General features: G+C 43.7%; 2 protein-coding genes and 1 non-coding gene across 7 annotated transcripts; 2 read left to right on the forward strand and 1 right to left on the reverse strand.

Annotated features, from left to right (window-relative positions):
• The first annotated feature begins 11,357 nt into the window (after positions 1 to 11,357).
• Positions 11,358 to 11,527, forward strand: LOC117064294. The gene has a single exon (XR_004429364.1). It is a non-coding gene; the product is annotated as a small nucleolar RNA SNORA81 (small nucleolar RNA).
• Positions 11,528 to 15,433: 3,906 nt separating this feature from the next.
• On the forward strand, positions 15,434 to 85,809 carry ABHD3 (abhydrolase domain containing 3, phospholipase). Of its 5 annotated transcripts, none has more exons than XR_004429251.1 (10): positions 15,434 to 15,715; positions 16,458 to 16,621; positions 17,711 to 17,893; positions 29,418 to 29,463; positions 46,595 to 46,707; positions 51,677 to 51,850; positions 54,181 to 54,229; positions 54,308 to 54,473; positions 77,871 to 77,974; positions 85,237 to 85,809. XR_004429251.1 is itself a non-coding variant. In XM_033178163.1 (9 exons), exons 1-9 carry the CDS (start codon positions 15,554 to 15,556, stop codon positions 77,921 to 77,923), a joined length of 1,110 nt encoding a protein of 369 aa, XP_033034054.1. In that variant the 5' UTR covers positions 15,434 to 15,553; the 3' UTR covers positions 77,924 to 78,086. The 5 variants fall into 5 exon arrangements, 3 of the variants coding, with proteins under 3 accessions (XP_033034054.1, XP_033034053.1, XP_033034055.1); XR_004429252.1 differs by lacking the exons at positions 77,871 to 77,974; positions 85,237 to 85,809 and adding exons at positions 57,114 to 57,223; positions 61,405 to 61,537; XM_033178163.1 differs by lacking the exon at positions 85,237 to 85,809 and having other exon boundaries at positions 77,871 to 78,086.
• Positions 85,810 to 90,642: 4,833 nt separating this feature from the next.
• On the reverse strand, positions 90,643 to 106,747 carry SNRPD1 (small nuclear ribonucleoprotein D1 polypeptide). Its single transcript, XM_033178166.1, has 4 exons — positions 106,582 to 106,747; positions 96,801 to 96,877; positions 95,327 to 95,518; positions 90,643 to 90,839 (listed from the first exon to the last, which is right to left on the reverse strand). The coding sequence occupies exons 1-4, from the start codon at positions 106,593 to 106,595 to the stop codon at positions 90,763 to 90,765; spliced, it is 360 nt and encodes a 119-aa protein (XP_033034057.1). The 5' UTR covers positions 106,596 to 106,747; the 3' UTR covers positions 90,643 to 90,762.
• Between the last annotated feature and the right edge of the window lie 4,975 nt (positions 106,748 to 111,722).

Here is a 111,722-nt window from a genome sequence, read left to right on the forward strand (position 1 = left end):
CACGATCTTGGCTCACTGCAAGCTCCGCCCCCTGGGTTCACGCCATTCTCCTGTCTCAGACTCCAGAGTAGCTGGGACTACAGGCACCCGCCACCATGCCCGGTTAATTTTTTTGTATTTTTTTTAGTAGAGACGGGGTTTCGCTGTGTTAGTCAGGATGGTCTCAATCTCCTGACCTCGTGATCCGCCCGCCTCGGCCTCCCAAGGTGCTGGGTTTACAGGCGTGAGCCACTGTGCCTGGTCAACATTTGTCATTTCTTATAACAATCCAATAGACTTACATATATATATATATTTGGGGGGATTAGGGAGACAGAGTTTTGCTGTGTCACCCAGGCAGGAGTGCAGTGGCATAATCTCAGCTCACTACAACCACTGCCCCAACAGTTCAAGAAATTCTTGTGCCTCAGCCTTCTGAGTAACTGGGACTACAGGCACGTGCCACCAAGCCTGGCTAATTTTTGTATTTTTAGTAGAGATGGGGTTTCACCGTATTGGCCAGCCTGGTCTCGAACTTTTGACCTCGAGTGATCCACTCGCCTCAGCCTCCCAAAGTGGTGGGATTACAGGCATGAGCCACCACACCCAGCTGACTCTAATGTATTTTTTAATTGAATGTAACCTAAATTTTTTTTCATTAAATGTATATGTTGGCCGGGCGCGGTGGCTCAAGCCTGTAATCCCAGCACTTTGGGAGGCCAAGACGGGCGGATCACGAGGTCAGGAGATCGAGACCATCCTGGCTAACACGGTGAAACCCCGTCTCTACTAAAAAATACAAAAAACTAGCCAGGCGAGGTGGCGGGCGCCTGTAGTCCCAGCTACTCCGGAGGCTGAGGCAGGAGAATGGCGTAAATCGGCGAGGCGGAGCTTGCAGTGAGCTGAGATCCGGCCACTGCACTCCAGCCCCAGCGACAGAGCGAGACTCTGTCTCAAAAAAAAAAAAAAAAAAAAAAAAGAAAACAAAATTATGGGGCATGTCAAAGGGACATAGAAGCCAACCTAAAAGAAATTCCAAAGGCAAAAGCTGGAAGAATTCGAAAAGCAAAATAAATAATATAGTTTTGGATTATGATCCAACTATAAATATACATTGAGTCTATACTGATACAAGTAAAAGATTGGATAAATAAATAAATGGGGAGAAGAGACAAATATTCCTCATAAAAGAATTCCAGATAATATATATATAGATACTGCCTCCTCCAGGAGGTAGAGCTTAATTTCTGCTACCTCCCTCTTAAGAGTGTGCTAGACTTGTGACTCTTCCAAATAGTAACTTTACAGTGGAGAAACCTGGTCAACAACTGCTTTAGCCAAGTGAGGAAGGTGAACATTCCTGGTGATGTCATGTGGCTCTTAGGTACACCTTCATACGGTGTGATAAGAAAGGCATTTTACCTTTGAGGTATTCTTTGCAAAAACCCATAACCAGCCGGGCGCGGTGGCTCAAGCCTGTAATCCCAGCACTTTGGGAGGCCGAGACGGGCGGATCACGAGGTCAGGAGATCGAGACCATCCTGGCCTACACGGTGAAACCCCGTCTCTACTAAAAAATACAAAAAACTAGCCGGGCGAGGTGGCGGGCGCCTGTAGTCCCAGCTACTCGGGAGGCTGAGGCAGGAGAATGGCGTAAACCCGGGAGGCGGAGCTTGCAGTGAGCTGAGATCCGCCACTGCACTCCAGCCTGGGCAACAGATCGAAACTCCGTCTCAAAAAAAAAAAAAAAAAAAAAAAACCCATAACCACTCCAATCATGAGGAAAAATATCAGACAAACCCAGATTGAGAGGCATTCTACAGGATACCAGTTTTCTTCAAGCATGTCAAGGTCATAAAAACAAGGAAAGGAGTGAGCATTGTGGCTCACTCCTGTAATTCCAGCACTTTGAAAGGCTGAGGCGGGCAGATCATGAGTTCAGGAGTTCAAGACTAGTCTGGCCAACATGGTGAAACCCTGTCTCTACTAAAAATACAAACATTAGCAGGGCATGGTGGCAGGAGCCTGTAATCTCAGCTACTTGGGAGGCTGAGGCAGGAGAATTGCTTGAACCCAGGAGGTGGAGGTTGCAGTGAGCCGAGATCCTGCCACTGCACTCCAGGCTGGGCAACAGAGCAAGACTCCATTTCAAAATAAAAAATAAAAATAAAAACAAGGAAAGACTGGGCCGGGCGCAGTGACTCATGCCTGTAATCCCAGCACTTTAGGAGGCTGACGAGGGCAGATCATGAGGTCAGGAGTTCCAAACCAGCCTGGCCAATGGGGTGAAACCCCGTCTCTACTAAAAATTAAAAAATTAAAAAATAAAAATAGCCGGGCATGGTGGCACATGCCCATAGTCCCAGGTGCTCCGGAGGCGGAGACAGGAGAATCGCTTGAACCCAGGAGGCAGAGGTTGCAGTGTGCAGAGACGACACAGCTGCACTCCAGCCTGGGTGACAGAGCGAGACTCCATCTCAGAAAAAAAATTTTTTTAAGTCCGTTTCAGAGACTTTTAGTACTTCCAATCTATTGAGGCTAGTATTTAAAATACAATAAAAATTAATTACTGACTTATATGATTTCATATGGTCCTTTTTTTCTTTACAGACAAGGTCTCTATCACTCAGGCTGGAATGCAGTGATATAATCATAGCTCACTGCAGCCTCAACCTCCTGGGCTCAAGCAGTCCTCCCACCTCAGCCTCCCAAGTAGCTACCATGCCTGGCTATTTTTTGTTTGTTTGTTTTTGACACAGAGTTTTGCCCTTGTTGCCCAGGTTGGAGTGCAATGGCATGATCTTGGCTCACTGCAACCTCCGCCTCCTGGGTTCAAGCGATTCTCCTGCCTTGGCCTCCCGAGTAGCTGGGATTACAGGCATGCACCACCACTCCTGGCTAATTTTGTATTTTTTCATAGAGACAGGGTTCCTCCATGCTGGTCAGGCTGGTCTCAAATTCCCGACCTAGGGTGATCCGCCTGCCTCGGCCTCCTAACGTGCTGGGATTACAGGCGTGAGCTGCCATGGCCAGCCATGCCTGGCTAATTTTTTAAAATTGCTTTTGTAGAGACGAGGGTCTCACAATGTTGCCTAGACTGGTCTTGAACTCTTGGCCTCACCACATAACCCTCCCCACGCATTGGGATTACAGGCACAAGCCACTGTACCCAGCCCCACTTGGTCCTTTGTCTACTAACACCAAGGAAAGTGCCTGAACTTGAACCTGTCTTGCCAGTATCTCACCCAAGATAGTTGGCCATCGTTTTGGTTAACTATTGATGCCTAAGAACTCAGCCAAACCTCAGTTACTTCAACAACAATGCAATATCTCTCAGAGTTTTGTAGGGTGGCTGGGCTCCACTGGGCAGTTCTTGCTTGATGTCTCTTGTGTGTTTGCAGTCAGATGACGTCTGAGGCCAAAGTCATCTACAGATTTCACTGGGCTGAACATTCCAAGGTGGCTTCTTTACTCACATGTCTGACACTTCAGCTGGGTTGGCAGAAACAGCTGGGAGGTGATCAAGTATTTTTTTCTTTTTTTTTTTTTAATGTTTTATTTCCAAAGGTTATTGGGGAACAGGTGGTGTTTGGTTACATTAGTAAGTTCTTTAATGGTGATTTGTGAAATTTTGGTGCACCCATCACCCAAGCAGTATACACTGCACCCAATTGGTAGTCTTTCATCCCTCACCCGCTTCCCACTCTTTCCCCACTGAGTCCCTAAAGCCTCTTGTGTCATTATTGTGCCTTTGCATCCTCATAGCTTAGCTCCCACTCATGAATGAGAACATTCAATGTTTGGTTTTACATTCCTGAGTCCCTTCACTTAGAATAAGTCTCCAATCTTATCCAGGGAGCTGCAAATCCTATTAATTCATTCCTTCTTACGGCTGAGTAGTATTCCATTGTATGTAAATACCAGTTTCTTTATTCATTCACTGACTGATGGGTATTTGGGTTGGTTCCACATTTTTATAATTGTGAATTGTGCTGCTATAAACATGCGTGTGCAAGTATCTTTTTCGTACAATGACTTCTCCTCTGGATAGATACCCAGTAGTGGGACTGCTGGATCAAATGATGGTTCTACTTTAGTTCTTTAAGGAATCCTCACACTGTTTTCCATAGTGGTTGTACTAGTTTGCATTCCCACCAGCAGTGTAGAAGTGTTCTCTGTTCACCACATCATTGCCAACATCTACTATTTTTTATTTTTTGATTATGGCCATTTTTGCAGGAGTAAGGTGGTACTGTGTTTTTGATTTGCATTTCCCTGACCATTAGTGATGTTGAGGATTTTTTCATATGTCTTTTAGCCGTTTGTATTTTTTCTGTTGAGAATTGTCTATTCATATTCTTAGTCCACTTTTTGATGGGATTGTTTGGTTTTTTTTTCGTTTTAATTCGTTTGAGTTCATTGTAGATTCTGGGTGTTAGTCCTTTGTCAGATGTATAGATTGTGAAGGTTTTCTCCCACTCTGTGGTCGTCTGTTTACCCTGCTGGCTGTTCCTTTTGCTGTGCAAAAAGCGCTTTAGTTTAATTAAGTCTCAGCTATTTGTCTTTGTTCTTATTGCATTCGCTTTTGGGTTCTTGGTCATGAAATCCTTGCCTAAGCCAATGCCTAGAAGGGTTTTTCCAATATTATCTTCCAGAATTTTTAGAGTGTCAGGTCTTAGATTTAAGTCCTTAATCCATCTTGAGTTGATTTTTGAATACGGTGGGAGATGAGGATCCAGTTTCATTCTCCTACATTTGGCTTCCCAGTAACAGAAGTCTGCTGTTAATCTGACAGGTTTTCCTTTATAGGTTACCTGGTGCTTTTGCCTCACAGTTCTTAAGATTCTTTCCTCCTTCTTAACTTTAGGTAACCTGATGACAATGTGCCTAGGCAACGATCTCTTTGTGATGAATTTCCCAGGTGTTCTTTGTGCTTCTTGTATTTGGATGTCCAGGTCTCTAATAAGGCCAGGGAAGTTTTCCTTGATTATTCCCCCAAATATGTTTCCCAAACTTTTAGATTTCTCTCCTTCCTTAGGAACACCAATTATTCTTAAGTTTGGTCATTTAATATAAGCCCAGATTTCTTAGAGGCTTTGTTCATATTTTCTTATTCTTTTTTCTTTGTTTTGGTTGGATTGAGTTAATTGGAAAACCTTGTCTTTGAGCTCTGAAGTTCTGCCTTCCGCTTGTTCAACTCCATTGCTGAGACTTTCCAGAGCATTTTGCATTTCTCTAAGTGCGACCATTGTTTCCTGAAGTTTTGATTGCTTTTTTATTTATGATATCTATTTCATTGACGATTTCTCCCCTCATTTCTTGTATTTTTTTTTTTTTAATTTCCTTAAAATTGGGTTTCACCTTTTTCTGGTGCCTCCTTGATTAGCTTAATAACTGACCTTCTGAATTCTTTTTCAGGTAAATCAGGGATTTCTTCTTGGTTTGGAGCCATTGCTGCTGAGCTAGTGTGGTTTTTTTAGAGGTGTTAAAGAACTTTGTTTTGTCGTATTACCAGAGTTGGCTTTCTGGTTCCTTCTCATTTGGGTAGACTCTGTCAGAGGAAAGGCTAGGGATGAAGGCTGTTGTTCAGATTATTTTGTCCCACAGGGTGTTCCCTTGATGTAGTACTCACCCCTTTTCCTAGGGATGTGGTTTCCTGAGAGCCAAGCTGTAGTGACTGTTCTCTCTCTTCTGGATCTAGCCACCCAGCAAGTCTACCAGGCTCCGGGCTGGTACTGTGGTTGTCTGTACAGAGTCCTGCGATATGAGCCGTCTGTGGGTCTCTCAGCTGTGGATACCAGCACACTATTTGCGGTGTCTCCCGGGTCCCACAGGAGCAAGCCACTTTCTCCAGAGGGTTCATGGGTTCTCTCAGCTTTCTGATTTATTCCCGAGTAGTTCTGGAGCAAAAGTTCACGAAGCAAGACTCCACACACTGCTGTCCAAGTGGGAGCTGCAATCTAGTCTAGTCTCCTGTCTGCCATGATGCTCCATGGTGATCCCCCCAATTTACTGCCTTTTCATGAGCTAGGGCCAAAGCTCTGCAATTCTCATCATCTTGTCTTTTAAGCTACCAAAATTGAGATAATGAGGACACACAGCTATTTTTCCTCTCCAGTAGCAGCTGATGGAACAGAAAGCTCCTGATCAGGTATTTCAATATGAGCAGCCTCACAGTGTGCTGTTTCCAGAGTAGTAGGACTTCTTACGTGGCAGTTGGTTTCCCTAGAGTGCATGTTGTGAAAAGTCAACTTGGAAACCACAAGACTTATGACCTAGTTTCAGAAATTTCAGTGTCATTTCCAACTCCTTTTATTGGTAAAGCAAATCACAAGACCAACCCAGATTCAGCATGAGAGGAGACTATGCAAGAGAGTTGTAGTGCACTGGAAGGCCAACATTGAGACTAACTACCATGGCCCCTGGAGAAGGAGACTCCTGGAGAAGAAAGAAGCTGTGGAGACAGACATGGGGGAACTAATTCAAATATACTGAGCAGGAGTGGGTCTTCCAGAAATTATGCAGTATGGAGGTGTGTCGATCCACCTGTTTCACACTACCTGTTCCCCATGACCTATCCTGCCTACTCCCAGCATGAAACTCATATATTCACCACCAAGAGATCTAGCATTTGTGCACTTTCTGCAAAGGGGACATTTGCAATGAAACTCCCAGTCCAACAATCCAAAACTCTGCTAATCTCTCCCTCTCTAGTCTGTTATGTAGGCAGGGAGGAGGAGGAGGCACCTAGAGTGATGGCTTTGGCCAGCTCAGACATTTCTTACTAAACCCTGGAGATCAGTGTAGATGTGTAGCTTTTCGTATTTGACTCCTCTGTGCAGATCATGGATATGAACTGCATTCAGCAATTCCACAGAAGGAGGGAAAGCAGTACCTAACATCTTGTTACACTGGGCAAGTTCACAACTGCAAACAAGCCTGCATGATAGCTCTGTTTGTGCTCGTATTAAATATTTTCTCCAAATTTCATCATGTAAGGAATGTGACTTAACGAATTTCCTGTGTAATTTTAAAAAATGGACACTAGGGCCTGGTGTGGTGGCTCACACCTCTCATCCCAGCACTTTGGGAGGCCAACGTGGGTGGATCACTTGAGGGCAGGAATTCAAGACCAGCCTGGCCAACATGGTGAAACTCCATCTCTACTAAAAATCCAAAAAAAAAAAAAAGAAAAGAAAAAGAAAGGAGACGGGTGCAGGCACGGTAACTCACGCCTGTACTCCTAGTAGTTTGGGAGGCCCAGGTGGCAGGATTTCTTGAACTCAGGAGTTCAACATAATGAGACCTTGTCTTAATTAAGCTTTTTTTTTTTTTTTTGAGACAGAGTCTTGCCCTCTCACCCAGGCTGGAGTGGAGTGGCGCAATCTCCGCTCACAGCAACCTCTGCCGCCTGGGTTCAAGCGATTCTCCTGCCTCATCGTCCCGAGTAGCTGGGATTACAGGCACGTGCCACCATCCCAGCTAATTTTTTTTGTATTTTTAGTAGAGACAGGGTTTCAGCATCTTGACCAGGCTGGTCTTGAATGCCTGACCTCATGATCCCCCTGTCTCGGCCTCCCAAAGTGCTGGGATTACAGGCGTGAGCCACCACACCCAGCCAAGCATTTTTTTAACAACAACAAAAAAAATAGGCCAGGCATGGTGACTCACCCCTGTAATCCCAGCACTTTGGGAGGCTAAGGGAGGTGGATCACCTGAGGTCAGGAGTTTGAGACCAGCCTGGCCAACATGGCGAAACCCCGTCTCTACTAAAAGTACAAAAATTAGCCGTGTGCGGTGGCAGATGGGAGGCTGAGGCAGGAGAATCACTTGAACTCAGGAAGCAAAGGTTACAGTGAGGTGAGATCATACCATTGCACTCCAGCCTGGGTGACAGGGCAAGACCCCGCCTCAAGAAAGGAAAGGAAAGGAAAGGAAAGGAAAGGAAAGGAAAGGAAAGGAAAGGAGAGGAAAGGAGAGGAAAGGAGAGGAGAGGAGAGGAGAGGAGAGGAGAGGAGAGGAAAGGAGAGGAAAGGAGAGGAAAGGAAAGGAAGGAAAGGAAAAAAAAAAAAAAAGGAAAGGAAGGAAAGGAAAAAGGAAAAGGAAAGGAAAGGGAGGGGAAGGGAGGGGAAGGGAGGGGAAGGGAAGGGAAGGAAAAAGGAAAGGAAAGGAAAGGGAGGGGAAGGGAGGGGAAGGGAAGGAAAGGAAAAAGGAAAGGAAAGGAAAGGGAGGGGAAGGGAGGGGAAGGGAAGGGAAGGAAAAAGGAAAGGAAAGGAAAGGAAAAGAAGGAAGGAAGAAGAAGAAAAAGTGGTACATATCTATCTCATGGAATACTATCTAGCCATAAAAAAGAACAAAATTGGCTTGGCGTGGTGGCTCACGCCTGTAATCCCAGCACTTTGGGAGGCCAAGATGGGCAGATCACGAGGTCGGCAGATCGAGACCATCTTGGCTAACACAGTGAAACACCATCTCTACTGAAAATGCAAAAAAATTATCTGGGTGTGGTGGCGGGCACCTGTAGTCCCAGCTACTTGGGAGGCTAAGGCAGGAGAATGGCGAGAACCTGGGAGGCGGAGCTTGCAGTGAGTCGAGATCGCGCCACTGCACTCCAGCCTGGGGGACAAAGCTAAACTTCGTCTCAAAAAAAAAAAAAAGAAAAGAAAAAAATAACATCTTCTGCAGCAACACAGATGCAGCTAGAGGCCATTATCCTAAGCAAATTAACACAGAAACAGAAACCAAATACTGTGTATTCTTACTTATAAGTGGTAGCTAAGCACTGAGTACATATGGACATAAAGAAGGGAACAACAGGCACTGGGGAGTACCAGACAGTGGAGGAACGGAGGGAGGCATGGGTTGAAAAACTATCCATTGGGTACTATGCTCACCACCTGGGTGAGGGGATCCACACCCCAAACCTTAGTGACATGCAATTTACTCATGTAACAAACCTGTACATGTACCCTGTGAATTTAAAATAAAAGTTGAAATTACTAAAAACAACAACAAAACTTGTCTTCCATTACATCTTAGAATGTTTTGGCCTTACTGGCCGGGTGCAGTGGCTCACGCCTGTAATCCCAGCACTTTGGGAGGCCGAGGCAGGTGGATCATCTGAGGTCAGGAGTTCAACACCAGCCTGGCCAAGATGGTGAAACCCCATCTATACTAAAACTACAAAAATTAGCTGGACATGGTGGCAGGTGCCTGTAATCCCAGCTACTCAGGAGGCTGAGGCAGAGAATTGCTTCAACTCGGGAGATGGAGGTTGCAGTGAGCTGAGATCACACCACTGCACTCCAGCCTACGTGACAGAGTGAGACTCCGTCTCAAAGAAAAACAAAGGTTTTGGCCTTTCTTACGTTTAGTTACATATCTTTTCATGTGATTTATGCCTTTACAATTAGTTGGTTTTTTTTAAAAAAATCAGTCCTTACTCTTAAAAAAATAATGTTCATTGTGGCAATTTAAAAAAAAAGAGAGGTATGAAGAAGAAAAATCTCTTAATGGATTTCTTAATTTTGAATATTGATTGAAAGAGCTGAAATCTTTATTTTTTATTTTATTTATGTATTTATTTATTTATTTATTTATTTATTTTTTGAGACAGAGTCTCGCTGTGTCACCCAGGCTAGAGTGCAATGGCATGGTCTCGGCTCACTGCAACCTCAGCCTCCCGGGTTCAAGCAATTCTCCTGCCTCAGTCTCCCAAGTACCTGGGATTACAAGCACCCACCACCACACCTGGCTAATTTTTGTATTTTTAGTTGAGACGGGGTTTCACCATGTTGGCCAGGCTGGTCTCAAACTGCTGACCTCGTGATCCGCCCTCCTTGGCCTCCCAAAGTACTGGGATTACAGGTGTGAGCCACCGCACCCGGCCAGAAATCTTTAATTTATTAAACATATTCCAGATGGGCTTGGTGGCTCAGGCTTGTAATCCCAGCACTTTGGGAGGCCGAGATGGGGGGATTGCTTAAGGCCAGGAGTTCAAGACCAGCCAGGGCAACATAGTAAGACCCCATCTCTATGAAAACAAGAACAAAAACAAAAAAATGAGCTGGGCATGGTAATGCACACCTGTAGTCCAGCTACTCAGGAGGCTGAGTGGGGAGAATTGCTTGAGCCCAAGACCGATTCAAGGCTACAGCAAGAGGGGTTCACACCACTGTACCCCAGTCTGGGTGAGAAAGCAAGACCCGATCTCAAAAAATACTAATAAAAGGCCGGGCGCGGTGGCTCAAGCCTGTAATCCCAGCACTTTGGGAGGCCGAGACGGGTGGATCACGAGGTCAGGAGATCGAGACCATCCTGGCTAACACGGTGAAACCCCGTCTCTACTAAAAAATACAAAAAATTAGCCGGGCGAGATGGCGGGCGCCTGTAGTCCCAGCTACTCGGGAGGCTGAGGCAGGAGAATGGCGTAAACCCGGGAGGCGGAGCTTGCAGTGAGCCGAGATCGCGCCACTGCACTCCAGCCTGGGTGACAGAGCGAGACTCCGTCTCAAAAAAAAAAAAAAAAAAAAACTAATAAAAAATATAAAACAGTCCTATAATAGATACATTGGTGGGCAAAAAAATTAGCCATTAATATTTATTAATCTTTAAATGTTTTTGTAGGACCCTTTTATATTATCTATTAGGTTTCTATTGCTGCATAACAAATTACCACAAACTTAACAGCTTCAAATAACACATTTCTTATCTGGCAGTTCCCCTGGGTCACAGGTCCAGGCACAACTTAACTGGGTCCTCTAATCAGGGGCTCACAAGACTGAAGTTAAAATGTTGGCCATGCTGTACTTTCATCTGGAGATTTGACTGGGAAAGAATCTCCTTCCACACTCATTCAGGTTGTCGTCAAAATTCATTTCCTTGCAGTTGCAGGACTCAGGACACCAGTGTTTTGCAGTTGTCTGATGGAGGCCACCCATAGATCCCAGAGGCTGCCTACGGTTCGCTGCTGTGTGCCTCTCTCCGGGCCAGTTCACATGGCTGCTTCCTCAAGGCTGAAAGGACAGTCTAGCTTCAGTCTGTTAAGGAGTCTTATATAACATAGTGTAATCCCAGGAGTGTTGACGTCCCATTACCTTTGCTATCTCTATTGTATTGGTTGGAAGTGAATCACAGGTCCTCTCTACACTCCAAGACAAGGGCACCAGGAGGCAGAGATCACTGGGGTCTCCTTAGGGTCTGCCTGCCACACCTTCTCTATGCAATTCTGATTTCTCCTTTGACATACAAATAGAGTTAGAAAAAAAAATGGCAAAGAGCTTCATGAGCATTTTATACCAACCTATAAAGGTCAACTGTGCTGCTTTAGGTCTGTCGCTTCAACTACAGACTTGATCAGGATTTTAAAAAATAAACATAGCTTCCTGTATAAGCACTGTGCTAAAATCTCAGAAACTAGGACCGTATCTTGGTTTTTGTGATAATGCTAGCAGAGTACACTCAAGAATAAACATAACGGCATTGGATTGTAAAGACTAGGGTGAGGCCAGGCGCAGTGGCTCACACCTGTAATCCCAGCACTTTGGGAGGGCAAGGCAGGAGGATTGCTTGAGCCCAGGAGTTCGAGACCAGCCTGGGCAACACAAAGAGACCCAATCTCTACAAAAAAGAAAAAACTTAGCTAGACATGGTGGCATGGGCCTGTGGTCCCAGCTACTTGGGAGGCTGAGGCAGGAGGATCACTTGAGCCTGGGAGGTTGAGGCTGCAGTAAGCCATAATCACACTATGGCATGCCAGCCTGAGTGACAGAGCAAGACCTTGTCAAAAAAAGAGAGAAAGAAAGAGAGAGAGAGAGGAGGAAGGAAGGAGGGAGGGAGGGAGGAGGGAGGGAGGGAGGAGGGAGGGAGGGAGGGAGGAAGGAAAGAAAAGAAAGAAAGATTATGATACCAAAGTGACACAAGTCGTGAGCTCTTGTGAGGAAAGTCATTGGCTTTGTAATTACCAAAACAGGTTTTGGAAGCACCCAGTATTTGGTTCAAACCCCACTCATTTGCTGTGCAAACTTATTTCACTTGTTATTTGCTTCCATCTTCAGATCCTTGCACATGCAGTTCAATCAGCCTATACAAACTCTTTACCTTCATCTCTTATCTAGGTCTTTGCTCACATCTCTCAGGAAGTCTTTTCTGATCTTCCCTAGACTGTTGGATGTGGCTAAGTTGCTCCATGACATGCTTGAAGTAAATAAACATTTGCATTCTTATTGACTGCCCAGCATCTGAACCTTCATCTGTGTGTGGGGACTCTTCACCAAATGAAGCAGCATCCATGCCCCACCACAGACACTGAAAATGCCAGATATTTGTTTTCCTACCTCCACAGCAGGGAGGAAGCTGAGATACAACCTAGACTGCACCAGTCAGTTCCATTCACAACAGACTTTGAATAAATAAGGATACAGTGAAATTAAGAAGCAGGGATAATCCATTGTAGTGAGGGGGCAGAGGTGGTAACACCCTGTTTCCAGAGGCAACAGTGTCAGGGATTTAGAACACAGCCTCGTGCCCAGTGTAGTTGGTCTGGATGACAAATCCATGGAGTGTAGCCTAGAGAGAGCAGGAGTATTGTCATCACAGCACCAGCACCATGACTTTTAAAGGCATTGTTCCTAACTTCCAAGCCTTGTTCTCTGGTCCTTGTGGAGTTTCATCAGCTACTAAATGCCATTGTACTAAAGTTCCTTTCTGCATATGGTAAGCCCAAATTGATTTTTGCTGTGCCTGCTGCATCTGGAACCACCCCCAGATACCACACTTTTTGTAATGTAATTGCTTACTCCTCTGTTGCCACACTAGACTCGAAGTTTTATTACCATTGGATCCTCAGTGCCCTGTAATCACCCAAGAAGAAACTGGTTGAGTGAATGAATGAAACTTTCTGAGCTCTCATTTCCTCATGTATAAATTGGGAATAATAGTTTCTTGTTTTTTGTTTTTTGTTTTTTTTTGAGACAGAGTTTCTCTCTGTCACCCAGGCTGGAGTACGGTGGCATTATCTCGGCTCACTGGAACCTCTGCCTTCCCAGGTTCCAGCGATTCTCCCATCTCAGCCTCCCGAGTAGCTGGGATTACAAGCACCCGCCACCATGCCCAGCTAATTTCCTTGTATTTTTAGTAGAGATGCGGTTTCACTATGTTGGTCAGGCTGGTCTTGAACTCCTGACCTCAAGTGATTCAACTGCCTCGGCCTCCCAAAGTGCTGGGATTACAGGCGTGAGCCATCACGCCCAGCCAAAATAGTAGTTCTAAGGAAAGATGGTGAATGTTTTTCTAACAGGAAAGAAACTTGGACAACCTCCATCTCAATCATCTCATTTTACAGACAAGGAACTGAGGCCCCCAAAGAATAACTGATTTGCCTAAGTTTAGTGGATGAGTTCACAGCTGTTTTTTACTCCCAGGTCAGTAAACTTTCTACACACCATGATGCCTATAAAATATCATAGGCATCAATGTGTGTGTCTCCCACCTCCACCTTCATATGTTGGAGCCCTAGCCCCTCAAGGTGATGGTATTAGGAGACATGGCCTTTGGGAAGCAGTTAGGTTTAGGCGACATCATGAGGACAGGGTCCCTATGATGGAATTGGTACCTGTGAAAGAAGAGGAAGAGACATTAGAGCTTCCTTTATCCACCATGGGAAGACACAGCAAAAGAGAAGCCATCTGCAAGGCAAAAGAGGGCCCTCACCAAAACCCAACCACATCGGCACCCTGATCCCAGACTTCCAGCCTCCAGAACAGTGAGAAATAAATGTATGTTTAAGTCACCTAGGCTATGGTATTTTGATATAGTGCCCAAGCTCAGACAGACATTTTATTTGATGATATTTTCACTTTAAACTTAAACTTGGCCAGGCCCAGTAGCTCATGCCTGTAATCCCAGCACTTTAGGAAGCTGAGGCGGGTAAATCACCTGAGGTTAGGAGTTCAAGACCAGCCTGGTCAACATGGTGAAACCTCGTCTCTACTAAAAATACAAGATTAGCCGGGTGTGGTGGTGCATTCCTGTAATCCCAGCTACTCAGGAGGCTGAGGCAGGAGAATCGCTTGAACCCGGGAGGCACAGGTTGCAGTGCGCTGAGATCTCGCCATTGCACTCCAGCCTGGGCAACAAGAGTGAAACTCTGACTCAAGAAAAAAAACAAAAAAACAAAAACAGAACAAACTGAAACTGAAATATACATGCATTTATTGGTAGGCAGTGCAGAAGGCAGGTTCAGGGGTTATGAATGCCAGGAATTTTCAAGGATGGCAAGCAGCATATGCATTCACGTTTGCTATGTGCGCCCAGGTGTGAGAGCCAGAGCATGAAAATTACTTCTGCTCACGGGGAGTCCACTACATACACTATTTTGTCCTCTTGGGAACTCTATAAAGTCGAAATTGTTATGCTACAAATGACTAAAACAAGAAAAAAACAGGCTCAGTAAAGGTAATTGAATTATTTTGTGTGCTGCAGCCAACCACCCAGTTGCAATGACCAAATCAAAACCAAATAAATTGCTCACTTCTGGCCCGTCTCATGTCCCCATCTAAGTTACATCATTAATTTAAAATCCTGTGACATTTTTCATAATCTAGACAGGACTTTCCCTTCTCTCGTCTGTTTAAGTCTTGCCACTCTTCCTACCTCTCAGAGGGAGGAGTTCATAATAAGAGGCATAGGCTATTAAATCTTCTAACCATTTCAGATACCCGTAAGTACACTGACTTATCATATTGCCGTAAATAAGCCTAGGAGATCCTACTTCATAAACGGTTCCTTGTCCGTACATTAGGTAATTGGTGTGAATTTCCGTAAGTCTCTAAATTCAAAGCATTAATGAACCACAAATAGGCTTTTAACAATTGAATCCCGGTTACTATTCTAGACCTTTTCATTTATTTTCAGAGACCACTTCTCATTTAAGTGGCACTTAGCAACTAAAAAGATTCACAGAGTGATTCAGAGTCGAGTATGATGTCCTCACTGTTGAAGGTTCATAGAATATTTTTTCTCTTTCCATAGTCTTGAGGACCAACGCAAACGTCTAGGGGATGTGGGATTCTTATCTGCTAACATATCTTTGGCATTAACTCCCCAAATCTTTGAATGCAAGGCACACTTCCCTGGCACTCTAAACCTCTAGTTTAGGGACACCCACCGCAGAGCGGAATCATGCAAGGTCACTGGGGCAGCAGGTGCGGGACCTTAACCGGCGCTGCCTGGCCGGTCTCCATCTCCGCAGTCGGCTCAGTTCTCCGCCCACTCTTGGGGGCTCAACGTCGCCAACCGCGACCTCGCTTGGAGACCCCGATCCGCCCGCCCTCCCGGTGGCCGGTCTTGGAACCGCGCTTCTGGAAGGTTCCTGAGTGGCTGGCAGTGGGGGCGGCTCCGGGAAGCCGGGGCGGAGCCGGCGGCGGTCGAAGCTTCAGGCTACGCCTCCCTGGGCCGCTCCGCCCCGCAGGAGACGCTGTAGTTGGGGATAGGCGGCGGCGCCGCGCCCGCTCTCGCCCGCTCGCCGGCCGGCTCTCCTCCCGCCGCAGCACCGGCGCGCAGCGCTCCAGGGGTCATGCAGCGCCTGGCCATGGACCTGCGGATGTTGTCCCGGGAGCTCTCCCTCTACCTGGAGCACCAAGTCCGGGTGGGGTTCTTTGGCTCGGGGGTGGGCTTATCCCTCATCCTGGGCTTCAGCGTCGCTTATGCCTGCTACTACCTGAGCAGCATTGCCAAGGTGAGCCGGGGGTGGCGCAGGGCCGCGGGCTGCTGGGCCGGGAGCGAGGGTCGCAGGCGCAGTGCGAGGCTGTGCGACCAGGGAAGGTCGGCAGCCCCGGGGACAGGCGGCGAGCTGCTCCTGAGCGGCCGCCACGAGCGCGAGCGGGAAATCCGACAGTCCCCGCCCATTCGCCCGCTCCCTGGGGGTCCCGGCCGGGCGGTCCTGGGAGCGCAGCCTGGACCCTGCTGACCTCCGCGCTGCGGCGCTGCCGGGTCGCAGATCGCGAAGCCGGCGGCGCGCTCGGGAATGCCGTGGCGCTTTTGAAAATGACCCCCGGCAAGGCACGGTTGCTCACGCCTGTATCTCAGCACTTTGGGAGCCCAAGGCGGGTGGATCACTTGAGGGCAAGAGTTCGAGACCAGCCTGACCAAAACGGTGAAACCCCCGTTAAAATTACAAAAAATTAGCCCAGCGTGGTGTCGGACGCCTGCAATCCCAGCTACGCGGGAGGCTGAGGCAGGAGAGTCCCCTGAACCCGGGAGGCGGAGGTAAAAACAAACAAACAATTGCCTTCCCCTCTGGGCTTTGGCGAAACCCCCGTTTCAGTCCTCTGTGACTGTGAATTCTTTGCGTCAGCCCTCCAGAAAGAGATGTAATCGGAGGGAGCGCGCGCGCGAGCGACAAGTCTTTACCGGTTTCTGGTTTACGGTTGGCAGAAACTTTGCTCTGGGCCCTTCTCTGATACTGCTTTTCCCTTCAGAAACCCCAGTTAGTGACGGGGGGTGAGAGTTTCAGTCGCTTCCTTCAAGACCACTGTCCCGTGGTGACAGAAACGTACTACCCGACGGTCTGGTGCTGGGAGAGTCGAGGACAGACCCTGCTTAGACCTTTCATCACTTCGAAGCCACCGGTGCAGTACAGGAAGTAAGTGAAGTTCCGTTTTCAGACATCTCTGCAAAATCACAGTTTTTTGTTTGTTTGTTTGTTTGCTGATTCCCAGTTCTTGGTTAATAGAATCTCTGCTTTAGGAAGTATATAGAACAGAAAGAGGGAATGAAAATGGAGGGTATGTCCCCGGCTCCACCCCCAGCTGCAGGAAAATACTCAGGTATTTGCCTCCTGGTCCCCGCCCTAACCCCCCGACCTGATGTAAATAGTTTATTTTTAGGATGAGAGAAGTGTTTGGGGATTACTGTCTCGCAGTTTGTTATACATCTGTCAAAAAGACCCAGATCCTTTGATGATCTGCAGTCATTCATTGATATGTAGCAGATACTGGGGGTGGAGGTGGGGCGAGAAGGATGCCTCTTAATTTGGGTTTTGGGCCATTGATTGGTGTAAAATGACTTCCTATTGACAGGCAAATGGGATCTTGATGATAATAGCTCTTGATGTGTTAAAGATACGGTCCAGGATTTATCAGGAACCAGATTCAAATGGTGCCTGTTATTAATTTCCCTTAGTCATCTATCCTTCTGGAGTTTATTTTGTTGCCTGGAACTTATACTGTTTGTTTGGGAAAATTCTGTAAGTTTATAAATACTATGTGAGAAATAACTTTAAATTATTTCAGAAGAAAATCTTGAAGTATACTATACAGGGAGACTGCATTATTGAGTCCGAAGAGCTAGAGCGGTGGTCAGAGATTAGATCAGCATTTTACTTATTCAGACTTCCCTGTCGCATTAGTTGAGTGACCTCAATCAAACAAGGGTTGAATGCTGGGTGTTATAGAGTAGTGAGTAAGTATTCATTTATGTTAATAATTCGCAGTTCATCTTTATATACGACCTTGTACGGAGGTTGCTGGAAATACTTGATACTAATCTTCATAAAATCCTTCTAATGAAAGAAAATGATATGTAGATCGAGATATGGGTGTGTGTTCATGAATGCTGGAAAAATGTTATTTTTCGATGACCAAATAATGTCATGTGTTTAGAATTAAAACAGAAAATTAAGACATGACTTAAAACATGTAAATAGTAATGTCTTCTGAATTATTCCTTTCAGTGAACTTATTAAAACTGCAGACGGAGGACAGATTTCACTGGACTGGTTTGATAATGATAACAGTACGTGTTATATGGATGCCAGCACCAGACCTACCATCTTATTGTTGCCTGGCCTCACTGGAACAAGCAAGGAGTCGTATATCCTTCATATGATCCATCTTAGTGAAGAATTAGGATACAGGTACCAGTAAAAGATTTCTTTTTTGTCGCTTGATCCATTCCAAATGAAGTACAACTATATCTACATATTTGTTTCGGAAATACTTAGTACTTCTTGCATAGAAAAGCAGTCCCTTAAGTTATTATTTTTCTCTGCATTCTTTTTTTCCTCTTTTTTCAGGAAGATGCATAACTGAATCATCTCACAAGAAATGTCACTTAGCATAGTAGGCACCCTGCAGATTTAGGCTGAATTAATGAATGAAATTAGACTCATCAGAGCATTGACTGAGCCCTCCCCCCCCACACCCCAGTGGAGAGAGTGTTATAGAGGGAGAACAGCAATTACAAACCCCTGAGAGAGTACACAGTGGCCCTCATGGCACATTCTGGGGCCTGGATTCACTAATCTTGTCACCCTGGCTCAGCTCCCAAGTACAAAAGATATTCAGAATCAGTTTATAGGTCATCCCTATTTATCAAAGATGATCTCTGCCTCTTCTGACCACCTGAGTTTGCAGGTGCACTTGGCTAGTCTCCAGTTGATGATGCCACGGCTTTTCTGAGTAATCATTATTAAGCACAGTCACCAGGTACAATTTAATTTTTTTGCAAGTGATTTAGCAACTTTAAGTTTCAAGTTCAGCTCTAGAATCTTAAAGTAGAGTCATAAAAAGTACTGCTTTTTTGTGCTGCAGACTTTTTTTTTTTTTAGCTGATGGTAATTATTGTAATGTAACACTCTGAGTTGTGTTTAAAGTAGAGTTGTATCTTTTGTTAAACTTGAAACACTTGTGTGAAAAGCTGATGGTAAGTTTACCTTAAAAAAATAATTTTAGGCTGGGCACAGTGGCTCATGCCTGTAATCCCAGCACTTTGGAAGGCCAAAGCTAGCGGATTGCTTGAGCCCAGGAGTTCAAGACCAACCTGGGCAACATGGTGAGACCTAGTCTCTACAAAAATTAGCCGGGCATGGTGGCATGCACCTATAGTTCCAGCTACTGACAAGGCTGAGGTAGGACAATCAACTGAGCCCAGGAGGTAGAGCCTGCAGTGAACCGTGATCGTGCCACTGGACTCTAGCCTGGATGACAGAGTGATAACTTGGGCAAAAAAAAAAAAAAAGGAAAGGAGGAACATTTTGATGTTTGATATAAATTCCATAATAGCTAACTCAATTCTAACAAGTTAATTCTGATCTTTTATAAATAATAGCCTATTTTGTCCATGAAGTAACATTCTCTCAAGAACTATGATATAAAGTTCAAGAATTATATTCAAGGGCCGGGCGCAGTGGCTCAAGCCTGTAATCCCAGCACTTTGGGAGGCCGAGACGGGCGGATCACAAAGTCAGGAGATCGAGACCATCCTGGCGAACACGGTGAAACCCCGTCTCTACTAGAAAATACAAAAAACTAGCCGGGCAAGGTGGCGGGCGCCTGTAGTCCTAGCTACTCGGGAGGCTGAGCCAGGAGAATGGTGTGAACCTGGGAGGCAGAGCTTGCAGTGAGCCGAGATCCGGCCACTACACTCCAGCCTGGGCGACAGAGCGAGACTCGTCTCAAAAAATAAAATTAAAAAAAAAAAAAAAAAAAGAATTATATTCAAGAAATTTGCTTAGCAGTAGTAGGAATTCATCATCATTCCATGTTTAAGCACCATACAGTTAGATGTGGAGCTTGGTTCCTTTTTTTTTTTTTTTTTTGTGAGACCGAATCTGGCTCTGTTGCCTAGCATGGAGTGCAGTGGCATGATCATGGTTCACTGCAGTCTCTTACTTACAGGCGTGAGTCAGTGTTCCTGGCCTGGTTCCATTTTTTTTTTGTGGGGGGCCTAAAAGTCATCCTCAGAAGGTACAGAAGATCATAAAGCCTTTTGTACATATTTAAATTACTGCTTCTAGATTTGGCCTGAGCTGTCTCCCAAGACTTAGAACTGCTTTTAAAAAACAATGTGGGCCGGGTGCTGTGGCTCACACCTGTATAATAACAGCACTTTGGGAGGCCAAGGTGGGTGGATCACTTGAGGTCAGGAGTTCGAGACCAACTTGGCCAACATGGTGAAACCCCATCTCTACTAAAAATACAAAAATTAGCCAGGTGTGATGGCAGGCACCTGTAATCTCAGCTACTCAGGAGGCTGAGGCAGGAGAATTGCTTGAACCTGGGAGGCAGAGGGTGCAGTGAGCTGAGATCGTGCCATTGCACTCCAGCCTGGGCAACAAGAGCAAAACTCTGTCTCAAAAAAGATAAATAAATAAATAATAAATAATAAAAATAAAAAAAATTGGGGCCAGGTATGGTGGCTCACACCTGTAATCCCAGCACTTTGGAAGGCCAAGGTGGGCTGATCACCAGGTCAGGAGTTCGAGACCAGCCTGACCAACATGGTGAAACCCCATTTCTACTAAAAATACAAAAAAAATTAGCCAGGCATGTTGGTGCATGCTTATAATCCCAACTACTTGGGAGGCTGAGGCAGGAGAATTGCTTGAACTTGGAAGACAGAGGTTGCAGTGAGCCAAGATTGCATCACTACACTCCAACCTGGGTGACAGAGTGAGACTCTGTCTCAAAAAAATAAATGAATAAATAAAAACAATGTGGTTGAAACTCCAAGGACCGAGTCTCATAAGCCCTGGAGTTGCCAGTGCACATACCTTTTGTCCGTTGCTTTTAAAGGTTGCCGGATTTTGCCTTGGTGCAGCGGCTCATGCCTGTAATCCCAACACTTTGGGAGGCTGAGGCGTGTGGATCACAAGGTCAGGAGTTCGAGGCCAGCCTGGTCAACATAGTGAAACCCCATCTGTACTAAAAATACAAAAATTAGCCAGGCATGGTGGTGTGTGCCTGTAGTCCCAGCTACTCAGGAGGCTGAGGGAGAATCGCATGAACCCGGGAGGCGGAGGTTGCAGTGAGCCAAGATTGCGCAATTGCATTCCAGCCTGGGCAACAAGAGCGAAACTCTGTCTCAAAAAAAATTTTTTAAATTACAAAAGCAGAAGCTGCAGGGCCTCTTGAGACCCAGGTTGAGAACTCCCACAGTGCTACTGGTCAAAGTAAGTCACATGGTCAGCCCAGAGTCAAAGAGTAGGGAAATAGACTCTGCCTCTTGAAAGGAAGAGCTTCAAGATGTTTTTGCAACCTACCACAGAAAGCCAGGTAGTTTTAAAGACTGCTAAGAATAAAAATAGATCTGGAAGTTTGGCACAAGGCTGAGTTGAGTCTTTAGGTACCAAAATGATCTAAGTCATTGGTACTGTAGCATGGGATCTAGCAGATAACAGGGCTTGTGAAAAGCTGTGTAATATGAGGGAATGTGCTTGGGCTTTGGAGTCAAGCTGGATTCAGATGTTGGAACTGCCACTTTCTAAGGGACCCTGGACAGTTAATTTAACATTCCTCATCACAGTGTTCTCACCTACTTCACAGGGTTGTTAGAATGTGTAAAGTAGGCGGGGTGCAGAGGCCCATGCCTGTAATCCCAGCAGTTTGCGAGGCTGAGATGGGTGGATCACTTGAGGTTAGGAGTTCAAAACCAGCCTGGTCAACATGGTGAAACCCCATTTACCAGGCGTAGTGGCGTGCGCATGTAATCGCAGCTACTTGGGAATCTAAGACATGAGAGTCGCTTGAACTTGGGGAGTGGAGGTTGCAGTGAGCTGAGATTGTGCCACTGCACTCCAGCTTGGGAGACAAAGCAAGACTCCATCTCAAAAAAAATAAGTGTAAAGTACTTGGTGGGGTGCCCTGCACAAAGTGGGTCTTTAGATTACAGGCATGTGGGCTCATGCCTGTAATCCCAGCAGTCTGGGAGGCCAAGGTGGGTGGATCACCTGAGGTCAGGAGTTAGAGACCAGCCTGACCCACATGGCGAAACCCATCTCTACTAAAAATACAAAGAAAAATTAGCTGGGTGTGGTGGTGGGCACCTGTAATCCCAGCTACTTGGGAGGCTGAGGCAGAAGAACTGCTTAAACCTGGGAGGTGGAGGTTACAATGGGCCCAGATGGTTGAACCCGGGAGATAGAGGTTGCAGTGAACTACTGCACTCCAGCTTGGGTGACAGAGCAAGACCCTGTCTTAAAAAAGAAAACGTTTATGTCTTCCTTCTCTCATCTTCTATTCCCTGGCCAGGGTAGAAAATGTTTTATAGGCTGGGTGCAGTGGCTCATGCCTATAATCCCAGCACTTTGGGAGGCTGAGGTGGGCAGATCGCCTCAGGTCAGAAGTTGAAGACCAGCCTGGCCAACATGGTGAAATCCCATCTGTACTAAAACTACAAAAAATTAGCTGGACGTGGTGGCGGGTGCCTGTAATCCCAGCTACTCGGGAGGCTGAGGCAGATAATCGCTTGAACCCGGAGGCAGAGGTTGGTTGCAGTGAGCTGAGATCACACCATTGCACTCCAGGCTGGGCGACAGAGCAAAACTCCATCTCAAAAAAAAAAAAAAAAAGTTTATAATTCAAAAGAACGAGTACAAGCAAATCTACCTCTTGGGATACGAAGCATGTAGTTTCCTTGTGGGAGTACATAGATGTTACCATGTGTGCTATACATGAGCATTTCAGTATCTTCAGTATGAATATCCCTGAAGCACAGGGAGCACTTGCCATTCTGACCCAGTTACTATCTTGTGTAGAGGTTGAAGGTTTAGAGAGAGTCATGAATTATGTCAGGTCACCAGGGAACTGTCAGTTATTTACTGGTGAGATATGAGATATGATATATGATTTAGACATTAGAGAGAACCTAACTCCCAGCATATGGTCAAAGGAGACATAGTGGTTTGTTGTTGATGTTAAACCATTGCTTTTTTCCTTCTACCTGAAAACGAACAAAAACAAAGTACTTTTCTGTTAAGGTTCTCTAATTCAAACTTCAGGATGGATGGGTTGGAAACTAGGCTTACGTTTGTTTAAGATAATTGTGAGCAAAGGCTTTACTATGTAAGTTAAAGGTAAATAGAATGAGGCTAGGCCTGGTGGCTGAGGCCTGTAATCCCAGCACCTTGGGAAGCCGAGGCAGGTGGATCACTTGAGGTCAGGAGTTTGACACCAGCCTGGCCAACATGGCAAAACCTTGTCTCTACTAAAAATACAAAAAATTAGCCAGGCATCATGGCATGCGCCTGTAATTCCAGCTACTTGGGAGGCTGAGGCAGGAGAATCACTTGAACCCAGGAGGTGGAGGTTGCAGTGAGCCAAGATCACACCACTGCACTCCAGCTTGGGCAAGAGTGCGACTCTGTCTCAATTTTTTTTTTTTGAGACGGAGTCTCGCTCTGTCTCCCAGGCTGGAGTGCAGTGGCCGGATCTCAGCTCACTGCAAGCTCTGCCTCCCGGGTCTACGCCATTCTCCTGCCTCAGCCTCCGGAGTAGCTGGGACTACAGGCGCCCGCCACCTCGCCTGGCTAGTTTTTTGTATTTTTCAGTAGAGATGGGGTTTCACCGTGTTAGCCAGGATGGTCTGGATCTCCTGACCTCGTGATCCGCCCGTCTCAGCCTCCCAAAGTGCTGGGATTACAGGCTTGAGCCAGCGCGCCCGGCCTCTGTCTCAATTTTTAAAAAAAGGGTAAATACGCTGGGCATGGTAGCTCACGCCTATAATCCCAGTACTTCAGGAGTCTGAGGTGGGTTGATCACGAGGTCAGGAGTTCGAGACCGGCCTGGCCAGTATGGTGACACCTGTCTCCACTAAAATACAAAAATTAGCCAGGCGTGGTGGTGCGTACCTGTGGTCCCAGCTACTCGGGAGGGTGAGGCAGAAGAATCACTTGAACTCGGGTTGTGGAGGTTGCAGTGAGCCGAGACTGCGTCATTGCACTCCAGCCAGGGATCTTTACTATTTTTCAAGTCCTAACATAAGATCTATCTACCTTTTATGAAGCCTTTCTTAATCAATTTTGCCCATCCTGACTTCATAGGATTTTATTGTCTATACCACTCCTTGGACATTGAATCTTATACTGTCTTGTTCTATTACTTTTGTTGTAGTCATTCAACTGAAAATATGGTGCATATCTTTTCAATCTAACTAGATTGTACCCTCCTTGAGGCCAGGAACCTTATGTTGATATTTTGTTTCTCTACTACAGGCTCTAATTCAATCTTCAGTAAATATTATTGAATGAATAAATGAGTTATTCCAATGTTAATATTCATGTAAAGTGCTTAGAACGTGATCTGGCACATAGTAAACACTAGTAAACAGTATCTGTTGTTATAGATAATAAATATATAGAAAATAAATAAATAGATAAAAACTATAATTTATTACCTGAAATCAGAATCATATGACTAGCTGATCCCTGAATGTTCCTCTCATTCTACCCTTTGCTGATTATCATTTCTATTATTAAACTCAAAGATTTGGGGAATCTTAGAACTGAAATATTTCAGATTGCCTGATAAAATTACAGATATGGAAACTAGGCCTAGACAGATACTCAAAACCCATGTAAGTTTCGTTGCTTTTCTTAGGTGCTCAAGCTCAGAGTCTGCTACCTTTTTTGTTGTTTTTGTTCTTTGAGACAGGCTCTCCTTCTGTCACCCAGGCCGGAGTGCAATGGTGTGATGACAGCGCTGCAACCTTGACCTCCAGGGTTCAAGCCAGAGCAGATTTGAGGCTCTCTGGTCCACCTCACTGTGACAGTGGTTCTCATCCTAGGGGCAGTTTTTCCCCCAGGGAACATTTGGCAATGTCTGGAGACATTTTTGGTTGTTATGCCTGGGGCATGTGCTACCGGCATCTAGTTGGTAGAGACCAGAGATGCTGCTGAGTATCCTATAATGCACAGGACAGCACTGCTACAAATAATTATTTGGGCTGAAATGTCCATAGTACTAAAGATTGAGAAACTCTGTGCTATAGGTAGTCTTTTCCTTTTATTTAACCTTCATTAGAGGGCACCCACCTGCTTCCCTGGTTAATGGGTTATCTTGCCGCAGAAAGTTCTTCTTAACAGATTAGTTCTTTATTTGATATTTCTTTTCTTTATGTTTTGAGGAAAAAATTTATATAGTTCAAATATGTAGAAAAAATAAGCTTTGCAGAACAATTTCCCTCATATACATGCCCTTTAGAATTGTTTGAGGTAACTGTAAAAATTAATTGGAGAGAGCTATTACAGAAGCTTAACAGAGGTGGCCAGGTGCGGTGGCTCACGCCTGTAATCCCAGCCCTTTGGGAGGCCGAGGCGGGTGGATCATGACATCAGGAGATCAAGACCATCCTGGCTAACACGGTGAAACCCTGTCTCTACTAAAAAATACAAAAAAGCAGCTGGATGAGGTGGCGGGCACCTGTAGTCCCAGCTACTCAGGAGGCTGAGGCAGGAGAATGGCTTGAACCCGGGAGGTGGAGCTTGCAGTGAGCTGAGATTGCACCACTGCACTCCAGCCGGGGAGACAGAGCAAGACTCTGTCTCAAAAACAAAACAAAAACATACGTGTGCATGTGTCTTTATAGCAGCATGATTTATAATCCTTTGGGTATATACCCAGTAATGGGATGGCTGGTTCAAACGATATTTCTAGTTCTAGATCCATTGCGGCACTATTCACAATAGCAAAGACTTGGAACCAACCCAAATGTCCATCAATGACAGACTGGATTAAGAAAATGTGGCACATATACACCATGGAATACTATGCAGCCATAAAAAAGGATGAGTTCATGTCCTTTGTAGGGACATGGATGCAGCTGGAAACCATCATTCTCAGCAAACTATCGCAAGAACAGAAAATCAAACACCGCATGTTCTCACTCATAGGTGGGAATTGAACAATGAGATCACTTGGACACAGGAAGGGGAACATCACACACCGGGGCCTGTTGTGGGGTGGGGAGAGGGGGTAGGGATAGCATTAGGAGATATAACTAATGTAAATGATGAGTTAATGGGTGCAGCACACCAACATGGCACATGTATACATATGTAACAAACCTGCACGTTGTGCACATGTACCCTAGAACATAAAGTATAATAAAATAAAAAATAAAAAACAAAAAAAAACAACAAAAAAACAGAGGCTGGGCACAGTGGCTCATACCTGTAATCCCAGAACTTTAGGAGGCTGAGACAGGAGGATTGTTTTGAGCTCACGAGTTCGAGACCAGCCTGGGCAACATAGGGAGACCCCCATCTCTACAAAAAAATTTTAAAAATAGCCAGGCATGGTGGCATGCGCCTGTAGTCCTAGCTACTCAGGAGGCTGAGAATCACATAAGCCTAGGAGGTTGAGGCTGCAGTGAGCCGTGATTATGCCACTGCACTACAGCCTGGGCAACAGTGAGACCTTATCTCTAAAGAAAAAAAAAAGAAGAGATTAACAGACCTCTCAATGCTTTAGCAATAGTACTTTGACAGCCAACTCTTTTAGCTCAGTGTTCCCTGATGACTGTAGGGTAGCAAAGGGGTTAAATGAAAAGAGTTGGTTGCTCATTCCCAGCTGGAGTGGGGGAAAGGGCAGAATGGCAGCCTTCTTTCTGCTGTCCTCTGTAGCTGCTTTGCTCCCTCATTCTTCCTTATCTCGCTGCCCCATGTCCAAGGCTTGAAGTATACAATGATGACTGCTACTGACTGAACATTGTTAGGAACAAAGCCCTATGGAGTGGTCAGTACAATTCCTCCTCTAGCAAGAGCTACCAGCACTATGATGCACTTTCCAAAGTTGTCTGAAGAAAAGCGCAAATATCTCAGTCTGCCGTTTAGAAGAAAATCCTAGATGTGTAGGCTGCTTTTTCATGAGTTTCCGGATCCTCTTTTTCTTTCCCCTCACTAGTGCTCTTGCCTTCTCTCACTGGCAGTCACATGGTGACATCTTGCTCCAGAAGCCATTTTAATCCTTATTTAATGTTTGTACTCTAAAGTGATTCTTTTCTGAATGACTGGGAGCTTCAAGTTTCAAGGTCATAATTAACTTTAGCACTGGTTCCTGTGTGATTTAGGTGCTTATGCAAGTAAATACAAATGGCCAACTGAAATTTTATTTATATCAAGACATCTTGCCATTTTTTTTTTTTTTTTTTTTGAGACGGAGTCTCGCTCTGTCGCCCAGGCTGGAGTGCAGTGGCGCAATCTCGGCTCACTGCAAGCTCCGCCTCCCGGGTTTACGCCATTCTCCTGCCTCAGCCTCCCGAGTAGCTGGGACCACAGGTGCCCGCCATCTCGCCCGGCTAGTTTTTTGTATTTTTTAGTAGAGACGGGGTTTCACCGTGTTAGCCAGGATGGTCTCGATCTCCTGACCTCGTGATCCACCCGTCTCGGCCTCCCAAAGTGCTGGGATTACAGGCTTGAGCCACCGCGCCCGGCCGCCATTGTTTTTAACAAGAAAAGATACAGGAGTCACTGAGCCTACTCTGACTTTTCTGAATGTATTTATAGTTTATTTAAGATTTCTCTGGCCGGGCGCGGTGATGCATGCCTATAATCCCAGCGTTTGGGAAGCCAAGACAGGAGGATCGCTTGAGCCCAGGAGTTAGAGACCAACCTGGGCAACGTGGTGAGATCGTTTTTACAAGTAACTTTTAACAATCACCCAGGCTGGCTGGGCACAGTGGCTCACGCCCGTAATCCCAACCCTTTGGGAGGCCGAGGGGAGACAGATCACTTGAGATTAAGAGTTCTAGAACAACCTGGCTAACATGGTGAAATCCCATCTCTACTAAAAGTACAAAAATTAGCTGGGCATGGTGGCACGCGCCTGTAATCCCAGCTACTCGGGAGGCTGAGGCAGGAGAATCACTTGAATCTGGGAGATGGAGGTTGCAGTGAGCCGAGATCATGCCACTGCACTCCAGCCTGGGTGATAGAGTGAGACTCTGTCTCAAAAAAAGAAAAAAAATAACTGGGCCATGGTGGTGTGCACCTTTGGTCCCAGCTACTCAGCAGGCTGAGGCAGGAGGATTGCCTGAGCATGAGAGGCTGAGGCTGCAGTGATCTGTGACTGCGCCACTGCACTCCAGCCTGAGTGACAGAGTGAGACCATGTCTCAAAAAAAAAAAAAAAAGATTTCTGTTAGGTGAGTCAGTAAAATGTAGTATTTCTAGCTTTTGATCAAATAGGATTTCTGAGGTTTCTAAACATTTATCTTCTTTCAACTGGGCCTAATAAAGTTTTCTATATGACTTTTCAGTTGCAAGAAAATTCCTTTGCAAGAACATAGCCTGCATACCACATTAAATGAAGGTGGTGTGCCTTGAGATCTAACCTCCCTGAGAAGAGAGTCAGAGTTGTGTATGTTCTATACAGCAGTCGGTTCATCGGTGATTAGAACCTGTACAGTGCTCAGCAGCACCCTACAAGAAGAGATTTGGAATCTCAGATGGCCTTGATTGGTTGGATAGGTAATCAGACAAAAACAAAATAAATTTTAATTCTTATGAATATAGACCCACAAAATCAGTGAGAACCCCTGTAGACACAAATCAGGATTTTGTCTAAGGATGGTAAAAATACATATCTGGGGCTGTGGCTGCCTGAAAGTTAAATGAGAGTTAAATATTTTAAATACGAAATAACCTTTGAAACCAGCATGACACTACAACTACCATTATTACTAATAGCTAACTTTCACCGAGTACTTACTTGAGCCAGCATTGACCTAAACCCTCTGCATTGATCTGAGCCCATTTACCCCGCAGATGCAAACAAGATCAGAGAAAGCACAAGATCATCTTTCCTCCCTAGGTCAGCTGAACAGTAAACAGTAGCATAATGGGGCCCATCCCACCAGCTCAGGTGCCAGGCTGTTTGCAGCTCTACCGATGATGTTTATACCTCGTGTAAAATTCTGGCGTCCATGTTTGCTGAGCCTTAAGGAAACAAGAGCTGTTTCTTAGGATATAAATAGATACGTATGAATGTTACAAATGCAATGGGTAGAGGATATATATTTTTTCTTTGTTTAAAGCAAAAACATGGCCAGGCGCAGTAGCTCACGCCTGTAATCCCAACACTTTGGGAGGCGGAGGTAGGTGGATCACTTGAGGTCAAGAGTTCAAGATCAGCCTGGTCAACATGGTGAAACCCCATCTCTACTAAAAATACAGAAAAATTAGCCAGGCATGGTGGCGGGCACCTGTAATCCCAACCACTAAAGAGGCTGAGGCAGGAGAATCGCTTCAACCCCAGGAGGCGGAGGTTACAGTGAGCCAAGATCATGCCATTGCACTCCAGCCTGGGTGACAAGAGCGAGACTACATCTCAAAAAAAAAGCAAAAACATTTAAATTTGACTTGTATTTAGAAATGTTTTAAAAACACTTATTGGAGGCCCACATATGTGCATAGGAAGAAATATTCTAATCTTGGTAGGAAACATTAACATCACTTTAGTATACAATTTTCTAATTTGAACCCACATGTGGAATTTAGAGAACTGGAATTTTATTTTAGTGCATTTAGATGAAATTGTCAAACATTATACCTGTGAGACAGATTTTTAAAATCTTTTAGTGCTCTAAATCAGTGCCAGTAAGATTATTATATCATGAGCAAGAATCATGTGTAGAAATAACAAAAATTGCTTTCCTGGTTTTTAGATGTGTGGTTTTTAACAACAGAGGAGTGGCGGGGGAGAATCTCTTGGTAAGTAAATTTAAAAGACAACAGTCTTAACTTTTTAAAGAATCATTTATAGTTTTATAACAAAAAGCATATTCTTTTTATTTAAAATAACTTTGTTTACATAAGCAATACAAATTTATCATACAAAAATACAGATGTGGAAAAAAAGGAAATTTATAAGACCCATAATTATATAACCAGGGAAATTCCCTTAGTCTGTGCTCATTCAGATTTCATATATAAATAAAATTTATGTAATATATTTCTATTTTTATAAAATGTAAGATTCTATTTTGTAACTAAACTTTTGTATTTACTACATTTTAACGTCAATAATTATTCACCTACATCATTTTTTTTCTACCCTCTCAACCTAGCTTTTCCTGACTCTGGGAAGAACTGGGAAGAAAAGGCCTTATTTTTAATGCAAAACACATTTTCTTTAAAAATTAACCAATGCAAAACAAATTAACTAATACAGTGATTTTTTTTTTCCACTTACGAAATTTACATTTGTTATAAAACAATTTTGTATGTTATATTTGTATTTTGCCAGCTGAAGTTTACATGGTGGAAATATTATTGAAACCTTTTAAAATTTATACCAGGTATTTTTCCCCCCATCTAATTCTGAGGTTTTGCTAGGATAGATCTTTCACCTCTTAGAAAATCACTCTATCTGATGTTTAAATCCGTGAGTTGGAATGAGAAATATTCCACTCGCTAACATTTTCTTCAGCTTTTTAACTTTTTACAGTCTCAGCAGGTCAAAGGCAATTCTACTAGGATTGAAAGAAACATTTTGGGGTCATTGATAGAGAATGACATTAAGACTATAAATAATTAAGTCATGCTGGAAATAAAAATTTACAGTCAGGTCACAAATGTCAACACTTTATAAGAACTTGGGAAGAAAAAACCTCTTGTACTTTGCTTTACAGTGACTTAGGCACTGGAGGAAATGAAGATCAATACGATTTCGAAAGCAAAAGTAACAGAGTGTTATGGTCTCACTCAAGTGCCTTGTAATAAATAGTTTGATGTGAAGGTTCACATTTCCTCATTCAGTCCAGCCCTTTAGGAATCTCGTAGACAGATAGTACTCTAAAGGGGAAAGATTTGAATGTGTCACTGTGGCCCTGGCCCAGGCAAATCATTTTGAACAGCTCCTGTCTGCTGTGCATTCTTCTAGGACACAAAGCGGGGGAAGACATGGTCTGAGGCTCTCAAGGAAATAATGTGCTGCAAAGCTGAGCTCGTTAGTTCTTTATGAAGTGAGGGACAAAGATCTGTTCATTCAGCAAAGCCGTGGTGTGTGCCTGTTAAATCAGGCACTGTGGAAGGCAATAGAGTGAAGATATACATATTAATGAGACACAGCCCTAATCTTTAGGAGCTCAAACTTTAGTTATGGGAGAGAGAGTCAAGTCCATAAAAATATACACAGTGTTAAGTGTAACAGTAGCCTTTGTTAAGGCTACAGAGCACAAAGGGAAAGAGTAACAAAGCGCCTTGGGGAGGTGGGAGAACTTAGAGAGGTAGCATTCTAAGTTGGATCTTGAAGGCTGTGATATTGAACCTCCAAAGGGGAGAGAGAGGCTTTCTCAGCACAAAGACCAGGGTATTATAAAGTGCATGCAATAGCAACTACTTACTATGGCTGGATGATGATGATAATTTTATCTAATATTTATGTAATCTGTAGAATGTATCAGTTGTGTCTTTTCCTATTTAATCTTCAGAAATAGAAACAGCCCAATGATTTAGGTAAGTATAGCCCCTATTATCTCCCATTTCCTTTTGGAGACAGGGTCTTGCCCTATTGCCCAGGCTGGAGTGCAGTGGCACAATCACAGCTCACTGTAGCCTCGACCTCCTGGGCTCAAGTAATCCTTCCATCTCAGCTTCCCAAGTAGGTGGAACCAGAGGTCTGTGCCACCATGCCTGGCTGATTTTTTATTTATTTGTTTTTTGTTTGTTGTTGTTGTTGTTGTTGTTTGTAGAGATGGAGTCTCACTCTGTTGCCCGGGCTGCTCTTAAACTCCTGCGCTCAAGCAATGCTCCCACAGTGCTGAGATTCCAGGTGTGAGCCACTGCACCTGGCCCTGTCCTGCATTTTACAGATAAAGAAAACAAGACACTGGTAGGTTAGGAACTTACCCCTCCCAATCAATGGCAGAACCAGGATTCAGACCCAGATGATCTAACTATGTGCTTATGTTCTTGACCATTATGCTTTATGCTTTCTTACTATTCTGGAAGTGGCAGGAATTTTTCTAGAAGGGTAGGGCCAGATTTTGAAGAATCACATGTAGAATCCTAAGAAACCTGGTAGTGAATCATTGATATTTTGAAGCAAGGGCATAATTTGATCATGGTCATGTTTTAGAAAGAGAACCATGGCAGTGGTGTGTAGGAAAGAAAGAGATGGAGGGAAGGAGGCTGGAGGCTGGAGGCTGGGAGGCCAGTTAGAAAGCAGTTACTACAGACCTACATGGAGTTTGGAGTTGGAAAGCAGATGGAAGGGGAATAAAGAAGAAATAACAAAAATGAGTAGTGTTCATGGGGAAGAAAATAGTATTAGTTGTATTGTGGGAAGTAAAGACAAGGGAGTCAAAGGTAATATTTCTACCTTGGCTGGCTGATGGAAGATGCTGGTATTTGAAATAGGAAATTTAGAAGAATTTGTGAGATTATGATGTAACAGAGATAACAGATTCCGTTTTAGATGATTAGGATGCTTTTAGATCATCTCGGTAGAAATTTTTAGTAAGTTTGTGGATGTACTGGACTGGCTTTCAGGAGAAAATAGGCAAGCAAGAGAGAGACAGACTGAGATTATCATTGTGCAGGTGGAAGCTCAAGAGTAGCTGAGATTAGTTAGGGCATGTGTAGAGTAAAAGGGGAGATTGATGGTTAGAAGCTTAAGAAACAACAGGCTGGGAGTGGTGGTTCACACCTGCAGTCCCAACACTTTGGGAGGCCCAGGTGGGAGGATCACTTGAGCCCAGAAGTTGAAGATCAGCCTGGGCAACATATTGAAACCCTGTCTCAAATATGTATGTGTGTGTGTATATATATGATATATATATAAAATATGTGTATATGTATTATATATTATATATTGTATATATTATATATAGTATATCGTATATAATGTATATATTATATATGTAAAATATATTGTGTATATATTATATATTTTTTAAAAAGAAAAAGAAGCAACAAATAGGAAGGAGGAGAGAAAAAGGGAAGGATGCTTTAAAAAATTCTCTCCTTAGCATTTAAAGTTAATTAGAAATTTGCTTTGAAATAGTATAGCAACCCAGTAATTTTCAGCCCATAAGCTTTAATTGTATTTTTGAAAAACCTCCAAGAAGAATTCACTGAGTTCTAAGTAAGATAAGAGTAGCTGGGTCTCTGGAGTCTTACACAGTATGTCAGTTAAATTTTGATTAACTAGTACCCCCCAGCATATATGTGTCTCAGAATAGCTAATAACACACTAAGCTGTTAGAGTTACAGTCTGACAGGCAGCTTGGGTTTATGTAGCAGAAAGGACCTTGGACTCAGTAAGAAGTCCCAAGTTCAAGTTCTGTTGTCACCACTAACCAGCTATAAGTGGTAAAGTACAAGTCAAATAACCTGTGTGTTTCTCTTTTCTTAACTTTGAAATATAATAATGTGTACTTTGAAATATAATAATGTGTACTTGCCACCTCACAAGGTTGTTTCAAGTTCACATGAAATAATAAACATGAGGCTGAGCACGGTGGCTCACACCTGTAATCCCAACATTTTAGGAGGCTGAGGTGGGCAGATCACTTGAGGCCAGGAGTTCGAGATCAGCCTGGCCAATATGGTAAAACCCCATCTCTGCTAAAAATACAAAAAATTGGCCAGGCGTGGTGGCTCAAGCCTGTAATCCCAGTACTTTGGGAGGCCGAGATGGGCGGATCAAGAGGTCAGGAGATCGAGACTATCCTGGCTAACACGGTGAAACCCCGTCTCTACTAAAAAATACAAAAAACTAGCCGGGCGAGGTGGCGGGCGCCTGTAGTCCCAGCTACTCGGGAGGCTGAGGCAGGAGAATGGCGTAAACCCCAGAGGCGGAGCTTGCAGTGAGCTGAGATCCAGCCATTGCATTCCAGCCTGGGTGACACAGCGAGACTCCGTCTCAAAAAAAACAAAAACAAAAACAAAAACAAAAAATTAGCCAGGCGTGGTGGCACATACCTGTAGTCCCAGCTACTTAGGAGGCTGAGGCAGGAGAATCATTTGAACCCAGGAGGTGGAGGTTGCAGTGAGCCAAGATGGCATCACTGCACTCCAGCCTGGGCAACAGAGCAAGACTCCATCTCAAAAACAAACAAACAAAAAGAAAGAAACAGTAAACTTGAAATATCTTGTAAAATAAAACTTTTTAGGGCCAGGCACAGTGGCTCATGCCTGTAATCCCAGAACTTTAGGAGGCTGAGGCAGGCAGATCACTTGAGCCCAGGAGTTTAAGACCAGCCTGGCCAACATGGAGAAACCCTATCTCTATTAAATTAAAAAAATAATAAAAAAACAGGCCAGGCACGGTGGCTCACGCCTGTAATCCCAGCACTTTGGGAGGCCGAGGTGGGTGGATCATGAGGTCAGGAGTTTGAGACCGGTCTGGCCAACATGGCAAAATTCTGTCTTTACTAAAAATACAAAAATTAGCCGGGCATGGTGGCACATGCCTGTAATCCCAGCTACTTGGAAGGCTGAGGCAGGAAAATCACTTGAACCCAGGAGGCGAAGGTTGCAGTAAGCCCAGATCATGCCACTGCACTCCAGCCTGGGCAACAGAGTGAGACTCCTTATCAAAAAAATTTAATTAATTAAAATTAAAATTAAATAAAGTTTTTTATAACTCAAGGCATAATTGCTACTGTATTAACTCATTAGATCATTAGGGTATAAGAAGTATACATTTAATTAGTTTACTTCCTTGAAATTCTTTTTTAAAGTATTTGTTGTAAAAGGATATAATTATAATTACCTTTGGTCATTCTACATCCTTATTATTCTTTTTTGAGTTGGATCAAAAAATGAGATGTTAATATTGATTATTAGAGTTAGTGTTGATATTTAGATCTCTTGATAATCCTGCTTCTTTCTGCCTTCAAGCTAAGAACAATTACTGTGTCATACGAGAGGAACTCTGATGTTTATTTATACCTCACCTTGTTCCAGAAAGAATTTAATGTAGCTCAGACCCAGAGTAAGGGAGACTTTAGGGTAGGCATAAAAAAGAACAAAAGATGAATCAGCAGAGATCAAACAGGAAGGAACTGTCTCTAACAGAAATTAGCTCACAGGAACTAGCAAAGGTGAAATGAAATTTAGGGTAAGCAGTTCTCCTAGGAGTGGAAATGTTAGAGATATACTTAGAATTTATAGAGATTACTATGGCTCCTACAAAGGAGAATAAGGAAGTAGAAATTTTCCACTGCCATTGTGTCCTCATTTCCAATTAGTTATTGTAGGATTGGGGGAAAGCCAAAGGCCTTTCTTACTAGGAAATGAGCATCCTGTACTAACTTTTCTCCTTGGGTCTGTTTCCTACAGTAGACAGACAATCCGAGTCTCAGTGGAGCAAACCTCAGATATCCCCATAGGATTCTAGGAGCCTTGGAATAGATGGGACTTTTTCTTCTGCCCTGCAGATTGGTTTTCCAGGATAGGAATCCAGGTTACCCACAAATTCCCTAATATTGTTGATTACTTTGTAAACTTGTTTAGGAATGGTAACTTACAAATAACTTAGCCAAAATTTGTGGAAAGCTCTTTTTAGTTATAGGATCTATAACTAAAAGCTGTAAATTTAGTTGTACATCCTATAACTAATATTCAAAATAGGTAAATATGTAGACACAGAAAGCTATTTTTAGTTATAGGATCTTGGGTTCCCTATTTTTAGTTATAGGATCATGCAGACTTCTGTGTTCCTAACCCAATAAGAAAAGCATCCTAGCCACTTTGGGAAATAGTCTGGCAGTTCCTCCAAAAGTTAAAATAGATTTACCATATGACCCAGAAATTCCTGAAATGAAAATATATGTTCTCACAAAAACTTATACATGGGCCAGGCACAGTGGCTCATACCTGTAATCCCAGCGCTTTGGGAGGCCGAGGCAGGAAGATCACTTGAGTCCAGGAGTTCAAGACCAGTCTAGGCAACATAGTGAGACCTTGTCTCTACAAAAACAAAGAATAGCCAAGTGTGGTGGCGTGTGCCTGTGATCCCAGCTACGTGGGGGGCTGGGTGCAGGAGGACTGCTTGAGCCCAGGAGTTTGAGGCTTCAGTGAGCTGTGTTTGTACCATTGCACTCCAGCTTGGGCAATAGAGACCCTGTCTCTAAAAAATAAAAATAGGCTGGGCACAGTGGCTCACACCTGTAATCCCAGCACTTTGGGAGGCCAAGGCAGATGGGTCACAAGGTCAGGAGATCGAGACCATCCTGGCTAACACGGTGAAACCCCATCTCTACTAAAAATACAAAAAAAAAAAAAAAAAAAATTAGCCAGGCGTGGTGGTGGGCGCCTGTAGTCCCACCTACTTGGGAGGCTGAGGCAGGAGAATGGTGTGAACTCGGGAGGCGGGGCTTGCAGTGAGCCGAGATTGCGCCCCTGCACTGTAGCCTCGGCATCAGAGTGAGACTCCATCTCAAAAAAAAAAAAAAAAAGGAATGAAGTCTTGAATGTATGGATGCACTTTGAAAGCATTATGCTAAGTGAAGAAGCTCATCTCAACATACCACATACTGTATCAGTCCATTTATATGAAATATTCAAAATAGGCAAATCTATAGACACAGAAAGTAGATTAATGATCACCTAAGGCTTGAGGTGGAGGATGATTGCTAATAGTAGGAGGTTTCTTTTTGGTGTGATAAAAATATTCTTAAATTTTGATGGCACAACTCTGAATATGTGAAAAACCATTGACTTGTACCTGAATGATGGTATGCAAATGACATCTCATAAAGCTTTTAAAAAGAAAATCCTCCTTTAAGTGCTTTCTAGTTCAAGTTAGAGCTGGCTCAGCAGTTAAGGGAGGGCCAAGAAGGTCAAGCAGAAGCTAGAAAATAATTTAAAGCAGCACTGCCCAAAATGTGGCCTGTGGACCAACTCTGTTCCTCAGGGTACCTGACTCCAGTCCCAGACCAGATGAGGAGCTGAGATAGAATGTAAGCCAACTTAGGCCGGATGTGGTGGCTCATGCCTGTAATCCCAGCACTTTGGGAGGCCAACGCGGGTGGACCACTTGAGGCCAGGAGTTTGAGACCAGCCTGGCCAACGTGATGAAACCCCATCTCTACTAAAAATACAAAAATTAGCTGGGTGTGGTGGCGCATGCCTGTAATCCCAGTCACTTGGAAGGCTGAGACAGGAGAATCATTTGAACCCAGGAGGCAGAGGTTGCAGTGAGCCAAGATCACACCACTGCACTCCAGCCTGGTCAGCAGAGTGAGACTCAGTCTCAAAAAAAAAAAAAAAAAACCCTCCTCATTCCATAGGTGAGGACACCTCTGGAGAAGTGGGGTGACAGTCAGAAGTCATAAAGCTGATTAGTGGTCTTATGGCAGGAACTCGGGCTGTGCAGCCTAGCGTCTTGACCTTTCAATACTGGCTTCCAGTCAAGTCAGCCTGAAAATCTGGGAATAGACGGAAGGAGGGTTTTCAGAGAGAGGATCGTCCCCCTAACCTCAGATTCTTCGGGGTTAAAAGACTCAGGTCTGGAGAAACCTGTTCTTGTTTCCTATTAGCTTTTCCTCCTTAGCTTTTCCAAGGAAGCTAGTAGTGTAGGAGGGACTTAGAGCTCTTCCCCCACCCCATCACCCCAGCTCCTCCACCCCACCCCACCATGGGCCATTTTCTGAAAAAGGCATTTAGAAAGGATTAAGGGACCTGCCTGATAGCCTGAGGAAGGAGGGGTATAGAGGTCAGGGCCGGCCAGGGCACAATTCACTTTCAAACGTCTACTTTTAGGCAGTGCCTTTCTCACGTGCAGTATCTCCCTACTGGACATGGTTCCACCCAAGTCAGCCTTTCCTAAGTGCTTCAAAATAACCTGTCCCTGCTCCCCTTACCTTCATCTATATAACAACCCAGGGAGGCTGGTCTCAGCCAGGTGTAGGTGTGAACACATTTAATCCTTGAGAATTTTCTCCCAACATTGATGGGTCCAGTCCAATAATAACAAAAATTTTAAATGTAGAAGATTGTGGCCAGGCGTGGTGGCTCATATCTGTAATCCCAGCACTTTAGAAGGTCAAGCCAGGAAAATCACTTGAGCCCAGGAGTTGGAGACCAGCCTGGGCAACATAATGAGACCTTATCTCTACAAAAAATTTAAAAATTAGCTGGGTATGGGCGTGGTGGCAGGTGCCTGTAGTCCCAGCTACTCAGGAGGTTGAGGCAGGAGGATCGCTTCAGCCCAGGAGGTCAAGGCTGCAGTGAGCCATGATCATGCCACTGCACTGCAACCTGGGCAACAGAGCAAGAACCTAGCTCAAAAAAAAAAAAAAAAAAAAAGTTCAAAATAAAAGAGAAAGAATGTTTTGTTGAATAATGGAAGAGTTTTAGAAATAATAATTTAATAGCTAGCTGTCATGCTTAATACGTGTCAGATGATCCTGTAAGACAAGAGATGTTTGGAAGTACATCCCCATACACGTCAAGGAATCCAAGAGGTTCAGACCCACATAGAACTAGAGTTCCCTTCTCCCAAGTCACTCCAGATAGGTTTTACCATTTTTACCACTGCAGCATCCTCCTCTTGGCTTAGCTCTCACCCTCCTTACTCTCTTGGTGCAGAGGTTCTCAACTCTGGCCGCCCATTAGAGTCCCCTGGGAAGCACTGAAAACTACTGCTTCCTGGTCAGGTGTGGGGGCTCACACCTGTAATCCCAGCACTTGAGAGGCCAAGGCGAGTGATTGCATGAGGCCAGGAGTTTGAGGCCAGCTTGGCCAACATGGTGAAACTCCTTCTCTACTAAAAGTACAAAAATTAGCCAGGCATGGTGGCGGGTGCTCTAATCCTAGCTACTCAGGAGGCTGAAGCAGGAGAATCGCTTGAACCCAGGAGGCAGAGGTTGCAGTGAGCTGAGACTGCGCCAATGCACTCCAGCCTGGGTGACAGAGCAAGACTGTCTCACAAAAACAAAAACAAAAAAACAGCCAGGCGCGGTGGCTCACACCTGTAATCTCAGCACTTTAGGAGGCCGAGGTGGGTGAATCACCTGAGGTCGGAAGTTCCAGACCAGCCTGACCAACATGGAGAAACCCCATCTCTACTAAAAATACAAAATCAGCCAGACGTGGTGGCTCATGCCTGTAATCCCAGCTACTGGGAGGCTGAGGCAGGAGAATCGCTTGAACCTGTGAGGCGGAGGTTGTGGTGAGCTGAGACTGTGCCATTGCACTCCAGCTTGGGCAACAAGAGCGAAACTCCATCTCAAAAAATACTGATCCCTGAACCCCATCCCCCAGAGATTCTGATTCATTTGGTCTGGGGTGGAGTCCAAGTATCTGTAATTTATTTTAAACACTCCTTGGAGAGTCTAATGTACAAACAGGGCTGAAAATCCCTGGGAGGTGATGAGTAGTCCTGCATGTGATAGCCTCCATGACCCAGGTGAGTCACGAGATTTGCCTCTTAGGAGCCTGGACTGAAAATAACTCCTGGCTGACCTGCTCTAAGCCACTAACAAAACTGCTCATTTATTGGTGTAGCTTGTACAACATGACATCATGAGCATGTACGGCAGCCATCTGGAGCGTTGGCAGGAATGTAGCACAGAGGCCAGCCTCCAGGCTGGCCAGGATATTTCCTGGGGCCCTTTGTTTTATGGTTAGTTGTTTTTAAAAATTAGCAAACTCCCAGGCAAATTTAGACAGTTGGTCATTTAATATGTCTATCAATGACTGGGTGAAATGACTGTTCATTAAACTGCTGATTTTACTTATGTGCCAATAATTTTTCTTTTCTCTGACTCCTTAATTAATTAACTCATATTCCAAAAATAAAATCAATTTTCCTAGGGACGACTTAGGCAGTTTACTAGGTACTGGACAGGGGGTGGGTGAAATGAAAAACACGTTACACTGTAGAGATCAATTAGAGAGTGTAATTAGTCCTATTTTAAAAGGATTATTCCTTTTGGGGAGGCCCACAACCACACAGGAATCACAGAGTTCATTTAAATGCATCTTATCAAATATTTGAGTACAGATCATTAAGTACTTGAGAGAGGAATACGCAATGAAATGTTCTAAGATCCTGATGATCATCAAACATTACAGTTAAGTAAATATGAAACGTCAATGATTTTTTATGAGGCATTCATGTGTCTTTTTCAGTTTTCACTTTGCTGGACAGAAAACTAAAATTCTAGATAGCTTAGTTCAGCATTGGAAGTGCGGTAACCCCAGCCCTGAGAGAGAAGGATTCTGAGTTATGGCTTCCACGACAGATTAGCAAATTAATCTCCTCCAAGAATAGCTAGGGAGAGTCTGGCTACCTGATTAACAGAGGGAATTTTAAAATTTGAGTCTAGGTCAAAAATTGTTTTTTTAATGAAGAGAATTAATTCTAAAACAGAATTTCTAAATCTGGTACAAGAAAATTGTCTTTCAGGTTAGGAGAAATCAGTTTGTCAGCTTTTAAGAAGCCATAGTTGATTAAGAAGGATAAATTAGATGTAGTCCATAGGTAAATATAAAATATATACTTTATTGTTTTTCTTTTATATATGAATAATAGTAATTATATTTCATCCTCTTAAGTGCATTTTTAAAAACTAACCTCTTTCAGCCATTAAATTACTGTTGTTGGCCAGGCATGGTGGCTCACGCCTGTAATCCCAGTACTTTGGGAGGCTGAGGCAGGAGGATTGCTTGAGCCCAGGAGTTTGAGACCAGCCTGAGCAACATAATGAGACCTCATTTCTATAAAAAATAATGAAAATAAATAAATTACTGTCATTGCTCTCTGATCATAGTCACAGTTGGATAATTTAAACAACCTTGGTTTGTAATTATTATCAAATTATTCTAACTTACTGAATGTTTATGTCCAAATATCTACTGGAAGTGATATATCTTTTGGATTTTTCACATTTTTCCCATCCTCATCCCACCCAGAAGGAGTTTCACCACCCAGCAGAATCCTCCCAGCTCTTCCTTCATCCCTCTTCTGATTAGATATGATTTCATCTACCGGAAGGATAGCTGCCAGTTGCATTAGTAGCCCGAGTAACAGAATTTAACCAGAGTCTTTTGTCTAAAAAGCTTCCAGTTGTATCTTCAGGCCTGAAGACGGTTTCTGCAGAGCCTGCCGATTCAATGTACTGCCCCTTAACTGTCTTTGCTGTGTGTTCTGGGTGAATCTTTAATGGGTCCCAAGTTCTGTAGGCTCTGCTTATTTCTAACTTCAGATCCTGTGAAGAAAGAAGACAGATGATGTTTCCTATTGGAAGCCATCAAGGAGCAAGAGGCTGTGTGGTAGAACTGCATAGCTGTGCGTATCAGAACTTACTAATTAATTGGTCTCCTCCCTTTTAGTCCTGTGTGTCAGTTCAGTTGGACAAGGGTTTATTAACAGAGCTAGAGGTGAAAAGACAGTGATAGAGACTCACGTGGGACAGGGCATGGAGCAGGCTGGACAGGGCAATTAGGAGCAGGATTGAGAACAGCTGTGAGGTCCTAAAAGACAGGGGCCAAGTCTCACCTGTTGTGACATTTATTTTTTTTTTTTGAGCCAGGGTCTCACTCTGTCACCCAGGCTAGAGTGCAGTGGCATGATCTTGGCTCACTGCAACCTCTGCTTCCCAGGTTCAATCTATCCTCCCACCTCAACCTCCCAAGTAGTTGGAATTACAGGCATGTGCCACCATGCCTGGCTAACTTTTGTATTTTTTGGTAGATGGGGGGTTTCACCATGTTGGCCAAGCTGGTCTTGAACTCTTGACCTCAAGTGATCTGCTCTCCTCAGCCTCCCAAAGTGCTGGGATTACAGGTGTGAGTCACCATGCACAGCCTTGTTGTGGCATTTATTCCATGCACAATTTCAACAGGCAAGGTTGACAGCGAAGGACACCAGGCAGGTGAAGGTCACACAGGTGGCAAGGATATTAAGGGGCCTAGCAGGCAAGAGAACAGTATCCCATTGGTCTGTGTCTATACATTGGAGAAATAATAAAACACAAAGCTGGTAGGGTTGCTCGGCATCATATTGTGGAAAGTCTTGAATGCTTGGCAGAGGCTTAATTCAGTAGGCAGTGGAAAGCGAATGAGAAATTTTAAGCAGAAAGACTGTCATGATTACAGCTGGAAGTGTTCATTAGGAAGATTAATCTGATAGTGCATTGAATGTAGGATTGTGAATGATTATCAGGAAAAACTGGGAGTTAACCAGTTAAGTTTTGTGGCAGTCCAGGTGAGAGGCAAAAAGGCCTTGTAGCAAAGACAGCTGGTGCTACATCCTTACCCCTTGGCACTTACCATTCCCATGTATGCCTTTTTGAGGGCTTCCTCCATCTCTGTGACTGGAGGCCTTCTCTAGCCACTGGAGCTGCTGGAACTGCGCTTAGGGCAGACCAGAAGTACCAGGGAGTTAACATCCTCCAGGAGAGCCTTCAGCCAGTGGCTGAAAGGGAATTGGTGGATAAATAGCTCACTTGCCACTGGTGGGGATCATTGTAAGCCTTGTTCGACAGTCTCCCAGACTATCCCAGGGAACTTGAGTCCCAGTTGCCCACAGCCATAAACTGCCTGGTATATTTTTCTTACTGACTTCCTGCTTTTCCTGACTCACTCTGCCACTCTCCTGCGGGTGCTTCCTGGTGTCCCCTTCCAAATGAACTGCTGGCACTCACATCCTTGCTTCAGGGGCCCTTTTGAGAGAATCCAACTTACCAGCCCTGTACTAGAGTGGAGAGGAGTTTCCTTTCACTGAAAAGGAAGAAGCTACAGGATTGGGCAGTTTATCAGCTATGCGGTTAAAGGAGAGGGAGAAGGCCATGTCGCCCACAATTTTAACTAGGAAAATGTAAATGCCATTTATAGGGAAATGGGAAGTTAGGAGAAGCGTTGGGAGTTTTCATGAAGAGGAAAATGGGTTAATCTTTGTGCATTTTGAGTCTGAAGTACTGGTAGAACATTATAGGGCAGCTGCCTGCTGGAACTTGGAAATTTGGATCTGGAGCTGAGGATGAAAGTGACAGTGGAGGTTTAGGTTCAGTCACTGGGGAGAGGTGGTTGATGAAGATACGGGAGTAGATGAGAGCTTCAAGAACTGGGTATTGACCAGAAAATAAGCAGATACAAGCCTAAGATAAAACCTTTGGGAGTGAATACCTACCTGCATTTGGGGTTGGGGGAAAAGTGACAGTGACTAGGTAGGAAATGGAAAGCTAGCAGAGCCACCGGGGAAGCCAGGGGAGGAGTTAGCAGGAGGCTGACTATGATGGAAAGGTTCCAGATTTGCTGAGTTTCAGAGTTCTGGAAACTGTCGATCTATACCATTGGATCATTATGTATTGAGGCATAAGGAGCTTTATATAGTTTATTCATTTTGAGACAGTCTCAATCCATCACCAAGGCTGGAGTGCAGTGTCATGATCACAGCTCACAGCAGCCTCTATCTCCCAGTCTCAGGTGATCCTCTACCACACCTGGCTAATTCTGTTTTTGTTTTTTGTTTTTTAAGAGACAGGGGTCTTGCTGTGTTGCCCAGGGTGCTCTCAAACTGCTGGGCTCAAGTGATCAGCCCACCTCAGCCTCCCGAGTAGCTGGGACTACAGGCATATGCCACTACACCTGCCTAGCTTTACATATTTTAACATTTTAAGTGTCTATTGAAGTGTAGCACAGCTGGGGTTATATGGCTATACTATTATAAAAGAAAATAATATATCAGATTGTATAGTGCTTTATCTAGAATGAAAGCAGTGCCAGAAATCCACACTCCTTCATTGGCAATATTATCAGTATTGATCTTAATGCAATCTATTTGGAGAAAAACATTTAGGGAAAAATCAGTCCCTGTATCTGAGGGTACCACATATTGATTTATTCACTCTATACCTCATGGAACCCTGGTGCTTTACAAGAATTAGGTTCTTACTACAAACATATAATGCAGCCTTGGCTCATCTGTGACCTTTGGCAAATTACTCAACCTTGCCGGGCCTTAATTTCCTTATGTACAAATAAGGAACCAAGTGACACCTATGGTCCTTTTGACACGAAGATTCTGTGATCCTAGCAGTTTTCCTGAGGGCTTTTTCTTATGCCCTAACTCTGTAGGTGTCTATATGTATGCATTCTTACATATACACATATAGTTAAAGCCTGTATAATAGCAATGTATGTTGGGGACTATTCATAAATAATTCAGAAATTTTAAAGGTGTGCAGTGTGAATAGACTCAATCAAAATGCTGAGTAAGGATGATTTCATCACTCAGGTTCTCATGACAAATTCTGAAGTCACTATGAATGAGCCTAGTATAAAATATTTTCTGTTTAGATTTTACATTGAATTTGTGCTCCCCTTTGTGACTGAAGTGCATTCAGTCACAAAGTTTTTTTTTTTTAAGTATCTCAGCATAGTCACTTATTAGATGTTAAGATGTTACAGGAGTTATTTAACCTCTCAATTCAGTTTCCTCATTTATAAAATAGAAACACTGGAGTCTTCCTCAGGATTTTGTGGACACAAATTTAATGTTTCAATAAATGTTAGTGATGGAAAATATTGTCAGATTAACGTTTTTCTTTCGGAGAGTCACATATTTGCAGATATCAAAAAGATGCCAGTAGGGAATAGGCTGTGTTTTAGGGATGAGTTTAACTGAGGCAGTTGTTAAAAATTATAATTTTCAGGCCGGGCACGGTGGCTCAAGCCTGTAATCCCAGCACTTTGGGAGGCCGAGACGGGCGGATCACGAGGTCAGGAGATCCAGACCATCCTGGCTAACACGCCCGTCTCTACTAAAAAGACGAAAAACTAGCCGGGCGAGGTGGCGGGCGCCTGTAGTCCCAGCTACTCCGGAGGCTGAGGCAGGAGAATGGTGTAAACCCGGGAGGCGGAGCTTGCAGTGAGCTGAGATCCGGCCACTGCACTCCAGCCTGGGAGACGGAGCCAGACTCCGTCTCAAAAAAAATAATAATAATAATAAAATAAAAATTATAATTTTCTCAGGCTACTCATTAGTGATTGAACATTGGGTAATACAAAACCTTCCTAGTATGATCATGGTTTATTGACATAATGAAATTGAGTGGTGTAGATAACTAGTTTCCATGTTTTCTTAAAGTAATGTTGCCAGATTCCCCTCCTTGTTATTAAATTTCTGGTTATTTTTTCTCAAAGATACTTAATTCTTCTTCTTTTTTTTTTTTTTTTTTTTTGAGACGGAGTCTCACTCTGTCGCCCAGGCTGGAGTGCAGTAGCCGGATCTCAGCTCACTGCAAGCTCCACCTCCCGGGTTTATGCCATTCTCCTGCCTCAGCCTCCAGAGTAGCTAGGACTACAGGTGCCCGCCACCTCGCCCGGCTAGTTTTTTGTATTTTTTAGTAGAGACGGGGTTTCACCGTGTTAGCCAGGATGGTCTTGATCTCCTGACCTTGTGATCCGCTCGTCTCAGCCTCCCGAAGTGCTGAGATTACAGGCTTGAGCCACCGTGCCCGGCCCCACATATACTTAATTCTGACACACACGCACTCACATATATTCTACAGAGAGGATTGCCCCCTCCTCCCAGATCTCAAGTGAAGTATCTGTGATGCTTTTATGCTCTTCTGCTACAGAGCCCTTATTGATGACGTTCACATGAAAACCATTTGTTTAAATGCATTATATATTGAAGCATGATCAACTTTACATATTTTAACATTTTAAGTGTCTACTGCAGTAGTATAGCTGAGGCTATCTGTATATACATACTATTAGAAAAGAAAATATTTGGCCGGGCACAGTGGCTCACGCCTGTAATCTCAGCACTGTGGGAGGCCGGGGTGGGCAGATCATTTGAGGTCAGGAGTTCCAGACCAGCCTGGCCAACATGGTGAAACCCTGTCTCTACGAAAAATACAAAAACAATAGGCCAGGCATGGTGGCTCACACCTGTAATCCCAGCACTTTGGGAGGCTGAGGTGGGCAGATCACTTGAGGTCAGGGGTTCAAGATCAGCCTGGTCCACATGGTGAAATCCCATCTCTACTAAAAATGCAGAAATTAGCCAGGCATGGTGGTGGGTGTCTGTAACCCCAGCTACTCAGGGGACTGAGGCAGGAGAATCACTTGAACCTAGGAGGTAGAGGTTACAGTGAGCCAGGATCACACCACTGCATTCCAGCCTGGGCAACAGAGCAAAACTCCATCTCAAAAAATATATATATATATATTTTTAAAGTTACTTTGGGCCAGGCACAGGCTCATGCCTATAATCTGAACACTTTGGGAGGCCAAAGCAGGTGAATCACTGGAACCCAGGAGTTCAAGACTAGCCTGGACAACATAGCAAGACCCCCGTCTCTACAAAACATTTTTAAAAAATTCTCTGTTTGTGGTGGCCTGTACCTGTGGTTCCAGCTACTTGGGAGTTTGAGGTCAGAGGATTGCTTGAGCCTGGGAGGCCAAGCCTGCAATGAGCTGTGATCATGGTACTGCAGTCTAGCCCGAGTGACAGTGCAAGACCCTGTCTTACCAAAAAAAAAAAAAAAAGTTATTTTTGGCTTTGGGGTTACAGGTTGTTCTTTGTTTAATAGAAGCATAATTCTCTGGTTTTTTTCCTAAACTGCTCTGGTTAAGTTGGAGACACATTTGTGTATGGTACTAAAATTTAAGGTATTTGTATTGGTCTTGCCCCATCTGCATCAAGCCTTCCTTGCATGTTCATGGTCTTTTTGTTAGTGCCAACTCTAACTGTGCTGACTTTAAATGGCATATATATGCACTGCAAGACAGGAAAATGATAAATTATTAATACTACAGTACGTGCAAAGGTTATATTCTCATATGTATGACTTCTTGCTCCTGTTTACATTTCTGCATTTTACAAATCATTAACCTCACATTCTAATTTTTGTGCTTTACTTGTCACTACTTCTAGACACCAAGGACTTACTGTTGTGCTAACACTGAAGACTTGGAGACAGTTATTCACCATGTACACAGCCTGTACCCTTCTGCTCCTTTCCTGGCAGCAGGGGTTTCAATGGGAGGGTAAGGTTTTCCTTTCTAAAATAATCTCTGAGAGGGAAGCTATTTTATTGGCTGTCTCTTTGAGAGGACTATAAGCTAGCTATATGGACACTTTTTAAATACATGTCTGATTATGTTTATCGTATTTTATTTATTAAATGCGGTTGAATGAACGAAGAAAGGAAAGAATTAATTCAGGTGAATTTTAATATTTTTCTTAACTACGGGTCTCTGTGACTGCGGATTTTGTGAGCCTGAAGGCTTGTCCGAAGCCCATGAAGTTGATTGCATCACTCACCGGCTGCCATGTTGACCTTCTGATTCCTGACGCACTCCCAGCCATCCCTGGAGCTGCGTTCTGAAGCTGAACTTGTAGCATGACTTTCTTTTTTTTTTTTTTTTTAGGCGGAGTCTCGCTCTGTCGCCCGGACTGGAGTGCAGTGGCCGGATCTCAGCTCACTGCAAGCTCCGCCTCCCGGGTTTACGCCATTCTCCTGCCTCAGCCTCCTGAGTAGCTGGGACTACAGACGCCCGCCACCTCGCCCGGCTAGTTTTTGTATTTTTTAGTAGAGACGGGGTTTCACTGTGTTAGCCAGGATGGTCTCGATCTCCTGACCTTGTGATCCGCCCGTCTCGGCCTCCCAAAGTGCTGGGATTACAGGCTTGAGCCACCGCGCCCGGCCAAGCCACCGCGCCCGGCCTGTAGCATGACTTTCATCACTCCAGTTACAGAAATAATCACTTATTGCTCTCTCCAGCTGCAGTGGCCTTCAAAATTATTTTTCCCCAGGTGGTATTTTGTTTTGTTTTGTTTTGTTGCTGGGCAAATGGACCTACTATGGAGTGCGCTCCTAGAAACTGAAGTTTTGTTAACCCCCTACTCCAGCTGCTATTTTAAGCATATAGATAATTGTGATTTGTGCTGCTTGCCATTACTTTGGGGCTTATTTGGAACTTTTCTATTTAGGCTTATTTCTACTAATTGTTTTTGGGGTTTTTGTGGTTGTTCTACTGATGGTGAGCTTAAGGAAATCCAACATTTTTATTGTCTGAAATTTTGCTATGCTTTTCGATTCCCAGAGCCATTGTCCAAAACTAGTTTTTTAAATCAGCAAATACTTAAGATAGAAAATGATATTTTTTTCATAATTTTATAATTGGTTTATCTGTCATTTCAGTTTTTAGAACATCGTAGGAGTTTATTCGCTTGAAAATGAACAGCATTTTTCTACAGCCAGTGGCTGTGAGAAAGAAAAAAAATTAATTTTTTAAAAAGAAAATGAACAGCATTTATAAATGATAGACTCTAAAAAACAGGCCTTTAACCACGGCTTTTTAGATTCTGATAAACTTAAAACTAACAAGAAAAGAATACATTTCTTACATTAGCATGGAAAGTCTGACTTGACCTACTAAAGGAAGAACTCTCAATCAATGGAGAAAACCCAAGCAGAATCTCTGAATTGTGCTTAATGGACAGACTTTAGCTTCTCTTTCCTTTCCCCCATAATGTGAACCTTAAAGGACAGGGTGAGAGCTGAACTTTTCCCTTAATCATATAAATGCTTGGCTTTTTTAAAGGCCAGAACTTACATAAACAGGTCCAGATTCTCTATTCAGAGGCTCGTGGGAAATGTCTATTCATGCCACATTGAAGCCTCCGTGCCTGAAAGCAGAACTTGGCCATTAGCCTTTACAGCTGGTTGAATATTAATGTCTCGTGAATTGTTAGACGGAAGCACCCCTTCTAGTTGCCTAGCACTGTGACACGATCACAAGTGGGCTTACCACTTGGGGATGTGTTTTATATCTTGACACATTTTTTCTTACGGAGATGCAACACACAAAAACAGTCCGTGGATGATCCTTATGCCCAGCGCCCCATGGACTGGGGTACTCCCTGTGATAGAGTCTGTGATGCCCTTGGGGCCAAATGCCAGCAACTCATGGATCATCTCGTTTCATCAGTGTCACCCCCTCCTTTCCCTCTCAACTCTGATTATTGTGAACCAAATCTCAGACATCACTTATAAATAGTTGGTATCTCTAAAAGGTGAGCCAGGCATGGTGTCTTACACCTGTAGTCCCAAGTCTCTGAGAGGCTGAGGCAGCCAGACCACCTGAGGTCAGGAGTTCAAAACTAGCCTGGTCAACACGATGAAACCCTGTCTCTACTAAAAATTCAAAAAATTACCAGGGCGTGGTGATGCATGCCTGTAATCCCAGCTACTCGGGAGACTGAGGCAGGCGAATCGCTTGAACCCAGGAGGTGGAGGTTGCAGAGGGCTGAGATCACACCACTGCACTCCAGCCTGGGCGACAGAGCAAGACTCCGTCTCACACACACAAAAACACACAAAAAAAGGCCGGGCGCAGTGGCTCACACCTATAATCCCAGCACTTTGGGAGGCCAAGGCAGGTGGATCACCTGAGTTTGGGAGTTCGAGACCAGCCTGACCAATGTGGAGAAACCCTGTCTCTACTAAAAATACAAAATTAGCCTGGCATAGTGGTGCTTGCCTGTAATCCCAGCTACTTGGGAGGCTGAAGCAGGAGAATCTCTTGAACCAGGGAGGCAGAGGTTGCGGTGAGCTGACATTATGCTATTGCACTCCAGCCTGGGCAACAAGGGGAAAACTCCATCTCAAAAAAAAAAAAAAAAAAAGTGGAGTTTACCTTTGTTGTTGTTGTTGAGACGGAGTCTCCCACTGTCACCCGGGCTGGAGTGCAGTGGTGCGATCTTAGCTCACTGCATCCTCTGCCTCCTGGATTCAAGTAATTCTCCTGCTTCAGCCTCACGAGTTGCTGGGATTACAGGCGCCCACCACCATGCCCAGCTAATATTTCACTATGTTGTCCAGGCTGGTCTCAAACTCCTGACCTCGTGATCTGCCTGCCTCAGCCTCCCAAAGTGCTGGGATTATAGGCATGAGCCACTGCGCCCGGCTGGAGTTTATCTTAAAACAAGCAACAACAACAAAAAAACCATATTACTATTATTACACCTGAACAAAATTAACACTAATTTCAAACTATCATCCAATATTCAGTAAGTGTTCACATATCCCAAATAGTCTGTTGGCTTGTTTGGTTTTAGTTTAGTTAGGAGCCAGAAAAAGTCTATACATTGAGATTGGTATGCCTTTTAAGTCTCTTAATCCAGGGGTTATTTCTCTCTCTCTCTCTCTCTCTCTCTCTCTCTCTCTCTTTTTAGCTTGTTTTTTTCTTTTGGTGAGAAATAGGGTCCTTTTCGTATAGAAGTAAAACGGTCTTTTTGGGGATAACATCTTGGCATCATTTTGTTTCTGAGTAATAACCAAGATGTATCTCACCTGCTTGGTCATATCTACTTCTGAATCTTCCTAGTCCTGAGTTTCCCTTCAAGCCCTTCCAACTTGTACATTTTACCAGCCTCCCAACAATATCTGACCTCCCATCAAAGAGTAGGGCCACCAAAACTAGGACTCTAGAATGAACCCTTTGCAGAATAGTAAGCATTGTCCTGTATATGGTCTGGTGAACCACAATGCTGTGTACATTTAGTTCAGTTGTTGTGAAGGATCATTGTCAAAAGCTAAATGTCCACTTTCCATCTAAAACTTCATCACATTCACCCCTGCAAGTCATTTGGACTGGAAAAAAGAATGAGGGAGAATTGTAACCCATTTCTCCTATTTCAAAACCTGGACAATTGAAGAAATCAAGTACAAAAAAATATAATGAGAAACAATTAGGATATCATCCTGTTACTTGGCAGCGTTAAACTTTAGATTTTCAACATTGTGTATGTAGATTAGACATGATTATGGTCTCTCTTACCAAAACAGAATTAGCATAGAATCAAGAAAATTAATAGAACAAAAAGAAAAGAAGAAAATATGTGTTAGGAAATAAGGACAAATAACAGGAATAGAAAGAGAAAACAAGTTACCTTAGGGGTCAACTGTTCTGCCGCAGCTCAGAAAGTCTAGACTAGAGAGCGATGTGGAAACTTGCCACAAGGTGCAAGGATCCTTGGCAGCTAGGGTAGTGATCCAGACCAGTTAACTCACAATCTCTCAGGGTGAGACCCAGACATCAGTAGTCATTTACAAACTCCCCAGGAGCTAGAGACCAGCCTGAGCAAGATAGTGAGACCTCATCTCTATTTAAAAAAAAAAAAAAAAAAAATCTTTTTTTTTCTTTCATTAGCTGGGCATGAAGGCAGACTCATATAGTCCCAGATACTGGGGAGGGTAAGGTGAGAGGATCACTTAGCCTAGGAGATCAAGGCTGCCCTAAGGTGTGATTGTGTCACTGCACTCCAGCCTGGGCTACAGAGCCTATCTCAAAAAAAAAAAAAAAGAGAGAGAAAGAAAGAAAAACAAGGCCAGGTGCAAAGGCTGTAATCTTAGCACTTTGGGAGGCTGAGGTGTGCAGATCACTTGAGGTCAGGAGTTCAAAAGCAGCCTGGTCAACACGATGAAACCCTGTCTCTACTAAAAATACAAAAAATTACCAAGGCGTGGTGATGCATGCCTGTAATCCCAGCTACTCGGGAGGCTGAGGCAGGAGAATCGCTTGAACCCAGGAGATGGAGGTTGCAGAGGGCCGAGATCACACCACTGCACTCCAGGCTGGGTGACAGAGCGAGACTCTGTCTTAGAAAAGCACACACACACACACAAAAAATACTCTGGGTGATTCCAGCATGCAGTCACATTTGAAAACCTCTCTTAGGGTGGATTTCTCTTATGTTTGACTTCGTAGGATCCATATATAAGGAATAACTATGATTTGTCCCATTGACCACATAGTTGACTGCAAGACAAATAAATATATGAACATAAGGAAAGAATGAAGATGTTTGCATGCTTTTCCATGATAGAGGACTTAAACACTAGTTTATATTTTTCTTCTCCATAGTTAACATAAAGTCTGTAGTTAGAAATGGATGTCCTGTGTGATAAAACAAATTAATCACTGAGTTTCCTGTTTCTCCCCATTTTAGAATGCTGCTTCTAAATTACCTGGGCAAAATTGGGTCTAAAACTCCTTTGATGGCAGCTGCAACTTTTTCCGTTGGTTGGAACACCTTTGCTTGCTCAGAGTCATTGGAGAAACCACTGAACTGGCTGCTTTTTAATTACTATTTGACAACCTGCCTTCAGTCTTCAGTTAATAAGTGAGTCATCTTTAAAATCTGTTATCTCGCTAGGCACGGTGGCTCATGCCTGTAATCCCAGCACTTTGGGAGGCCGAGGCGGGCAGATCACCTGAGGTCGGGAGTTTGAGACCAGCCTGACCAGCGTGGAGAAACCCCGTCTCTACTAAAAATACAAAATTAGCTGGGCGTGGTGGCACATGCCTGTAATCCCAGCTACTAGGAAGGCTGAGGCAGGAGAATCGCTTGAACCTGGGAGGCGGAGGTTGCGGTGAGCCAAGATCGTGCCATTCCACTCCAGCCTGGGCAACAAGAGTGAAACTCCATCTCAAAAAAAAAGTCTGTTGTCTCCAGGGCTGGGCCTGGTGGCTCACACCTGTAATCCCAGCACTTTGGGAGGCTGAGGCGGAGGGATCACAAGGTCAGGAGATCAAGACCATCCTGGCCAACATGGTGAAACCCCATCTCTACTAAAAATACAAAAAAATTAGCTGGGCATGGTGGTGCACGCCTGTAGTCCCAGCTGTTCAGGAGGCTGAGGCAGGAGAATCACTTGAACCCAGGAGGCGGAGGTTGCAGTGAGCCAAGATCATGCCACTGCACTCCAACCTGGGTGACAGAGCAAGACTCTGTCTCAAAAAAAAAAAAAAAAAAAAAAAAATCCTGTTGTCTCCAAATATTTTGATTACATGCCCCAACAATAAAAAAGTTTAAAACATAATACTACCAATATATGTATATGTATTTACACACTGAATAAATTTACTACTGTACCAAAATATTATCTTTGTTGTAAATGCATATAAATAAAAAATGTAAGTATAAGTTAAAATTTAAGCATAAGTTAAAAATATAGCTAAAAGTTGTAATGTTTTCTTTCTGAACCCCAGTGGATTGTCTTGTACAACCCCTAAAGTACGTATCCCATTTTTAGTGAAGGCACACTATTGAAGGTTACTATTCTAATCACCATTCTAAATTATTCTAAAAGACTAAAAATGTTAGTATGGAATGTGTTAAGTGTGTGATGGGCTGTTTCCCTGGATTTCTACTTGTTGCTAATCTAAGTCTTTCCTGGATAATAAGTACTGTATTAAGTACTTTCATTGCTGAATAATACGGCTCCTTAAGGGTGTGCTTATGAGCATAGTATGTTTTAGAGACAGGAGAATGCAGTTCACTTAGATAATCTCAGCCCTCGCAGTTCTTATACTACCAAAATACTGTCTTTGCATTAGTTTTCTCTGGAATTGTTTGTGTATTTTCTTTTTTCTTTCTTTTTTTTTTTTAAGACAGGGTCTCTCTCTATCACCCACGCTGGAGTGCAGTGATGTGATCATGGCTTACTGCAGCCTGAACCTCCTAGGTTCAAGTGAGCCTCCCATCTCAGCCTCTCAAGTAGCTGGGACTACAGGCCCATACCACCATACCTGGCTAATTATATTATGTTTTGTAGAGATGGGGTTTTGCCATGTTGCCCAGGCTGGTCTCGAACTCCTGAACTCAGGCAATCCATCCACCGCAGCCTCCCAAAGTGCTAGGACTGCAGACCTGAGCCCCCCGCCCAGCAGAGATGTTTCTGTTTGCTTATTTATTTAATTTTTTAAAATGTTTAATTTCTGCGAGTACATAATAGGTGTATATATTTATGGGGTACATGAGATATTTTGATACAGGCATGCAATGTACATAATCTTTTTTTTTTCATGAGCTGTTACCACATACTTTTAAGTGAATTAATAAATATACACTTGAAAAGTACCGCTGATTTGCACATGACTTACTGAAAACCATAGTTATCCTGGAAGTTGACATTCAACACTGGATTAGATTTTACAGGCCAGGCAAGGTGGCTCATGCCTATAATCCCAGCATTTTGGGAGGCCGAGGAGGGTGGATCCCTTGTGTCCAGGAGTTCGAGACCAGCCTGGGTAACATGGCGAAACCCCATCTCTACAAAAAATAGAAAAAAAAAAAAAACCAAAACACAAAATTGGTGGGGCGTGGTGACACACACCTGTAGTCCCAGCCACTTTGGGGCTGCAGTGGGAGAATCACTAAAGCCCAGCAGATGGAAGGTGCAGTGAACCGTGATCATGCCACTACACTCCAGCCTGGGTGACAAAGAAAGACCCTGTCTCAAAAAAGAAAAAAAAAAAAATGTACTTGAAGAAAATATCTTCGGCACAAACATTATTATACTAATCTTGCCATACCTGATTAAGCAAATATTTATTGAGTGCCAACTTTGTGCCCTGTGCTAGGCTGTTTAGTAGTTTGTTTTTAAGTCTTTTTAGTATGATGGAGTTGGAATGACCTTGATTTTTACTTCTGAAATTCTTTTGTTCCAGGCACCGACATATGTTTGTAAAACAAGTTGATATGGATCATGTCATGAAGGTAGGAGAGAAACTTTATGTAATACTTTTATTTCTTCTTTTGGGGCAAGACTAGATATAATTTGTTTTTGTGTTTCAGGCTAAATCCATCAGAGAGTTTGATAAGCGATTCACTTCAGTCATGTTTGGATACCGAACAATTGATGATTATTATACTGATGCCAGTCCGAGTCGTAGACTGACGTCAGTAGGAATTCCAGTATTGTGTCTAAATTCTGTGGATGATGTTTTCTCACCCAGTCATGGTAAAATTAACATATTTCTATATATTTTGACATGAATTAACTTTCAGTATATTGTTCTTTTTAAGAAAATATAGTAGTAAGAAAATGTGTCATTTCCATTACTTAAAAAACTAGATACTCATAACATAGTATCTAAATGTCTCAGATCACTTAAATATTTTCACAGACCCTTATCTAGTCCATTGTGAGAAGCTCAGAACAAATTATGACTCACTGTTTTGCTCCTTCTCATTTTTATAACCTTTCTTTCTTATCAAATACACTGTTCTTTGGACAGATTATGTTACAGTCTTTTTGCCTCAAGAGAATATTGTCATCACTTGCCTCTTCTTCCTGAGGTTCCTGTACAGAAAAATTTGAAGTTTTCCTTCCCTTTTAAGCTGGAAAAGAACTTGAGACTTTATAAACACAGTGGCTTTGATTATCTCAATTAGTGAAGCATATTTGGACTACAAGGTCATATTTGAAGAGAAACATTCTTTCCTTTTCCCTGGAATACTGTATAAAAGAAAATTAATTAGCTGGGCATGGTGGTGTGTGCCTGTAGTCCCACATACTTGGGAGGCTGAGGTGGGAGAATCACTTGAGCCCAGAAATTTGAGGCTGCAGTGAGCTATGATCATGCCACTGCACTCCAGCCTGAACAACAGAGTGAGACCCTGTCTCTTAAAAAAAGAAAATTATTCAAAAATAACTTTCCTGCTTTCTTTCTCACTCTGTCACCCAGGCTGGAATACAAAGGCATGATCTTGGCTCACTGCAACCTCTGCCTCCTGGGTTCAAGCAATTCTCCCTCCTCAGCCTCCCAAGTAGCTGGGATTACAGGCACCCGCCATCATGCCTGGCTAATTTTGTATTTTCTTAGAGACAGGGTTTCACCGTGTTGGTCAGGCTGGTCTTGAACTCCTGACCTCAGGTGATTCGCCTGCCTGGTTCTCCCAAAGTGCTAGGATTACAGGCCTGAGCCACCACACCCAGCCTAAACTTTACTGCTTTCTTTTTTTTCTTTTTTGAGATGGAGTCTCGCTTTGTCACCCAGGCTAGAATGCAGTGGCACAATCTCTGCTTACTACAACCTCTGCCTCTCGGGTTCAAGCAATTTTCCTGCCTCAGCCTCCCAAGTAGCTGGGATTACAGGTGCCCACCACCATGCCTGGCTATTTTTTGTATTTTTAGTAGAGATGAGGTTTCACTATGTTGGCCAGGCTGGTCTCGAACTCCTGACCTCAGGCGATCCACCCACCTCGGCCTCCCAGAGTGCTGGGATTACAGACATGAGCCACCACGCCCGGCCAACTTTCCTGCTTTCTTATGTCAAGAAATATGAAATTTGATGACAAAGATAGGGAGCAGCCTGGCCCACACGGTGAAACCCTGTCTCTACTAAAAATACAAAAAGTAGCTGGGCATGGTGGCACGTGCCTGTAATCCCAGCTGCTTGGGAGGCTGAGGCAGGAGAATCGGAGAATTGCTTGAATCAGGAGGTGGAGGTTGCAGTGAGCTGAGATTGTGCCACTGCGCTCCAGCCTGGGCGACAGAGCAAGACTCCATCTCGAAAAAAAAAAAAAACGAAAAATTTTTTCTCTCTTTCCTTTCAATACATTAAAACCATTTTCCCCAAATATTTCATTTAAAAAATGATTCTAACTATAAACATAACACACATGTTGTGAAATTTTCAGAAAATCCCTAATGTGTGTATATATATGTATATATTTTTAAATTACCTATTATTTCTCTAGAAGATCCTATTTTATTGTGATTTATGATTAATGACAGGTAATCTTAGAAGCTGAAACTTATGGCCTTGACCACAATTATAGAAAATGAAACTGTGAACTTTAGTATCAGTTGACTTACATGGTGATTGTTTCAGCATATTTTCATTGGGTTAAGGAAGTCTGGTATTTCTCTACCCGTTTTTATATTTCACTGACCTTTTTACCAACAAAAAATTCCCAACATTTTAACCTTACCCACTTGGGTGAAGTTTGAACTCATTATTTTCTGTTCTTTCCCAAGCCTTTAAAATAGTCTTGCCACATTGAAATAGTGGACAATTGTCTGCAGTCTGAGAGAACAGGCAGCTAGCATCTTTCACATGACTCAAATGTGGCCCAGCCTTTTGTTCTTCTGATATGACTGTAATTCTCAGCGTTAGAAATTTCTGAATGTATCCAGAATGTGAAGTTTAGGCTCTTGATAATTCCTTTAGAGGCAAATGAAACACTCTAAATGTTTGGTGAAAAAGGAAAAGCAAAAATAGTATCCGCCGTTCCCCCTTAAGTTCCCACACCTGATCCCAAGATAGATGTTCACTTTTTTCCTTGGGACGGATGTGGCTAGCTAAGGACATGAAGTCAGGACCACTTTTGATAAGAACTTAGCTGTTTGAGCCTTGCTTTAGGGCTATCGGTTTATTCTTTCGAGTGTTGCGAAGGGTCAAATGTAGAGCATTGTCTAAATAGTCAGTTTGTAGAAGGCCCCAGTTCTCTTACACTGAATTTTAGCTTCCTTTTTCTTCTTACAAGGGGGTGGGGTAGAGAAGCTGTTATGTTTAATTAGCTCATTTGCCCAAGTTGTGAAGTTGTAATTATTGCATCAATCACATTTTATATATATATATTTTTTTGGACACAGGATCTCACTCTGTCGCCGAGACCGGAGTTGAGTGACACTACCATAGTTTACTGCAGCCAGGCCGAGCGAAGTGGCTTACACCTGTAATCCCAGCAGTTTGGGAGGCCGAGGTGGGTGGATCACCTGAGGTCAGGAGTTCAAGACCAGCCTGAGCAACATGGTGAAATCCCATCTCTAGTAAAAAAAAAAAATACACAATTAACTGGGCATGGTGGCACATGCCTGTAATCCCAGCTACTTGGGAGGCTGAGGCAGGAGAACTCCTTGAACCCAGGAGATGGAGGTTGCAGTAAGCCGGCTGAGATCGCACCATTGCGCCTGGGCAACAACAGTGAAATTCCGTCTAAAAAAAAAAAAAGTTTACTGCAGTCTTAAACTCCTAGGCTCAAACTGTCCTCCCACCTCAGCGTCAGCTAGGACTATAAGCGCATGCCACCACACCAGGCTTTTCTTTCTTTTTTTTTTTTTTTTTTTTTTTTTTTTGAGGCAGAGTCTCGCTCTGTCGCCCAGACTGGAGTGCAGTGGCGCAATCTCGGCTCACTGCAAGCTCCGCCTCCCGGGTTCACGCCATTCTCCTGCCTCAGCCTCCCGAGTAGCTGGGACTACAGGCGCCCGCCACCTCGCCCGGCTAGTTTTTTGTATTTTTAGTAGAGACGGGGTTTCACCATGTTAGCCAGGATGGTCTCGATCTCCTGACCTCGTGATCCGCCCGTCTCGGCCTCCCAAAGTGCTGGGATTACAGGCTTGAGCCACCGCGCCCGGCCTCTTTTTTTTTTTTTTTAACATTTTTTGTAAAGACATGGTTAGTCTTGCTATGCTGCCCAGGCTAGTCTCAAACTCCTAGCCCCAGAGATCCTCCCAAAGTGCTGAGATTACAAGGGTGAGCCACCACACTGGCCTCAACCAGGTTATCTTAATTAGGGAGATAAGATTTGGCAGTATCTGAAATCAAAACACTTCTCATGCCAGGTTTTGATCCATTAGAGACCTTATATCATAACATTTTCACTGACCTCTAAGCATGGGAGGGAAAAAAAAAAAAACTTTAATTCATATCTTTTAAAGTTTATACTCAGGCCAGATGGGTGGCGCACGCCTGTAATCCCAGCACTTTGGGAGGCTGAGGCAGGCAAATCATTTGAGGTCAGGAACAGCCTGGCCAACATGGTGAAACCTCGTCTCTATTAAAAATACAAAAATTAGCTGGGTATGCTGGTGGGCACCTGTAATCCCAGTTACTCGGGAGACTGAGGCAGGAGAATCGTTTGAACCCAGGTGGCAGAGGTTTCAGTGAGCTGAGATCGCACCACTGTACTCCAGCCTGGGCCACAGAGCAAGACTGTATTTCAAAAACAATAAAAAATAAAAAGGATAAAAATAAAGTTTAGCCAGGCGTGGTGGCTCACGCCTGTAATCCCAGCACTTTGGGAGGCTGAGGCAGGCGGATCACGAGGTCAGGAGATCGAGACCATCCTGGCTAACACGGTGAAACCCCGTCTCTACTAAAAATACAAAAAAACTAGCCGGGCGTGTTGCTACACGCCTGTAGTCCCAGCTACTGGGAGGCTGAGACAGGAGAATGGCGTGAACCTGGGAGGCAGAGCTTGCAGTGAGCCAAGATGTGCCACTGCACTCCAGCCTGGGCAACAAAGCAAGACTCCGTCTCAAAAAAAATAAAAAATAAAAAATAAAGTTTATACTTACTCAAGGTAGATTTATAGAGCATATGAAAAGACTGTCGAGGCCATGCACGATGGCCCACACCTGTAATCCCAGCACTTTGGGAGGCCAAGGCAGATCATGAGGTCAGCAGTTTGAGACCAGCTTGTCCAATATGGTGAAACCTTATCTCTACTAAAAAATAAAAAAATTAGCCAGGTGTGGTGGTGCATGCCTGTAGTCCCAGCTACTCAGGAGGCTGAGGCAGGAGAATCGCTTGAACCAGGGAGGCGGAGGTTGCAGTGAGCCACGATTGCGCCACTGCACTCCAGCCTGGGCGACAGAGTGAGACTCCGTCTCAAAAAAAAAAAAAAGAAAAGAAAAGACTGTCTTACTGGTGAATTATATTAAATACAGCAACTATGTTTTTGTTTTTGTTTTTGTTTATTTGAAAGAGAGTCTCGCTCTATCACCCAGGCTGGAGTGCAGTGGTGCAATCTTGGCTCACTGCAACCTCCATCTCCCTGGTTCAAGCGATTCTCCTGCCTCAGCCTCCCAAGTAGCTGAAATTACAGGTGCCTGCCACCATGCCCAGCTAATTTTTTAATATTTTTAGTACAGACAGGGTTTAACCATGTTATCCAGGCTGGTCTCAAACTTCTGACCTCAAGTGATCCACCCCACCCATCTCAGCCCCAGAGTGCTTTAAGTACAGGCATGAGCCACTGCGCCTGCCAGCGACTAGGTTTTTTTTGTTTTGTTGTTGATTTGTTTTGTTTCGTTTTGTTTGAGACGGAGTGTTGCTCTGTCGCCCAGGCTGGAGTGCAGTGGCGCAATCTTGGCTCACTGCAACTTCTGCCTCCCTGGTTTAAGCGATTCTCCTGCCTCAGCCTCCTGAGTAGCTGGGACTACAGACACCCACCACCATACCTGGCTAATTTTGTTTTTGTATTTTTAGTGGAGACAGGGTTTCACCATGTTAGCCAGGAGGTCTCGATCTCCCAACCTCGCGATCCACCTGCCTCCGCCACCCAAAGTGCTGGGATTACAGGTGTGAGCCACTGCACCAGGCCACAACTATGTTTTTTAAATACTTTTCCTTTGTCTTTACCATAAATAGAAATTCAGAGAAGGAAGAAAAGGAAAAATTCACCCATGTTTCATAGCCCAAAGATAAACACTGTTACCATTCGAGAGAATTTCATTCGTTTTTGTTGTTATCTATATGTTTTTATTATATAAATTATATTTATACTTTTGAATCCTTAATACAGCCATTAATTGGCCTGAGGAATCTAACATTATATACGGTTCATTCGTTTGTTCTTTCTTTCTCCCTCTTTTTTTTTTTGTTTGTTTGTTCGTTTGTTTTTGAGATGGAGTCTTGCTCTGTCACCAGGCTGGAGTGCAGTGGCGCCATCTCAACTCACTGCAGCCTCGGCCTCCCAAGTAGCTGGGATTACAGGCATGCACCACCATGCCTGGCTATTTTTTGTGTTTTTAGTAGAGACAGGGTTTTACCATGTTGGCCAGGCTGCTGTTAAACTCCTGACCTCATGATCCACCCGCCTTTGCCTCCCAAAGTACTGGGATTACAGGCATGAGCCACCGCGCCCAGCTCTTTGTTTTTTTTAGACAGAGTCTCACTCTGTCGCCAGGCTAGAATACAATGGCACAATCTCGGCTGACTGCAACCTCGCCTCCCAGGTTCAAGCGATTCTCCTGCCTCAGCCTCCCAAGTAGCTGGGACTACAGGCACACGCCAGCGTGCCCATCTAATTTTTGTATTTTTGGTAGAGACAGAGTTTCACCATGTTGGCCAGGATGGTCTTGATGTCTTGACCTCATGATCCACACACCTCAGCTTCCCAAAGTGCTGGGATTACAGGCGTGAACCACCGTGCCTGGCCTCCCTCTTTTGCTTTCTTTCTCTCTCTTTCCTTTGTTTTCTTTTCTTTCTTTCTTCCTTTTCTTCTTTGTGTCCTTCTCTTTCTTTCCTTTTCTTTTTCTTTGCTTTCTTCCTGTCTTCCTTTCTTTCTTCTTGCTTTCCTTTCTTTTCTTTCTTTCCAGATGGAGTCTCACTATGTTGCCCAGGCTGGTCTCGAACTTCTGAGCTCAAGTGATCCTCTCACTTTAGGGTCCTAAAATGCTAGGATTACAAGCATGAGCTACCATGTCAAGCTACATCATGTAAAGTTGATCAAAATAATAGCTAATGAATTTCTAACTCTCAAAAAGGTGCTAAGCTTAGTTGTTTTCCCTGCTGTAACTCCTCAGTGGGAATTTTATAGCATATTATGAGGATTCACCATTCCTTGAATTGTCTTACTTTAATTTCTCAAAATAAGACTTGATGTATACTTTTGTGTTATGATTAAATCTTGGATTGGTTCTTCCCAAAATGATTGTGCAAGTATATGACCATATATACGAACTGTTATAAGAATATAGATAGTTGATGTAAATTAGACTCATTCCATTTAACTATGCTCATTACATATATTTATATAATGGTGTTTTGATTTCTGTTTATTAGACATGATAAAGGTATACGCTTTTCCTAACAAAAACATAATGATTATATTTTTCTCTCTCCTTCTTCTCTCTTATTGCCACCCTGTTTGGTCTGAAGCTATTCCAATAGAAACTGCTAAGCAAAATCCTAATGTTGCTTTGGTCCTTACTTCTTATGGAGGCCATATTGGTTTTCTGGAGGGAATCTGGCCAAGGCAATCCACTTACATGGATCGTGTCTTCAAGCAGTTTGTGCAAGCCATGGTTGAGCATGGACATGAACTCTCTTAACATGTAGTTCTTCGGGTGCATTTTGTCTGAACCACAATTGTGAAGGCAGCTCAGCTTAGTGCACAAATTTTAACTACTGTATATAAGGCAAATAAGCCAGCAGATGGGTGAAGAGGTCCAGAACGATATGCAAAAACTACTTTTTAGAGAAACAAAACAACTTTGTAGCAACAAATTCAATATAATATTAGATTGTTACTTATGTAGATTTTATTTTTACTATGCCTTACCAAGTACATCCTTAAACAAAGTAGTATGTACATGAAATTGCACTTAACCAAAACTGTTGTGTAAAAAATTTTTAATTCCTCAGGGTTTTAATTTAAACTAGTTTTTTTTAGATTATTTGTTTTAGGTGATTTAATGGCACTTTAATAACTGCTGAGAAATGTTGGCTATTTGAATGTAAGTTATAAGGTGGTACTTTCCTAAGGGTATTTATAGTTAATGATGATAAAATGAAAACTGAAATAAAATACAATGCCCTAAATCTTTTATGTATTCTAACTTTAAAAGACAAGTGCAACAATGTTAGACTGACTTCTATATGTGCTCTTTTACTCTGATAATATTAGGGCTAACTTATGTTTTATAATGATTATAATTTACATGCTTATTTTTAAAATAGTATATGTGGACGCATATGTATCATTATATTAAAATAAATTCTACCATTTTAAATTGGTCTTTTGTGAGTTTTTATCTACTAAAAGGGCCCAGAAAGTAATCCCTAGAAAGTAATTTGTGATAATTTTATTAATGCATTAGTAAGAAACATTAATACTGTTTTGCTTTTCTGTTTCCAGAATATCGGGCTCACACCACTTGTACCAATTAAGAATACTTTCAGCTGCAGGAAACCTAACAGTGCCTTAAGGAAAAATTATATCTAATTAACTTGTATTATAAGAATTCTCGGCCGGGCGCGGTGGCTCAAGCCTGTAATCCTAGCACTTTGGGAGGCCGAGACGGGCGGATCACGAGGTCAGGAGATCGAGACCATCCTGACTAACACGGTGAAACCCCGTCTCTACTAAAAACTACAAAAAACTAGCCGGGCGAGGTGGCGGCGCCTGTAGTCCCAGCTACTCGGGAGGCTGAGGCAGGAGAATGGCGTGAACCCGGGAGGCGGAGCTTGCAGTGAGCTGAGATCCGGCCACAGCACTCCAGCCTGGGTGACAGAGCGAGACTCCGTCTCAAAAAAAAAAAAAAAAAAAAAAAAAAGAATTCTCCTAGTTAGTGGGCAGGCCAGAGCTGGTGTGGAGGCTTACCAATGTCATCAAAGACCCAGTCTGTTTCTATTCCATCCTTATCACAGTGGCTAGTTATCTTCTAAACACAGGGTGGCTGCTGCAGTTCCAGATGACACATTTGTGTTCAAAGAAGGAAAAGGGAGGAGTGGGGCCAGACACATCTGCCCTTTTAGGAAAGTGAAAGTTTTCCCGGAAGACTTGCACTCATATCCATTAGCCAGACCCCTGTCACATGGCCACCCAGGTGGAGTGAGAGACTGGGAAAGCAAGTAATTTGCCAGTTACATACTTTATCAATTATAGTGAAGGCAGGCAAGGGAAAGGGGATTGACAATGGTTATTGGGCTAGCCAGCCAATAATAATAATTTCCCCATTATTCAACATCTTTTCCCTCCTCAGTACTTCAGCCTGTTTATAAAATAGATCTATTTTTTCCTCAGGTATCATGTTGAGAGAACCATGTACAAAAAATACATACTAACATAAAATTATTTACTAAAAGTGCCACCCTTTGGAGAACTCCTGATGATGTACTTGCAGACTCCCTCAATACTGTATCTAAGATGATAGCAATGATAATACCGGTGCTTTTTTGTCTGTACAGAATATATTCTGCTTCAATCATAGTAATTCATTCAGTCTGTATGGATGGGGGGCTGATCCTGCTTTTCAGAGTTATCTTCTAGACTTTTCAGGAGAATATCATGAAGGACACTCTTTGGGTTTACAAATCTTTTTTTTTTTTTTTTTTTTTGAGGCGGAGTCTCGCTCTGTCGCCCGGACTGGAGTGCAGTGGCCAGATCTCAGCTCACTGCAAGCTCCGCCTCCCGGGTTCCCGCCATTCTCCTGCCTCAGCCTCCCGAGTAGCTGGGACTACAGGCGCCCGCCACCTCGCCCGGCTAGTTTTTGTATTTTTAGTAGAGACGGGGTTTCACCGTGTTAGCCAGGATGGTCTCGATCTCCTGACCTCGTGATCCGCCCGTCTCGGCCTCCCAAAGTGCTGGGATTACAGGCTTGAGCCACCGCGCCCGGCCGGGTTTACAAATCTTAAGGACCACGGACTTCTGGTTTGCAGGGAACCAAAAGGAAAGAAGCAAGAGTCCTAAAGCCTTTACATAAACCTCTGCTTCTAGTCAGGCCAAAACCTTTGAACTTCCCAGTTATAAGAGCTAATACATTCCTTTTTTCACTTTAAGTTGATCTGCTTTCACCCACAACTCAGAATCCTGCCCAGTATATTTAGGAATGAAAAGTGTGATTAAATTATGCCTAGATGAGGAAGCTCAGTTGTGAGCCTGTGGAAGGTGAGCTCTGTACCTCACGTATTCTATGTCTCAAAGCATTTACATAGTGCTTTGCAAACAACTCTCTGAAATTATGGATTTTTAGGTATACATGGATGCTGGCTGGCCTGAATCATATTTTGTAACTTCTTTTCTTTTTTTGAAACGGAGTCTCACTCTTGTTGCCCAGGCTGGAGTGCAATGGTGTGATCTCAGCTCGCTGCAACTTTTGCCTCCCCGGTTCCAGCAGTTCTCCTGCCTCAGCCTCTGGAGTAGCTGGGATTACAGGCACCCACCACCACACCCGGCTAATTTTTGTATTTTTAGTAGAGACAGGGTTTCACCATGTTGTCCAGGCTGATCTTGAACTCCTGACCTCGTGATCCGCCTGCCTCGGCCTCCCAAAGTGCTGGGATTACAGGTGTGAGCTACTGCGCCCGACCTTAACTTCTTTATTGAGATGTAATTCACATATAATAAAATTCACCCATTTAAAGTACACAATTTGGAGCTAGTGCGGTGAGCATGCACCTGTGGTCCCTGCTACTTGCTACTCGGGAGACTGAGAAAGGAAGATCACTTGAGCCCAGGAGTTTGAGGCTGCAATGAGCTATGATCACACCTTTAAATAGCTGCTGCACTCCAGCCTGAGTAACACAGCAAGACCCCATCTCTAAAAAAAAATTAAAGTGCATAATTCAGTGGTGTTTGTTCACAGAGTTGTGCAGCCATTACCATAATCTAACTTTAGAACATCTCATCACCCTGAAAAAAAGACCCTCTACCCCTTTAGAAGTCACTAATCCCTCAGCCCTAGGTAATGCTAATCTCTATGTCTGTAGATTTGCCTGTTCTGGGCTGTTTTCTGTATATGGAATAAAACAGTGTATGCTCTTTTGTGACTAGCTTCTTTCACTTAGCATAATGTTTTAAAGGCTCATGCATATGTGGCATGTGCCAGTTCTTGACGTTCCTTTTTTTTTTTTTTGAAACGGAGTCTCGTTCTGTCACTGGGCTGGAGTGCAGTGGCACAATCTCGGCTCACTGCAACCTCCGCCTGCCTGGTTCAAGTGATTCTCCTGCCTCAATCTCCTGAGTAGCTGGGACTGCAGGCACCCGCCACCACGCCTGGCTAATTTTTTGTATTTTGAGTAGAGGCGGGGTTTCACCATGTTGGCCAGGATGGTCTCGATCTCTTGACTTCATGATCTGCCCGCCTCAACCTCCCAGTGCTGGGATTACAGGTGTGAGTCACAGCACCCAGCCTGATGTTCCTTTTATGGATATATAGTATTCCATTGTGCAGATAGAGATCAAATTTTGTTCATCAGTGATGGACATTTAGGTTATTTCTTTTTTGCTGTTATGAATAATGCTGCAATGAACATTTGCATATAGTTATTGTGTGGGCATATTTTTAATTTCTCTTGGGTATATACCTGGTCATATGGTAATTCTACACTTTTTGAGGAACTACCAGGCTTTTTCAAAGCAGCTGTACCATTTTACATTCCAACCAGCAATGTACATGGGTTCTAATTTCTCCACATCCTCACCAACACTTATTGTATATTTATTATAAACATCTTAGTGAATCTGAATTATAAGTTTTAACCATGATATTCTACCAAAACCAAAATATGAACTAGCATTCATATTAAAGATAACCACTAGTGTAAAACAAAAATAAAAATAAATACAAAAACAAAAATAAAATACAACTATACATGCATGTAATTATATACTTGTTATATAATGAGATGAATATTTTCAAGTACTGATTCTTGTACATCAAGGATAGATTATTCTCCCCAGCTGTTTCTTCACACCCTAGCAAGCTCTGAGAAAGAAAGGCTGTGTTTTAATTATTTCTTACATCCCAAGCAATTAGCATATTGCCTAAAACACAGTAGGTCTTAGTCAAAATTAGCAGAGTAATAGTCGTATAAACATGAAAATACAATTTTGTGAGCTGGCGCTTCTTTTGAAAAGTTCATTTTAAGCATATCATGGAATTTTTTTCTAGCTTCCATCTCATGTTTCTGTTTATTGTCATTATCAAATATTTATCCAAAGTCTTATCTATATAGAGCATTGTATTCAGCACTAGGGATGAAAATAGATACAGTTTTTTCTTTTTTTCCACCAGGGGTGGGGTGGGGTGGGTGGTGGGTGGGGGAGAAGCCTCAAACATTTTTTACACCTTGGACCCAATAAATAAACACACCTTTTTTCCCCCCCGAGACAGAGTCTTGCTCTGTCACCCAGGCTGGAGTGCAATGGCGAGATCTTGGCTCACTGCAACCTCTATCTCCTGAGTTCAAGCGATTTTCCTGCCTCAGCCTCCTGAATAGCTGGGATTATAGTCATGCGCCCCCACACACAGCTAATTTTTTGTATTTTTAGTAGAGATGGGGTTTCACCATGTTGGCCAGGCTGGTCTTGAACTCCTGACCTTATGATCCGCCCACCTCGGCCTCTCAAAGTGCTGGAATTATAGGTGTGAGCCACCACTCCCGTCCAATAAACACACATTTTATAGAACAATACTCGTATTATGTGCTATACATTGTCATATTTTCTAGCCCATCCTATTCTAGTCTGGTCTATTTTATTACTTGAACTACACTGTTTGTTTGTTTTTCTTTTTAAGACACTGTCTCACTCTGTTGCACAGGCTGGAGTGCAGTGGTGCAATCTCAGCTCACTGCAACCTCTGCCTCCCAGGTTCCAGCAATTCTCCTGCCTCAGCCTCCCAAGTAGCTGGGATTACAGGCACCCACCAACAGGCCTGGGTAATTTTTGTATTTTTAGTAGAGACGGGGTTTCACCATGTTGCCCAGCTGGTCTCAAACTCCTGACCTCAGGTGACCCGCCCACCTTGGTCTCGCAGAGTGCTGGGTTTAGAGGTGTGAGCCACCACAACCAGCCCCTGTTTTTATTTTTAAAATGAAAGTGAGGCCAGGCGCGGTGGCCCAGGCCTCTAATCCCAGCACTCTGGGAGGCCAAGGCCGGGGGATCACCTAAGGTCAGGAGTTCGAGACCAGACTAGCCAATATGGGGAAACCTGTCTCTACTAAAAATACAAAAACTAGCTGGGAATGGTGGCACATACCTCTAATTCCAGCTACTTGGGAGGCTGAGGCACGAGAATCACTTGAACCCTGGAGGGAGGTGGACGTTGCCGTGAGCAGAGATCGCACCACTGCACTCCAGCCTGGGTGAGGGAGTGAGATTGACCCTGTCTCTAAATAAACAAATAAACAAATAAAAATTACTGTAAAAATGTATTTTTGAGACATACCAATGGGTTGCAACCTGCAGTTTGAAAAACACTGGGATTCTAGAAGTTACTAGAAGTTAAGGAAATCACTATTTTTTTTTTTTGAGACGGAGTCTCGCTCTGTCGCCCAGGCTGGAGTACAGTGGCGGGATCTCAGCTCACTGCAAGCTCCGCCTCCCGGGTTTACGCTATTCTCCTGCCTCAGCCTCCCGAGTAGCTGGGACTACAGGCGCCGGCCACCTCGCCCGGCTAGTTTTTTGTATTTTTTAGTAGAGACGGGGTTTCACCGTGTTCGCCAGGATGGTCTCGATCTCCTGACCTCGTGATCCGCCCGTCTCGGCCTCCCAAAGTGCTGGGATTACAGGCTTGAGCCACCGCGCCCGGCCGGAAATCACTATTTTCTCTGGCAGTTATCACACTTACTGATAGCTTCTTTATTTACCTGCTTTCTCCAGCAGACCACATGCACAGTGAGGACGGGTAACATGCCTTTTTTGTTCTCCATTTTTTCCCCTGGGACCAGAGTAGTGTCTGGCTCATTCAAAATTCTTAATACTTGTTTTTTTTTTTTTTTTTTTTTTTTTTTTTTTTTTTTTTTTTTTTTTGAGACGGAGTCTCGCTCTGTCACCCAGGCTGGAGTGCTGTGGCCGGATCTCGGCTCACTGCAAGCTCCGCCTCCCGGGTTCACGCCATTCTCCTGCCTCAGCCTCCCGAGCAGCTGGGACGACAGGCGCCCACCACCTCGCCCGGCTAGTTTTTTGTATTTTTAGTAGAGACGGGGTTTCACCGTGTTAGCCAGGATGGTCTCGATCTCCTGACCTCGTGATCCGCCCGTCTCGGCCTCCCAAAGTGCTGGGATTACAGGCTTGAGCCACCGCGCCCGGCCGGAAATCACTATTTTCTCTGGCAGTTATCACACTTACTGATAGCTTCTTTATTTACCTGCTTTCTCCAGCAGACCACATGCACAGTGAGGACGGGTAACATGCCTTTTTTGTTCTCCATTTTTTCCCCTGGGACCAGAGTAGTGTCTGGCTCATTCAAAATTCTTAATACTTGTTTTTTTTTTTTTTTTTTTTTTTTTTTTTTTTTTTTTTTTTTTGAGACGGAGTCTCGCTCTGTCACCCAGGCTGGAGTGCTGTGGCCGGATCTCGGCTCACTGCAAGCTCCGCCTCCCGGGTTCACGCCATTCTCCTGCCTCAGCCTCCCGAGCAGCTGGGACGACAGGCGCCCACCACCTCGCCCGGCTAGTTTTTTGTATTTTTTAGTAGAGACGGGGTTTCACCGTGTTAGCCAGGATGGTCTCGATCTCCTGACCTCGTGATCCACCCGACTCGGCCTCCCAAAGTGCTGGGATTACAGGCTTGAGCCACCGCGCCCGGCCTTACTTATTTGTTAATAATAAGAATACTTGAATGTGAGGCCCTGATACTGATGGAAAGGCAGGACTTGCAAATCAGGAGTGGGGAGAGGAGGGATTTTTGTAACTTCTCTCTGAAGCAGAGCATCTGTTCAAGCATTCTGTTTCCCCTGCAGACTTCAGAATCAACATGGTAATTTTAAAAATCTCACAGTTACTCTGAACCTAATATAGCACGGATTGGTCACAAGGTAAGCACTCAACTTTTTAGAACTTAATTTGGAGTTGATGAGGACAATTTGCAAGGTCAGGTGATAAAGAATACCTAAGAAATGTGCTACTTTAACTTGAGATCTCACTTAAAAGACTTTTTTTGGCTCTCACCTTTTCTCTTTTTTTTTCTTTTCTTTTCTTTTTTTTTTTTTTAAGACAGAGTCTCATTCTGTCACCCAGGCCGGAGTGCAGTGGCGCGCTCTCGGCTCATTGCAAACTCCACCTCCGAGGTTCAAGCTATTCTCATGCCTCAGTCTCCCAAGTAGCTAGAACTACAGACATGCACCTCCACACCCGGCCAATTTTTGTATTTTTAGTAGAGATGGGGTTTCACAATGTTGGCCAGGCTGGTCTCAAAACTCCTGGCCTCCACTGACCCTCCTGTCTTTGCCTCCCAAAGTGCTGGGATTACAGGCATGAGCCACCACGCCTGACCCTGAACATCTTTTAAATAAAAATAATTACTTCTATCAGATAAAAAAGACTTCTTGTCACTGTTAAGACTGTGACTCACCGGGCGCGGTAATAATCCCACACCTGTAATCCCAGCACTTTGGGAGGCTAAGGCAGGTGGATCACGAGGTCAGGAGATCGAGACCATCCTGGCTAACAAGGTGAAACCCTGTCTCTACTAAAATTAAAAAAACATTAGCTGGGCGTGATGGCGGGCACCTGTAATCCCAGCTACTCGGAAGGCTGAGGCAGGAGAATGGCGTGAACCCAGGAGGCCGAGTTTGCAGTGAGCTGAGATCATGCCACTGCACTCCAGTCTGGGTGACAGAGCGAGACTCTGTCTCAAAAAAAAAAAAAAAAAAAAAAAAAAAAGACTGTGACTCAACATTAATTTATAACTGGACAATTTGTCTATTTGTGCCTTCTATAAATAGTTATCTTCCCCCTAGAGTTAGATACTAGTACCCAAATCTTGCAAACAGTACAATAATCATATCTATTCTATCTATACTTCAGGCTTGTTGATCATATTACCAAGGACTAAATACCAGCTGGATATTGGTAGACAAGCTAGCAATACATTAACAGATCCGAATGATCCCAAAAGAGCATTATTCAGCCGGGCGTGGTGACTCACGCCTGTAATCCCAGCACTTTGGGAGACTGAGGCGGGTGGATCACCTGAGGTCAGGAGTTCAAGACCAGCCTGGCCAACATAGTGAAACCCCGTCTCTACTAAAAATACAAAAATTAGCCAGGCATAGTGACGCATGCCTGTAATCCCAGCTACTCAGGAGGCTGAGGCAGGAGAATCACTTGAACCTGGGGGGCGGAGGTTGCATGAGCTGAGATCATGCCACTGCACTCCAGTCTGGGCGTAAGAGTGATACTCCGTCTCGGGGGACGGGAGGTGGGAAAGAGGATTATTCTCTGCTTGAAATTGTTAACCCACTAATTAGTGTCTGTGCATTTTAAATATACTGTTTATCTGTTTTACTTTACCTATGGACAGATGCAAGCATTTCAGGCCTCTATTTTTGCAAGCTCAAAATGAAGCATGCATGGTACTTAACTCCTGGTCCCTGAATATAGCTTATTTTTTCCAATGCTATACAGAAATGTTCCAATATGATGTTTGAAACCTCTAGGTTTTCTTACAGAGTTGAAGTAATGCTTGGAGAAACATGATGTAGAATAAACTCGTATATATATTTTCATGATACATATTTAGAAACAATAGATTTTTACACACACAAAAATGCCTAATATTCTATATAGAATATATAGAGAGCTCTTTATAATCTAGAGCTCTTTATAATCATTAATCATTGATCCTAGTATTTGTAAGTTCTTTTCTTGGGTAAGAAATTTGGACCTGAATTCAGAGCTCTTGAATTTGGTTCTTAGCTCTGCTGCTGATGTGCCATTTGACCTGAGACAAATCATTTACCCTTACTAGACCTCAGTTTCTTCATCTATAAAATGCAGATAGTAATATCAATTTTAGAGTTTGTATGAGGATTAGAAAGACAACATAAAAATGCTTGAACTATTGAGTACTATTTAAATATAAGAAGTTAAGCTGGGCATGGTGGCTCACGCCTGTAATCCCAGCACTTTGGGAGGCCGAGACGGGCGGATCACCTGAGGTTGGGAGTTCGAGACCACCCTGACCAACAAGGAGAAACCCTGTCTCTACTAAAAATACCAAAAAATTAGCCGGGTGTGGTGGCACGTGCCTGTAATCCCAGCTTCTCGGGAGGCTGAGGCAGCAGAATTGCCCAGGAGACGGAGGTTGCAGTGAGCTGGAGATCGCGCCACTGCACTCCAACCTGGGCAACAAGAGTGAAACTCCATCTCATAAAAAAAAAAAAAAGAAGTTGATGGCCGGGCGCAGTGGCTCACACTTGTAATTCCAGCACTTTGGGAGGCCGAGGCGGGTAGATCACGAGGTCAAGAGTTTGAGACCAGCCCGGCCAACATGGTGAAACTCCGTCTCTACTAAAAATACAAAAATGAGCCGAGCACGGTGGCAGGTGCCTGTAGTCCCAGCTATTCTGGAGTCTCACTCTTTTGCCCAGGCTGTAATGCATTGGTGTGATCTCAGCTCACTGCAACCTCTGCTTCCCAGGCTCAAGTGATTCTCATGCCTCAACCTCCCAAGTAGCTGGGATTACAGGCACACGCCATCAAGTCTGACTACTTTTTGTATATTTTGTAGAGATGGAGTTTCAGCATGTTGCCCAGACTGGTCTCCAACTCCTGAGCTCCAGCAATTCGCCCACCTTGGCCTCCCACAGTGCTGGGATTACAGGCATGAGCCACCATGACTGGTCTATTCCTATTTATTTATTTATTTGTTTATTTTTTTTTTGAGATAGAGTTTCACTCTTGTTACCCAGGCTGGAGTGCAATGGTGCAATCCTGGCTCACCACAACTTCCGCCTCCTGGGTTCAAGAGATTCTCCTGCCTCAGCCTCCCAAGTTGCTGGGATTATAGACATGCACCACCATGCCCGACTAATTTTGTATTTTCAGTAGAGACAGGGTTTCTCCATGTTGGTCAGGCTGATCTCGAATTCCTGACCTCAGGTGATCCTTGGCCTCCCAAAGTGCTGGGATTACAGGCGTGAGCCACCGTATCCGGCCTCCTTTTTATTTCTGAATGGTATTCCACTGTATAGATATCCCACACTTTATTTATCCATGCACTGGTTGAAGGATATCTGGGTTGTTTTTAATTCTTGATGATTTTAAGTAAAGCTGCCATAAACATTTGTGTGTAGGTTTTTGCGCAAACATAAGTTTTTATTTCTTTTGAGTAGATATCTAGGAGCAGGATTGTTGAGTTATATGCTAAGTGTATGTTTAACTGTGTAAGAAACTGACAAACAGCTGGATACTGTGGTTCATGCCTGTAATCCTAACACTTTGGGATGCTGAAGTGAGAGGATTGCTTAAGGATGGGAGTTGGAAGCTGCAGTGAGCTAAGAAGGTGCCACTGAACTCCAGCCTGGTGACACAGCAAGACCCCTTCTCTAAAAACAAAAGATGAAACAACCAAAAAAAAAAAAAAGAAAAGAAATTTATGAGCGTTCTGGTTGCTTTGCATCCTCACAGTGTTTGGTATTATCACTGTTTTTTTTTTCTTTGGAGATGGAGTCTCACTCTGTCGCCCAGGCTAGAATGCAGTGGTGTGATCTCAGCTCACACAACCTCCACCTCACAGGTTCAAGCAATTATCTGCCTCAGCCCCGTGAGTAGCTGGGATTATAGGCATGAACCATCATATCTGGCTAATTTTTGTATTTTTAATAGAGAAAAGGTTTCACTATGTTGGTCAAGCTGGTCTTGAACTCCTGGCCCCAAGTGATCCACCCGTCTCGGCCTCCCAAAGGTCTGGAATTACAGGCATGAACCACAGCATCTGACCTTTTTTTTTTTTTTTTTTTTTTTTTTTTAATCTGAGATGTAGTTTCGCTCTGTTGCCCAGGCTAGAGTGCAGTGGCATGATCCCTGTTCACTGCAACCTCCACCTCCCAGGTTCAAGCGATTCTCCTGCCTCAGCCTCCTGAGTAGCTGGGACTACAGGTGCCTGCCACCATGCCTGGCTAATTTTTGTATTTTTAGTAGAGACAGGGTTTCACCATGTTGGCCAGGCTGGTCTTAAACTCCTGACCTCAAGTGATCCTCCTGCTTCGACCTTCCAAGTGCTGGGATTACAGGCGTGAGCCACCGTATCCGGCCTCCTTTTTATTTCTGAATGGTATTCCACTGTATAGATATCCCACACTTTATTTATCCATGCACTGGTTGAAGGATATCTGGGTTGTTTTTAATTCTTGATGATTTTAAGTAAAGCTGCCATAAACATTGTGTGTAGGTTTTTGCGCAAACATAAGTTTTTATTTCTTTTGAGTAGATATCTAGGAGCAGGATTGTTGAGTTATATGCTAAGTGTATGTTTAACTGTGTAAGAAACTGACAAACAGCTGGATACTGTGGTTCATGCCTGTAATCCTAACACTTTGGGATGCTGAAGTGAGAGGATTGCTTAAGGATGGGAGTTGGAAGCTGCAGTGAGCTAAGAAGGTGCCACTGAACTCCAGCCTGGTGACACAGCAAGACCCCTTCTCTAAAAACAAAAGATGAAACAACCAAAAAAAAAAAAAAGAAAAGAAATTTATGAGCGTTCTGGTTGCTTTGCATCCTCACAGTGTTTGGTATTATCACTGTTTTTTTTTTCTTTGGAGATGGAGTCTCACTCTGTCGCCCAGGCTAGAATGCAGTGGTGTGATCTCAGCTCACACAACCTCCACCTCACAGGTTCAAGCAATTATCTGCCTCAGCCCCGTGAGTAGCTGGGATTATAGGCATGAACCATCATATCTGGCTAATTTTTGTATTTTTAATAGAGAAAAGGTTTCACTATGTTGGTCAAGCTGGTCTTGAACTCCTGGCCCCAAGTGATCCACCCGTCTCGGCCTCCCAAAGGTCTGGAATTACAGGCATGAACCACAGCATCTGACCTTTTTTTTTTTTTTTTTTTTTTTTTTTAATCTGAGATGTAGTTTCGCTCTGTTGCCCAGGCTAGAGTGCAGTGGCATGATCCCTGTTCACTGCAACCTCCACCTCCCAGGTTCAAGCGATTCTCCTGCCTCAGCCTCCTGAGTAGCTGGGACTACAGGTGCCTGCCACCATGCCTGGCTAATTTTTGTATTTTTAGTAGAGACAGGGTTTCACCATGTTGGCCAGGCTGGTCTTAAACTCCTGACCTCAAGTGATCCTCCTGCTTCGACCTTCCAAAGTGCTGGGATTACAGGCGTGAGACACTGCACCCGGCCTGTCACTATTTTTTAAAATTATGCATTCTAATAGGTGTTAAACAGTAGATATTAAAACCAAATAAGTCAACTCAAGATTTTTAAACTGTATGCATTATAGTACATGCTTCCATTTCCTCAAAATATGTCAGAAAAAGAAGTGAGAACATTAAGAAATACCAGAAAATGAGAGGCAGAGAAAAGGTATGAGAATAATCTAAAATAGTTATATTTATACTCTCATTTTCTTTTTTAGTTCTTTTTTTTTTTTTTTTTTTTTTTTTAGTTTAAGCTGCTAGAAAGATAAATGGTATCTGCTATGGTTTGAATGTGCCCTTCAAAGCACATGTTGAAATTTAATCCTCCATGTGGCAATTTTGAGAGGTAGGGCCTTTAAGAGGTGATTGGCTCATGAGGGCTTAGCCCTTATGTATGGATTAATCTATTCATGGATTAATGGATTAATGGGTTATCATGGGAGGGTACCGGGTAGCTTTATCAGAAAAGAAAGAGAGACCAGAGCTAGCATGCTTTGCCTCCTGGCCATCTGATACCCTGCACTGCGTCAGGACTCTTCAGAGTCCCCAGCATAAGACAGCTCTCACCAAATGTGGCTCTTGACGTTTGACTTCTCAGCCTCCATAACTGTGAGAAATAAATTTCTTTTCTCATAAATGACCCAATCTCAGGTATTTGTTATAAGGAGCAGAAAACAGACTATGGCAGTATTAATCAAATTAAGTAATAAACAAAAGATACTCTGCATAAAAAGATAAGAAAATTGAGCGAATGGTTCAAATAACTGACATATTCAGCAAAAGCAGGAGTGTTACATTTGACCCCATTTTCTCTTTTCCCTAACTTCTCACACCAGGATTTTTCTCCTACAGAAAGTAAGTAACAGGTGACACCTTCTCTATGTACACCTTGTCTCCAGCTTTAGCAAAAAAACAACAACAAAAACCTCATACTTTGAGAGGGAGAGGCCCACTGTCTTGGTCCCTTCAGGCTACTATAACAGAATACCATAAACGGAGTGGCTTTACACAACAGACATTTATTTCTCACAGTTCTAAGAACTCCCTCCAGCCTCTTTTATAAGGACATTAATGTCACTCTGGTTCTGCCCTCATGATCTAATCACCTCCCAAAGGCTCTTTTCTTTTTCTTTGAATTGCATTTTCCAATTAAAAAAAAAAATGTTTTGTTTTTGTTTTTTTCGAGACAGTCTTGCTCTGTCGCCCAGGCTGGAATGCCATGGCGTGACCTCGGCTCACTGCAACCTCCGCCTCCTGGGTTCAAGCAATTCTCCTGCCTCAGCCTCCTGAGTAGCTGGGATCACAGGCTCACACTACACCCAGCTAAAACCTGTTTATTTTTTAGAGATGGGGTCTTGCTATGTTGCCTGTGCTGGCATTCAGTAGCTATTCACAGATACAATAATCAGGCACTAAAGTTGTGCACTCCTGGACTCAAGCAATTATCCTGCCTTGGCCTCCTAAGTAGCTAGGATGCCAATTTTTTTTATTGATATACAATTCCTGTATCATACAATTCACTCATTTAAAATGTAGAATCCAATGGTTTTTAGTTTCTTCATAGAGTTATGCAATCATCTCCACAATTTTAGAACATTTTTGTCATCCTCCAAAAAGCTCAATAACCATTAGTAGTCATCCCCCATTTCTCTCCCCTCACCTCTTAATACCATCACTTTGTTGTTGTTTTTTTTCTTTTATTCCTTTTTTATTCCTTTTTTTCTTTTTTGTATTTTCTGTAGAGACGGGGTTCTCACTATGTTGCCCAAGCTGGTCTCAAATTCCTGGGATCAAGCCATCCTCCCACCTCAGCCTCCCAAAGTGTTGGGATTACAGGCATAAGCCATCATGCCTAGCCAATACGATAACTTTGGGGGTTAGAATTTCAACATATAAATTTTGGGGAAACACAAACATTCTGATCATAGCACCTACCACAAATTCAGTCTGTACGTTATTAAATGAAAGTAAAAATACTCAAAGTGTTAAAACAAAAGTGGTAGACTACTCTTCAAAAACAGGCAAATATGGGCCAAGTGCAGTGATTCATGCTTGTCATCCTAGCTATTTGTGAAGCTGGGGCAGGGGGATTCTTGAGCTCAGGAGTTTAAGGCTGCAGTGAGCTATTTTTGTTTGTTTGTTCATTTTTGAGACAGGGTCTTGTCCTGTCACGCAGGCTGGAGTGCAATAGCACCATTTCGGTTCACTGCTGCAGCCTTGACCTCCCAAGGCTCAACTGATCCTCCCACCTCAGCCTCCTGAGTACCTGGGACTACAGGCACAGTCCACCATGCCTGGCTAATTTTTTTTTCTTTTCTTTTTTTTTTTTTTTTTTGAGGCGGAGTCTCGCTCTGTCGCCCGGACTGGAGTGCAGTGGCCAGATCTCAGCTCACTGCAAGCTCCGCCTCCCGAGTAGCTGGGACTACAGGCGCCCGCCACCTCGCCCAGCTAGTTTTTGTATTTTTTTAGTAGAGACGGGGTTTCACCGTGTTAGCCAGGATGGTCTCGATCTCCTGACCTCGTGATCCGCCCGTCTCGGCCTCCCAAAGTGCTGGGATTACAGGCTTGAGCCACCGCGCCCGGCCAATTCTTTTTTTTTTTTTTTTTGTAGAGATGGGGGTCTTACCATGTTGCCCAGGATGGTCTTGAACTTCTGGGCTCAAGCCATCTTCCCACCTTAGCCTCCCAAAGTGCTGGGATTAGACTCATGAGCCACCATACTGAGCTCCTGCAGTGAGCTCTGATTGTGCCACTGCACTCCAATCTGGGCGACAGGGAGACACTGTCTCTAAAAACAAAACCCCAACTAATAATAATTCATAAAAATAACATCTACTGATCTTTCACTTTATGTCAAATACTATTCAAAGTACTTTACATGTATTTATTATTTTAATCCACCCAATGCACCTTTCATGTTTGATGGATGAGGAAAACGAGGCACAGAAAATTTAGATAGCCTGTCCAAGGTCACTGAAAGAATTGAAGGGCAGAGACAGTACTCAAATTCAGAGTCTGGCTCCAGGGCTCCCCTCTTTCATCAATATGTTACACTGTATAAGAAAATGTAGCCGGGCGCGGTGGCTCACGCCTGTAATCCCAGCACTTTGGGAGGCCGAGGCGGGCGGATCACCTGAGGTTGGGAGTTCGAGACCAGCCTGACTGACATGGAGAAACCCCGTCTCTACTAAAAATATAAAATTAGCCAGGCATGGTGGTGCATGCCTGTAATCCCTGCTACTCAGGAGGCTGAGGCAGAAGAATCTCTTGAACCCAGGAGGCAGAGGTTGTGGTGAGCCAAGACCGCGCGATTGCACTCCAGCCTGGGCAACGAGAGTGAAACTCCGACTCAAAAGAAAAAGAATGTAAATAACACAAGAATGAAAAACAGTATGGTAATGGAGGGCCTCAAATAGTCGACAAAAGGAAAGACCAAAAAAAAATTAAAAATGAAAAACAGTATGAATGCCAGGTATGGAGCATTCTTGACAAAAAAAAAATTTTTTTTCTTTTTTTTTTCTCCCAGAGCCTTCAGATGGAGACAAAAAAATTGAACTTGAAGCATATCAGTCCAACTAGATCAAACCTCCAGTTAGGAGACATTCAGGGGACAGAGGAGCATGTTAAAAGATAACCTGGGGATGCAATCTACAAAATGCAGAGTTTAGAAAACTTTATTAATTGTAAGGGAAGACCTAAAATGGAGTAAGAAAACAAACAGGGCCAGGCTTGGTGACTCATACCTGTAATCCTAGCACTTTGGGAAGCAGAGGTGAGTGGACTGAGCCCAGGAGTTTGAGACCAGCTTGGGCAACATAGAGACGTCATCTTTACAAGAAAAAAAAAAAAACAGGTGGGTGTGGTGGCATGCATGTGTAATTCTAGCTACTCAGGAGGCTGAGATGGAGGATTGCTTAATCCCAGGAGTTTGAGGCTACAGTGAGCTATGATCATGCCACTGCATTCCAGCCTATGAGACAGAATAAGACTCCATCTCTAAAAAAACAGAATTAATCGGCCGGGCGCGGTGGCTCAAGCCTGTAATCCCAGCACTTTGGGAGGCCGAGACGGGCGGATCACGAGGTCAGGAGATCGAGACCATCCTGGCTAACACGGTGAAACCCGTCTCTACTAAAATAACAAAAATTAGCCGGGCGAGATGGCGGGCGCCTGTAGTCCCAGCTACTCGGGAGGCTGAGGCGAGAGAATGGCGTGAACCCGGGAGGCGGAGCTTGCAGTGAGCTGAGATCGGCCACTGCACTCCAGCCTGGGCGACAGAGCGAGACTCCGTCTCAAAAAAAATAAATAATAAATAAAAAAATAAAAAAACAGAATTAAATTTTTAAAAAATAAGCAGGGAAGGATAGACAGACAAAATGTATGCACATATGTCACAAATAGACATCAGCAATAAGCAATCAAATTCATTTTGGATTCTATCTGTATATATATTGTAAAGTTTTGGGGTTTCAAAAGCACCAATTAACTACACTCTCCATCTCCAGATTTTGAATTAAATTGAGAAAACAGATGGGGTCAGATTATCTGCTTTATTAGTGGTAAAGCTAGATTTAAAACATAGATTGGATTGGAAGATAAAATGAAATGCCCTCCTTCCCCCAGGGCACAACTCAGGATGAGCTTATAGGGAGAGCTGAATGCATAGAGCACATTTACCCCGAGTGTGGGTCATGCACAGAAAAGAAAGCCGGCCGGGCGCGGTGGCTCAAGCCTGTAATCCCAGCACTTTGGGAGGCCAAGACGGGTGGATCGCGAGGTCAGGAGATCGAGACCAACCTAGCTAACACGGCGAAACCCCGTCTCTACTAAAAAATACAAAAAACTAGCCGGGCGAGGTGGCGGGCGCCTGTAGTCCCAGCTACTCGGGAGGCTGAGGCAGGAGAATGGCGTAAACCCGGGAGGCGGAGCTTGCAGTGAGCTGAGATCCGGCCACTGCACTCCAGCCTGGGCGACAGAGCGAGACTCCGTCTCAAAAAAAAAGAAAGCCATATAGTGTGGAGCTCCTCCAGGCCTGCCTTTTGGCAGATGCCCCCAGGGAATGCCAGCACAACACATACTCTCTTGCTGAGGGAGGGAAACAAAATGGCCAACCCTCTTCTACCCTCAATATTTTATGAGCTGTATTCTATTTTATAGGCTCAGGCAGGAATATGGAAAGAGGAAGAAATGTGTTGCCCTTATACGAAAGATAATTTGGCCAGGCCCAACGGCTCACGCTTGTAATCTCAGCACTTTGGGAGGCTGAGTAGGGCGGATCACCTGAGGCTAGGAGTTCAGGACTAGCCTGGCCAAAGTGGTGAAACCCTGTCTCTACTAAAAATGCAAAAAAGTAGCTGGGCATGGTGGCAGGCGCCTGTAATCCCAGCTGCTCGGGAGGCTGAGGCAGGAGAATCACTTGAACCTAGGAGGTGGACATTGCAGAGGGCCGAGATTGCACCACTGCACTCCAGCCCGGGCAACAAGAGCGAAACTCCATCTAAAAAATAAATGAATAAATAAATAAAGGTAATTTATAGGTTAAAATTTTCATGAATATTCCCTGAGAGGTGTCATTTTATGAGAACATTTAATAATGTTCTCTAGAACTTGTTAAGTATAATTAGGAAACTAAAACACATTATTTCTTACTGCAATATAATCCACAAAAAATATAGAAAATATAATCCATAAAAAAATTCATAATAAATTCAAAATAGTAACTCCAAAGAGACCTTGGCCTAATAAACATGCTTCTCAGCTGGGCGTGGTGGCTCAAGCCTGTAATCCCAGCACTTTGGGAGGCCGAGACGGGCGGATCACGAGGTCAGGAGATCGAGACCATCCTGGCTAACATGGTGAAACCCCGTCTCTACTAAAAAATACAAAAAATTAGCCGGGCGTGGTGGTGGGCGCCTGTAGTCCCAGCTACTCGGGAGGCTGAGGCAGGAGAATGGCGTGAACCTGGGAGGCGGAGCTTGTGGTGAGCTGAGATCCGGCCATTGCACTCCAGCCTGGGCGACAGAGCGAGACTCTGTCTCAAAAAAATAAATAAATAAATAAAATAAAATAAAAATAAAAAAAAAAACATGCTTCTCACTGAAATGCAATATGTTCTTAACAGAACATTGGCTTCTTCTAAATTGGATGCCAACAAAACATCCACATAAACAAACATTGTCAATGTTACACATAAAGTGTAAATAAATATAGAAGATGCATGCAAAAAGGCAAGGTTGTCGTTTACTGGGTGGGAAAAACTAGGTTAAAGGTGAAAGTGGCCTCGCATGGTGGCTCACGCCTATAATCCCAGCACTTTGGGAGGCCGAGGTAGGCAAATCACGAGGTCAGGAGTTCGAGACCAGCCTGGCCAACACGGTGAAACCCCATCTCTACTAAAAATTCAAAAAATTAGTTGGGCATGGTGGTGGGCGCCTGTAATCCCAGCTACTCGGGAGGCTGAGGCAGGAGAATTGCTCGAACCCGGAGGCAGAGGTTGCAGTGAGCCAAGATTGCGCCACTGCACTCCAGACCAGGTGATAGTGCGAGATTCTGTCTCAAAAAAAGTGAAAGTGACTAATGGTGAGTAGATACGCAAATGAGGTGATGATCAGGAGAGAAGATGTGAAGAGTTGGGCTCTGTGATGGTGACTTTTATTGTGTAAACTCGACCAGGCCACAGGGTGTCCAGATATACGGCAAAACATTCCTTCTGGGTGTGTCTGTGACAGTGTTTCCGGATGAGACAAGCTTTTGAATCAACAGATTAAAGATTGCTCTTCCAAATGTGGGTGAGCCTCATCCAACCCACTGAGAGCTTGAACAAAACAAAAAGGAATTTGCTCTCTCCACCTGTCTGAGCTGAGACACTGGTTTTCTGCCCTCATACTGGAACTCACACCATCGGTGCTCATGGTTATCAGGCACTGGGACTCACCCTGAACTATGCTACTGACTTATCTTAGTCTCAGCCTCCATAGTCATAGCCAATTCCTTACAAGAAGTTTCTTTCTGTATCTCTCCTATGGGTTCCATTTCTCTGGAGAATCCTAATACAGTCCCCCCAAATAGTTTATTGGTGTTCTTTAATCTATTAATGTCCTGGCCGGGTGTGGTGGCTCACACCTATAATCCCAGCACTTTGGGTGGTAGAGATACGCAGATCACCTGAGGTCAGAAGTTCAAGAGGAGCCTGGGCAAGATGGCAAAACCCTGTCTCTACTAAAAATACAAAAATTAGGCCGGGCGCGGTGGCTCAAGCCTGTAATCCCAGCACTTTGGGAGGCCGAGACGGGCGGATCACGAGGTCAGGAGATCGAGACCATCCTGGCTAACATGGTGAAACCCCGTCTCTACTAAAAAATACAAAAAACTAGCCGGGCGACATGGCGGGCGCCTGTAGTCCCAGCTGCTTGGGAGGCTGAGGCAGGAGAATGGCGTAAACCCAGGAGGCGGAGCTTGCAGTGAGCTGAGACCCACTGCACTCCAGCCTGGGCGGCAGAGCGAGACTCCGTCTCAAAAAAAAAAAAAAAAAAAAAATTAGCCAGGCATGGTGGTATGCACCTGTAGTCCCAGCTAATCGGGAGGCTGAGGTATGAGAATCGGAGGTTGCAGAGAGCGAAGATCACACCACTGCACTCCAGCCTCAGCAACAGAATGAGGCTGTCTCAAAAAAAAAAAAAAAAAAAAAAAACTTCAACATGAGATTTGGAGGGGACTAACACCCAAACTATAGCAACCCATATATTTAGATGCATGCTAGCCAAATCCCTCAGATGATGTAATCTTTCTAGCAAGAACAAAAAAACAAATTATCAAATGCTCTAATTGTGCACAGTTAAGGGGAAGTACTCAATAACAAGAAATGCTAGGTCTCTGACTCAAATCTTTTTTTTTTCTGAGATGGAGCCTCGCTCTGTCGCCCAGGCTGGAGTGCAGTGGTGCGATCTCGGCTCACTGTAAGCTCTGCCTCCTGGGTTCATGCCATTCTCCTGCCTCAGCCTCCCAAGTAGCTGGAACTACAGGCGCCCGCCACCACGCTTGGCTAATTTTTTTGTATTTTTAGTAGAGACGGGGTTTCACCATGTTAGCTGAGATGGTCTCGATCTCCTGACCTCGTGATCCGCCTGCCTCGGCCTCCCAAAGTGCTGAGATTACAGGCATGAGCCACCGTGCCCAGTTTTGTTTTTTTTTTAATTGAGATGGAGTTTCACTCTTGTTGCCCAGGCTGTAGTGCAATGGCATGATCTCAGCTCACTGCAACCGCTGCCTTCCGGGTTCAAGCAATTCTCCTCCCTCAGCCTCCCGAGTACCTGGGACTATAGGCGTGTTACACCACACTTAGCTAATTTTTGTATTTTTAGTAGAGATAGGGTTTCACCATGTTGGCCAGACTGATCTTGAATTTCTGACTTCAGGTGATCCGCCCACCTCAGCCTTTCAAAGTGCTGGGATTACAGGTGTAAGCCACCATGCCCAGACCTCTGACTCAAATCTTAAAACTTCAGAATAGAAGTCGGATTCAGATTGTGCAGAAATATACATCAGCCTGTGACAAGGAGCAGACATGGAAATGACTCTTAATTGGAAACACCCTGCTGGAACCTGAATCATTCTGAAATTGCAAAATCTCATCCCTGATTTAGACGGCTCTTACCGGGGAAAAAAGTAGCCGTTGAATGGCTATTCAACCAACCATGGATTAAGACAAAGGAAACTGAAGCTTCAGTCTTGAAAGTTTTCATCAGTTGCCTTTCCATATTTTGTTTTAAATTCTAGAATTCCACAGCTGATTTTCGTCCCCAGATGCATCAAACTTACCCCGAGAGGTTCCCCAGAGTGGAAGGCTTAGGGTCAGGTCTGTCCTCAAATGGCCAGCTCTGTCACTGTGAAGGCTGTTTAATAGTAAACACAGGACAATCGTGGCCTTAGCTGCCTTGCAGTTCCCCTCCTCCAGGACCTAGTGCTCCCCTGCAGCCAGCAGACAAGGGCCAATTATTATGATACAGCAGTGATTTGGAACGAGAGTTGATAAGAGAGGTTTTGTTTCCAGAGTATGTAGCTTATTGGAACCTTGTTTCAGTTAAGAGATATTGGATGGTTTCTTACCTCCTCTCCTAAAGACAGGCTGACCCAGTGTGGTGTGCTCCTCACTGGTAATTCTAGGATACACTCAGGTAAAAATATAATTGTTCATTAATTTTCCTGAGCATCACTGCAGACAGATGGAAATACAGTCTTGATTATAGTGGTTTTAATATGATTGTCAAGTTTTACTTTCCAGTCCATCAACTTTTATCTTTAATTACCCAAAGGTCAGTCTGTACTGACCTTTGTATCAAGCCATAATGGAGCCAGGCGTGGTGGCTCACATCTATAATCCCAGCACTTTGGGAGGCCAAGGTGGGCGTATCACCTGAGGTCAGGTGTTCCAGACCAGCCTGGCCAAGATGGTGAAACCCCGTCTCTACTAAAAGTACCAAAATCGGCTGGGCACCGTGGCTCACGCCTGTAATCCCAGCACTTTGGGAGGCCAAGACGGGTGGATCATGAGGTCAGGAGATGGAGATCATCCTGGCTAACACGGTGAAACCCTGTCTCTACTAAAAATACAGAACATTAGCCGGGTGTGGTGACAGGCACCTGTAGTCCCAGCTACTTGGGAGGCTGAGGCAGGAGAATGGCGTGAACCTGGGAGGCAGAGCTTGAAGTGAGCCAAGATTGCGCCACTGCACTCCAGCCTCGGCGACAGTGAGAATCCGTCTCAAAAAAAAAAAAAAGGACAAAATTTAGCACGGCATGGTGACACACGCCTGTAGTCCCAGCTACTAGGGAGGCTGAAATGGGAGAACTGCTTGAACCCGGGAGGCAGAGGTTGCAGTGAGCTGAGATCACGCCATTGCTGGAATGCCTCACTCTGTTGTCCAGCCTGGGCAACAGAGTGAGACTCTGTCTAAAAAAAAAAAAAATAGAAAAAAAAAAAACCAGAGAGAATGAGAGGAAGAGAAGGGAGGGAGGAAGAAAGGAAGGAATGAAGGGAGGGAGGCACATAATGGAGAATACAAAAGAATTCTACCCTCAAAAATATTAAAATCGGTTGGAGACACACTGAACAAGACAGTAAGACTTAAGGATATATGCCGAGTAACATTTGAGTAGTGCTAGACAGCTTAGCACAGAGAAAACCCACACAAGGGAAGCCATCAGTGACTGTGACAAGGAGTGAAGGAGGACAACCGGGGAATACATCCTAGGAGGTAGGAAAAGCACTGAGCCTGCGCTCCCATCCTCCAGACACCAGTGACTTATTGTGGCCTCCTTGGGGGCTTCAGTTTGCTCAACTGGAAAACAGAAGGCAAGGACTAGATGGTCTATAATGTCTTTCAGCTATAATGATACAGGATTCTTTTTTTTTTTTTTTTTTTTTTTTTGAGACGGAGTCTTGCTCTGCCACCCAGGCTGGAGTGCAGTGGCCGGCTCTCAGCTCACTGCAAGCTCCGCCTCCTGGGTTCATGCCATTCTCCTGTCTCAGCCTCCCGAGTAGCTGGGACTACAGGCGCCCGCCTCGTCGCCCGGCTAGTTTTTTGTATTTTTAGTAGAGACGGGGTTTCACCGTATTAGCCAGGATGGTCTCGATCTCCTGACCTCGTGATCCGCCCGTCTCGGCCTCCCAAAGTGCTGGGATTACAGGCTTGAGCCACCACGCCCGGCCGCGATACAGGATTCTTAAGGACAAACGCAGAGAACTTGGGAAGGTGAGGATGTTACAGGAAGAGGAAGGACAAGCACAAAGCCACAGAAGTAGGAAATCACTAGTTATGCATAGGCAGCGTGTGTTGTGGGACAGCAAAGACAAACAAGTCTGTTTATTCTAATTCTTTTTTTTTTTTTTTGAGATGTTTAAAATGGCCCCCAGGTTTAGTGCTGTCGTGTTCCTAAATTCAAGAAGACTGTGATGTGCCTTTTTGAGAAAATAAGTGTTAGATAAGCTTTGTTTGTTTGGATGAGTTACAGTGCTCCTAGCCATGAATTAACAAATCAGTAGTATATATGTACTACATATACTACTATATATATGTCTTTAAACAGAAACACTCATAAAACAAGGTTATGTATTAGTTGGTTGATGAAAATGTGACTAGAGGCTTGCAGGAACTTAACCCTGTTTTCCCTAGAAGCAGTGGTTTAGTATTAACAACTTTACACAACTACTGAATGTTCTAAGAATTGACTGCATTGGATATCTACAGCCTTGCTATTACTATTTTCTTCATAAACTGAATCTCACTGTATACTAACATTCCTCAAAATACAAGGAATACATAAACAAAATCCTAAAACTTCACTGAGAAGAAAAGCTGGTTCAGATAGAGAACACTATTATGTTCCCACACAGAAAGAACTAAGTATTACAAAATTTATCAGCTGGGCGCGGTGGCTCACGTCTGTAATCCCAGCACTTTGGGAGCCCGAGGCAGGGGATCACGAGGTCAGGAGATCGAGACCATCCTGGCTAACACGGTGAAACCCCATCTCTACTAAAAATACAAAAACTTAGCCAGGCGTGGTGGTGGGCGCCTGTAGTCCCAGCTACTTGGGAGGCCGAGACAGGAGAATGGCATGAACCCGAGAAGTGGAGCTTGCAGTGAGCCCAGATTGCACCACTGCACTCCAGCCTGGGTGACAGAGCAAGACTCCGTATCCAAAAAAAAAAAAAAAAAAAAAAATGATGTTCCTTTTCAAAAGTACTCCTATCAGCTGGACACAGTGGCTCATACCTGTAATCCCAGCACTTTGGATGCCCGAGGGAGGCAGATCACTTGAGGTCTGGCGTTAAAGAGACCAGCCTGGCCAAAATGGTGAAACCCTGTCTCTACTAAAAATACAAAGATTAGCCGAGTGTGGTGGTGCATGCCTATAATCCCAGCTACTTGGGAGGCTGAGGCATGAGAATCACTTGAACCTAGGACACAGAGGTTGCAGTGAGCCAAGATTGCACCACTGTACTCCAGTCTGGGTGAAGGAGTGAGACTCTGTCTCAAAAAAAAAAAAAAAAAAAGGAAAAGGAAAAGAAGGTACTCCTCTTATTTTACAGAGCCACAAGAATTTCACATTAATAAAGCCAGTATGACATACTTTTAATGCCTTTAGAAAATGTGTGCTTGGCTGGGCGCGGTGGCTCAAGCCTGTAATCCCAGCACTTTGGGAGGCCGAGACGGGCGGATCACGAGGTCAGGAGATCAAGACCATCCTGGCTAATACGGTGAAACCCTGTCTCTACTTAAAAATACAAAAAACTAGCCGGGCGACGAGGCGGGCGCCTGTAGTCCCAGCTACTCGGGAGGCTGAGGCAGGAGAATGGCATAAACCCGGGAGGCGGAGCTTGCAGTGAGCTGAGATCCAGCCACTGCACTCCAGCCTGGGTGGCAGAGCAAGACTCCGTCTCAAAAAAAAAAAAAAAAAAAGAAAATGTGTGCTGTTGGTTTATTATGACAGAGATTCTTCTTATTATGGAGGTATTTTCTAGGTTAGGTCTTCAGGAATAAGAACTGTATGTTATTAAATGTTATCTACTATAGGTAATACATGAATTGTTTGCTGACTACGTTAATCTATCTCAAAATACTAAGCTATGCTTGCTGAGTATTTTGCAATGATAGATTAAAATAAACTGAAATTTCATTTTCTATTCCTTCACTTTGGGTTTTCTATCTATATTCATAATACATTTCTTTAAAAAACTGAAGTTCGTATGTAACATCTCATTAAATATCAGATGTGTACAAAATGCTGCAGTCCTGAGATCCCATATGCCTTTTTTTGCTAGGCAGGGGTGGAGTGGCGAAGAGGGATCAAGAGAAGCATGTTAAACTCTAGTCTGTTTTCTATTCATACGACAATGCTTCCTTTATAGCAAATGATGGTAATCAGTTCAAACAGCTTTTTCTTCACCCAATTTTAGCCCTTTCACATGAAAATGAAATAATGACCTCTAGTGGAATAAACTCAGTCTAGTACCCACTGTGATTATTACATTTAAACTGTTACTAGACTGGCTCCACACTGCAAACATCCTAGACACAAAAACTCTCAAAACAAATTTTTTTTTTTTGAGACAGTCTCGCTCTGTCACTCAGGCTGGAGTGCAATGGCGTGATCTCAGCTCACTGCAACCTCTGCCTCCAGGGTTCAAGTGATTCTCCCGCCTAAGCCTCCCTAGTAACTGGGATTACAGGCACCCGCCACCACACCAAGCTAATTTTTGTATTGTCAGTAGATAGGGTTTCACCGTGTTACCCAGGCTGGTCTTGAACTCCTGACCTCGAGTGATTCGCCCATCTCAGCCTCCCAAAGTGCTGAGGTTACAGGTGTGAGCCGCCACACCAGGCCAAAATGTAATTTTAAATCTCTTATGTTATGTGGCCGTTTTCATTTTTTAAATTTTAAAATTTAAGAGCCAGGTCTGACTAGGTTACCCAGGCTGCTTGCAATCATAGCACGCTATAGCATCAAATTCCCAGGCTCTAGCAATCCTCTTGCCTTAGCCTCCCCAGTAGCATGGACTACAGGTGTGCACCAGGGCACCCAGCTCCAATTTGATGTCTGCTTCCCTTTTAGTCTATAAGCTCCATGAGGACAGGAGGCAACTGTTTATTTCCTACTCTTGTGGGGTTTTCTGTTTGATCCCTTCAATAAATCTCTCCACTGCTGCATTTCAGGGGTCTCTTGCCTTTTGCCTTCTACTTGGATGCAACCAATAGGAGCACCAACAGGTCAGAAGATGGAAAAGAATGAAATCCAGTTATTTATTCCCCCAGCTTCTTAATTAAGGAAAGGTATAAGCCGGGCACAGTGGCTCACGCCTGTAATCCCAGCACGTTGGGAGGCCAAGGCGTGCGGATCACGAGGTCAGGAGAACGAGACCATCCTGACTAACACAGTGAAAACCCGTCTCTACTAAAGACAAAAAATTAGCCGGGTGTGGTGGTGGGCACCTGTAGTCCCAGCTACTTGGGAGCCTGAGGCAGGAGAATGGCCTGAACCCAGGAGGCGGAGCTTGCAGTGAGCAGAGATCATGCCATTGCACTCCAGCCTAGATAAAGAGCAAGACTCTGTCTCAAAAAAAAAAAAAAAAAAAAAGGTATGGAGAAAAATTACATATTGATTGTATCTTGTCAGGCCAACTCACCTTTAATATATTTACTATTAAAGAATTGTCTTCAGTGTGGCCAACATGGTGAAACCCCGTCTCTACTAAATACAAAAAAATTAGCTGGTTGTGGTGGCGCACGTCAATAATCCCAGCTACTCCAAAGGCGGAGGCACAATAATCGCTTGAACCTGGGACGCAGAGGTTGCAGTGAGCCAAGATCGCACCACTGCACTCCAGTCTGGGCGACACAGCAAGACTCCGTCTCAAAAGAAAGAAAAAAAAAATTGTCTTAATCATCATGAATTTTATACATCCCTTTTTGGATCATAGAACCTGTAATAAAACTGAATAACCACTGCCAATAATTTGTGGGGGAAAAAAGCTAATTACTACATAGCTTCGATAAATTATGAAAAAACAGAATATCAACTGTGGAAAAATCAAAAAGTATTTGAATTTACTTGATGAGGTAAGATACTTAAAAAATATATATCTAATATTAGTTATACTAATATATAAATTATATATCTTATATGACAAGTACATTCTACATGCATACTATTAGTATATATTTATATATTAGTATAAATACATATATATATAAATACACACACATATATATATATCAATTTTTTTTTTTGTGATGGAGTCTCACTCCATCGCCCAGGCTGGAGTACAGTGGCGTAATCTTGGCTCACTGCAACCTTCGCCTCATGGGTTGAAGCAATTCTCCTGCCTCAGCCTCATGAGCAGCTGGGATTACAGGCGCCTGTCACTGCGCCTGGCTAAGTTTTGTATTTTTAGTAGAAACGGGGTTTCACCATCTTGGCCAGGCTGGTCTCGAACTCCTGACTTCGTGATCCACCTGCCTCAGCCTCCCAAAGTGCTGGGATTACAGGTGTGAGTCACCACGCCTGGCCTAAACTTTTTTTAGGTAACAATATTTGCATAAAATTTCTTTACTTAAAAGACAAAACAAAAACTCACATACATGATGAAAATACAGATTTAAGCCACCCACATCCCCAGTTGTTTTCCTTAGCATATAAATACTTGGTAGTAAGCTTTACAAAGAACTGATGCACTGAGAGACATTTTTTCTGAGCTTAACAAATCAAAAACAATTTTTAAAAATCCTTATTAACAATTAGAACAGTTTTGCTGTCAAATAAAGTAGGTCTTTTCTCTTTTGTTCTCAAAGAACCCCTTAACAAAGGAGGCACTGACAGGTACACTACACATTAACAGGAGATTTTAACACGGCTCGTAACTGCTAATCTACGACCATTAACTCCAAGTTTCAACTTGGAAAACATAAAACTATATTCTACTAAGAACTGATTAAAAAGCAAAAGAAAAAAAAAGTGACACATTAGCAGCTAGACAACAAAGCAATGACCCTTAATTTAGAAGACAACTTTTTACCAGGTACCTAAGACTCGGTAGAGTAAAACTCAGGAAAGGAGAATCAATTCTAGACCCCATCCCATAAGGACTTTAGTTTCCAAAATACCAAAACGAACTTCTTACTTCCCCTGTGGGTAGGTGCCACAGAATGAAGTCAGAGTAAAGCAATAAAATGCATATTTAGTGCATGTCAAGTAAAAGGGTATATATTCTACATGTATTGTTAAATTTAGCCTAAAGTCTCTTTACATATCTCAAGTTCAGCTTAAAGGTTTCTCAGTACATAGAACTGTGGCCTAACTGGATGTGTAAACAGACCATACCTTACTCTCGTGCCAATCACTAAGTTTCAGCCAACCAAAGGCAGCGAACTGTTCAAACCATATTCAAATAAGGCAAACGCTGAACTGTAACTAATATGGCTGTTGCTGTATCTCACTTCCATTTTCCATACATCACTTTCCTTCTGTTCACAAATCTACATCAACTACACAGCTGGGCTAAAGCCTCTGAACCTATTATGCTTCACGGGCTACCTGGTTTGTGAATTGTCCTTTGCTCAATTAAACTCTGCCAAATTAAATTTGTCTAAGGCTTTTCTTTTAACCTTATTCATCATAAAAAGAAAAATTTTAGTTCAAAAACTTAAAACCTGATCATCTAAAAATGAAACTGCCCAGTAGAAATGCTTAGCTCTCACTGTAATTTTGTGAATGTGGAGGAAACTACTAAAACTATGATATACTAAATAGACAGCTCTATCCCACATTTATGTTTATTAAAAACTGACATAAACAAACACAACCTGTACAAAAAATATCCCAAATCCCGTATGACTTTGAAACAGTAATCTTGAGAGACATTATCGCCTAGGACCCCCTCTTCCTCTGCCACGGCCACGTCCTCTTCCTCTTCCTCTGCCTCTGCCTCTTCCTGCAACTGAAGGAAAAGAAAAACAAACCAAGCTCAATTCTCTTCTGCACGAATGTTACAGAGACACCACAAATAACATTTACACACACACACCTTTCCCCGTTTACAGCTCTTTATTAGCAGCTACAGTAAAGAGAAGTTTAACTAGCTTCTGTTAAATGTGTTAGACTTCAGATTCTCCCCACCCCACAACACGTTATCATGCAGAACCAAGAACTAAAGGCCTAGGGAGATTATTTGTTTCCTTTCAATTTATTTACTAAGAAATGTGTCAAACTTAAAAAAATAATTTTTCTTTCTATCATGTCTCAAATTCACCATAAAATGATTTGAATCTCACAAAAAAAGGAAGATACATATCATAGAATAGAACACGATCACCTAGATGCCAGAGTTTTGGTAAATGAATAAAATCCAAGCAAGTTAATTCAAAACCAGGGAAGTTTAAATCTATTACATCAAATCACAATCTTATTAACTCTTCAGAAAATTAAAACTATTTTGACCTACACATAATCTAGTGCTTTAATCCATATAGCAATATCCCTGTCACTGGGTCATCCGAACTCTAGTTGAGTATCATGGTGATAGGGAATTCATCACCCAAATAAACTTATTTCATCTTCAGACAGCTAAGAATATTAGAAAATCCTGACATAGAAGTCAGTTACATTCTAAATGTTTTGCTTTTTTTTTTTTTTTTTTAAAAAAATACAGGGTCTCACTCTGCAGTCCAGCCTGGAGTGTAATCACACCTCACTGCAGTCTTGAACTCCTGGGCTCAAGTGATCCTCCCATCTAAGCCTCCTGAGTAGCGGGGACTACAGGTACAAGCCATCAGGTCTGGCTAATTTTTTAATTTTTTGTAGAGATGAGGTCTCCCTTTGCTGCCCAAGCTGCTTTCGAACTCGTGGGCCAAAGCAATCCTCCAGCCTCAGCCTCCCAAAGTGGTGGGATTACAGGTGTTAGCCACCGTACCTGGCCACATTAGAAATTTGTACACACTGATTCTAGTCTTACCATTCCAAGCAATCAACAGTGAGTTTAAGACGCTAATTAGGCCGGGCGCGGTGGCTCAAGCCTGTAATCCCAGCACTTTGGGAGGCCGAGACGGGCGGATCACGAGGTCAGGAGATCGAGACCATCCTGGCTAACATGGTGAAACCCCGTCTCTACTAAAAAATACAAAAAACTAGCCGGGCGAGGTGGCGGGCGCCTGTAGTCCCAGCTACTCGGGAGGCTGAGGCAGGAGAATGGCATAAACCTGGGAGGCAGAGCTTGCAGTGAGCTGAGATCCGGCCACTGCACTCCAGCCTGGGCGACAGAGCGAGACTCCGTCTCAAAAAAAAAAAAAAAAAAAAAAAAAGACGCTAATTAGGGACATTCCACAAAATAACTGGCCCGTACTCTTACAAGTGTTAAGGTCACAAAAGGAAAACTGAGGCGAACCAGCTGATACACATTCAAGGAAACTAAGGAAACGTAACAACTAAATGCAACCTGTTGTACTGGATTGGATCTTGGACCAGGAAAAGGACATTAGAGGGACAATCACAAAGAAATGTAAGAAAGGTCTCTAGATAATACAATAGTGCTGCATCAATGTAAAATTCCTATTTTTTGTAGTTATATGAAATTTTAACATTTAGACAATGTTGGTGAAAAGTGTATGGCAATTCCTTGTACTATTTTTGCAACTTTTTGTGTCTAAAATTATTTCAAAATGAAGTGTTAAAATGGGTGAAAAAACAGAGTTGGAGGAGTGTTGTAAAAAACAACAACAATAAAAGGGCTGGGCACCTGTAGTCCCAGCTACTCAGGAGGCTGAGGCAGGAGAATTGCTTGAACCCGGGAGGCAGAGGTTGTATTGAGAGGAGATCGCGCCACGGCATTCCAGCCTGGGCGACAGAGCGAGACAGTCTCAAAAAAAAAAAAGGAAATAAAAAGAAAAGAAAATGGACCAGGTATGATGGTGGCTCACACCTGTAATCCCAGCACTTTGAGAGGCTACAGCAGGATTGTTTGAGACCAAGAGTTCAAGACTAGCCTGGACAACATAGGGAGACCCTGTCTCTACAAACAAATAAACAAATTAGCCAGATTTGGTGGTGCATATCTGTATAAAATAAAGATAAATTAAGAAAACACTTTTTAAGAAGTGGGTGGGGGGCAGGCATGAATACTTTTATTTATTTATTTTTTTGAGACAGAGTTTTTCACTCTTGTTGCCCAGACTGGAGTGCAATGGCACGATCTCAGCTCACTGCATGGGCCACAGCGCCCAGCCAATTTCAGTTATTTTAAAACATACTATTTTAAATGTGTACACACAAAAACAGTAAGTCGGCCGGGCGCGGTGGCTCAAGCCTGTAATCCCAGCACTTTGGGAGGCCGAGACGGGCGGATCACGAGGTCAGGAGATCGAGACCATCCTGGCTAACACGGTGAAACCCCGTCTCTACTAAAAAGTACAAAAAACTAGCCGGGCGAGGTGGCGGCGCCTGTAGTCCCAGCTACTCGGGAGGCTGAGGCAGGAGAATGGCGTAAACCCGGAGGCGGAGTTTGCAGTGAGCTGAGATCCGGCACTGTACTCCAGCCTGGGCGACAGAGCAACTCCATCTCAAAAAAAAAAAAAAAAAAAACAGTAAGTCTAGGATGCATGTTAAAATGAACCAAATTGACCACATTTATCTCCAATTTCTTCTGAAATAGTATTTATGATAGAAAAGGAACAAAAATGATAAGTACCCAGAAGAACAAAGAAAAGCAGAGGAAACACAGTAGATAAAAGATTTCGGCTGGGTGCGGTAGCTCATGCCTGTAATCCCAGCACTTTGGAAGGCTGAGGCAGGTGAATCACTTGAGGTCAGGAGTATGAGACCAGCCTGACCAACACGATGAAACCCCGTCTCCACTAAAAATACAAAATTAGCCGGGTGCGGTGGCACACACCTATAATCCCAGCTACTTGGGAGGCTGAAACAGAAGAATCGTTTGAACCCAGGAGGCAGAGGTTGCAGTGAGCTGAGATCGCGTCACTGCACTCCGGCTTGGGTAACAAGAGTGAAACTCCATCTAAAAACAAAAAAACAAAAAAAACCAAGAAAACAAAAAAAATTTTTTTCAACAAAATTTTAAATCAGAAAGTAGACTGGGAACTGTAACATTTAGTAAAGGAAGAATAACTTCTGAAAAATCTAACACTCAGAAGCACGGAGTAAGATGATATGAGGTAGGGGGCTTTCAATCAACTCCCTCACAGGTAGGTAGGTAGTAAAAAAATGTAGAATAACCCTAAAGACATTAAGGCAAAAAGTCCTCAGATTTGAAAATACAGTCAGCCTTCAATATCCATGGGTTCCACATCCATGGATTTAACCAACTTTAGGCCTATGATGGTTGTCAGACTTTTTCTTGTCATTAATGCCTAAACAATACAATATAACTATCTACAGAGCATTTACATTATACTGGGTATTACAAGTAATCTAGAGATGATTTAAAGTGTACAAAAGGATGTGCAGAGGTTAGACGGAAACACTATTACCATTTTATGAAAAGGGACTTGAGCATCTGTAGATTTTGGTACCCACAGGGGGTTCTTGCAAAGTGGAAAGCAGCATGATACACAGGACCGAGAGAGAGGTTAAATCATTGTTTTTCAAGCTATGGATTACAATCATATTATTATCATTATTTTGAAACAGAGTCTCACTCTGTAGCCCAGGCCAGAGTACAGTGGCATGATCTTGGCTCACAGCAACCTCCGCCTCCCAGGTTCAAGTGATTCTTCTGCCTCAGCCTCCCGAGTAACTGGGACTAAAGGCACGCGCCACCACGCCCATTTTTTTTTCTTTTGCATTTTTAGTAGAGATGGGGTTTCTCCATGTTGACCAGGCTGGTCTGGAATTCCTGGCGTCAGGTGATCTGCTCGCCTCGGCCTCCCAAAGTGCTGGGATTACAGGTGTGAGCCATCTTGCCTGACTGCATCAATATCTGCTTTTTTTTTTTTTTTTTTTTTTTTTTAAGACAGTGGCTCTGTCGCCCAGACTGGAGTGCAGTGGTGAGATCTCAGCTGCAACCTCTGCCTCCTGGGTTCAAGCGATTCTCCTGCCTCAGCCTCCTGAGTAGCTGGGATTACAGGCACCCACCACCACGCCCAATTTTTTTTTGCATTTTTAGTACAGACGAGGTTTTACCACGTTGGCCAGGCTGGTCTCGAACTCCTGACCTCGTGATCCACCCGCCTTGGCCTCCCAAAGTGCTAGGATTACAGGCGTGAGCCACTGTGTCCGGCCGCATCAATGTTTTTAATAGCAATTAAAAACATTGTTTTTAATATAACCTGTTTTTAATATAACCAGGAGTTATAATACACATTATAGGAAATATTAAACAACAAAGACATATATGTTGTTTGCAAATATTTATATTATGAATAGTGTGGATTAGGATTAGCATTCACAAAAATTTTTATAATCCTTCAAACTTACCAGCTTCCCTTTTCTTAGATTTCACCTTAGGTTCAACATCCACAAGTAGTGTATCCAGAGGTAAACTGTCTGGTAGAATAAAATACCGAATGTTATTTCCTCGAATACTCAGCGTTTCCAGCTGTACAGGTTCTCTGTTCTTCAGGGTCATTTTCACAGCTTTAAGATGTGTATTCATGCTGACATCCACACCTAAAAATAATTGGGCAGTTATTAGTATGATAAAAGTCAGGCAACTAATTAATCTACTGAGCCACAGTAAATACTAGACTACAAAAGAATACTGTTCTGCTACAGTGCAAGTTTTCTATGACACAATTTAGCACATGTGCAACTGGTAAATGGGGGAATAACGTCAGTATAAATCAGCAGTGTTTCCTTCCTAGAGATTTTTCCTAGCACACTAATGTTTCGCTTACAGAAATGAATGCAGCAAGCAATGGAAGAACCCTGACTGGGCTTTAGGCTCACTACTGATCTGACAGGTATTTCTTCAATGTTTCTCCCACTGTCTTTGTAACTTCCTCATAATCCCCATTCCACCAAACCTCACCTTTGTTTCTGCTTCTCTCTCTCTATAATAATTGTTACCGCTTTTGTTAAGAATATTTTGATTACAAAGTTACACAGGCTTTTAAGTAGTCTGCAACACCTATTTTTCTCATTAAGCTATTATTTTTAGCATGAGAGTTTACAAAATACAAAGTAATTCTTCAGGGTGATTATATGACATTATAGCTGAAACACTTGAATATTGAAGCCTTTACCAAATTATACCTGAACTAATGGGATAACTAAAGACCTACTTAGGCCAGGTGCGGTGGCTCACGCCTGTAATCCCAGCACTTTGGGAGGCCGAGGCAGGTGGATCAACTGAGGTCTTCTGACCAGCCTGGTCCAGTTCAAGACCAGCTTGGCTGACATGCTGAAACCTCATCTCTACTAAAAATACAAAAATTAGGCCAGGTGCAGTGACTTGACTCACGCCTGAAATCCTAGCACTCTGGGAGGCCGAGGCAGATGGATCATGAAGTCACAAGTTCGAGACCAAAACCCCATCTCTACCAAAAATAATCGGACCCTGGAGGCGGAGGTTGCAGTGAGCTGAGACTGTGCCACTGCACTCCAGTCTGGGCAACAGAGTGAGAATCCGTCTCAAAAAAAAAAAAAAAAAATTTACCCAGGCATGGTGGCAGGCACCTGTAGTCCCAGCCACTCAGGAGGCTGAGACAAAAGAATTGCTTGACCCCAGGCAGTGGAAGTTACAGTGAGCTGAGATCGTGCCACTGCACTTAGGCCCAGGTGACAGAGCAAAACTCTGTTTCAAAAAAAAAAAAAATCAATTACATAATTCAGACAAAAGAATAAGGATGTGTACTACAATAACGTTCATTAAGTAATCAAAAAATAAACTCTGGATAGCAGGTAAAAGAGAAGAAAACAATGTTATAAAATGTTTATAAAACCTCCGTACCTGTGATTGTTCCATGGACCTGTGTTCCATTCTTCAATTCAATGGTTACAGTTTCATGACTCAATTTCATCAAAAATCTATAAATAGGAATAAAACCATTAATTTTTACCTGCAACACTTTAAAATCACATTTATTAAGGTGAAAAGGTGAAAGAACTAGACGCTGAAAATTTGTAGGTGCTATCTGCATCAATTCCTATCGATAAAATGCTAACAATTTCAGCTTTCCTGAATTATATCCTCAACCTTTATGAAGGAACACAACAATACTAACAAACTGTCATTTGGACGTTTCTAATTCTCAAACCTCAAATCCAGACATACAAGATCTCAGACTCATTATAAACCATGAAAAAGAAATAAAGAATTACAGTTGGTAAAAAGATTACAAGTTTATTACAATATTTATATATAAAGCAAAAATATCCCTTCCTAACTCCCTGCACTGTGGGTATGTAGGAATATTATTCCCGATCATTTTATATGCACATTCATAAGCATATATACAGATTTCTTTTTACATAAATTGGGTCATATTTTTTTCACATCTGTAACTTGTAGTTCTCGTTTAGCAGTTTATATTGGATATATTCCCATTTCAACATACAAAACAGTCTAAGAACTGAGACTGGGTACGGTGGCTCATGCCTGTAATCCTAGCACTAAGGGACACCAAAGTGGGCAGATCATCTGAGGTCAGGAGTCCAACACCAGCCTGGCCAACATGGTGAAACCCCATCTCTACAAAAACACAAAAATGAGCTGGGCAGGATGGCATGCGCCTGTAATCCCAGCTACTCAGGAGGTTGAGGCAGGAGAATCGCTTAAACCTGGGAGGCAGAGGCTGCAGTGAGCTGAGATCGCACCACTGCACTCCAGCCTAGGGAGAGAGCAAGACTCCATCTCAAAAAAAAAAAAAAAAAAAAAAAATTAGCCAGGCATGATGGAGCACGCCTGTAATCCCAGCTACTTGGAACCCGGCAGGCAGAGGCTACAGTGAGGCGAGATTGTTCCACTGCACTCCAGCCTGAGCGACAGAGCAAGACTCCATCTAAAAAAAAAAGCCAAAATAACAAAATAACATTCTAAGAACTGAAAAGTATTCCACTATACGGAAATGTCAAAATTTATTACCTCCCTGTTGATGAACATTACTTTGGTTCAATTTTTTCCCATTACAAACCCAATTATGCAAATCCTCACCAACACAAGTTGCTGTAAGTCTTTCAAATTTTTGTCAATTTGATGGGGGGGAAATTTGTTTTTCCTTAATTACTTGTGAGACTGAATATATTTTCATTAATATGGGAAAATTATTTCTTCCGTGAATTACCTGTTCACATTATTCACACATTCTCAATTAGGTTGAGTTTTTCTTTTATTTTCTACTGGTTTGCCAGTCATTCAAGTTTGTGGTTTATGGTTTCTTTAGTCACACAAACTTTTTTCACTTCTATGTTTTGAATTTGTTCATCTTCCTGGGATACATAATTTGCCTAGGAAAGGGTTTTTTTCTATGCCAAGATTGTAAAAGATAGTATCTTATTTTCTTCTACTTTTAATCTACTTGGAATTGATCTTTTTTATGCATTGTAAGGCACAAATCTGTCTTTATTACTTTCCCCAACTGAATAGCCAGTTGCCTTGATAATATATAATAAACAATCTATCCACTTCTCACTTCATCTAGATTTGTTCTCCCCTTTTTATAAAATTTTGCAGAGGAAGAAAAGTTGAAGGGTTTACAAATACAGTGCAGAGGTTAATGCCTGTAATTTCACCACTTTGAGAGGCCAAGGTGGGATGATTGCTTGAGGCCAGGAGTTCGAGACCTGCCTGGTCAACAGAGCAAGATCCTGTCTCTACAAAAATAAAAACAAAAAAATTTAGTTGGTCGGGCACGGTAGCTCATGCCCATAACCCCAGCACTTTGGAAGGCCGAGGTAGGTGGATCACGAGGTCAGGAGTTGGAGACCAGCTTGGCCAATATGGTGAAACCCCATCTCTACTAAAAATACAAAAAATTAGCTAGGTGTGGTGGTGCAAGTCTGTAATCCCAGCTACTCAGGAGGCTGAGGCAGGATTATCACTTGAACTTGGGAGGCAGAGGTTGCAGTGAGCCAAGATCGTGCCATTGTGCTGCAGACTGGGTGACAGAGCAAGACTCCACCTCAAAAAAAAATAAAAATAAAAAAATTAGCTGAGCATGCTGGTTCATGCCTGTAGTCCCAGTTCCTTGGAATCTGAGGTGGGAGGATCACTTGAGCCCAGACTTCAAGGTTGCAACGAGCCATGATTGTGTCACTGCCCTGGAGCCTGTGTGGCAGAGAAAGACTCTTTTTAAAAAATTCTATTTTTTTTTTTTTTTTTGAGACAGACTCTCACTGTCAGTGAGGCTGGAGCACAGTGGCATGATCTTGGCTCACTGCAACCTCTGCCTCTTGGTTCACTGCAACCTCCGCCTCTTGGGTTCAAGCAATTCTGCCTCAGCCTCCCAAGTAGCTGGGACTACAGGCACCTGCCACCACACCTGGATGATTTTTGCATTTTTAGTAGATACAGGGTTTCACCATGTTGGGCTGGTCTCGAACTTCTGATCTCAGGTGATCTGCCCACCTCAGCCTCCCAAAGTGCTGGGATTATAGGCGTAAGCCACGGGGCCTGGCCCTTTTTTTTTTTTTTTTTTTTTTAAAAAGACGAGAGTCTTAGCCAGGTGCAGTTGCTCATGCCTGTAATCCCAGCACTTTGGAAGGCCGAGGCAGGCGGATCACCTGAGGTCAGGAGTTTGAGACAACCCTGGTTAACATGGCGAAACCCTGTCTCTACTAAAAATACAAAAAAATTAGCCAGACTTGGTGGCACATTACTGTAATCCCAGCTACTGGAGAGGCTGAGGCAGAAGAATTGCTCGAGCCCAGGAGGTGGAGGTTGCAGTGAGCCAAGATTGTGCTACTAAACTCTAGCCTGGACGATAGAGCGAGACTCCATCAAAAACAAACAAACAAACAGAAACAGATCACACCATCTCAAAGTAAGTTGTAGGCATTATGACACTTCAGCATGCATTTTCTAATGACGTTCTCCTATGTAACCATAATCTCACAATCAAATCTAAGAAAATGAACCCTACACTATCATACAATACACAGTTCATATACAAACTTTTAGTCTGTAATATATACTTTATATTAATAGATCCTATCATCTATCACACTAAATGGTACATGTAAGATAACCTATTATCCTCCCGCACTAGACTATTGTTGAGGGTAGGGATCGTAACCTCTATATCTAATCCTAGACTGTAATAGGCACTGAATAATGCTGGCAGAAATGTTTCAATGAATAAAGGGAAACCAACCTTAAAATGCCTTTTTTAAATTTCTTTTTTCTTTTTAGTGGTATAGACAGCCATCACAAAAACAATTACCTGGTCTTGGATATAACAAGCCTCAAACTTTAAAAAGACTCATGAGTTGAATCTCTTTTTATATATGACATCAAGAAAATGTTTCTCTCAATGAATCGGTAACACTTGATTTCATCAGATAATTATTCAGCTCCAAATTTAACAATCAATAATAACTAGAAAAGCCTCGAATTTTGAACGAATGGCTTCCTCCCATTATCAAGTTTTTGTTTTTATCTTTTTTTTAATCTTTTTAAATCTTTTTTTTGAGATGGAGATCGTGCAGCAGCGCCTCCCAGGTTCACGCCATTCTCCTGTCTCAGCCTCCGGAGTAGCTGGGACTACAGGCACCTGCCACCATGCCCGGCTAATTTTTTGCATTTTTAGTAGTTTCACCATGTTAGCCAGGATGGTCTCGATCTCCTGACCTCGTGATCCACCCGCCTCAGCCTCCTAAAGTGCTGGGATTACAGGCGTGAGTCACCGCGCCCAGCCTGTTTTTATCTTTTATACGAACTTATTATCCCAGTTAGTGTAAGAACTTTTACTATAAAAGTTCTTCAAATCATTTTTGGAAGCAAAGAAGACAAATAAAAGGAAAAAAAAAATACCTTATGTGGCCAGGCGCGGAGGCTCAGGTACATAAAAGATATGTAAAAATAACCATAAGTTGTAGAATGCAATAGAGAAATACAGAGGTTTTAGCTTAGGTTTTTTCCCTGAGTAGCTGAGACTATAGGCATGTGCCACCATGCCCGGCGAATATTTTTTAAATTTTTAAATTTTTTGTAGAGATGTGGTTTTGCCATGTTGCCTAGGCTGGTCTTAAACTCCTGGGCTCAAGCAATCAGCCTGCCCCAGTCTCCCAAAGTGCTGGGATTACAAGCGTGAGCCACTGCACTCAGCTACACACAGGTTTTTTTTACTAAGAATATACTGTAGCATGTGGAGAAGGGAATCAGGTATTAGGGGACTTCTAGTAAGAAGCCTTAAAAGTTGGAAATACGCAGCAAGAAGAAACAAAAGAAAAATACAGCATAAGGCACAGAGTAATTACAGATATTAAGATGGAGTCTCACTGTGTTGCCCAGGCTGGAGTACAAGGGCACAATCTCAATCTGAGCTCACGACAACCTCCACCTCCCGGGTTCAAGCGATTCTTGTGCCTCAGTCTCCCAAGTAGCTGAGCGCACACCACCACAACCAGCTAATTTTTGTATTTTTAGTAGAGACAGGGTTTCATCATGTTGGCACAGCTGGTCTCTAACTCCTGACCTCAAGTGATCCGCCAGCCTCGGCCTCACAAAATGCTATGATAACAAGCATGAGCCACCACGCCAGACCGATGAAATGTTAAGTTCAATATTTAAGGTCCTATGAGTAGAGAGGAGTTAGGCAGGTTCCCTTCTCGGAAAGCCCTAAGCTCTGTTAGAGAATTCCTCTAGGAGAGCTACTGAAGGATTTTCATCAATGAAGAGGAGTACCAGGCTCATACGCACATTTAAAAGAGAACCTAGGACAAATGTTCAGAAACAGATTTTAGAAAGACAAGAGACAAAAGTATAATCTTTAGGAAGACAAATTATGTGACTAGAGCAGTACATATACAAGTTAAAATTACAGTAATTGAGATATAAGGAACAACAAATAGATCAATGAAACAATACAAGCAAACATTTATTTCTGGTCCCACATTTACATGGTTGATTTAGCTGGGATTACAGGCGCTTGCCACCACAATCAGCTAATTTTTGTATTTTTTTTTTTTAGTAGAGACTGGGTTTTTCAAGTTCAAGGCCAGCCTGGGCAACACAGGAAGACTCTCCTCTTTTAAGAAACAAAACAGGCCGGGCATGGTGGTTCATGCCTGTAATCCCAACACTTTGGGAGGCCGAGGCAGGCGGATCACGAGGTCAAGAGATGGAGACCATCCTGGTCAACAAGGTGAAACCCCGTCTCTATTAAAAACACAAAAATTAGCTGGGCATGGTGGTGTGCGCCTATAGTTTCGGCTACTCGGGAGGTTGAGGCAGGAGAATCGCTTGCACCCGGGAGGCAGAGGTTGCAGTGAGCCGAGATTGCGCCACTGCACTCCAGCCTAGTGACAGAGTGAGACTTTGTCTCAAACAAAAACAAAAACAAAAAGACAAAAACAGGCTGGGCATGGTGACTCACGCTTGTAATCCCAACACTTTGCGAGGCCAAGGCAGGTGGACCATGAGGTCAGGAGTTCGAGACCAGCTTGGCCAACATAGTGAAACCTTGTCTCTACTAAAAATACAAAAATCAGCCAGGTGTGGTGGCACATGCCTGTAGTCCCAGCTACTCGGGAGGCTGAGGCGGGAGAATCACTTGAATCTGGGAGGTAGAGGTTGCAGTGAACCAAGATCATGTCATTGTACTCCAGCCTGGGTGACAGAGTGAGAATCCATCTCAAAAACAAACAAATAAGGAAAAAACCAACTAAACCCTAAGGAGATGCCACTACATACCCACTAAAATGGCTAAAATTAAAGACTGAGCAAACACCACCACACACTGGTGAGGATGTGGAGCAATTGTTATTCTAATATATTGTTACTGGAAGTGTAAAATGGTACAACTACTTTGGAAAATGGTCTGGAAATTTCTCATAAAGCTAAACACATAACAACTATGCTACAGTCCATCAACTCCACTCTTACGTATTCACCCACAAGTTTATTTCCCTCCAAAAACTTGAAGAATATTCAACGTTGTTGTAAACAAAATACATAAGTTTTTACTTATTTTCTTTTCTTGTAATTTTTTAAAATATAGAGCTTTTTTTTCTTGAGAGGAGTCTCGCTCTGTTGCCCAAGCTGGAGTGCAATGGTGCGATCTCAGCTCACTGCAATCTCCACCTCCCAGGTTCAAGGGATTCTCCGGCCTCAGCCTCCCTCGCAGCTGGGATTACAGGCACCTGCCACCACACCCAGCTACTTTTTTGGTATTTTTAGTAGAGACGGGGTTTCACCATGTTGCTCAGGCTAGTCTCAAATTCCTGACCTCAAGTGATCCACCCGCCTCGACCTCCCATAGTGCTGGGATTACAGACATGAGTCACTGTGTCCAGCCTAAAATACAGAACTTCCAAACACACAAGGTACTAATACCCAGTAATAAAAATGAACACATCACTGATACACTTCACAATGTGGATGAATCTCAAAAACATGTGAGTAAGAGGAGTTTTACACAAAAATACTTTGTGATTCCAAATATATGAAATTCTAGTGCAGGCAAAATTCATGTATGGTGGAAGAAATTGGTTGCATCTAGGGGTATGGAGCCAGAGGTTGCCTGGGAAAGGCTTGAGGAAACTGAGGTTTTGGTAATGTTACTTCTCTTGATACGGGTTTAGGTTACAAAAATGCTTACGTTTTTCAATAGCAGGAAATATACGCTGCATTTCATTGTGTTAAGATATTCACCTCAAAAAGGAAAACAAAAATCCATGAGTGGGATAAAAAGGGCCTGAACCTCAATGGTGGTGACTGGAATGAAAGGAGGCTACTATGGGCAGGACAAATATACAATTATCCCTCCCTAACTGAACCCAGGAACCAAAGGGATTCAACTTATTTTCAGATGAATCTTTCAGTATCTGAATTCTTTCTACTTAGTGAAACTTAGATATCAAAAAGTCAGATAACACGGTGTCCCTCAGTATCAAAACACACTATTGGAACCCAAAAAACAAACAGGAAAATGTGGGACACTTTTATGCAGTAGGTAAAACTGTCAAAACTGGCAATGTATCAAATGTCAAGGCCATCAGGAGAGAGAAAGTCAAGCCCACCTCCCAGGTTTTTGGTTAGGGTGACAGTGAGAATAAGGATGACAATGCTACCAACTGATATACAGAAATAAGTCTACTGAAAATGCAAACCAGTTCGCCAATCATTTTCTGGAGGAAAAATACATTCCAAATATAGAAAAATAATTTCTTTCTATATTTGACCTAAGACACAAAACAGGATTCAGTCCAGGTATTAAAAATTACTGGAAAACTGCCATAACATGCAGTATCTTTAAAGGGAACAAATGAAATTCAAGGTGTATTACACAAAATTGAACTATGAGTAGATTAAAATTCAGATTGGCAGGTATGGAGAAATTTCAAAAAATGTTGTAATTTTATTTTTTGAGACAGAGTCTCGCTCTGTTGCCCAGGCTGGAGCGCAGTGGCGCGACCTCAGCTCACTACAACCTCCCGGGATCAAGCGCCTCTCTTACCTCAGCCTCCTGAGTAGCTGGGATTACAGGCGCCTGCCACCACGCCCGGCTAATTTTTGTATTTTTTCGAAAGACGAGGTTTCACCACGTTGGCCAGGCAGGTCCTGAACTCCTGACTTCAGGCGATCTGCCTGCCTCAGCCTCCCAAAGTGCTGGGTTACAGGCGGGAACCACCGCGTCCAGCCTAAAAAATGCACTTTAAATTCTATGACTTCCTATCCAAAATTATAGTTCAAATAAAAATACACCAAAAGTTAACCTTAATTGTCTTTTGTACCAACTCTTCCCTGAATATAATTTGTTTTTTTTTTTTTGAGGCGGAGTCTTGCTCTGTTGCCCAGACTGGAGCGTAGTGGCCGATCTCAGCTCACTGCAATCTCTGCCTCCTGGGTTCAAGCGATTCTCCTGCCTCAGCCTCCTGAGTAGCTGGGATTACAGGCGCGCGCCACTACGCCCGGCTAATTTTTGTATTTTTTCGAAAGACGAGGTTTCACCACGTTGGCCAGGCAGGTCCTGAACTCCTGACTTCAGGCGATCTGCCTGCCTCAGCCTCCCAAGTGCTGGGTTACAGGCGGGAACCACCGCGTCCAGCCTAAAAAATGCACTTTAAATTCTATGACTTCCTATCCAAAATTATAGTTCAAATAAAAATACACCAAAAGTTAACCTTAATTGTCTTTTGTACCAACTCTTCCCTGAATATAATTTGTTTTTTTTTTTTTGAGGCGGAGTCTTGCTCTGTTGCCCAGACTGGAGCGTAGTGGCCGATCTCAGCTCACTGCAATCTCTGCCTCCTGGGTTCAAGCGATTCTCCTGCCTCAGCCTCCTGAGTAGCTGGGATTACAGGCGCGCGCCACTACGCCCGGCTAATTTTTGTAATTTTAGTAGAGACGGGGTTTCACCATGTTGGTCAGGCTGGTCTCGAACTCCTGACCTAGTTATCTGCCCGCCTTGGCATCCCAAAGTGCTGGGATTATAGGCGTGAGCCACTGCGCCTGGCCTCCTCCCTGAATATTGAAAGCTTTTATGTGTTATTTAAAACGTTTCAAACAAATGTTATTTCAGACGTTATCTACTTGTCTGTCATCCCCACTAACCAGAAAGCTCCAACAAGGCTCTGCCTTTTAAAAAATCTATTACCAGCGCCCAGTAGGTAACAGGTGCCCAATAACTATTTAGCGGACAATGACAATCCTTGACTCAACAGGAAAGAAACAAGCTAAATATTTATAATTGCTGGCTTAGTTATTAGAAACGTCTGCCTCTGTTCCAGGCTCAGTCTCAAGGAAAAAGACCAAAAGCAAATCTACTTCCAGGTAGTTTGGAATTAGTCTCCAGAAGACTCACCTAAGTGACAGGGTCTATTTCTCTCGAAAGAAATAAAACAGAATAACTATATATTATCTGGGTAATCAGCCATAATTACGTTGTGATAATTTCTGCCCTATATTGGGAGATTTTCCTAAATAAAAAGCCTACCTTAACAGGAAAGAGGTGGAATAATCAATCATAAGTCTAAAGAGAATCAAAAGATAAACTTAAAAATCGGCCGGGCGCCGTGGCTCACACCTGTAATCTCAGCCCTTTGGGAGGGCGAGGCAGGCAGAACGCTTGAGCCCAAGAGTTCGAGACCAGCCTGGTCAACAAAGTGAGACACCGTCTTATTTAAAAATAAAACAACAAAAACAAAAACTTGTGAAGCCAGAGGTCCTTCTCTGATTTAAAACAGTTTGCAAACAGGTTTGTTTCCAGATAAGCTCATACAACTTTCTAAGTACTCTTAAGTAGGGCTGGAGTTCCACTCAAAAAGAAAATCAGTAACTGTAAGAGTGAGATGTCTCCCAGGCGGCGCTGCACCTTGAAAGCCTCTAAGTCACTAGGCGGGAAGAAAAGGCTCGGCCTTTATACCACTCTCTTGGAAGACACGCGGAATCCATGAGCGACCCAGGCGGAAGCCCAGGCCCGACCACGAGCTGTGGGCGCAGTAAGGCCGGCCGTTAGCAGGCCGCGCACACGCGGCTTTCCCGCCTCCTTCAAATGGGAGAGCCCAGCCTTCCGGACTCCGGGCCAAGCCCTCCCTCCACAGCCCCCAGAGCTGCTTGGTCACTCCCTCACCTCACGAGCTTCATCCTAGCGACGCCGTCACCCTTCGGGTCCGATAGCGCACAGAATCCAAAAACCGACTACCCACTGCAGTATGAATGGCCGGAAGCGCCTACTCCAGGGACTCCGGTCGTAAAGGGCGCGCGGAGCACCGCAGACGCACGGCGGAAACGCCGAGGCTGCGCTGGGCCGCACTCTCTTCCGGTCGCGAGGAGCGCGACTGCGGCCCCTGGCGGCTGGAGGTTGCCTTGCCACGACTGAGGGTGTTGAGGGCTGGTCTAAGAGGAAAAGTATCCCACAAGAGAGGGAGATTCGAAGAGATTAAATCCAATTAATAGGATTGTCGCACTTTGGGAGGCCGAAGCGGGGGGGGGGGGGGGGGGCGTATCACCTGAGGTCAGGCGTTCAAGACCAGCCTGGCCAATAGGGTGAAACCCCCGTCTGTACTAAAAATACAAAAAATTACCTGGATGTGGTGGCGGGCCCCTGTTATCCCAGCTACTCGGGAGGCTGAGGCAGGAGAATCGCTTGAACCCGGGAGATGGAGGTTGCAGTGAGCCGAGATCGCACCACTACACTCCTGCCTGGGCAATAAGAGCGAAATTCCGTCACACACACACACACAAAATAGTGCTATCACCATCACGTTTCTGAACAGCAAGGCACCGTGAGTGCAGCACCTAATATAAATTCCTCACTGAACGAAAATAAGTTCTTAGAGAAGCCCAAAGGATTATGCTAATTCTGTTCCAACACCAGGAACCTTAGCATTACTTAATGTACCTGAAGCAATTCACACAATGGGCCGGGCGCTGTGGCTCACGCCTGTAATTCCAGCACTTTGGGAGTCCGAGGCGGGCAGATAGCGAGGTCAAGAGATCAAGACCGTGCTGGCCAACATGGTGAAACCCTGTCTCTACTAAAAATACAAAAATTAGCTGGGCGTGGTGGCACACGCCTGTAGTCCCAGTTACTCAGGAGGCTGAGGCAGGAGAATCGCTTGAACCCAGGAGGTGGAGGTTGCAGTGAGCCGAGATCGCGCCACTGCACTCTAGCCTGGCAACAGAGGGAGACTCTGTCTCAAAAAATAATAATAAAATAAAAATAAAAAAATAAAATCACACAATGTAGCGGATTATTTTCACTTTAAGTTCCGATCTATAAGACAAACTTTTCAATCTTCATCTTTCTCAACATCTCCTCAAAATTTTTTTTTTTATTGTTTTTTTGAGACGGAGTCTCGCTCTGTCATCCAGGCTGGAGTGTAGTAGCACGATCTTGGCTCACTGCAACCCTTGCCTCCCTGGTTCAAGCGATTCTCGTGCCTCAGCCTCTCCAGTAACTGAGATTACAGAGGGGAATCACCATGGCCAGCTAATTATTATCTTTTTAGTAGAGACAGGGTTTCCCCATGTTGGCCAGGATGACCTGAACTCCTGACCTCAAGTGATCTGCCTATCCAGGCCTCCCAAAGTGCAAAGTGCTAGGATCACAGGTGTGAGCTTCATCAAAACTTAACACAAACACTCCCCTTTCCTCTTTTGGGTTTCAGGATGCCAAGCTCACCTGGCCTTTTTCCTTATCCCACTAACTACTCTTGTTTGTTTTGTTTTGTTTTGTTTTGTTTTTAGACAAGGTCTATCACTCTGTTGCCCAGGCTGGAGTGCAATGGCACAATCAGGGCTCACTGCAGCCTTGACCGATCCTCCTGGACTCAAGCAATCCTCCTGCCTCAGCCTTCTCAGTAGCTGGGACCACAAGTGCCCAGCTAATATTTTACTTTTTATTTCGTAGAGAAGAGGTCTTACTATGTTGCCCAGGCTAGTATCCAACTCCTGGGCTCAAGAGATTCCACTGCCATGGCCTTCCAAAGTGCTGAGTTTACAGGCCCAGAGCCTCCATGCCTGGCCTCTAACTACTCTTTCTAAATCTCCTTAGCTGGCTCCTCCTTCTCTATGGAGCCAATACACGTCAGAGTGCTTCCCGGCTTGCAGCTCTAGTCCCTTTATGTATACTTTTTCTTTTAACCTGGTAATCTCCTCCAAAACCATAACTTGAATTTGTATCTCTAGCCCAGACTTCACCCCTGCTCAACAGAACTCTTAGATATTGTAAGACAATACTTATCGGCCGGGCATGGTGGCTCACGCCTGTAATCTCAGCACTTCGGGAGGACGAGATGTGCGGATCATGAGGTCAAGAGATTGAGACCATCCTGGCCAACATGGTGAAACCCCATCTCTACTAAAAACACAAAAATTAGCTGGGCATGGTGACACATGCCTGTAGTCCCAGCTACTCGGGAGACTGAGGCAGAAGAATTGCTTGAACCCAGGAGACGGAGGTTGCAGTGAGTGGAGATGGTGCCACTGCACTCCAGCCTGGCAAAAGAACAGGACTCAGTCTCAAAAAGAAGAAGAAGAAAAAAAAAAGGACATTATTCATCAAAGTTTAATGTGTGTAGGACTCACCTGGGGAAACTTTATTATTTATTTATTTTTGAGACCAAGTTTCACTCTTGTTGCCCAAGCTGGAGTGCAATCTCATGATCTCAGCTCACTGCAACCTCTGCCTCCTGGGTTAAAATGATTCTCCTGCCTAAGTCTCCCAAGTAGATGGGATTACAGGCACATGCCATTGCGCCTGGCTAATTTTTTGTATTTTTAGTAGAAATGGGGGGGGGGGTTTCACCATGTTAGCTAGGCTGGTCTTGAACTCGTGACCTCAGATGACCCATCTGCCTTGGCCTCCCAAAGTGCTGGGATTTCAGGTTTGAGCTACCACACCTGGCCTGGAAACTTTACAATGAAAATCTGATTCAGTTGTTGGGGGACCTGAAATTCTGCATTTCTAACAAGCCTTCAGCTGATGAAGCTGCCCCTATTCTATGCACATCAATTTGAGTAACAAGGCTAAAATGGATATTTGTGTGTTGCCTTCTCAATGTCTATCCCCTTGTCTTTCCACATGTTCCTAATATTCTTCTGTTGATCCTTGTGGTCCTAAGAAAGCTGACTCTACCCTTTTAATAGTCCATTCCATTGCTTGTTCACAGTAGGTTTGGGATCTAAGTTGATCCAGTCTGACCTTTGGAGGGAAAGTTCTTTTGTTTTGGTTATGAATGGAAATGGAGTAACCCCTGGAGCTGTTGGGAACTTCCTTACAACCAGGAGAAGAATCAATCTCAGGACAGAGTGTTGTTTGTTTCTTTCTTTCTTTGTTTGTTTAGATAGGATCTTGCTCTGTTGCCCGGGCTGGGGTGCAGTGGTGTGATCCAACTCACTGCAGCCTTAGGCTTCTGGGAATAAATTGATCCTCCCACCTCAGCCTCCCAAAATGCTGGGATTACAGGGAGCCACTGTGCCCAGCCAAGGACAGAGTTTTTAAAAAACTAAAACCTGTGATGATATCAATGAGACCCTAGATAATGAATAATGCCTGAATGTTGCTATTTAGAATTAAATAGCCAGCCCTGCAGTGCATGCTGACAGTCTCAGTTACTAGGGAGGCTGAGGCAGGAGAATCACTTGAGCTCAGGAGTTCAAGGCTAACCTGAGCAACACAGCAAGACCCTTAAAAATGAAAAAAAATTAAATAAAATTTAAAAATTTGGCTCCTCAGGCCGGGCACGGTGGCTCATGCCTGTAATCCCAGCACTGTGGCAGGCTGAGGCAGGCGGATCATGAGGTCAAGAGATCGAGACAATCCTGGCCACCATGGTGAAACCCTGTCTCTACCAAAAATACAAAAAAATTAGCCGGGCATGGTGGTGCATGCCTGTAGTCCCAGCTATTTGGGAGGCTGAGGCAGAAGAATTGCTGAAACTTGGGAGGTGGAGGTTGCAGTGAGCCGAGATCACGCCTCTGCACTCCAGCCTGGGCGATGGAGCAAGACTCCATCTCAAAAAAAAAAAAAACAAAGAAAAAAAAATTCAGCTCCTCAATTTTGGTAATTACATTTCTTTTTTTTTTGAGATGGAGTCTCGCTCCATCACCCAGGCTGGAGTGCAGTGGCGCCATCTCAGCTCACTGCAACCTCCACCTCCCAGGTTCCAGCAATTCTCTGCCTCAGCCTCCCAAGTAGCTGGGATTACAGAGGCCTGCCACCTCGCCTGGCTAATTTTTGTATTTTTAGTAGAGATGGGGTTTCACCACCTTGGACAGGCTGGTCTTGAACTCCTGACCTTGTGATCCACCCTCCTCGACCTCCTCAAGTGCTGGGATTACAGGCGTGAGCCACCATGCCCGGCCTAGTAACTACATTTCAAATACTCATATGTGTCTATGGCTACCCTTTTGAACAATGCAGATATATGAATATTTCCATCATCACAGAAAGTGTGATTGGACAGTACTTTTTGAGGACCATATTTGTTTCCTTCTTAGCATTTAATTATTTATTTACTTATTTATTGTCAGATACAAGAATGTAAACTGAAAGCAGGGAATTATGTCTTTTCTGTTGACTGCAGCACCTCCAGCATCTAAAATAATGCCTTGTTAATATGCCTTCAATAAATATTTGTGAAATAACTGAATGCCTCAACTGGGCATGGTGGCTCACACCTGTAATCCCAGCACTTAGGGAGGCTCAGGTGGGCGGATCACCTGAGGTCAGGAGTTTGAGACCAGCCTGGCCAACATGGTGAAACCCTGTCTCTAATAAAAATACAAAAATTAGCCGGGTGTGATGGCAGGTGTCTGTAATCCCAGCTATTCAGGAGGCTGAGGCAGGAGAATGGCTTGAACCTGGGAGGCAGAGGTTGCAGTGAGCCAAGATCGTGCCACTGGACTCCAGCCTGGGCAACAAGGTGAGACTCCATCTCAAAGAAAAAATAATAACAATAATAATAACTGAATGCCTCCTCTATTAGGATGGATGCTCCATGAGGAAGGAGACCTGAGTGTATTGTTTTCTGTAGTATCCCCAGTACTGAGCATGGGGTACTCCTCCCTATTATCTTGAAGGCCCTTCCTACTTTGGGCTGATAAAAGAAAATAACTTGTATTTGATGAATCAGAGTTTTTAAACTTTATCAAGCCCAGAGAAACATTAAAATGGGACACGTCTCATTCATCTATTGAAACTGTTTGTAGCCGGGCCTGGTGGCTCACACCTGTAATCCCAGCACTTTGGGAGGCCAAGATGGGTGG

Source organism: Trachypithecus francoisi, unplaced genomic scaffold, assembly GCF_009764315.1.
Source record: "Trachypithecus francoisi isolate TF-2019V2 unplaced genomic scaffold, Tfra_2.0 Lachesis_group19, whole genome shotgun sequence".
NCBI classification, from domain to species: Eukaryota; Metazoa; Chordata; class Mammalia; order Primates; family Cercopithecidae; genus Trachypithecus; species Trachypithecus francoisi.

Excerpts from the sequence above, each read along its gene's own strand:
- ABHD3 (XM_033178162.1), top strand. The coding sequence starts at position 15,554 with ATGCAGCGCCTGGCCATGGACCTGCGGATGTTGTCCCGGGAGCTCTCC. Across the intron at positions 51,851-54,180 it reads CTTCAGTCTTCAGTTAATAA|GCACCGACATATGTTTGTAA; the intron begins GTGAGTCATCTT and ends CTTTTGTTCCAG. Across the intron at positions 54,230-54,307 it reads ATATGGATCATGTCATGAAG|GCTAAATCCATCAGAGAGTT; the intron begins GTAGGAGAGAAA and ends TTTGTGTTTCAG.
- SNRPD1 (XM_033178166.1), bottom strand. Across the intron at positions 95,519-96,800 it reads GGTCCATGGAACAATCACAG|GTGTGGATGTCAGCATGAAT; the intron begins GTACGGAGGTTT and ends AATTATTTTTAG. Across the intron at positions 90,840-95,326 it reads ATCTAAGAAAAGGGAAGCTG|TTGCAGGAAGAGGCAGAGGC; the intron begins GTAAGTTTGAAG and ends CTTTTCCTTCAG.